This window comes from Onychostoma macrolepis, chromosome 20 (genome assembly GCF_012432095.1).
Source record: "Onychostoma macrolepis isolate SWU-2019 chromosome 20, ASM1243209v1, whole genome shotgun sequence".
NCBI classification, from domain to species: domain Eukaryota; kingdom Metazoa; phylum Chordata; class Actinopteri; order Cypriniformes; family Cyprinidae; genus Onychostoma; species Onychostoma macrolepis.
The window spans coordinates 8,926,900-9,043,142 of record NC_081174.1 but is presented as its reverse complement, the minus strand read 5'-3'; the positions used below and the strand labels follow the sequence as shown (position 1 = coordinate 9,043,142).

The 116,243-nt window shown below is 35.0% G+C and overlaps 6 protein-coding genes and 1 long non-coding RNA gene across 15 annotated transcripts; 3 read left to right on the top strand and 4 right to left on the bottom strand.

Annotated features, from left to right (window-relative positions):
• Positions 1-9,280: 9,280 nt before the first annotated feature.
• On the bottom strand, positions 9,281-25,842 carry brms1lb (BRMS1 like transcriptional repressor b). 3 transcript variants are annotated; one of them, XM_058756891.1, is made up of 11 exons: positions 25,835-25,842; positions 16,223-16,359; positions 16,020-16,110; positions 15,440-15,567; positions 14,221-14,300; positions 13,966-14,062; positions 13,783-13,875; positions 13,616-13,680; positions 13,291-13,330; positions 12,001-12,127; positions 9,281-10,598 (listed from the first exon to the last, which is right to left on the bottom strand). In XM_058756891.1, exons 2-11 carry the CDS (start codon positions 16,356-16,358, stop codon positions 10,481-10,483), a joined length of 975 nt encoding a protein of 324 aa, XP_058612874.1. In that variant the 5' UTR covers position 16,359; positions 25,835-25,842; the 3' UTR covers positions 9,281-10,480. The 3 variants fall into 3 exon arrangements, 2 of the variants coding, with proteins under 2 accessions (XP_058612874.1, XP_058612873.1); XM_058756890.1 differs by lacking the exon at positions 25,835-25,842 and adding an exon at positions 17,861-17,939; XR_009267710.1 differs by lacking the exons at positions 13,291-13,330; positions 25,835-25,842 and having other exon boundaries at positions 10,577-10,598.
• A 1,780-nt stretch (positions 25,843-27,622) lies between these two features.
• nfkbiaa (nuclear factor of kappa light polypeptide gene enhancer in B-cells inhibitor, alpha a) lies at positions 27,623-30,056 on the top strand. Its single transcript, XM_058755818.1, has 6 exons — positions 27,623-27,908; positions 28,542-28,647; positions 28,759-28,966; positions 29,079-29,167; positions 29,259-29,516; positions 29,625-30,056. Exons 1-6 carry the CDS (start codon positions 27,667-27,669, stop codon positions 29,655-29,657), a joined length of 936 nt encoding a protein of 311 aa, XP_058611801.1. The 5' UTR covers positions 27,623-27,666; the 3' UTR covers positions 29,658-30,056.
• A 1,583-nt stretch (positions 30,057-31,639) lies between these two features.
• psma6b (proteasome 20S subunit alpha 6b) lies at positions 31,640-39,198 on the bottom strand. The gene is made up of 7 exons (XM_058756881.1): positions 38,994-39,198; positions 38,065-38,159; positions 37,699-37,780; positions 37,461-37,616; positions 32,772-32,950; positions 32,047-32,141; positions 31,640-31,803 (listed from the first exon to the last, which is right to left on the bottom strand). The coding sequence occupies exons 1-7, from the start codon at positions 39,067-39,069 to the stop codon at positions 31,746-31,748; spliced, it is 741 nt and encodes a 246-aa protein (XP_058612864.1). The 5' UTR covers positions 39,070-39,198; the 3' UTR covers positions 31,640-31,745.
• A 16,870-nt stretch (positions 39,199-56,068) lies between these two features.
• LOC131527170 (uncharacterized) lies at positions 56,069-61,466 on the top strand. The gene is made up of 4 exons (XR_009267608.1): positions 56,069-56,568; positions 56,845-57,006; positions 60,668-60,806; positions 61,371-61,466. It is a non-coding gene; the product is annotated as an uncharacterized LOC131527170 (long non-coding RNA).
• zgc:153383 (uncharacterized protein LOC751751 homolog) lies at positions 58,528-61,482 on the bottom strand. The gene is made up of 5 exons (XM_058756055.1): positions 61,268-61,482; positions 60,489-60,671; positions 60,286-60,352; positions 59,351-59,448; positions 58,528-59,262 (listed from the first exon to the last, which is right to left on the bottom strand). Exons 1-5 carry the CDS (start codon positions 61,334-61,336, stop codon positions 59,059-59,061), a joined length of 621 nt encoding a protein of 206 aa, XP_058612038.1. The 5' UTR covers positions 61,337-61,482; the 3' UTR covers positions 58,528-59,058.
• A 1,552-nt stretch (positions 61,483-63,034) lies between these two features.
• LOC131527423 (HMG domain-containing protein 3) lies at positions 63,035-73,505 on the bottom strand. Of its 2 annotated transcripts, XM_058756498.1 has the most exons (11): positions 73,373-73,505; positions 71,690-71,861; positions 69,559-70,878; positions 69,343-69,482; positions 67,863-68,067; positions 67,663-67,767; positions 67,389-67,573; positions 67,154-67,295; positions 63,909-64,532; positions 63,718-63,792; positions 63,035-63,465 (listed from the first exon to the last, which is right to left on the bottom strand). In XM_058756498.1, exons 1-11 carry the CDS (start codon positions 73,385-73,387, stop codon positions 63,461-63,463), a joined length of 2,988 nt encoding a protein of 995 aa, XP_058612481.1. In that variant the 5' UTR covers positions 73,388-73,505; the 3' UTR covers positions 63,035-63,460. The 2 variants fall into 2 exon arrangements, with proteins under 2 accessions (XP_058612481.1, XP_058612482.1); XM_058756499.1 differs by lacking the exon at positions 69,559-70,878.
• LOC131527424 (uncharacterized protein C2orf81 homolog) lies at positions 73,423-103,692 on the top strand. 6 transcript variants are annotated; one of them, XM_058756503.1, is made up of 4 exons: positions 73,423-73,560; positions 74,218-74,464; positions 79,312-79,509; positions 103,566-103,692. In XM_058756503.1, exons 2-3 carry the CDS (start codon positions 74,228-74,230, stop codon positions 79,501-79,503), a joined length of 429 nt encoding a protein of 142 aa, XP_058612486.1. In that variant the 5' UTR covers positions 73,423-73,560; positions 74,218-74,227; the 3' UTR covers positions 79,504-79,509; positions 103,566-103,692. The 6 variants fall into 6 exon arrangements, with proteins under 6 accessions (XP_058612486.1, XP_058612485.1, XP_058612483.1 ...); XM_058756502.1 differs by lacking the exon at positions 103,566-103,692 and adding an exon at positions 97,941-98,303; XM_058756500.1 differs by lacking the exon at positions 103,566-103,692 and adding an exon at positions 91,457-92,530.
• Positions 103,693-116,243: the final 12,551 nt, after the last annotated feature.

The following is a 116,243-nucleotide window of genomic DNA, read 5'->3' as shown; positions in this document are numbered from 1 at the left end:
ACAAAAAACTCAATTGCCATAAACAAATCCTATCATTTCTCATTCAGAGAATTTTCCTTTCCAATCCTCCAGCAAAGACAATAAAGAAGTTCTTTTATATTCTCTAATACATTGCAATTTAGAGCCAAAGTGTTGCCACTAAATCTCTTCTTCATCCTGAAAACTTGCAAAGTAGAAACAAACTTTTAGTATTTGACTTTCAGGCAAAGTGGCATGGAAATGTAAAGCATCCCTTTCTGTTCCAGACCTTTGTTTTGTGCCCAGCCTCTCATTTCTGCAGCTTTGAAAGCACCTGAACACGCTCTCCGACTTATAAATAAAAGAAGCCGCTGTAGCGGGAACTCGACGTAACTCAGAGGGACAAGCAACCGAGGGAAAACCCGAGCTAGCAGACTGTAACATACACCACCGTCTAAAATTTCTGCTATAGTGCGCTAGTCAGATTTCCTTCAGCCATTCGTCTTCCAGAATTTACAAGCTACAAATAGATAAGTGACACTGTTGCGTGCTAGCCTGCTATTGGGGCTAATAACTGAATGGCCTAATCAACTAATGAGTCACCGGATCCCAAAAGATAAGAGTTTATAGGTAGCCGGTTGATGCAATCTATTCAATAATGCAGGATTCGGCGCTTTAAGCTACAGACGTGTACATTTAAAGAGATATATTCATAGTAAGTGTACTCTTTATCTCACCTGAGACCACTGAGATGGAAATGAGTGACTCATCTGCTGCTCTTTGACTCTCTATGTTACATTCACTTGTTCTAGAGGCTGTACACTTAGTATGAAAATGGAGAGACTAAAATTAGTATGTTCAGCTGTGTCCAGCAATGTGTCATTTCTGACCAGTGGCGGAGATTGTGGGTGCAAGTGAGAAAGTCTCAGTGTGTGTTAAAGAAAACACATAAAGAGTTTGCTGTATGTGCAAGTCAATATGATTTTGTTTATGTTTACTTAATGGTTCTGAAAAACTTTTATCCATTTTCACTTTTATGCAAAACTTTTATAACATTTTCCATCAACCATTAAGTAAAAATTTATAACATATGTTATCAATTTTTACTTAATGTTTGATAAAAAATGTTATAAAAGTTTTGCATAAAAGTGAAAAACACGTTGAATACACGTGAGCTTACACAACCTAATCATTGTTTTCAAAAAGGTTTTTAAAAATACTTTTAAAATATTAAAATATGTTTCTGTTTCTTGATTGCACCACTTGACTTGATTTTTTTGTGAAAGGGTTTTTTATTTAAGCAGTTTTATTATTATTATTATTATTATTATTATTATTAATTCATACATATCATGATGTTTTAGGGGGAGCTGTATCACATGATATCTGAACTAATTTTGTCTTGTCATGTTGTTGTATTTGTTGTTTTTTGCCATGTCTCTGCATATTGGTTGCACCACTTGACATGATTTTTGTGAAAAAGGTTTTTTTTTTGTTTTTTTTTTTTTTTGTTAAACAAAAAACCAGTAAAAGATTATGCCAAACTACATTAACAGTACAGCTACTTAATAACTTAATAATAACATGACAGATGTATCACCTTGAAAATTACAGGACAGCTGTAATATTCAAATATTATCACAATGAATTTTAATTCAAAAATTAAAAACATGTTCATCATTGAAGGATAATTGTGAAAAAAACCTGTAAAAACACTGCAGTAAAAACCTGTTAATTGGTTAATTGTAAATTCCCTTACAAAATATGGTGACAAACTGTAATAATTCTAATTTAACAGTAAAACACTGTTAAATGTACAGATTTAAGAAGTGAAAAAGAAAGAGTAATCTTATCATTTACAGCGACGCTGTAATTTGACATTCCCAGAATTCCCTATTTGATGTTTTTTCATTGAATTAAGTTTCTTCTTAATTTTGTTTTATCAAACATGTAGCTACATAATATTTATGTTAACTATTGCATTATTTTAGTGTTGCGTGTTACTATGATGGTGTTTTGTATTTGTGTGTATAACATTGTGCTGCACTTTACCTAATATTTACCTCAACTTGCGGAAAAAAATAGTTGTGATTAATTTGATTCATCACATGTATTTTTCTTTACATCTTGTGTTTTTAAGATGATTGTCAGCATATTATAAATTTAAAAATAGATTTGAGTAATTTTGTATATTAACTATTTGCTATTTTACTGTAAATTTAAGCTTTTTACAGTGAAGTTCTGGCAGCCACAGCTTGTTTTTTATTGTAAATTTCACAATTTAAAATTTATATATATATATATTTTACAGTTTTTATCATTTTGTTTAAACTATGAAAACTATTTCTGAAGGCATGGACATCATGTTTCTGAACACATATAATTTGACAAATAGTCTAAAGATAAAGATATGGAGGAAATTCTGAGTAGCCTTTCCAAACTATTCCTGGAGTTCCAAGTTCCTGGAACACAGACATCGTTCTCTATTCAATTCAGCATTGTGTTTTTTCACAACAAATATGCTTTTTCCTGTAAGCCTAACATATCCTAAAAATATAATCCATAAGCATCCCTGCATTCACACCAGTTTCACTCTCTCTAAGCACTTCCCATTCAAAAAAAGGGACGTAGAGATCCTCTATTCAGCTGCAGGTTTGAGTAAACGCAAAGCTCTGATCCGGCCTGTCTTTGAGCGTGTGCTTCACAGCAGCAGACTTCGGGCTTCCTCCTGCCCTGCAGGCCAGCCAACACTCAAACAACCAGTTGAAGAAGGAGAGAGCGAGGAATGCTGTTTCTTTATTTCTCGCTTCTTTTCTGTCAGGGTTACGTAAGAGTCCGAGGCACGTGCAGGGATGTGCGGATGTCGCCGGAGGCTATGGGATGGGGGTGGGTGCTAACAGCTAATCTACAGTATAAACAGTTAAACCCTCAGTTTTTCTATAGAGATAAACAATAATGATGCAGCAGAATAAAAATATATTTGTAAAAAATTAGACATATACAGTGGTTGAAAATTATAATTAAATTTAACCTGGTAATAAACTGAAAGCTTTAGGATTAACCAAATAAGTTGTAAGTAACTAAAATGAATAATAAATAAATGTATTCATTTTATTCATATTACTATTTATAATAAATAATAATAAATAAAGATTCTGCTCTAGAAAAAGTAAAATGAAAGTATTTTGCCTTTATTGTACTGTGAGATGACATTGATTGATTGTGCATTTTATAACAGTTTATTCTGATCACTAAACTCAAATATAACAACATTAAATACTACGTATACGGAGTATAGGGTATGCATACCGTGCAAATTTCATGACAGCAATTTTATCTCAAAATTCAGATTTTTTATTTTTATGGCAATTGCAGGTTAACATTTAGCAATTCTTACTTTTTTCTCGGAATTGTAAGTTTATATCTTTAAATTTTGGGAAAAAATTAGAATTTTTATGTGAAAGTTAATATAAAACATGCAGTTTTAAGTTGTGAGATGAAAAGTTGCAGTTACATTTTTAATTTTACGTAAAAAAAAAACAATTGCGAAAAAAAGTCATAATTGAGAGAATGTAAAAAAGATGTAAAAAGTTATGTCAGCTTTTTATCAATTATGTGATAAAAAGCTGCAATTATCTTTTTTACTATTATTCCATTGCAGAAATAAGCAGACATGCACAGTCAGATTTGTCTTTACAATGTATGCTCAATTCGCATGTGTCTTGATTTTTTTCCCCCACTAATTAGTTTGTCCACACTTTAAAGACAATTGTTTCACAGGCGAAAAACGATAAGATGGAACAACAACAACAATCTACCGCAAATGGCGAAATTAAAAGATACTGTAGTATGAACGAGTACAGAGACTTTTTTAATCGCTCATAACTTCTGGAGAGAAATATCGCAGACACTGAACAAGGAAGTGTTACGTATGCAAATGGCGTAGAAGGCTGCACTTTTGGCTCATGTCCTGAAAAGGGAAGCCAAAACATTTCAATCGCCCCCTGGTGGCCGGCTGCAGTATAGGTCATAAACCCCACCCTCTCCATGTAAACAAATGGGACGCAAGCCGAACTAAAAAATCGAATTACACTTCAAATTAATTTTTCCCAAAGATGCTTTTCGTCAATTGGGTAGTTCATATCATGCTGATGGAACTTTGTTTTTGTTAGTTATTCGATGCTCACAATCACTGCGCAAACTATGGCTCCACAAATAGGACATTTTAGCTCCATTTTTCTAGTGGAAGGAAATAGCGACAAGTCTTCCATCTTTTTTTTTTTTTACAGTCATAGTTTGACTGTACGCATATGATAAGTGTTTGCATCAAAACTGAAGTACACTCTAGGTAATTGTTCTTTTGTATTTACCTCGCTGGTTTGCTATCTGTGTCAAAGGTTTGTCAGCAGTATCTCAATCAGCAGACTGGGGGCCTGTCGAAGCGTCGTGGGGGGGGGGGGGGGTGTTCAGTGCCTTCCCTTGGTCAGGATACAGTTTCAGCATTTTCATCATGTTTTGTATTGTTCACGGGCCATGACTCGGCTCATCTGGCCTGTGTGTTTGACCCAGAGTTGAACTAGCGATTAAATGTTAATTAACTCTCTATTTTTGTAACCCATGTAGCCCTGCTGAACAATTCAAGCCGTTTTCAAACAGACAAGGCAGTTTATGAATATTCAATGTGGAGTGCTGGTAAGGGGCAAAGCAGGGTTGTCTAAAATCAGCTTGAACTTTCAGTTCTTTTTCAGCATGTAAACTCTGACTGACAGACTCTTTCAGACACACACAGTTTGATTCATGCATAGCCTTGTGGCAACTCCCCACATGCACTGTTCTTAATATAAGGTAATTATTATTGCCATTTCCTAACCTTGGGTGTTCATTCTGATTGACAGGGTCCCTACGCAGTGTTCACTGCCCCCTACTCACTTGACAAAATGCGTTCATTTGGAACAACCTGCAAAGTCATCAAACACAGAGGAAACTTGAATCACACATATTACAGGAATTTGAGGTTTGATAATAATATACTTCTGTAAGTAAATATAAATTACCATACTTTAATAAATATACATGTGCATATATGTATAAAGGAATACAAGAGTGTTTATATAAATAATAAGTTATTTAATTAATATTAATTACCATTTTTGACACAGATTTTTCTTCAGGAGCCAAGGGAATTCATTTTATGTTGCCTGTATATGCTTTTTTGACTCTCAAAATGACAGGAGCTGCTGATTTGCATTTTATTAATCAAATTTCCATTGTTTAAGCTAAAAATCGAACCTGCATTTTGGATGGCCTGAGGGCGAGTAAATTTACAGCAAATTTAAATTTTTGGGTAGACTATCCCTTTAAGATGGCAGAATACCCTGTGAATCCACTTTGCATTGCATTTCGAATGGAACGCATCTTTGAGATCTTCATTCATGCTATTTGGTTCCTGAACAGCTTCCAGTCATTTTTCTAGTGAACTTGAAGACCTTGAGCAGGTTCAGATGTGTTTTATTAGAGTAGAAGTGCAGGAAGGATGGATTGTGTAATATCCTAGTCTGACTTTACAATAAATCTTTTAACAGTATGTGTTCATTTTAAACCATTTTCATTGTGGGGTTTTTGCAGGTCTTTCCTCCGAAGATGATCTCCATAAGTATGTATACAATATTCACAGAAGGACATAGGTAATATAAATTACGTAAAAACATAAAATAAAAAAATTGGTTAAATTATTTTAGTTAGTGATGAGTTGCTGAAAGCCATAAATAATGTATGAACAAGCACTGTGTCAAATAATGGCCCACAAAATATCTGAATTATTATTTTTTTAAATTACATTATTTTTGATTTCTTTGCGCACAAAAAGTATTTTTGTAGCATTTTTGGACGAACTAACCCTTTAAATATAAATATTAATAAATATTATTATCAGCAAAAAAACTAAAACAAAAAACAACAACAACAACAACTATTAAATCTATTTACACCATCAGGAATTTGTCATAAAAGATTCTCATTCAGTGTACATTTCCCTTCTGGATGGATTGCTTGCTTTGCATTTGCCCTTGAAGACGTGACGTATTTAACTTAGACTGGAACGGACTCAAATAATCTGATGAATGAACAATTGTGTGTATGCACAGTCACTGGACAATAATGCCTGTAAATGAGCAACTAACAAATGACGTTTTTAGGGCAAGACAGCAAAACACAGCAAACAAAACTCAGCAAAACATCCTGAACATGCTCGGCAATAAATAATGCTTGATCTGCAGTCACAGTTGCTCAAACCACCCGAGGCCACATAAATGCAGTCATGCATCTCTATTCTCTCCTGGAACACAAATGAAACTTCATCAGTCAGGGTCAAGAAGAGTTCACAAGACAGAAGTCAGAGAAATAAAACTTTTCCTGGAGCAAGACGCTTGTTTAAAATAGATAGGTATGGAAGCAATGCGAATAACGTTACATAATCTCCTCTTGAAGACACTTTCCTGATAACACCAAAGAAAGTTGTCCATTAGTGCTAATCTATGGCATTTGAGGAGCTCCACAAACGGTTGGCCGTGTCCGTTGATGATTTCAATATGATTTCCATATCAATTTCTCTGTACGGCGTAACAGCGACACATGGCTGGCCTGCTTTGAGTCTGGTGGATATCTGGTATGAGGACAGGTGTTGCTTTACATACCTCAGTCTGAGCGCTGAGAAAACGCCTGCCTCATTTGTGTGGGAAGCTCAACTCAGGACACAAAGCTTAAATGTGGGCCAACATTTGAGCAGTATTGGTTTGGAACATTACTTAATAGGATTTCATTGGATATAAAAGAGTCCATATTAGGCAATGTTACACTTATTCCCCGCTGAGTTTAAGTAATACTTACATTGTTTAAAGGTGAAGTGTGTAGTTTTCTCAACGTTAAATTACTTGCTTCCAACTCATTGTGGAGATACTGAACCATTTGTAGTTTTTTATTTCCGTTTTCCAGAAAAAGTCTAACACCTTTGGCTTTATATCGCTATCGGACCAATGGCGTGAGAGTGGGGGCGTGGCTACCGGTTTCTCGACCAATGAAAGACGGGGGTGTGCTCGGGAAACCTGTGTGCAGCAATCGTTATTTTTGCAGGTTCATTTCGTTATGCTAGTGGAGCAGAAAGCGCACACTTCAGTGCAATTTTTGTTGCGTTTGCAGGAAGTCGGTTCTGCTCTTGGCTGTGGATCGACACTTTGCTGCTGTAGTGTTTTTACCTTTTTTTTTTTGAGGTTGTTGCATCAGTCCAGGGCTACAAACGCATGTTCCCAAACACAAAGGCGGGTTTCAGCGAGCGTCTCATAAAGGTGTTCTTTGTCTTGTGCTCGAGCTCATTAGCTCTGGCCCTTGTGAAGGAGTGTCAGGTTCTGACTTATAAACAATTCATTATGAGTCCCACTATTAGTCACCTGCTGACTGAGGAGAATGTGCTGGCTGTAAAAACTTTTAAATATCAGCTGAGAAATATTACAAAGACTAAAGACTCCACAGTCCAGATGAGATTACTTGAGGAGAGGCTGCCACAAAAGTGCTGAAAGACCCTGTACAGCAGACATACGGTGACCCACAAAACAAACAACTGCAAGCTTCTACTGCCTCTACACGGTCATACGAAGACACTGCATCTAATAAACACTTTTAAACTGGGACTAAAAAATATTAGCCTGATTATAAATACGCAATTCTAAAATATTAGTATTACTATTAATTACTGTTTAAAATGACTAATCATGGTTAATGTCATCATTAAAATATAGGCCTCTTGAATATTCATAAAACTTGAGCAGAAGGAATATCTCTGAAGATTGCATTCATAAATCTTTGTGTATACATGACCCAAAGAAGAAAAGATGATTTATGTGAGAATTCAGATTGCAGAAATTAGTTCTGCAGGTCAAGATTGCCATATATACCTGAAAATGAGAATTCTGTCATTCGCTCGTCCTTTATGACTTTCTTTTCTTCTTTGAAACATAAAAGAATAAGTTATTCTAATAAATTTCTCAGTGATTGTGTGTCAGTGGGACAATGTTGTTTTGTTCCCAGTGTTCTTCAGACAATTTTCTTTTTTTAGGTGAGCTAAATTTGTTAAGTCTGTTTAACGCATAGTATTTTTTGAGTAATCAGTATCTACTATTGTGGTTTTTATTAACGATTTATTAGATTTTTAAAATTAAATATACCGTATTGACCCGAATATAAGACGATGTTTTTTTTCTTTAAAATACATCTGAAAAAACGCGGTCGTCTTATATTCGGGGTCTAGGCTTTGACATGTCAGCAATACACCCGCAACAATAGGTGGCGCCAAAAACACATAAAACGAGTGTGCCATGAAATATGTAATATGTCGTGACTGTCATGTTAGCCTGATGGGAACAAACTTCCTCTGTAAGTGGTTTTAAAACATAAGACAGTACCCAGATTTGAAGACTACAATAAGATTTCACTTCTACTGTTAATAAAATTGGTAACACTTTACAATAAGGTTCATTAGTTAAACATTAGTTAATGTATTAACTAACATGAACTAACCATGAGCAATACATTTGTTACTGTATTTACTAATCTTCGCTAACGTTAGTTAATAAAAATACAGATGTTCATTGTTAGTTCACAGTGCATTAACTAATGTTAACAAGATTTTAATAATGTATTAGTAAATGTTGAAATTAACATTAACAAAGATTAATAAACGCTGTATAAGTGCAGTTTATTATTAGTTCATGTTAACTAATGTAGTTAACTAATGAACCTTATTGTAAAGTGTTACCATAAAATTGAAAATTGAGATGTTATAAATGCCTAAATGTTATATAATTCAGATGGGCTACCTGTTATTTCAATGGTATATCAAAAAGTGTATATTTTCAATGTCATTATTGGTACATTTTACCAGTGTTTACCATACTTTCAAAACAAAAATAGGAAAAATATGCAATTTGAAAGTAATTTAAGAAAAAATGTTTTACAGAGAGAGAGAGAGAGAGAAAAAAAAGATTTGGTTTTCAAAAAGCCTTTTTCCAAAAGGTACATCTGGAAAAAGGGGGGTCGTCTTATATTCAGGACAATACGGTAGTTTTTATACATTTTTTTTCAGTTTTAGTTATTTTTTTGTAAATTCTTAAACTAAATTAATATGAAAAAAGTGTTTCCTTGGCAACTGTCTGAACTAAAGTGTTTATGTTTTTGCATTTTTGATTTTATTTTAGTTGAATGATATCCCGTACAAATGAAAAGGAACACATTTGGTGTTTGCAAAGGAAGGTTGGGAATCATTATGACTTTGGTTTCTAATACTCCCATCAAGCAGGCCTACAGGATAAATACAAACACAACACAATGCCATGCAAAATCACCTTTATAACAGAAGATGACATTTCCACTGTGAACTGAACAAAACCTCCAGTGTCGAATAAAGCAATATAATTACATTCTGTGAATTCAGTCCAGTCAGAGCTCTTTATTTGCTACAAAAATGGTCACATAATACTCAGATATGGTTGACTGATGTGAGATTTTATTAAAGCTGTGAACTGGATGTGTTGGACCTTTGTGGCTCTGTGAAGTCTGGAAGACATGGCTCTTTTGTCAGGATTGGTGTAGTGTTTGGTATCGCATCAAATAAAGCATTTTTAAATCAGTAATTAAAAAAAAATTAACTGAATGAAATAAGTCAAATCATGCAACTCGATACACAATTACAAAGCACTCAAGTGCTAAAACACTGTAAAATGTATGTGAACATTTGATAAATACTACAACATCATTCAGTACAACTGTTAAGAGACTTTCACAATTTTTTTTGGGGGGGGGGAATAAAAAAAATACAATATTTAACAGAAATACAGCCAGACATGAATCATATATTTGATCAAAGGCTCAGAGTATGCTACATTTGATTGGTTTAACAGAAAACAACAATTGTTACAAAACAAATACATGACTTGCACAAGCCCTGTTACGTTAATACTAAACTAAGACATTCTCCTAAATACTGCTATATACACTTTATAGACTTTTAGAGTGAATTCACAAGTTATTGTCTATTATTTTTTAGAACAAGTAGAAAAATAACACTTTGTGAACTGTTCTGTTGTTTAAAACATTATGCATCTCACAGACACAGAACAGGACACATGGCACTAACTCATTGCAGAACAGTACTGAGACATGCTCCATAAATCAAACTCTGTATTTCATAAAGGCATGGAAATTGTCATGTGTTCAGTATCAGCAATCCCAATAAATCGGGCTTCACTGCTCTTCTACTTTGAACAAGGCTTTACTGGCTCATCCTTGTTGTCAAGGCAGGCACACACTTTCACTTTTCCTTGGCAACCAGGTGTTTATTTAGCAGCTCAAACTTAGGAAGTGCAAACATGTGATACATGCATGTAAGACCAAGTCCATCCAGCATGAACGAGTCGATATGGTGACAAACGGAGAACGGCGTGGAACCAGTGAAACGAGGAACGGAGGAGGAGCTTTAAGAGTGTTTTATAGTGTATTTGCCTTTCTGGAGCTGAGAGATGTAAAGCTTTGATTTGCTGCCATCCAGACGTTTGTACCAAACCTCATCGTGGTTAATAGTGGTTATCGTGGCACTGGAGGAAATATAAAAGCAAAGCGTTACACGTGAAAGAGTGTAAAATAAGTTCAAGTGTGTGATGGTGTAGATCCTAAAATTATTGAACTTTTTGATCTGTAAACTGCCATCGCATTCTCCGTCACTTTTCATTTCCTTCATCACCTTCTTTAGATTAACTGAATTGTTCTTTAAAACATTTGGCATCATGGTAACTAGACTATAAAGTCATTCTTTGTTGTTATTTATAAAAAAAAAAAATGCTTTCTACGTAATGCTTTCCAGTGTTTGTTACTATATTAATATCAAGAACTATGTCAGTAACTTTTTTTTACACATATATAACTACATTTGTATTTTTTTTTCTTTTTCTTTCGTATTATTGATTGCTCGAATTTATGTTTTATGATTCCTGAGGCTTTTCTGTTAACTTTTCTATCTATTAGGTACCCCATTTTAAAGAGACTGCAGGGGGAGGGTGGGAAAGTTGAATTGATATGTGATATCATGTTGTTATTTCGGTTTGTATATTGTTGTTAATAATAAAAAAAAAAAGAACTATGTCAGTAACAAGCAGCTCGGAAAAATGAAATACCATGTACAGTTAATTAGAATTACTTTGTAATTATGTAAATATATGGCAACCTGAACTCTGTAAAATGTGACAAAACAGCTACATATTTGTGTAAAAAAATTTATTGCAAATGTGTTTTAAAGTTCTTATGTAAAGTGAAAAGTCTACTTTTTCATCATGAAGGAGAATTTCTTAACAACTGCATGTGGGAAAAGTGCAGAATAGACATTCTGGCAAATGTAACAATTCAATACACTTAAAAAAAAATTACAAATAAGTAAATGAAAAAAATATTATAATGATATATTATTATAATCGTATAAACTATTTGTAATCATAGTAAATAATTCATGTAATAAGGTTTTTTCATGTTTTTGAAAGAAGTCTCGTATGCTCACCGAGGCTTTATTAATATAGTCAAAAATACAGTGAACAGTAATATTGTAAAATATTATTACAATTTAAAATAGTTTTTATATTTTAAAATGCAATTTATTGCTGTTATAATAAAGCTGAATTTTTAGCATCATTACTCCAGTCTTCAGTGTCACATGATCCTTCAGAAATCATGATAATATGATGATTTGCTGCTCAAAAAACATTTGTTATTATTATTATTATGAGTGTTGGAAACAGTTGGCCAGCTTTATTTATTTTGAAAGTAAAAAATGATGGGGAAAAATGAATGGAAAACAACTTAATGTGTCCTTGATGAATAAAAGTATTAATTTAAAAATAATTTAGATTTCTTTTTTTTTTAAAGCAATTTAAAAGATAAATTCTCTTAGGGACAGAAAAGTTGCTGAATCACCCACATGTATAAACACACACACACACACACACACACCTGGTGGGGTATTCGTCCTTCCTGCTGATACATATGGCCTGACCCCGGCTGTACCATTTGTTGTCATAGAACAGGCGTCCATCCTCTGATCGGGCAACATGATGGTGTCGTTCTGGTTTCAGAGGAGCTGAGACACACATACAGTTCAGAGACCTGAAATGCTTTTCCACAACTCACTAAAGACTGTCTTTACAGTCAACACAGGCTGATACAGAGATTTTACACGCAAACATATAAAAACTATCCTTCTTACCATTAGGCCTGTCACGATAACAACTTTTTGTTGTGCGATATATTGCCCCAGAAATAATTGCGATAAGCGATATTATTGTCATTTTAAGACCATTTTATGCCACTCAATATATTGACCCTGGAGAACAAAACCAGTCTTAAGTCGCTGGGGTATATTTGTAGCAATAGCCAACAATACATTCTATTTTTCTTTTATGCCAAAATCATTAGGATATTAAGTAAAGATCATGTTCCATCAAGATATTTTGTAAATTTCCTACTGTAAATATATCAAAACTCAATTTCGTATTAGTAATATGCATTGCTCAGAACTTCATTTGGACAACTTTAAAGGCGATTTACTCAATATTTAGATTTTTTTTTGCACCCTCAGATTCCAGATTTTAAAATAGTTGTATATCAGCCAAATATTGTCCGATCCTAACAAACCAGACATCAATGGAAAGCTTATTTATTCATTTATCTTTCAAAAAACTGACTGGTTTTGTGGTCCAGGGTCATATATAATCATAATATAACAGCATAATAATGCAAGAAAGCCTACTACACACTTTCAAATGACAACAAAGGCTCAATTCTTAAGAATATTTTTGTAACATGGAAATTAAGTATCAAAATATTAGATACCTTAAATTTTCTCACAAAAAGTGCAAAGTAACAAGTAGAAAAATGCACAAAGAAGGCCTTCTTTTCTCTGTAAATTAAGGGTGCACACTATTGCTGAAAAACACAATCACTAGTTAGCAGTCAGATGTCTGTATGCACAAAGGCACAGATCCCTAAACGAGGCTAATCTGCAGATTAAACTTTTTTTGAAGAAGCACTTTTTAAATTTGATTTAGCACCTCGTGACTACACCACGTTATATACGAGAAGCTGCAAAAGACATAGGAGCGAGTGGAATGCAAAAAAACATGGTGACGTTCATTTTTACGCAAATATAAAGGGCAATATATTGCGTCACCAAAAATGATTGAGGTCATGTACATATACTGTGCGATAAGTCGATATATTGATTATTGCGACAGGCCTACTTACCATCTACTTTTACTCTATGAGGACCCATTGAAGCCATTGCCTATAGAAAATCAAGTAGTTTATTAATGGAAAACTAATAGCTCACTTTCAAATATTTAAGTAAATGAATAAAAATGTAAACATAAATATAAATGGACACCTGCAAAAGGATAGCAATGATCTTCAACACGATGTCAACCAAGTTTTTGCTTAAAACAATAATGTCTAATTTGCAGACATTTATTATTATTACTGTTATTTCATAGTTTAAGATTTTTAACATGTAAAAACTGAGATAAGAATGATATAAGAAATCTAAATAAATAAACAGTTGAAGTGAAATAACCTTTCTTATGGCAGTCCAGTCTTCAAGTATATCTAGGTCTTGCAACATGTAAACAATGTATGGTCGTAGGACGGCTCAGGAAACCAATGTTACAGCAATAAGACAGCTGCCATAAACACTCGCAAATGACTTCAGATGCGCAGCACTAGCTACTATATAAAGGATATCTGACACAACGACAGGCTTCTTCTTCTTCTTTCCAGGACTGAGGGGATCCTTCTTTTTATTCTTCCTAGACTGCAGACCATCATTCCACAGTTCTGGTGCAAGAGCACATCAATTAATAACATAAGTGAATCAAATATTTACATTTGCAGTTTACACGGTACAAGTTACCATCTGTATTTTACCTGAAGTTATATCTATACTGTGTCTGTCCTCCTCCAGTCGTCTGATCTTCTCTTCCAGTTCACTCTGAACCGTGTCAAAAAGCAGGAGCTTCTCACTCTGTGGAAACACATTGTGAATATTGTTGCATATTAACATTAAACCTCAGTGATAAATTGAACAAACTGAGGAAGCAGGGCAGTGTTTAAGCAGAAGACTGTGTGTGAATATGAATGAAATGTGGGGCATCACACATTTGTCCTGGGCTCTTTTTTTACCTCCCAGTGCTGGCTGGCTGCTTGCATCTCACAGTCGTATTTGTTTCTAACAGATTCCAAGCAGAGCTCACGATAGATCCCTGAAATAATGCATATGCGCAAAAAGTGACTAAAGCCATCACAATACCATCAGAAAATCAGACAAACAAACTGATGATTGTTGAAAGAGGAAGTACACTTGCTAAAATGCACCACTGTGTGCTGGGACTAAAACAAAGCTCTGCTATAAGTAGGCTATTAACACCAGGATTTATTTGTCTTTATAGCATGGGTCTTCGACACAATGTTTGCAACATGTTTGTCTAATTTGTATATTATTATTATAAATATTACTATAAATATTCCTATTATTATTAGGCTTATTCTTTACATTTTTTGTGAAAAAAATTAAATTGCTATGTCTAATTTGTAAACATTTACTAGTATTATTACTACTAGGTCTATGCATAATACTAAGTATGCATCAAATTGATCAAAAGTGACAGTAAACACACTTATGATATTACAAAAGATTTATAATTACATTATTATAGATTTTTACAGTTATACATTTGATTTTTATCATTATTATTATTATAACATATAATTATTAGATTAAATAAATTATATTCTTTTGAACTCCTGAAAAAAAAAAAAAAACTATTTAGGTTCCCACAAAAACATTAAGCAGCACAACTGTTTTTCTTTTGATAATTTCAAATCAGCAAATTAGAATGATTTATGAATGATTCATGAAAAAAAAAATCAGCTTCACATTACAGTAATAATTACATTTTTACATTTAAAAGTGTAAATAAACTTAAAAATCTAGTGGAAATTATAATAATATTTTACAACATTACTGTATTACTGTATTTTTGATCAAATAAGTGCAGCCTTGATGAGCCTAAGAGACTTTCAAAAACATCTTACAAAACCCAACATTTTACCAACATCTACAACCAGTTAACCAAGGTTAGATGTTTGATGTAGATGCAAAATATAGGCTAATGTTTATGACAGTATGTAAATATATTAATATGATACTACAGTACATGTTATAGGCCAGGCTTTAAATGATCAATACTCCTGACCTGAAACAGGTTGAAGGCCACTGCATTACAGTATAATATAACAAACAAACACAATGACTGAATTCCTGTAAACTACATAAACTACTACAGAGTTTAAATACTTCAGTTACGCCTTTACACAAACCGTATGTTTGTCTGGAGCTGACCTGCGACTTTGGTTCGGATCTGCATGTTCTCCTGCAGGGTGGCCAGGGGTTCGAGGTATTCCGGAGCACTGCCAGCTATCACTTCTTGCAATTTAAGATCCACCTGACTCAGCCTCTCCTTATACAACCTAAAGAGAGTCATAACACACCGGCTGGAGTCTTCACATGAAATATGTGACCCTGGATCACAAAACCATTTTACATCATCTGAAAGCTGAATAAATAAGCTTTCCATTGGACAATATTTGGCCGAGATACAACTATTTGAAAATCTGGAATCTGAGGGTGCAAAATAATTAAAATATTGAGAAAATCGCCTTTAAAGTTGTCCAAATGAAGCTCTTAGCAATGCATATTACTAATCAAATATTAAGTTTTGATATATTTACGGTAGGATATTTACAAAATATCTTTATGGAACATGATCTTAACATCCTATTGATTTTTGGCATAAAAGAAAAATCGATCATTTTGACCCATAGAATGTTTTGTTGGCTATTGCTACAAATATACCCCAGCGACTTAAGACTGGTTTTGTGCTTCAGGGTCACATATTGCTGGTTTTCTTGAAATCACTTACTGATCCTTCAGGTCTGTGAACTGCTTCTCAAGATTTGTCATCTCATCTAAACACTCCATTCGCCTTCTTTCACAGTCTTCATCATCCATGTCTGCAAGAACATCAGCTTCATCGTTATTTATTACTCTCCGACACACAACAAAAGGCTGTGTGTGTTTTTTTTCTTCTTCTCGTGGAGTGTCTGTCTGTAATGTTAACGTTACCTGAAGTGTCTCCATCCTCAGACGCGGTCGAGCTCACGGAGTCCTCTTCGTCGGAGCTGCTGGCCTCTTGTTCGGGGTAGTCCACGTCCATTTCTTCGTGGTTATTCTCTTTTCTATCACGCGGGTGAACTGGCATCCTATGTGAAATATTTAATACAGTAAACAACCTACTGAGACGAAGACGACACCACCGGCCGGCGAAGAAAATCGCGTTTCAAACATGGATTCGTGGATGACCAATCACCAGGCTGCTAGACACGTGACTTCATCAAACCGGTAAATTCATTGGTCAGATTCTGTTTACACATAATCCGCTGCATGATGGGATCTGTAGTACTTTAATTTGAGTATTTTGCGTAGGCCTAGCAAAATTGCTAAAGCATCACTACACACACACAAATACTTTTATAGATATTCGTGTTATTTTCTGCCAGGCAACAGTGCGTTAGTAGATTTAAACATGCATTTACATTTACTAATTTTAGCAGACGCTTTTTTTCAAAGCGACTTACAAAGGACAATTGAAGCAATCAGAATCAACAAAAGAGCAATAATAAGCAAGTGCTAGCCTAACGCAGTATAGCAAGTTTTCTTTTAAATTTATTTTTAAATTATATAATAGATAAAAAGAAAACAGATAGAAAGAATATAGAATATAGTGTTAGAGGTCTTTTTGTTGTTGTTTTATTTTGTGTTTGTTTGTTGTTGTTAATGTACGGAGACCTTGTTAGTCGCTTGATCTTCACTTTTTGTAATGATTTCGATTGATTTTTGCTTGGCGCAATGCTGAAAAGTTGCTGTGTGGCGTTCCGTATCTCTAATAAGTAAAAAATAAAAATAAAAACCCTATCTGAAGATGTATATACTGCCGAATAAACTGACGGAGGTAGCACATCTGAGCGGGTAGCACACAACATCAGAACTCCGACAGCAGTTATTATGGATATACAACGTATGAAATATATCAAGCTTAATATTCATATTTATATGCACTCCAGATAGCCTACACAACTTCAATGAGCTGTCATTAGTCCCGTTCCCCTGCACCGCAACCCAGTTACAGCAACCCTCCACATATTTTGTGATGTAAATGTCATATTAAAACATTTATTTTATATTATTATATACAATCCCTTACGAAAATTAACAATGGTATTACTATAGTAAATGTAGGCTATAGGCTAACCGTGTTTTTTGGGCGTTTTTATTACCAGTTGTAGCCTATAACCACAGTTTTACTACAAATACCATGGTTAGTGTAGCAAAACATGTTTAATTTGTTTTTACCATGGTTTACCTATAATAACCATGTTGTTGTTGTTTTTTGGTTGTAACCACGGTTAATTTTCGTAAGGGATATTTTCATGTTATTTTATATCTTTTTATTTTACGGCGTATTTGTGAAAATGATTAGGTTATAAGTTTAGCACACACCACATAATGCTGTGGTTTTCCCCCACGCTGACTCCGCCCACACAGCTATGACACGACACCGACCAAGTCAATAGAAAACAAGCAGTTAGAAAACAAATAGAGTGTTAAAGGGTCATGTTTTTCAAAAAATAATAATAATAATTAAATAAAATAAAAAATAGATAGATAAAATAGGAGTTAGAGGGTCAAATAAAGATAACATACTTAAAACAAATGTAATTTAAGTTGATCATACGTCCTCTTTGAAAATGTCCTGGCCAGGATTTGTAAATTGCCGAAAATGTCCGGGTTTGGATTTGTTTTCGTATTGTTTTAATACTTGCTGAAGTAATGACTGAAAAGCAGTTTGACCAATAGCGTGCAGGCATTGTGCATAATCGACCAATCGTGGACCGCGAGAGGGTGGGATCTATGGAGAACGGTCACAGCAATGCAAATATGCGTATTACATAATGTATGAGGACTGTAGAGTACAAGTCAATAGGAAAACAAAGCCAAAACTCGGACATTTAAGGCAACTGAGAAATCCCGGCCAGGACATATCTGGAAAAATAAGGTTTTTAGTCAAGCACCCTGAGATGTGAATGCGGTTAAATGGAAAATAGCGCCCTCTAGACGAAGAAACGTTTGTCTCACACACAACCTGACTGTCAACCAACAGAGGGCGCTGTCTGCAAACGTATTACATTCACAATTCATTCATTCACATTCCTTACATTGAGACAAATCAGGCAACCAGTGCACTGCAAAGTCCTCATAATGTAAACCGCCATTTTAAAGTTTCAATCAAATCAGAATCACTCACTCATTCTTCTATGTTACTTATTTTCATCATGTAGCTCAAATATGATACAGCCTTGTCCCGGAGAAGCCCACGTTGGCCTTAAATATGAATTCTGAAAGTACAAGGAGATGATAAAGATGATAAAGATGTAGCTTTGAAGAGGCGTCAGTATGACTTGTAATAAGGCTACATGGCCTCCTCCGCTAACAAGCCACAATCCCAGTCAGTTGCGAACAGTTTTATTAGTCAAATTAGTATATTTCACTACTGTTGAAACAAATCTTGAAAGTGCATCTTTTAAACGTTAAGGAATAGATGCATTTTTGCAACATTTGAAAAAGATTCACTCACATCTCGAAAGATTGACATCGACATCCAACAATGCTTTCACAAAGTGCTTCATCTACAGGTCAGAAATTAAAGTTAGAAAGAAACCTGAAGTCAATAACGCACAAAATATTGCAAATATGTTTCATACTTCATTTGAATACCTGCAGATCATGATCTAAAGCAGTGGCTCTCAGACTCTTTTTTACTACAAGGCCCATTATTGTCCATAACAGTTATTGATATTTGTAAGAAATTTCTGCTGCAACTGAAAACACTGCTTGTTTTAAAACGTTTTTGTAAAACATATTATTAACTGTAACTAGAAGTGTTAATACATTTCATTTAACGATAATTAATCAGATTCTATGCCCTTCAGTTAAAAAACATAAGTTATTGAGGGTGATTTAATTCAATTTTATATGGACGGCAGCAAATGATCTAAAGATTTCTAGTCAATTCTGCATTTTTTTTGTCTCGTTCAGCAAACTCCAGTCAGTATCTCCTGTCCAGCCATCAGCCTGAATGGAGGTCTTCATGCTCGCCTGTCGTGTTCATGATGACCAACAGTAGATCTTATGTTTATGTCATCTCAGGTAAAACTTAAGCACTGTACAGCATACATGATTCACACTTATTGTCCTTCAATATCATCCTGCATGATTGTTTTCTTCAGGCGGCTGCTGCTCTCTTCAGCCTACGGCTCAACCTGTGACTGAACAGGTTTCCTCATCTGTCAGGAGTGAGAGCGAGTGGAAGTGAGCACAGATGTTAGACATCAATGATATAGGCTACCTTTGTGTGTTAACCTTGGCTGGTGATTTGATTTTAATATCATGCGTCTTCTGCAGCTCAGAGGAGACTGTTCCCAGCAGCAGCATCGGTATGCTTTCTTTATGCTGCGGCTGCTGTAAACCCAACAGAGAAAACAGCGAAAATGACCCTGAACTCTGTGAATGAGACACTCACAAAAAGACATGGCTGGAGAGGGTGGACAAAGAGCCTGACATGCATCTGCGGTGTTGATAAAGTTCACTTGGATATGTATTTCGAAGTTATTATATGTCAGAAGCCGCAGTTGTAGACTTTTTACCTTGCCAGCTACAGATGTTTTTGTAACAGTTGAGTGAAACGCACATCTTTACATTAGGCTCCTGAACTGATGTCATGCATGAGGACTTCTTCTATGGATATTAAAAATGATTTTAAAAAGTTTACTTGAAAAAAATAAAAATAAAATAAAATCAGCTTTAGTTGGCAAAGCAGCATTTCTAATTCTAAATTATTTTAACCTGATGTACTAATATAACTAAAACTAAAAGTAAATAATTAATAAAAACTATATAGACATATGTGACCCTGGAGCACAAAACCAAAGTAGCACAGATATATTTGTAGCAATAGCCAACAATACACTGTATGGGTCAAACTTATTGATTTTTCTTTTATGCCAAAAATCATTAGGATGCTAAGCAAAGATCATGTTCCATGAAGATATTTTGTAAATTTCCTACCGTAAATATATCAAAACGTAATTTTTGATCAGTAATATGCATTGCTAAGAACTTCATTTGGACAACTTTAAACGTGATCTTTTCAGTATTTAGATTTTTTTGCACCCTCAGATTCCAGATATTCAAATAGTTGTACATCAGCCAAATATTGTCCGATCCTAACAAACCAGACATCAATGGAAAGCTTATTTATTCAGATGTATAAAAAAATATATATATACAGTGAGGAAAATAAGTATTTGAACACCCTGCTATTTTGCAAGTTCTCCCACTTAGAAATCATGGAGGGGTCTGAAATTGTCATCGTAGGTGCATGTCCACTGTGAGAGACATAATCTAAAAAAAAAAATCCAGAAATCACAATGTATGATTTTTAACTATTTATTTGTATGATACAGCTGCAAATAAGTATTTGAACACCTAAGAAAATCAATGTTAATACTTGGTACAGTAGCCTTTGTTTGCAATTACAGAGGTCAAACGTTTCCTGTAGTTTTTCACCAGGTTTGCACACACTGCAGGAGGGATTTTGGCCCACTCCTCCACACAGATCTTCTCTAGATCAGTCAGGTTTCTGGCCTGTCGCTGAGAAACACGGAGTTTGAGCTCCCTCAAAGATTCTCTATTGGGTTTAGGTCTGGAGACTGGCTAGGCCACGCCAGAACCTTGATATGCTTCTTACAGAGCCACTCCTTGGTTATCCTGGCTGTGTGCTTGGTCATTGTCATGTTGGAAGACCCAGCCTCGACCCATCTTCAATGCTCTAACTGAGGGAAGGAGGTTGTTCCCCAAAATCTCGCAATACATGGCCCCGGTCATCCTCTCCTTAATACAGTGCAGTCGCCCTGTCCCATGTGCAGAAAAACACCCCAAAGCATGATGCTACCACCCCATGCTTCACAGTAGGGATGGTGTTCTTGGGATGGTACTCATCATTCTTCTTCCTCCAAACACGTTTAGTGGAATTATGACCAAAAGTTATATTTTGGTCTCATCTGACCACATGACTTTCTCCCATGACTCCTCTGGATCATCCAAATGGTCATTGGCAAACTTAAGTCGGGCCTGGACATGTGCTGGTTTAAGCAGGGGAACCTTCCGTGCCATGCATGATTTCAAACCATGACATCTTAGTGTATTACCAACAGTAACCTTGGAAACGGTGGTCCCAGCTCTTTTCAGGTCATTGACCAGCTCCTCCCGTGTAGTTCTGGGCTGATTTCTCACCTTTCTTAGGATCATTGAGACCCCACGAGGTGAGATCTTGCATGGAGCCCCAGTCCGAGGGAGATTGACAGTCATGTTTAGCTTCTTCCATTTTCTAATGATTGCTCCAACAGTGGACCTTTTTCACCAAGCTGCTTGGCAATTTCCCGTAGCCCTTTCCAGCCTTGTGGAGGTGTACAATTTTGTCTCTAGTGTCTTTGGACAGCTCTTTGGTCTTGGCCATGTTAGTAGTTGGATTCTTACTGATTGTATGGGGTGGACAGGTGTCTTTATGCAGCTAACGACCTCAAAGAGGTGCATCTAATTTAGGATAATAAATGGAGTGGAGGTGGACATTTTAAAGGCAGACTAACAGGTCTTTGAGGGTCAGAATTCTAGCTGATAGACAGGTGTTCAAATACTTATTTGCAGCTGTATCATACAAATAAATAGTTAAAAAAATCATACATTGTGATTTCTGGATTTTTTTTTTTAGATTATGTGTCTCACAGTGGACATGCACCTACGACGACAATTTCAGACCCCTCCATGATTTCTAAGTGGGAGAACGTTCTCCCACTTAGAAATCATGGAGGGGTCTGAAATTGTAGGGTGTTCAAATACTTATTTTCCTCACTGTATATTGACCCTTATGACTGGTTTTGTGGTCCAGGATCACATATTAAAAATCTACAAAATCAGCAATGACATATAGGCTAAATTACAAAATTACTAAAACTTGAATTAAAATTAAAAAATGAAAATGGAAAACATACAAATAATAATAAAAAAACAACTAAATATTAAAATATTAATAAAAACTATAATAATATCTCAGTGATACTAATTTATAACTGGCTGGGTGCATGGACCATTTATGGCTATTGATACATATAAAATTGGATAGCAATTAAGACAGCAATTAATACAATATATATATATATATATATATATATATATATATATTTTTTTTATATTGAAATATTTGTATTTGAAACACAATAAATTTCTCTTTCATAAGTCACCGTTTACAATTTAATGGGTTTATATAAAGCTGAACACATATTCATAAACTTTTTCACACTATTTTTTTGCATAGCTAAACATTTTATATATGAAAATGTGTGATTGTATAAGAAAAAAAGTGTTTACTGCAAATAAATATTATTTGAAGTTTTGGACAGTTAGATGTCTTGTTAAAGGCATGGAAATATGGTGGATGAAAAATGAGATTTGACATTACATAACTTAATCAATCGAACATTTTATGTATAATATGTAACACTTTACAATAAGATTCATTAGTTGACATTAATCAATGCATTAATTAATATTAACTAATGAGCAATACATTTGTTAAAGAGTTTATTAATCTTTGTTAATGTCAATTAATAACAATACAACTGTTCATTGTTAGTTCATTTTAGCTCAGGTCCATTAATTAATATTAACATATGAAACTTTGGATTTTAATAAAGTATGTTGCAATTAATATGAATGAGATGAATAAATTCTTTACAAATATGTTTCATTGTTAGTTCGTTAACTAATGCAGTTAACAAATGGAAACATATTGTGAAGTGTTACCTACAGTCATGGCCAAAAATATTGGCACCCTTGGTAAATATGATCAAAGAAGGCTGTGAAAATTAATCTGCATTGTTAATCCTTTTGATCTTGTATTTAAAAAATTCACAAAAATCTAACCTTTCATTGAATAATAATAATTTAAAATGGGGGGAAATATCATTATGAAATAAATGTTTTTCTTAAATACACGTTGGACACAATTATTGGCACCCCTAGAAATTCAAACACAAACCTAAAAAACAACACAAAAATGGGTCACTGAGAACAAAACCAAGCTTCTGCTGGCCATTCCAGTCCTCTGACCTGAACCCTGTAGAAAAGTGGGTGAACTGAAGAGAAGAAGCCGATATTTTTGGCCATGACCCATGACTGTATATATTGTGTATTACTGAATATAAAATTACATACATTAATATTCTATATACTAATATACATATACTGTCACATATTTACATGAAAAGTGGGAATTCCTTATTATTTAATATATTGTACTATATTAATACAATATGTTATTGAGTATATTTTCAATATACATTAAATAATTTAATATATTGTTTATTAATATATAAGGACATATTTTCTTTGTTTAAGGGATTGTGGTGTAACATGTAATGATTTTTACTTTATGATTTTGTTGCACTTGAAATAAAATAAAATAAATAAAACACTGTCAGAATGTCTCACTGTTCTGATGCTGCTGTTAGGTTAGTGTGTATGTAAAGACTGAAACAAAACTATAGTATCTATAAAATCTACAGAAATTCTCATAGAGACCCCGTAAATGGAAAGTCTTTGTGACCTTTGCTCCACACTGCATCACTTACAGCACTTACTGTATAATGTTTTCCTTCATTACAACAATTGACAAATATGAAGACCTTTATATTGTATCGTACACAAATCATAAGATCTGCTCTTGCTGACTCATATGAAGACACTATGGCAGGCGTAAAAGTGTGGAAAAGGCCACTAGGGTTTTGTTGTGTCATGTAGAGAATACTCGAAAAACAGCGTACAGATCAGACCAGCGTCACCGATGCTCATTTAGTCCATTTTGCATCATCACACCATATTTACAGGAAACTGCTGTCCATTTTGAGAACTGAGCACTGTCTTGAACTGCTAACCGCTGACGATAAATTTCATATAAAAAGTTGATGTGTAAGTGTGACGTGTATGATGATGTGTTGTGCAAGATGTGATAAAATATGCGTAAGGCAAACAAAAACTGAAATTAAACAACACGTTTTAGGATTTTTTAAATATTTTGACAAAGAAAAGTTGATGTTAAAATCAAATGCAAAAAGAAAGAAACTGATTTTCTATATTTTCACTCAATGTGCATAATAATAATAATAATAATAATAATTGCCCGTTTACTTGATGCACAAAATGAAAAAAGAATGAAATTGGTGTATATTTTCCAATTCAACTTTTTACTCATTGTGAATAATATTAATAATAATAATAATAGTTTTTCTTATTATTATTAATATTTACAAACAAACTAAACCTCCCCCTTCCCCATGTAGTTGTGCACAAAATGAAAAAAAAAAAAGATTAAAATGGATGTATATTTTCCCATTCAACTTTTTACTCATTGTGAATAATAATAATACAATTATTATTATTATTATTATTATTTACAAACAAACAAAACCTCCCCCTTCCCCATGTAGTTGACATACAAAATTAACAAAAAAGAATGAAATTAATGTACATTTTCCAATTCAACGTTTTACGCATTTGAATAATAATATTTTTTATTATTTCTTTCTTTTACAAACAATCAAAACCTCCTCCCCCATGCATTTGATGTAAAATTTAATAAAAGCCTGAATTTTATTTTTATTTTCCAGTTCAACTTTTCACTTAGTGCGCATAATAATTTAATAATAATACCAATACTACTAATACTGAAGAAGAAGACTACTACAACTACTACTACCACTAATAATTATTATTACATTTGAATAAAAAAGAATGAAACTGAAAATGATTTTTGAAAACTTTTTTAAAATTATTTTTTAAATAATAAAACAATTTTTATTTATTTGTTTATTTATGCATTCATTCATTAATTCTAGAAAACAAAACCCTTTTCTTCCTCATGTAGAAATAAAAAATAATAATTCAATTTAAAAAATGTGTGCAAGCCAAGCCAAGCCAAGCCTTTCTACACTGCGTCAGATGACGGCATGAAAAAGCAAAACAAAAGTAACTTATCATGCTACATTCCTTACGAATTAAAAAATGTGACATAATTAATTACTATTAGTAACAAAACATTCTAACACACAGTTGGTTGTTAGGAGGAGACGCGTGGGTGGATCTCACACAACAGGTTCTGGAACAAGTGGGTTTTTAAGGGTTTTCCTGGTATGTGTATACACTCTCAGACATTCACAGGATTCTCACTCATTGTTTATTCGTGGACTTGCGCAGAGAGTCTCAGAGACAGAAGCTGGACTGTGACTCAGTGTTCAGGCTAAGAACAGGTCTACCCCAGATTAACACAGCCCACACGCTGCTCTTTAAAGTGTTGTCAGACTAAGAATACTGGGTCAAACTGTCGTCCCACACCTGGACCTCCCAAAACTCCCTCCATTCAGAACACAACTAAATCCTCTGCATATGCATGAAAACACAGAGGCTGAAAAAATCATTTCACACATACCGTACATTCAGTACAGCAACACCAATATGGACTGTAGCCACATTTTCCTATTGGAACAGTATGTGCATTCAAGTTCAAACCTGTAACAATTCGTGGAATGTCCTTCTGTGTATCTCCTTTCGCTGAACTCCAACTGAGGAAACAATGCTTGGATTTCATAAGCATCAATTCAATGATGCAATTCAATTGCTTCATAAAAAAGCAAGCAGAACACTACAAGGTGCGACTATCTTGACGCATGTCACGGTATCGCCATAGTGACATAGTGGCTGTTGGTAGAAACGGTTGCTATGTTATGGCTCCTCCTTTATGCAAACAGAGCCCCAGTGGTTTCCAGTGCAAATGTCAGGTGAAGAATGGTACAGTAGACAGTATCGCATTAATTCAAGCTTTATTTACTTGGAGTTTCCATATCTTTTTTCGGCCTGTCCATCTGTCTTGCTCTGTTTGAAGAGGTGGATACGAAACCAGACTGCAGTTCATGCCTTTGTTCTCTACTGAAAAGAAGGCAAATGCATCTTTTCTGTCATGCAAATACGTGTAGCTTAGTTTCACTGTAACATGATTTTTCAAAGTTGTAGGCATATATAAGAGCATGCTTTACAAGAAACTACCTTCTACTTCAAAATGTCATTGTGAAATTATTTGTCAAATTTACTAGCAATTTCAGAGGTAAAATTGTTAAAATTCCAGTCCTTTTTGTTCAGTGTTTGAATGGTTTCAATTTGTTTTAAGTGCTGTCATGGAAAATACTAAAAAGACGGTGAAATGTGATGGTTGCCACTAGAAAATTTGAAGGGGGAGCCCCAGAAAAAAAGTGCAGGGGAATATGGTGGACCCCCCAAACCTGCATCATGTGGAACATCGAGGGGCCTTCCATGTGGGATGTTTCACTTCAGTTACTTTAAACTGACTCAGCCCTCTTCACATTCATAGCATACTGTATATTAATTCTGAAAAAGTTTCAAAAATTTGCAGAACACTGTAAAAAAAAAAAAAACAGGAATTAAAGACAGGCTCCAAAAGTATTTGAAGTCACACAAATCATTTCTGAATCTAAGCAAGTGGCATCTACAAGCAAACAAACACATTAGGGTTTTATTTATTTATTTCTAGGATTTTGTAATTGCATGCAAAAATTTAATTCTTGACACCTTTCATTTTTAAAGGAAGACTAACAGTGTTTCTCAGATACAAAATTTGTGTCAAGGTGATTTTTAGTGAATGTCTGAACTCAGTTCCCCTGTAAGTTCCCACATGCGTCCTGTAGCAGAATATCACATTAACCACATGTTCCACTAGCATTTGCAAATCCGGGGGGAAAAAAATAAATAAAATAAAAATATATATATATAGAGAGAGAGAGAGAGAGAGAGAGAGAGAGGCTATATATAATGAATAGCTTGAAACGTGTTATATTTATTTATATAAATAAATGACAATTGGTATGTTTTGTTATATAATGCAAAGACGTTCATTTTTAGGGTCACTGTACCTCAGTATGAAAACAAACAAACAAACAAACAAACAAACAAAAATAACTTTGATATCAAATGCTATTTATAGCTGCATATATATTTCCTGTATTATTAATAGCCCCCTTCCTCATGGTTTTCATTCATGAGCTCTCTTGTCATTCATTTTCCCGTGAGTTTGGCTTACTGCATATACCAGGTAGATTTGAATGTGTAATAGGAAAATACAGATTTTCATTCTTACTTCGCGGAGTCATCTTGAGGGAAATTCTCTAAATAAAAGCCCGCTACGAGTTCCCCTTTTCTGTGCAGAGTTAAGATAGTTACGAATGGAAATCCCCTGATCTACAGCATGGAACCGGAGGCGCAGCTATAAAAGCGACGTTGCGCCGCCCTCCGCACACTTCTCTGCTGACTGCGATACAGCGAGCGTCGCGATGGATGTACACAGAGCTGGCATGATAAACTTTCAGGATTGTGATATGGATGAAATGGATATGAAAAACAGGAAAATACAACAGCTGGAGGAACGCGTCGACAGCGGCGTGGATTCGCTAAAGGAGGACGAGTATATGAAAATTGTGGAGGAATTGGAGATTTTGCGTTTTGAAGACCCAATTGCGAATCCAAAGGGGACGTGTGAATCTTGGACACAAGAAGTCACTGAGGATGGAGATACGTAAGTGTAACTTTTTTGTTTTAATTTTTTTTAAAGATCCAATTAATGCAATGCAAGTTTCTTATATAGGCTAGCCTAAAAAAGTGCAGAAATCGACCCATTTAATGCAACTTGCAACAATTGTGGCCAAAACCTACTTTAGAGTGTCTAAAATTGTTGTTGATTACATTAAATGAAACAATTAAAGCATTTATTGTTGAATTACTTAATTCCCTTCGCTCGATAAAAATGAAACAGCTACAATATTTTTTGAAAATTTTCTATTGGGACCAACTGCGCAATTTTGACTCAACAGCTGTAATTGTAAACAGAAAAAAACATGCATTAAATAACCTTTTAGAGAAGTTATGCAAAATCTCGCTAAAGTGCGGAAGTAAACAAATATCGTTTTGGAGCAGCGCCCAAAGTGGGAGGCGCTTGAGAAACAAAGTGCGCAGGCAGGAAAGTCCCTGGCGCGCGGCCAAGCGCAGATAATGTATCAGATGTGTGGAGCCACACTGGTTGGAAATAACCTTAAAAACTCCATTCTTGCGAAACGCCGCCTGCTCGTACTGTGTGTGTCTGCTAAACCACATCCTCTGAGAGTGTTCTTAAAATATTTTCTAAAAAAAACCCTCCCACATTATTTTCCAGGTATCTTCACCTTGCCATCATTCACGAGGCGGAAGATTATGCCATCCAGATTATCAAACAGTGTCAGAACGACCCGTTCCTGAACAGACAGAACAACCAAAGACAGGTAATTGAGCTCCCACACACAACTACTCACTACTACTACTACTACACACAATTCATCTCAAAGTAAGAGCTGGTTTTCCAAACCTGACTAACATCCACCCTCCATCTGCAGACTGCACTGCATCTCGCCGTCGTCACAGAACAGCCACACATGGTGGACAGACTGCTAAAGGCCGGCTGTGATCCACGACTGGTCGATCAGAGTGGAAACACGGCCCTCCACATCGCCTGCAAAAGAGGCTCCCTTGCTTGCTTCTCAGTACTGACTCAGATTCAGACCCAGCATCTGCACTCCATTCTCAGCTTCCCAAACTACAGCGGTAAGTCATAGCCACTGTCATTCTTTTTATCACCAAAACAAGTCTCATCATTTTGAGTAAAAAAAAAAAAAAAAGCCGTTTTTAAAATACAACCCTTCTTTTTCAATTACAGGACACACGTGTCTCCATATAGCAGCCATAAACAACTACCTCTCAATGGTGGAGAGTCTGGTCCAGCTCGGGGCGGATGTAAACGCAAAGGTACGGTATAAGTTTAAAACACTCTCCAGCTTCACAAATGACTCTTATATATGCTTGAAAGGAGAACTAATGTATGATTTATTGCGTTTAGGAGCAGTGTAGCGGCCGTACATCACTCCATTTGGCCGTGGACCTGCAGAACCTGGATCTGGTGCGCACACTCATCGCTTTGGGAGCAGATGTTAACAGTTTAACCTATGGTGGATACACGCCGTACCACCTGACCTTCGGCCGACTGAACAGTGAGATCCAGAGGCAGCTTTACAACCGGACGGCTCAGGAGCTCAGAGCGATGCCAGAGAGCGAGTCCGAGGAGAGCGATGAGGAGTGTTTGTCTGATGAAGATTGTGTAAGTTTCTTTGAGAAACCTCTCCTACATTTTACATCTGGATGTTGTGAAATTCATTTTATATAACTATATCATTTATATTTATATATTTCTCATTTATTTTAACAGATGTATGATGACATCCAGTTCTGCGGGAGATAGTCTGGCTCTCAGGACAACATTCCCCATAATGCAAAGCAGCGAAGGCTGTAGGTGCTGTCTCTAGGTCTGGGACGGGGTGCGCCATATCCCAAGACGTCAATCCCTTGATGGGACTCCACTAAAGTGGAAAATAAGAGCGGAGTCCCTCACGGGGGCATGATAGCGGTGGTGCTGTTCAACATGGAAAGAACCCCAAAGATCGCTGGACCAAAAACTTTACCAATATTTTTGAAGCCAAAGAGTTGGGAAAATATGTATATTTTGTGAATGTATATATAGAGAGAGATATATTTTTATACTTGTAAATATGTGAAATGAAACACTTGTCGATAATGTTTATAGTCTATATATGACACTGTGAAAATATTTTTACATTAAAAACAAAAGAAGTGACCTGAATTCTGAGTCGGGGTGTTTCTTGTATTGAATGTGATGGAGTGATTTCAGAAGGCCTGGAAATTTTCTGAGTTGTGAAACTTGTGAAAGAACATGTAAACCCCTGTAGTGGTGGAATACCAGCCCATAGTGTCTGTTCAGAAAAAAAGCCCTCAGTGTGTACAGTAACTGTATCATTTCCTTTCTGGAACGTATGAGTCACGTAGATGCGTCACTATAGTTTGAATAAAATTCCTTGGGTCTGCTAAAGTGGAGTCCTGAATATCTGACTCACGCTCAGTAAGAAGTTTCCCACAAGAAAGAGAAATGAACAACCGACCACAAGAGGTGTGAGGTTTATAAGCATTATATATTCATTGCTAGGATTACATTATGTGTGTGTCTGTATGAACCGATCATTCATAAACAAATGATGGATCAGTGCAGTTTATGGATTATTCAGATTGCCACCTAATTTGAAGTCACAGAGCTCTTGTTAAAAAGGCATTAATCATGTTTCTGGAGACGGATGAGCCAGGGATCACGAATTTTAGGGAAATTCCATAGCTTTGTTCTCCTGACAATGAGTATCATACTACTAAAACCATTGGAAAGATTTCAATGTGACATACATCATAATCATCTTCATCACTGTCACATGATGAGAGGTGAATTCCAACTCCATTCTGTATATATATATATATATACAGTCATGGCCAAAAATATCGGCACCCTTGGTAAATATGATCAAAGAAGGCTGTGAAAATTAATCTGCATAGTTAATCCTTTTGATATTTTATTAAAAAAATTCACAAAAATCTAACCTTTCATTGGATAAGAAGAATTTAAAATGGGGGGAAACTTCATTATTTGAATACATTTTAAAATGTAATTTATTCCTGTGATGCAAAGCTGAATTTTCTGAATCATTACTCCTGTCTTCAGTGTCACATGATCCTTCAGAAATCAGTCTAATATGCTGATTTACTGCTCAAGAAACATTTTATCATCATAAATGTTGAATATAGTTGTGCTGCTTCATATTTTTTGGAAACAGTGAAACATTTTCTCAGGATTCTGAATTCTGAAAAATATAAATCTTTTGTAACATTATAAATGTCTTTACTGTCACTTTTGATCAGTTTAATGCATCCTTGCTGAAAGTATTAATTACTTAATCTTATTATTTTTTTTTTAATCTAACGTATTTGAGGATCAGATTTACTATGAGAGCTCCACAGAAATAGATTTAAATTCATATTTGTTCATATTTTCAGTTAAACCACAAAGTTGAGTAGTATCTGGTTAAGGAAAAACACTTTAAACTCAGTGTGATTAAACTCAAAAGCACGTGTTTGACGTTCCTTGCGTGCCTGCCCTGATTGACTCTTGTTACACGCAAGACGCTCAAAGTCCACAAAGAATTCCACGCAATGAAAAACAGGTTTGTAAAAGATTTCCTTGTTGTCAAATCAGCTAGGGAAAACACAGGATGCAGCGAAAATGAAAGATGTGCATGATGGGGACTCCCCAGTAAAACATTCACTCCTGAGGCATTCTGCTATATCAGAAGAAAAAGAGAAAGGAAGAGAGCAGGAATCTTAACAATATTTTTCTCAAAATGTATTTAATGGAACGGGGAATTTACATAAGAACAAAATCTCAGAACGGGATCCTATGTATCTCAATACTGTGAGAAGCACCATGGAGATCTCAGTCCCTCTCAGCCAGAGACACCAAATGAGTGTCCACCTCTGACTCTGACAGAATCCTGGAACAGAGCAAAGGAGCAAGTCATTTTAGGTGCCACAACCGTGTAAAACATTAATCCGTGCGCTCTAATTATAACACGCATCTGGCATTCGGACACGTCAAATGTGACATAAATGAGCCATGTTGCATCATTTGATGAATACCAATACTGAAGCCATCGACTGCCTTTCTAGAAGTGATTTTCTGTAGAACAGAGTGCAGATCTCTCAGTGTACATGGTGAACACGGTTCTTCCACCCACCTGAATTTCGGATCCTCTGCTGTGATGACGCCTACCTCCAACTCAGATGGCTTGAAATCGATCGACAGAACAGTTGCTAAACAAGTGACCGCCGTCTGTGGATGGAAATGGTTTATTAGTGCAAATCTACTAATTAAATTAAATGAAACACACAGCTAAAAACAGATTTTTGGCTTTAGGATGTATATACAATAGTTCAAAATATCAATAATACATTTTTAGTGTAAATTAATTATTTCATTTTAAACGTTCACCCAAAAAAGAAAATTCTGTCATTAATTACTCTCAGAATTCATCAAAAATATCTTAATTTGTGTTCTGAAGATGAACGGAGGTCTTACAGGTTTGGAACGACATGAGGGTGAGTAATTAATGACTTTTCATTTCTGGGTGAACTATCCCTAAATAGCTAGTAGTTTATTGATATAACCTTCCCTTGTTTCGTAGATTTCAAAATACATAGATTAGCAAAGCTGTCTACAAAGAGATTGTGTAAGAAATCAGGAAGCAAGCATATATAACCAATCCTTTCTGTAATATCTTTAACTACATTATTGAGCAAAGCAAGTTTAGAGGAAGTTGATATTTCCATTGCAAAGAACCGGTGCTATGGTAACTAGACAAAGATGTATTAAACACCCTGGGGTGCAGATGTGGGCAATGTTACCAGCTGGAATTCATTTTGATGAAGCAGTATCAAATGTTTTCTTGAATTCTAATTGTACCTCAACTGTCTGCTCAAAGGTCCAGTCAAGTTTCTTCTTCGCTCTTTTCTCCAGGAAGCTTGTAGCCTCTGTCTGCTTGACACCTGCAGCCGTGGCCTTAAAGCCACAGTAATAACCTGCTGGGTCACACTTATACACCTGTGGCCCGAGCTCCTCATCTACACCAATTACAATCATACCTGGAAAAGATACGACAACACAACACAACAAATAAAGGAACTTTGTACAGCAAGTTGTGCACAAACAACCAACATGCAATATTAAATCTTGAGGCTGTACAGTGTTGTACTTCTTTTAACAGGGTTTCTGCAGGTTTTATGAAAGTAAATGTAACACCTTTTAAAACCAAGTAACGGAAATTTAATTAATAAATGGAAGGGAACAACATACCAAGGTTATGACAGTTAAGTAAAACTAAAAACAATTTTGTCAATTGAAATCAATTAAACACTAACTGAAATATGTGACCCTGGACCACAAAACCAGTCATAAGTGTAAATTTTCGAAATTGAGATTAATACATCATCTGAAAGCTGAATAAATAAGATTTCCATTGATGCATGGTTTGTTAGGATCGGACAATATTTGGCTGAGATACAACTATTTGAAAATCTGGAATCTGAGGGTGCAAAGAAATCTAAATACTGAGAAAATTGCATTTAAAGCTGTCCAAATTAAGTTCTTAGCAATGCATATTACTAATCAAAAATTAAGTTGATATATTTACAGTAGGAAATTTACAAAATATCTTCATGGAACGTGACCTTTACTTAATATCCTAATGATTTTTGGCATAAAAGAAAGATCAATGATTTTGACTCATACAGTGTATATTTTTGGCTATTGCTACAAATATACCCCAGCGACTTAAGACTGGTTTTGTGGTCCAGGGTCACATATGTGTATATTTCTGTGGAAAACAGTGATCAAAATTAGAGAACAGTAACCACTGTAGCATGAAAGAAGATTACAACAAAAATTTTGGAGGGTTACAGCGGTCAGAAATTAGTAGGAAGTTAGAGGCCCTTGCTTTGAATGACTTCAGCGCATCTGCGGCCGCAGGACATCACTAGTTTCTCACACTGCTCTGGTGTGATCTTGATCCACTCTTCTTCTGTAGTGGGTTTCTTAGCCATAACTTTGTCATCAAGCATTTTACAGAGATTTTCAGTCGGGTTTAGATCAGGACTCTGGCCTGGCCATTTCATTATTTCAATGTTCTTAGCTAACCTACTTTTGTTTCGCAGTGTGATGGGACATTGTCTTGCATGAAAATTGCAGGCTGTTTGGGAGATGCTTGCAGGTAAGGAACTGCATGTTGCTGAAGGAGGTTCTGATAATCATTTTAATTCACTCTGCCATGTATTTGTATAAGAGGCCCAACTCCTGCTGCAGAAAACATCCTCCAAACAATGACACTTCCTCCTCCACCTTTGCTTCTTTACACACTTTGGGTTCAGTCTTTCCTCAGTTTGATGCCCAAACATAAAATTTCCCATCAGACCCAAATAAATTAAACTTGCTCTCATCACTAAAGTGAACTTTGGACCAGTTCTCCTCTCTCTACACAACACGCTCCTACCCTATTCAGAACTGAACTGGCAAGCAATTCCAGCTGCAGTGCTGAACCGATCCCCCATTGAGAATCTCTGCATTATCCTGTCTTCTCATGCATTTGTCTTACGTGGGCGACCAGCTTTTTTGGGGACTTCAATGAATTAGTGTCATTGTTAACCTGCAATATTATAGAAATCACAGATTTGGAACGACCAACTTCTCTTGCAATGGCTGAAAGTGTTATCGCTTTGGCCTTCATTTGGACAATCTCCTGTCGCAGGGTTTCAGTCACCTTAGAGCACGATCACTATAAAGATAACGATATTAGCGTCCAGCAGTGTTGGGCACGTTACTTTAAAAAAGTAATTAGTTATAGTTACTAGTTACTTCTCACAAATAGTAACTGAGTTACATCATTATAAAAGTAACTAATTACCAGGGAAAGTAACTATTGCGTTACTTTAAAAAAAAAAGTAATTAGAATTTAGTAATTAGAATAACGAAGTATGAATGCATATTTGTCATCAATATAAAACGCATAAAGATTAATGAGCTGCTGGGTTCATGAATATTAATCACGTTACCTGCGTTCGCTTGAATTGATTTGCTGAAATCAAAACAGGGACGATAATAGGTGAGCGCCAGCCAATGAGATTGTCGTTTGCGCATTAGTTCCGCCCACTACCAGAGAACCCGGCAGTTCTTAAAAGCTGAAGAATTCCAAAGGAACTCCGTTATTTTGACAGGAAAATACAACAAAGAATATCGTTTACATGTACCTCGTCAATTCTGCATGTTATGAAATACTCTCTTGCTCTGTATCTTTCTTTGCGTGCGTGTCTGTGAGAGAAAGTGACGGCGAGGCGTGCGCGTTCACACTAGAGTTTATGGTACGTCAAATACAGCTACACTGCGCATCCATTCAGATGAACTGAAAAATTCAATTCTAATAATATAATAATAACGCCACATTTTATTGTCAGTAACGGTAACGGCGTTTAATTCGTTTGATTACTGGTTACTGAAAAAAATAACGCCGTCAGTAACGCCGTTTATTTATAACGCCGTTATTCCCATCACTGGCGTCCACACCAGCAGACGATATCGTTTGTATATCTAAGCGCATGCTTGTCTGCTGCTTTAAATTCTCCAGCTCGTTATAGCAGGATGGATTCTGATTGGCTGTCAATGTTTGTATCATTCATCAGCTGGAAAAAATCGTTCTGAAAGTTATTCCAACGATATCGTTTCTCTATGCCTTTATCATTATAGTTGTGGTGTGGACTCTGCTATTCTCTAATATTGAGAACAATTTTTAGAACTATATCTTTATAGTTATCGTGCTTGGTGTGAACGGGCCTTTTCAAGCTGTTTGTGCATAGATGAGATCCCTAAAGTTGCAAAGACTAAAGTCTCAAACCCAAAGAGATATTCTTTATAAAAGTTAAGACTCTGCCATGCCCTCCTAAAACGGCTCATTCAAACACGCCCCCACATGTCTAAGTAATGGTGTGGGAAGATTTGCATAACTCCGTCCAAATTTTTCGCAATGAAAGGGGGCATGATTTTTATTCTCGCTGTAGTATTGTTGCTGCCGCCGGCACCGTGTCCTGGAGACGCTGTGTTTCGTTGGGAAAGCGAAACTACTTTGTTTGGGCTCCCAAAAAAGGACACAACTAGAAATCAGTGGTTCAGTTGTATTTACAACACTGTTCCAGAACAGTTCAACCCAAATATTTGAGTGTGTGCAGCGCATTTTACAGAGGACTATTTCCTAAACCTGGGAGTAGCCTGCCAGCTGTGCTCAAAGACTGTTTCTATAAAGTGGGGCAATTCCATCTTTGCAAGGACAGTCTGGCGTTTCTGACTCACAGCCTGCAAGTATGTTTTCATATTTAAAGAATTTGCCCTGACTATTCAAACGCGAGTTTTGAGCTGTGTAGAGTAGTGCTTGCAGTTTGTCGTTTCTCCGATCACAAATGCAGACATGGTAACGTTTGCGCGATGCAACGCGACGTGTAAAAAGACAGTATAAGTCATTATAATCAGTAATTATGTCCACACTGGATGCAAAATATGCCTCGTTTGTAATGGGTTTTATTGTTTCTGTGTCGTCGCACCGGGACACGGCATCACAATACGGTAAGGGGCGTAAAATTTCTCACGCTTGAGGTATTTGGCCAATCACAATGCACTGGATAGTTTTTCAGAAAGCGTTTTTCAGAAAGCGTGTTTCAGAAAGGCGGAGCAACAATAATTTACAGTATGTGGAAAATAATGTGTCTTTTGAACCTTAAACCACATAAACACATTGCATTACACCAAAATACACAAAATAATGTTCGTTTTAACAACGTCATATGACCCCTTTAAAATTAAATTAAAAAAATACAACTTCTAACAGATCTCCATTACTTTTTAATTAATTTCACAAAAATAATTTAAGACTTGAATACATCTGATTCCAACCATTAAATATGGAAATAATGTTTACACACTGCAAAAAATGATGTTCACTGTACTAAAAAAAAAGAAAAAGAAAAGAAAAAAATGAAAAAAAGATACTGTTCTCAGTATCTTGTTTTCCAGTGCAAATGCTTATAGATTCTCAAATCAAGATTCACTTGAGAAGCAAAATGACAAAAGATAAGAACTTGTTTTCTGTGAAATTCATCAAAATGAAGTGAGAGTATGATTAAAACAAGAACAAATATCTGCCAATACGCTCAGAAAAATACATTTAATTCAAAGGGGAAACATGTTTTCTGATCCCGCTGACAGATATTGGTTCTCTTTCAAGCATAAACTCACTTAATTTTGTTCAACTTCTCAGAATACAAGACTTTATATCTTATTGTTTCATTTCAAGTAAATGTATCTTGATTTAGGGATGTTTAGATATTTGTATTGGGGAAAAAAAATATATAATTGTTTTGAAAACATGCAACATTTAATGCCATTATAAATTTATAAATTTAAGATTTTCTGCTCTGATTTAAGATTTTTCTGAATAAGGACTGTTTTGGCACAAAAACCTTGAAAATCAGAGTGAAAAATGAAACAAAAAAATATGACATTCTCCCTTTAAACTACTTCATGTGTGTGTTAATAATTCAGCAAGTGTTGACTTACAGCAGCCGAGCGGCCTCATCTCTGCATTCTGTGTATAAACCTGAGAGATGTCAGCGATCCTTTTACAAAGCATGTCTACTGGAATCTCATAACCATACTTGTACTTCCAGTTGGCGGCCTCATAGCGAGCTCGCTGCACTTGAGACCTGCTGTCAGCTGAACACAAAACACAAGCCATTAATAAGCGCATCAGTTCCAGCAGACTTCATGAAAATGACTATGTGGATGAGATCTGTACCTGTCATTCCTGACATCACGCAGCCGATGTTCTCAGTGATTCTGAATAAATGTGTGACAGTGGAAGAATCAAGCAGCTTGTCCTGGAAAACACAGATTGTCTTAGATCACCAGTAACATTAATAAAAGTCACCCTTTCCACCAACAGTTCTGCATGTTTCCACCAAAGAAAAGACACTTCAGGTTAGAAAAATTTGAATGAAAACCAATTCAAATGAATGTTAGAATGTGTTGCTCTATTTGTGGGCAGGTTATAACAGCCAATTACAACATTGTTTATTGTGAAACGGCGGGCGATTCTGAGAGATGTTTTTCAGACAACCAGACCTAATTTCGGTGGAAAAAGGGTACATGACAGCAGACTTACTGGGACTTTTTTCTGTGTGACGACTACTGCGCAATCTTTCCCCCGAACAGCAACTGATGTCAGACCACCCTGGTTTATGGCCTTGAATGCATATTCTGTAAAAAATTAAATGAAAGTTATTTAGAAAAGTTAATAGCAAAGTTATTTTATATCAAAAAAGTTTATTAAATATCAAAAAATAAACAAATTAAATAAAACTGCTTCTCAGATTGTTTGAAAGAAATACAATATTCTACCATTATGCTTTAATAATCAAAACAATGTACTAACTACAGTAGTTTGTGTATTTTACAGTTTTTATCTTATACAAAATCAACGAGAAAAAATAAAAATGTTATCAAATACAATTTATTCATTTTTATCATAATTATTATTATTATTAATGCTTTTTATGCAGCTGATACAACAGTGCTGTTTCAAAGATATTGTTACTGCCAAGTTGTTTACATAAATTGTTCAATAAAACTGCGGTATTTTGGCGGAAACTGCGGTTGCCATGGTAAATTTTTGTAAAGAAAACCTCACCAACCAATATGTTGGTGCCTCAGCTACATATGTATCAATGCACATCACTGTCGCATTAGATCAATTACTACATATTTATAAGACAGTTTATTCAATTGAAATCTGTAAATATGTGATAAAATTATTAACGTTAACTTACATTAAACATCATTGAGCCTATTCTCCATCACTCACTCTCTGCTAGTGCTAACGGTCTAGCTACTAAATTAATGGGACTTTATATATAAAAACTAGAAATAAATACACACATACAGGTAGAAGACATTTTATGTGACAGAATAATAATAATATGAGTTCATAATAACTGTTGGTGTAAGAGAGAGTGAATGTGAGCTGCTCTGTAGGCGACATGACTGTGCACTTACTAGCTCTTATTCAAGTCAAATAAAGTCGTCCGTACTCACCTACTTGATAAAGTCTTCCCTCCGGAGAAAAGATGGTGATGTGACGGTCAAACCCCGCGCTAGAACCCCGGGACATGTTTAAAAGAAATTTCTTAGCCGTAAAATTGCAAAAGTGTTGCAGACTACACAGAATAGCGACATGCAGAACGAATGACCCGGAAGCAGTGGATTGTTTTTCCGGGTCACTATCGGACTCGATGGCGTGCAGTCATTGTTTCCTAATTAAACAGTTTTGCACTTCTCTAATGTGTTGCTTTGTTTACAAGACTGCTGGCCCGCTCATTTATGTTTTATTTTTTAACTGTACTTGCAGGTAATATAATACTGATGAAATTAAAAGCCATATAAATATGTGTTGCCTACTTGAAGAGAGTACAGGCTACTTCCATGACTATGGCTTTTTTTTTTTTTTTAACGTACTTAAGTAGACTTTTATAAAGAGCATTTTGTGAAAATGTCAAATTAAAAAGTATTACTTTAAAGTACATTTGAAATCATAGTTTTAATATTTTTTTTATGATGCGATAACACTTATTTTCATTTGTTCAACAAAAGTAGGCCTAATTGATTATAGTTTAACTATAGTGTGTAATTATATATTTTATTTTAAGTTAATATGTTTTTAATGCCCTAAATTGCAACTTGATCATTACAAATTGACATTATTTATTTATTTTTGTTTGTTTGTGTACCATAAATGCTTTTAAGTACATTTGGCAGCAGAATTTAACTATATTTCAAAGACAATTCAAGTAATTATTAAAATGTAAATATAAAGAAAATGTGCTATCAAAATTTTATATAAATTTAAAGTACTGTTTCATTTGCAGTTAACCTGAAGTGTTTTTCCAGTGCTCTAAAAACTTTGCAAAAACAAATATTGCCACGCTATAAACATTTTTATCTCTAAAAGTTTTTAAACTCTGATTAGAAAATTTAATTAACTGATTTAAAATTGATTACACATCAGTTTAGATATATAATTTGTGGTTGTTTTTCACACTGTGCATATTCTCAGTTTTACAAGGAGACCTTTGGACCTTTATAATCTTATCAAAGATAAAGTTAATAAAAACAAACTTTTATCTCTTAAATACATATTTATGAATCTGAGGTGAAATGTTCTTGACCCCAAACCTCTGAGGTACATGTTTGGCTGTCCTGCATTTCAGAAGGTGCTGATCACACGGTTGTGAATGTTATCTTATCTAATGTTATGTTTCGGAGAAAATGGTTCAAACCTATCTCAACTCACTTCCTTTAGGTTTTGGTATTTGATTCTTAGAATAATAGCTCATGCAGAGAAACAACATGCTTTAAGGCAAATAGATTTGGCAAAAAAAAAAAAGAAGCATTGGATGTGTATTTTTATTATTTTCAGCCCAGTAATAGAGCGGTATTTTTCTCATAGACAAAGGCAGAAAAGAAATGTACCAAAAGTATTTGAAGTGCAGAAATTGGTAAGAAACAGGGCCATTTCTAAAACACCTACCACGCTGAAATCCCCTTGTGACCCAATTCAGCTTTGGAGAGTTAAACTGTGGGAGTATGTCAGAGCTGTTTCCTGCTCTCTCACAGCCTTCCCACAGGTACCAGCGCAGATCGCGTTTTGCGATGGTGTCGATCTGGAGGTGTGTAAATACCAGAACACTCATAATGGTCACTGTCCAAAATAAAGCCACTATAAATAGAATGTGGGTGAAAATAGATAAATCAAAGATTAATGACATTTTTAACAATCAACCTGAAATCACCAAAAGAAAAGTCCCAGTCACCACTTCCCATTTTATTCATCTGTAATGAAAAGAGTGAATGAAGTCACTTCTGTTACAGCAAGAGATTTGTACACACAATATTGACTACACACTAAGATTTATAATTGGTGTTAAAGGAGTAGTTCACCCAAAAAGTAGGATTTGCTTAAAATTTATACTCATCCAAGATGTACTGTAGATTAGTTTGTTTCTTCGTCAAACAGAATGGAGAAATTTAGCATTACATCACTTGCTCACCAGTGGATCCTCTGCAGTGAATGGGTGCCGTCAGAATGAGAGTCCAAACAGCTGATAAAAACATCACAATAATCCACAAGTAATCCACACCACTCCAGTCCATCAGTTAACATCTCGAGAAGAGAAAACCTGCATGTTTGTAAGAAACACATCTGTACAGATGAAAAAAAGGGAAAAATGTTTTGTGTTTTGGGTGAAATATTCCTTTAAACATGCAAAGTTTTATAGGTTTTTTATTAGTTTTAATGCAAAAGTTTTGCGAGGGCTCTGCAGAATTGAGATTATGGCTTAAGGTGCTGCAAATTTAGTTGTCTACAGATATCACATTAGCTTGAAATTGGTTGAATACAGGCTTGAAAACCAAACCTCCTTTTTGATTTTCAAGGGATTTGTTTCTGCCATCCCATCAAAACACTGTAACTGACTTTGCTTCATTACATGATCTTGATTGCACCTATGAAATATGACAAATACTGTTATGCTTTGGTGGAGTCAAGTATGACGAAACATGTTCTTTTTCACTGAAAGTCATTACTGAGTGGACATGTCCTGACATGTTATGGATGTGACATGGCAACGCTTAGTAAAGCCACTGCGAGTGAATCACGAATATCCCAAAATTCCCCTCACATAGTCAACATGAAGTCATTATTGAAGCTCTGCATGCTGCTGGAATTTTGTTGACCGTACATGGATTGTGCCAAAAATAAATGTGTGGTCACTTCTTGTGTTCTATGGGAATTTTAAAAAGGGAATTTAGTGGGAATATATATATATATATATATATATATATATATATATATATACATTAATAATAATATTCTACAACAATATAAACAACATTAACAAATGCAAACATGGGAAAAATATCTTTTTAACTGTTAGAACTATTTCACATAATCAATTTTGACACAAATTATTGAAAATAATATTTACTGTATATCATTATTCATTAAAAAACAGCAAGCAACGTCAACTGAGCTCTGAAATTAATGTAAAGATTAGTTTGCAACATAACAATTTGATTTAGTAGTTTATTATATATATATACATTAATAATAATATTCTACAACAATATAAACAACATTAACAAATGCAAACATGGGAAAAATATCTTTTTAACTGTTAGAACACTTTAATAATATAAACACTTATATATAAACACTTTACCCTTCTCAATATAACACTGCAATATCTACCACTCATCCTACCAAAACCAACAGCACAACATGTATTATAAAAGTTAAATAAGGTGTCCAAATCATTTTAGCAAGGTGTAGTTAGTAAGTCTGTGAAGTGTAGTGAAGGACACTTAGAATGTTGAATAACATTCACTCTTTTACATTTCACCAGCTTCCCTTAAATAGTTACAGTTCCTCTTTTCTAAAGTCCCCTGAACTTTCCCTGTCATGTCTGGCCCAGGTGCGTGATAATGGGTATCCCAGAAAGCATGCAAGGCCGCTAAGCGCTTCAGCAAAAAACAATAATATTGCTGATACAGACCTACGAATTGATCACGAGTTTGTTTAACTCGGTGAAAGGTCTTTGGTGAAAGTACAAAGCTGCTTTCAGATGAGCAGCCATGCTGCTTCCCAGAGCAGTGAGAAGATATTGTGCTCCTGTCAAAGGGAGGAGATTGGCCTAGGACATGGAGTGGGGATTAACACATCTGTAATTGTTCAGCGGCTCAGGGGAATTCCCTCATGCATGTATCTATTTGCTTTTTATGGCCGAGGCGTATAATATAACATGAACCAAACCTCAGCGGGCAAATGCTTTTCTACTGGTGTCAACATCTGCTACTTCTGTTACACCTTCACACTGACGGCAAATTTGGATTTTGATGGTTTTTGTAGAGGGCCGACTCGAAAACATACTTCAAAAAGCAAAAAAGCCAACGCTTACAGCACGCTCTGCAAAATGTGTGAAAATGGGTATTTGAGTTATGGGAACGGGGCTTTTGGTTGATGCAGTGCACAATGTAGCAAAAGCATCTACCGCAAATCTTTGATGTGGATATGCACATTTTCCCCCAAGACATGAAACAAGACTCATCGCTTTATGTTCTACATGTGACAATATGTAAGAGGAACTGTGCCTCTCCAGGGGCTCTTTTTAAGGGTACCGATCTAGTGGCGTCAGCATTACACGCATGTACCACATTAGAGATAAGGGGAGTTCCTTTCTTTCCTTTTTTAATGGTAGCGGACTTCTTTTCAATAAAGTTTCCATAAAAAAAAAAAAAGTGGTGAATTCTCTGAATGAAACAACTGACTATTTTTACATGTACCCTTATGAGGCAGTTAAGGAAGTACTGCAATTAAGGTGAAGTGCATGTAAACAGATGCTGCCTATACTTCCATACTAGTATATGAAAAACAGTACAGCAAAAGAAGTCCGAATTCATAGTAGCAATAGGTGAAACATTCCTACTCCTTAAAGGGATAGTTCACCCCAAAATGAAAATTCTGTCATTAATTACTCACCCTCATGTCGTTCCAAACCCGTAGGACCTTCGTTTATCTTCCAAACACAAATTGAGATATTTTTGTTATGAAATCCGAGAGCTTACTGACCTTCTATAGAGAGCAATGCAACTGACACAATCAAGGCCCAGAAACGTAGTAAGGACATCAATAAAATAGTCCATGTGCCATCAGTGGTTCAACCTTAATTTTATGAAAGAAAACAAAAATAATGACTTTATTCAATTTCTTCTCTTCCATGTCAGTTTTCACTGTGCATTCATGAGAGTACCATGAATGAGTACCATGAAGTACAAAAATGAATGAAGGTCTTACAGGTTTGGAACAATTAATGACAGAAATGCCATTTTTGGGTGAACTATCCCTTGTGTGCATTTGTTGGACACTTTACTATCCCATGAGGCCAGGGGAGGTGATTTTGTGATGCAACAACATGACAGTACCTATTTTTTATGCACTTGGGATATCGCATTAAAAAAACGAAGTTGGATAAATTTCTTATCCGGTAAGAAAAAATGCACATAAACTATGATGGAAAGACTTTTACCGAAAGAAATTCCTTAATGCGCATCAAAAAAGACATGTGACTTGCAATGGGACAGCGTAAAACTAGACCAGCCGATGGGCCAAACTCACAGCATCTGAAATGCTAGTTTTGTCATTCTAAAATGCTTGACCAAAGTCTCGTCAAAGTGCTTTGTTATAATCAAAGCACTTTGATCTCCCAACTCCCAGATCTGCGTTCCCAAACAGCAGGCTCCGAAAATAAGATAATATGACCGTGTTTCGTCTGCGCGCTCTGAAGCACGTAATTCATTGTATACAAAAATTATTATATACAGTGCCTTCACCTACTGCAGCAAATTTTCTTTTTCTTTGTGATATTTAGCGCAAATGAATCAGGAAGCGATGATTTTGTTCTCTTCAACTTCAACTGGAAACGATGCGTTATTCGCAAATTTTTTATGCGATATTCCAATTTTGCACATAAGTTTAATTCGTAAATTTGGATGGAAACATAGCTTGTGACACAATTAGTATATCCAAATTTCTTACATGCAATCCATTTTTTAGACATACAGTCATGAGGTAAGTTTCAAATCGATGTAACCAGCTTCAGCAGATTTTTGAGTTTTCTCAACTTGTCGTTTTAAGTTTATACAACAAAAATTTGAGAATCTCCCACAAAAATAAGTTGAGCAAACTCAAAAATCTGCTGAAGCTGGTTGCCTTAAAATTTTAAGTTGGCTCAACTTTTTTTTTTTACAGTGTAGATGCAGCTAGAATGTGTGATTTATGCTAATTATTAACATGCCTTTTTACTATTTCTGACATATTATTTCCAAACATAGTGTGGCTAATCAACGTAAATAATTATTTTAGACATAATTATTAATATCTGGCCATTGCACATAAATAGTGTTTAAAAAATAGCATTTTAGAGCAAAAATATAAAATAAAATAAAAACTCACATCACTCTTATAGTTTTGATTAAAATACATAACATGTAGTCAGATGGTTGCATATGATCTAGCCACAAAACTTCAAATATTTCAACACACCCAAAGCTCAAATGATCCCGTACCACTCTCCATTGGAAATAGATGACTTCCGATGATGAAAAGGCAGCTTCAGAGCTTCAGAAGCAGCTTCACATTTACAGCTTTGCGTTACATGGTTTTATTGCTGGTTGGATACATTTGAATTGAGGTGTTTTAAATGTGTTGCTGACAAATTTGAAAGTAAGAAAGTCCAAAACCCTAGAAGTGAAGAACATTTAGTATTTGCGGCCTATTACAGGCTGATTTAACCAACCTGAGAATTTGGTCTGGTATAAACAAATATATTGCGGTATAAATGGCAGTAAAACAACCTCATGTCTTAGGGAATGATACAAATAATTATAGGTAGCAGGTACTGCAAGTTTGCTCATGTCTCAGTAATTCCTTCCTCTAATTATACTGGCAATAATCGGACTACTGGTGTACATGTAAACATTGCCATTGATAAACTACTACAAACAGAAGACTTGATCCAGCTGGCTTCAACTAAAGGCAAAGTGTGTAATTTCCACACCTTTTGCAAAACCAAACAGATTTGCAATAATAATGACTCGAAAACCCCCTGTCTGTCATTGGCCGTACAAACAGTTAGCCCCACCCCTAACTCACGCCATTGGTTAAGTAAATGTATCAGTGTTGGGCTGGTCAGAATGCTTAAACAAACACAATACTGTGATAGAGACAGTATTTATACTGTATAAATAATTGACTTTGAATTTTTCTGCATACTAAGGTGTGGCAAGAGGAACAATTTGTTTATCAAATAAATTACACACTTCACCTTTAAACATTGTGTTTAAACATGAAAGCAAAAACAAAGTCTTCCTGTTCTCATAAAGCTTGCATGCTGTGCTGGGCTGTTGAAAGCAAAAGGTTAGACAGGAAGAGGAAATGCTGGTATGAAGGGCTGGAACTTCGCTTAGTGCTGTACAAAATGTCCCTGAATTTCCCCAACTAACAGCCCTCTATGAATAAGCTCATTTATGTCTGGAGTGACCACACCAGTATTGTTAAACACAACTTAGTCAATAGAGAGGTTTTGATGAATGCATGAAGTCAACAGTTATGTAACAGAAGAACCCAAGATAAAAAACTCCTTACATCCTCAATTTATTTTCTTTTTGCAGTTATTGTTGTTCAGAATTCCTTCAGATAGTTCAAAAGTGAAAGGTGGGAGACCTATTTACACTTGCAATGACATGAATCCTGTGTGATTCCAAATTATGAATCAGGTCATTATACAACCAGAAGGGCCTTGATGAGGGCTACACATATCTTAAATTATATCTGTTGTACTCTGACATGCACATGATTGCGCATGATGCCTAAACCACAAACAAAAATACAGGACTGAAATATTTCATGGTTAGCCCAACTGAAAAATACCAGAAATCTCCCCAATATGTGTTCATTATCAAAGGAAGAACCCATTCCATTTTTTTTCTTTTGGCTTGCCTACTCACTCAAGCTTTGAGGTTTACACCCTCACCGTGAGGGCAGATGTGACCTCTTGCCTTTGAGGTTCTTGTTCATAGAGCAGGCAGCGCCTGGTGGGGACTTTCCAGAGCTCAGGGAGAAACAGCGTTTTATCTGCAGTGCTCTTTTTTTTCACAGCATGATACAAGTAGCCTTCACATATGCTTGTTTGGTGCCTTTAATACCCTTGCATGCAAAACTATATATGTGACCCTGGACCACAGTCATAAGGGTCAATTTTTTTGAAATTGAGATTTACACATCGTCTGAAAGCTGAATAAATATTAAAAATTGTTAGGATAGGACACTATTTGGCTGATATACAACTATTTGAAAATCTGGAATCTGAGGGTGCAAAAAATCTAAATATGGAGAAAATCACTTCTTAAGTGATAAGTTCTTAGCAATGCATATTACTAATCAAAAATTAAGTTTTGATATATTTACTGTATGAAATTTACAAAATATCTTCATGGAACATGATCTTTACTTAATATCCTTATGGTTTTTGGCATAAAAGAAAAATAAATCATTTTGACCCATACAATGTATTTTTGGCTCATGCTACTTATGACTGGTTTTGTGGTTCAGTGTCACATATAGATAGACAGATAAATCAACAGATAGATAGATTGATGCCAGAATCAATGCCTTGATTCTACATTTTCCTAAGAGATGAAGGTAGAAATGACTGTGCATGTTTGTAAATGTAGAAATTTTAAAAAGTTTGGCAATACAGTAAAGTCTAGTAATGATGAAATTGTAGAATTTGATCTGTTCTGGTTTTAGCAGCATTGCCATTTGCAGTAATGTTACAAATGACTGGGAAAAGTCTGTGGCTCTGGTGTGCTGAAAGAAGAGATCTGGGTTTTTGGGCAAAGCAGCAGGAAGGAGGATGGGTGGTGGAAATCCCCGTCAGAGCGTATCTGTGCAGGCCAATCGTGCTGTATTTGGAAGTCAGCTGCATTTTTGGACTAGCAAAGTTGTCTTTTGTTAAAACCAGTTTTTGTGGTTTCTCCTGTTTGGAATTTGGCAGATTCATTTTCAGTTGTTACAAACTGTCATTGTTTGCTTACACTGTATTATATATTTAAATATATCTTCATGTGCAACAAAGTAAATCCCATATAGCTATAATGACAGATTACACTTTACAATTAAGTTCAATTCATTAGTTAATGATTACGTAACATGAACTAATGATAGCTACATTTAAATGTAACCAAATAATCCTTTAGTAATCAGAATGATGGTCTTCATATAGTCTATACATGCATGATTTGAAGGGGTAGTGTAGGCCTGGAATAATATTATCAATAGGAAAAATTAGGCATGTAGCCTAAATGCTTGAATCCAACTTCAGTCAGATTCAAAAAGCAAGTTTACACACATTTTATGTCTTATGAACAGCTTTATCACTAAATATTTACTAAATATTCGCTAATATTTGCTTAAATATTCACCGTAGCTCCAGTGACATTATTGGGAATACATGTACTGCACATGTAAACTTGTGTAGATATGTGAATTGGATTGCAAAGTTTAGGGTTTGTATGAACAGAACTTCAGAATCTGAAAACACATTGGATTCATTCAGTCTGACGACATTTTAATTACAAAATATTCTTGTTTCATGTTTGTTCATAATACATTAACAAATGTTACTAATGCAATTGCATTAGTATATGTAGAAATGAATGTATTACAAAGTTTTTTTTTTTTTTTTTTTTAAAGGAGATGGCAACTTTGGTATCATTAAAGAAAGCTCAATAGTCATTTTGAATCACGTGCAGCTCATAAAACAATCATGCTATGATCTTGATTTCATTAAATCACTTTTACACATTTATGACTCTCTATGGACAGAAATGAATGCGTAGTGCAATAAAATGAATCATATATATAAAATTATCTGTAACTTCCCTTATAAAACAGCTTTTTTTTTTTTTTTTTTTTTGCAGGCTTCAAATATAGCTCACTCCAAAATGATTATGTCATATGAAAAATGTTGTGTTCAGCACACAGTCAATTTATTATGCAAGCATAGATTGTGAAATTAAATATTTCTTGTTGTTTAACTGCTCAGCATCTAGCTTAGCATACTGTTAGCCTGCTAGCTTAATCAATGTCATATTACATTTGATTATTTGGTAGGAACATGCAAATAATAAAATAAGAAACAATAAACTTTTATATATATCCATTAAATATATGAATAAGTACAGAAGGTAAAGTAGCCTAGTGCTAACATACTATAACAGAGAACTGATAGCATACCTTATAGGCCGCTACAGTTACAAACCACAATCCCCTAGGTCATAGTTTCCCAAACAAACTGCAGGGGGTTTGTGAGTTGATGAAAGGCTACCAATTATATTGAATGTAAAATTGCAATAAATAGGGAGCACTATAATTGTGATATAGTCTGATATGCTGGGTGTTTCAGAGAGAAGCGCGGCACTGTGTTGAATGAACACATGAGTGGCTCGTGATTTCAGGATCTCAGAATGGCTCTGCTGACAGTAAATGCAGCAAACTCCATCTCTGCTTGCACTGAGAGTTTTGGAATGCATTGTGTGCAAGGATCACTTTATTTACATTCACATTTACACAATTTCCAAGATCTCTGTGGACAGAAGTTTACAGCATTTCACCAATATGCCTCCAAAAAAATGCTTAAAGGCATAGTTCACCTAAAAGTGAAAATTTTGTCATTAATTACTCACCCTCATGTCGTTCCAAACCTGTAACACCTTTGTTTGCCTTCGGAATCCAATAAACAAAAAACACTTACTTTAAAAAATGTTCTATTTATGTTTACCTGCATGTTATGTGACCACCGAGCGACATCAGACATTGTGAATGTGTCATTTAACTATTGGAATAATAACTTGAAATCTCAGGGGTTACTGGAAGTAAATATTTTCCATCAAAAGTGTTCAGCTAACAATGATAATGTTTGGCTACCTCTGCCCAGGTCCTAGTGTGGACACGTTTGTGAGGGGGACCCGATTGTTCACGAACACCGACTGCTGCTTTATGCTTGTTTTTTTTTTTTAGCTAACTTTGGAGGCTCTGGTATCACAGCACTGGGACGTTGTTGGAGTGGGTCTTTTAAAAGCAGCATTTGGCATCACAACCGAATTGGACAACATCCAGACAGTTGTTGGACATCATTGTGGGATCAGGACAAGGATTTGAATAAAAGGAAGTTGCCCCTAATAATGCACAGAGGGCTAGTGACTGTGCAGAACTATTTTCAGCCTGGGAGTCTCTGCAGTGTACATTCATGTCTATTTTTTCCTGGTTTAAAAAAAAAAGCCCAGACTCACCCACTTTTCTGCAGCTGTCTGACGCAAAGCCACGGCGGAAAAGGTGAACAATCTCTGATGTGTGCAGAGTCTAGACGGATGTAACAAATAACACAGAATACCCCCGCTAGTTTAGAAACAAATCTTTGTGAAGGGTATAATCACAGAGGATGAGGGATGCGGTGTGACCTATTTTTGGAAGTCACTAGCTGTGGTATGATGCATTCAGGGCACCGAATACATGTATGTATAATGAAGTAAACCACAAGTGAAACTAGAAGCAACGGTTAAACATTTGAAGCACAAAAAGAGACTGGCAAGCATGGTAGAAAAAAGTATTGTTTTCCCACTGTAACAATACAGAGGTTCACAATAGCTGTTAGCCCAGATAAACACAGCCATCAAGTGTTGCTAAATACTATCATCTAGAGATTTGTGTAATCTGGGTTTTTCCACTAATTATAAACAATGACAGTTTACTTGAGCACATTTAAAATGATTGGTGCAAACTACTTACAGGCTACTGTGTGTAACTAACTAGAGGTTGACACACAACAGTCACTAATCAGAATCAGAATCAGAAATATAATCTTAACAGCAGGTTTGAAAAAGAAAGTGTTGTATTATTGAGACCATATGCTTAACCTCCCACCATTACACGCGTCTTTGCACCCATGTTGAATAGATACTTTTACATGTTCTACCTGAGATGTGGACATACTAATACATGTGGACATACTAATTCAATCACCGATGGATCCTCAGCAGTGAATGGGTACCGTCAGAATGAGAGTCCAAACAGCTGATAAAAACACCACAGCAATCCACAAGTAATCCACACCAGTCCAGTCCAGTCCATCAGTTAACATCTAGTGAAAAGCTGCATGTTTGTAATAGACAAATTCATCATTAAGATGTTTTCAACTTTAAACCATTGCTTCCAGCTAAAATACTCTATCCATAATATCGCTTTCTCCAGTGAAAAAGTCATCTTGTCTGAATCAGCAGAGAAATATGCACATATCAAGCAGTGTTTACAAGTGAAAACAGTCCAAAACAGTTGTAAACAAAAATGTTAGTGAATTATTAATGTTAAAAGTCAATGGGAAATGAACTTTTTCACTGGAAGTGTTAGTTTAATGGTTTAAAGTTAAAACACCTAATTGATGGATTTGTTTCTTACGTTTTTCTCAGGATGGCCAGGGTACATTTTCAGCAAATTTGTAATATTTAATATTAAAATAAACCTGCAACAGGCTACACAATTATTAGTGAATGCACAGCTTTCTGTGAATGAATGTTTGAAGTTGCAGATTGCCTTCAAAAAAAAAACAATTGTTAATCACAATTAATATTATTCTTAATTTGTGTATGTGTTTTACATAGGCTAGCTCATGTTTTTTTTGTCAGGATCATGTGCCTCAATCACATTTCTTCTTCATCATTCTCAATTATAATATATTAAAAGAAAGAAAGAAAGAAATATTTTACCCCAAAATAAAAATAGTTATCATCTATTAATGCATCATGTCATTCCAAAACCTTATTCTGACACCACACGGTTAACATTGCCATCTGCTGGCTCTTTTGAAGAACACATAAAATATAACTTTATCCTCAGTGTCTTAACTATGAGGTCCTATCTGTTATCTTTAGCAGAAAAATAAATCTGTTTCTTTTCCATATAAGACCCTTTTTCTGTTAGTAAACATTGAGACGTTTTTCTGTGGGCGGAGCTCAGGTGGAGGCAGAAAGATTCTGACCGCTTCACTAACGCTAGCTTTGAAGTTTGTTAGCTTGTTGTTTTAAAAATTAGTGGAGAAAATCAGATTTTACCTGCATATGTAAGATCACTCACTGTGTAGGACCGTGACTGTTATTTAATAAGTTAACTTGGCCGACCTGTACTCTCAAAGGATGGACGATCTGACAGGATTACCTCCGGTTGAGTGACTCACCCCTGTGTCTATCATGAAGATGTGTGTGTGTGTGTGTGTGTGTGTGTATATATATATATATATATATATACATATAAATTTCAGCAGGCAGTTATTTTTACAGCTACATGAGAGTGAACTGGGCCAAAATACAAGAAGTTAAACATTCAATGTGATGGATATATTATTTGAAGATGTATGTATCATTTTATGGCCAAATAGTTATTTTAAAGTATATACATGATGTAAGTTAAGTTTACATACAGTACATTTAAAGTAAAATGTGAACATTTTCTAGAAATAAAAATTGCAGAAACTAATTTTGAACCTTCTGTGTTTGATTATTCTTTCTTACCAAGTTCTTAGAAATTCCAGCCACTATCAATCACAACTATGTACATTACATATAAATCGTCAGTTTGTTGTTTTACACACATGTACCCAGACATAGAAATATTTAGACACGTAACAAACCATAATCCATAACAACAAAAGACAATATTTTATTGAACCTCTTCTGATAAGAAGTGTGCGCTGCAAACGCGAGCATTTTTGACGATCGTTTCTGTCCTGTCCGCTCGTTTTATCGCGTTTAACCGCAGCTGTCGTCGGTTTTTTTGTCTGGTAGAGGCAGCAGATATGCGATAAAACGCGATTCTGGCACCCAACATCACAAGATGATATTTTAAGGTCCTTATGTAGCCGAATCTGCGCTGGTTTGAATGGGCCTCCAGTTCTCCCTTTGTTTTGCCTCCAGCTAGCGCTGTGACGTAATTGTTACGTCGGCACAAAAAAGGTCTTCAGCCAATCAGCTGAAAAGAATCTGGTTGTCATGACAACAAATTGGCGCTTTCTGCTGCCTTCTGTTGTCTTTTGAAAACATTGCGTTTTCGATTATATCATGATCTCAGTTTGTTGAAAAGTGCAGGTTTTGTCCACTCCATATGTCTTGTAGCCACATAAACATCATGAGGAAAATCCACATCTTACATATAAGATATGAAATTTTGTGCCAATAAGGTGAGATATTGTGAAAATGCACTTTCATTTTTGATGTTAGAAACTGTTGTATGTTGCAGACTTAATAAAACCAGCAATGATGATTTTGAGTAGGTTGTACACTTAATATGTCCCAAAATTAATAAGATATATATTTTTTGTGTGTTTTAAAAAACAAACCGCAACCTTTGGATGGACGTGGAGGCTGGAAACTGTCCTGAATCTTTCATGGGATGATTTTCAGTTTCAGGTCAGAAAAACAACCTATTTTTAGGTTGTTAACAGAACTTATAATTTACACTATTGTTCTTTTTTTTTTCTTTCTTTTTTTTGTATTGAAACAACAAACTCCACCATTGGAGGAAATCGGCCTGAATAGTTTTTGGGATGAGACTGACTTTTAAGGTAGGAAGAAGAAGTAATTTTGGGGTGTTAGTAGAACAGTAATTAACACTATTGTGTGTGTGTGTTTTTTTTTTGTCTTGAAACAACAAACTGCATCATTTGAATGAAGGTGAAAATCGGCCTGAATCTTTGGGATTAACACAGTTGTTCTTTTTATTTGTACAAACTGCACCATTGGAGGAAACTGTCCTGAATCTTTCTTGGGATGGTTTTCAGTTTCAGGTAAGAAAAACTACCAATTTTTTGGTTGTTAACGAAACTCATAATTAACACTATTGTTCATTTATTTTGTATTGAAACAACAAACTGCACCACTGGAGGAAATTGGCCTGAATCGCCCTTGGAATGATTTTCAGTTTTAAGGTAGGAAATCCCACCAATTTAAGGTTGTTAGTAGAACACATAATTAACAGTATTGTTTTTATTTATTTTCTTCTTCCTCATATTGAAATAACAAACTGCAACATCTGAATGACAGTGTAAATCTTTCAGGGATGAATTTCAGTTTCAGGTAAGAAAAACTGCCTATTTTTAAGTTGTTAAGAGAACTCATAATTAACACTATTCTTTTTCTATTGTATTGAAACAACAAACTACACCATTGGAGGAAACTGACCTGAATAATTTTTTGGATGATTTTCAACTTCAGGTAAGAAAAACGTCCTATTTTTAGGTTGTTAAGAGAACTCATAATTAATGATATTGCTCTTTTTTTGCATTGAAACAGCAACTGCACCATTGAAGGAAATCGGCCTGAATTGTTCTTTAGATGATTTTCAGTTTCAGGTAGAAAGAAGTACCAATTTTTGGTTGTTAATAGGTTTATATCAGAAAGTCTGAAATTTGAATTGCTAAATTATATAATATCAAGGACAGAGGTGGGTTGCGGGTACTTATTTTTTAATTTATTTTTATTTTTTATAATTATCATTGAAACTGATTATTTTGCTAAAATGTTCAGTGGACATTTAAATCTGCAGTGAGGTACATTCATGATTGAGGATCAAAGCCAGTGTCTTGCTTTTTCTTCTTCTTTTTTTTTGCAAAATAGAACTACCTAAAACTTTATAATACACCATCTGTGATGATAATTTGTCATTTGTTTTGTGTTTACGTAACAGAAGTATTGTTGTTTACATGTAAGATTGATTATACTCCGCTCTTTCTGTCACCAGACGGTTAACATTGCCATCTGCTGGCTCTTTTGAGGAACACATTTGTCCCATTAAATGTCCTCAGTGTCTAACTGTTGTATCTGGTATCGTTAACAGAAAAAGAAATCTGTTTCTTTACCATTTCAAGTTTATTTCCTGTATACTCTCAATGTAGAACATCTTTCAGCCAATCAGCTGAAAAGAATCTGGTTGTCATGACAACAAATTGGCGCTTTCTGCTGCCTTCTGTTGTCTTTTGAAAACATTGCGTTTTCGATTATATCATGATCTCAGTTTGTTGAAAAGTGCAGGTTTTGTCCACTCCATATGTCTTGTAGCCACATAAACATCATGAGGAAAATCCACATCTTACATATAAGATATGAAATTTTGTGCCAATAAGGTGAGATATTGTGAAAATGCACTTTCATTTTTGATGTTAGAAACTGTTGTATGTTGCAGACTTAATAAAACCAGCAATGATGATTTTGAGTAGGTTGTACACTTAATATGACCCAAAATTAATAAGATATATATTTTTTTGTGTGTTTTAAAAAAAAACCCTCGACCTTTTGGATGAACGTGGAGGCTGGAAATCAACCTGAATCTTTGGGATGATTTTCAATTTCAGGTCAGAAAAACTACCGATTTTTAGGTTGTTAACAGAACTCATAATTAACACTATTCTTCGTTTTTGTATTGAAACAACAAACTGCACCATTGGAGGAAACTGACCTGAATAGTTTTTGGGATGAGACTGACTTTTAAGGTAGGAAGAAGAAGTAATTTTGTGGTGTTAGTAGAACAGTAACTACCTATTTTTTGATTGTTAGTAGAACTCATAATTAACACAGTTGTTCTTTTTATTTGTACAAACTGCACCATTGGAGGAAACTGTCCTGAATCTTTCTTGGGATGATTTTCAGTTTCAGGTAAGAAAAACTACCTATTTTTTGGTTGTTAACGGAACTCATAATTAACACTATTGTTCATTTTATTTGTATTGAAACAACAAACTGCACCACTGGAGGAAATTGGTCTGAATCACCCTTGGAATGATTTTCAGTTTTAAGGTAGGAAATCCCACCAATTTTAGGTTGTTATTAGAACACTATTGTATTGAAACAACAAACTGCACAATTGGAGAAAACTGCCCTGAATAATTTTTTTTTTTTTCAATTGATTTTCAATTTCAGGTAAGAATAAGTACCTACTTTCAAGTTTTCAGCAGAACACATAATTAACAGTATTATTTTTTAAATTTATTTATTTTTCCCTATATTGAAATAACAAACCGAAACATTTGAATGACAGTGGAAATCGACCTGAATCTTTCATGGGATGATTTTTAGTTTCAGGTAAGAAAAACTACCTATTTTTAGGTTGTTAAAAGAACTTATAATTAACACAGTTCATTTTATTTGCATTGAAACAACAAACTGCAACATTTGAATGAAGACGGGAATCTGCCTGAATCTTTGGGATGATTTTAAACTTCAGGTAAGAAAAACTACCTATTTTTAGGTTGTTAAGAGAACTCATAATTAACACTATTGTTCTTTTTCTATTGTATTGAAACCACAAACTGCACCATTGGAGGAAACTGACCTGAATCATTTTTTTAATGATTTTCAACTTCAGGTAAGAAAAATGACCTATTTTTAGTAGAACTCATAATTAACACTATTGTTCTTTTTTTGCATTGAAACAACAAACTGCACCATTGAGGAAATCGGCCTGAATTGTTCTTTAGATGATTTTCAATTTCAGGTAAAAAGAAGTACCAATTTTTGGTTGTTAATAGGTTTATATGAGAAAGTCTGAAATTTGAATTATCGCTAAAATGTTAAGAGATCTCATAATTAACACTATTGTTCACTTCTTTTTGTATTGAAACAACAAACTGCACCATTGGAGGAAACCAGCCTGAATCATTTTTTTTTGGATGGTTTTCAATTTCAGGTAAGAATAAGTACCTACTTTTAGGTTGTTAGTAGAACACAGAATTAACTCTGTTATTTTTATTTATCTTTTCCCCCCGAAAATAACAAACTGCAGCATTTGAATGACCTGAATCTTTCATGGGATGATTTTCAGTCTCAGGTAATAAAAACAACCTATTTTTAGGTTGTTAAGAGAACTCATAATTAACACTATTGTTCTTTTCTATTGTATTGAAACAACAAACTTCACCATTGGAGGAAACTGGCTTGAACTATTTTTCAATTTGAGGTAAGAAAAATGAAGTATTTTTAGTAGAACTCATAATTAATGCTATTGTTCTTTTTTGTACTGAAACGACAAACTGCATAGTTGGAGAAAATCATCCTAAGAACGATTCAGGCTGATTTCCTCCAACTATGCAGTTTGTCGTTTCAGTACAAAAAAGAAAAATAGTAGGTTGAAAAAGAAAAACCAATTGTAGGTTGTTAATAGAACTCATGATTAACACTATTGATTGTTTGTTTTTTGTATTGAAACAACAAACTGCAACATTTGAATCTGAAGTGGAAATCAGCCTCAGTTTCAGGTAAGAAAAACGACCTATTTTTAGGTTGCTAGTAGAACTCATAATTAACGCAGTTGTTCTTTTTATTTGAATTGAAACAACAAATTGCACCACCGGAGGAAACCGGCCTGATTCGTTCATAGGATGATTTTCAGTTTCAGGTAGGAGGAAGTACCAATTTTAGGTTGTTAGTAGAACTCATGATTAACACTACTGATCTTTTTTTTTTTTTGTATTGAAACAACAAACTTTGATTTTCAGTTTCTGGTGAGAAAAAGTACCTATTTTAGATTGTTAACGGAACTCACAATTAACACTATTTTCCTTTTGCAATTGATACATTTCAACAACAAATTGCAACATTTGGTGGGAGCTGTAAAGTTGGAAGGAGGCTTGAATGGGATGATTATCAATTTCTCAAGTCATAAAATAACATCTTACATTTTAGACTTCACAAGATGCAATGAAGTGAAGTGACGTGAAGGCCAAGTCTGGCAACCCAAACTCAGAATTTATTCTCTGCATTTAACTAAGAAAAATGACTGGCCTCCAAAAAAAAAATGTATTTCTTGTTATGCCATATTACTACCAAATATTGGATTGAGCTCTTTTTATAAACTTGTTTTCTTTCATTTAGCACAGTTTCTGAGTGAATGTTGACACAATTATCCACAAATAATGTATTTTTCACTTAAAAACACAGACCAGTCTGTTCCAAAAAGAAATACAAAACTCGTGCTGAAAAAGACTTGAATCCAAGATTTGGTGGTAATATAGCATGAGAGACAACAAGAGATTTACATTTCATAAATAAAGGTTGTGTGACCAAATAAAAATATGAAAATTTATTCAAAATCGTCCGTTCGTTATTAGCCATTTTATTGCCAAATGACATGCCTTGTGTGCTTGCAAAGTGATTTTTTTTGCAATATACTGTAAATGAACTTAATGGAGTTCATGCTAATTTGGATCATGTCGTAATGAATGTCTGAATGAAAGCAGACTTACTCCGATGAGCAGGGTTACGCTGAGGACATGCTCAACTGGCCTTCAGTACCACACAGACATTGAGACCTTTGTTGCCCAAGACAAAACCGTATCTATCAGTGAGAGAGCACAGCTCTGCCCACACAACACATACAAACCCATCCAACCGACAGGCTTCAGAGAGCTTAAAGAGTGAAATTCAAGCGCTTTCCCAACAATTTCAAGCTCTTAGTGATTTTCAAGGGTGGGGAAGCTGTTATAATAAAATATAACATTTATAAACTTACAAAAAGTCAGAAAAACAGCTCAAAAGCTTCAGCAGCAAAAAAAATCAAAAACAAAAAAATCAACAACTACATTTCCATGACAATCCAAAAAAGGAACAAATCGAGAAAAAGATGTCAAAGTCACTCTCTCAACAGCTTAACTAGTTTTCTGTAATGTAATTCCAGTGTAGTATAACACAAAAGTATAGTGATACATTTGTACTTAAAATATACTTAGTTAACTAAACCAACATTTTCATTACTTGAAATAAATAAACTGAAATAAAATATAATATTAAAAACTTGTCAGTCGATCACCTGCAGAACTTTCCACTTTCATTTTTTTATGATTGGCTCTCACACTAATTTACCCTATTTAGTAAATTGGGCCCATAATATCTCAATAATACTAAAATAACACTACTAATAAACACTAAAACATTTAAGTCACATACTGTAGTATTTTATTCATGTTAAACACAAAATGGTAAAAAAAATTTAATTTCTTTTTAAAAAACATTTAATGATTCAGTACAAACAATGACAAGACAAATATCAAGCATTACCAGTATATTAAATACAAACTGAAAATTCAGTGTGAGGTATGTGTCTCTGTATTGATGCAAGTGCATCAAATCCTTCATAACACTAATAATAATTCATACATTACATACTGTACAGAGTCAATTAAAAACATAGAAATGTTCAGTGTAATCATGTTAGTGTAGTTTCATTTCTAGAAGAATTCATTTTTGGTCTGAGGCTAAAGAATTGGCTCATCTCATTAGCACCATGATCAGTATATATAGTTTCACTGGCCCAGGATCAGTGCATTAAGGCAGTCAAAGACACAAGTTAATATTCAAAATAAGATCCTGATTATGTCTCTGTGGTAATAAGTGCTTTAAAGAATAGAGGATAATGTTTAAACCACAGTTAGTTGACAAACTATACTTGTAATTAAGTGCTAGTAACAAGAGCAGGTATGTGAACTGTGTTGGGTGCAAAAGAAGGGTGAAGGTCCAGCTCATTGGTCACCTGTACTTGAGTACTGTTAGCGTCGGGCTGATTGGTCTTTGGATCCTCATCTTCATAATTCTGCTGCTCTTCAAACAGGTGCTCTGCCTCTTCAGAGAGCCGTGTATCTTTATCTCTTTCTTCTTTCTGTGAAAAAACAACAACAAAAACATTATAATATGACAATTCTGATTTTTAGATATTCCGATTATACTAAGATAAAGGACTGCCGTACCTCCCTCTTTGACCGGCTGTATTCATCTATGGCATACTGGTATTTAGCTGAGGTGATGCCAAAAAGCGATGCCATTCGCTCACCGAGGTAGTCACAAGCTGAAAGATGGGACAGGCAGAATTTGAATATGAATATTTATGTGGCGTAATAAAGGGTGAGAAATAAGTACTTGTACATTTTTGCTTTAATTCTTAATGGATGTTTGTGTATGTATTCATATACAGAGTCATTAAAAAAAAAAAAAAACTGTCTTTTTAGGGTGCTTAGTGAATCTCTGGAGTCGCAGGATTTCAAATGATTAAAGAAAATCTCATGATGTGGTGCCTAAACTAGACAGAACACAAAAAATAATCGTATATTTAAAATGAAAATGTTCCTGCTGTTTTGCCTATTTGAATATTAATCACCAAAACCAACACGTCATAATCATTTAAGATCATCCACAATGGCCCGAGGAGGATTTCACTGCTAATTGCGCAGACACAAACATAAATATGAAAAAAAAAAAAATTAATCCCCAGGCATGATTATGCACATTTCTGTCATTATGCCTGTGCACAGAATATGATTTTTAAGTTTTCTCCAAAAAGAAAAGCTAAGATTGTTCATTTTGCAGAAGCTGGAGTGATGTTACGGTGGAGATAAAATATTGTGGATAGGTGATAAAAAAATTAAGTATATAATGTATTTGTATAGTGATATGTACTAAATTAAAAAAAGAAAAAGAAAGAATATATATACACACACATGTAATTGTAGATAGGTAGTAAAAACTTTTTTATTCATAAAGTCAAAAGGTTTGACAAAAAAACAAATGTTTGCACAATTTAAAACTGACATTCAAATGTATTTGGAAATAATATTTAAAAGTGTTTTTTGTTGTTGTTTTTTTTTTACCCTGATATGTATGGTTTTTGGTTTTGTATCAGGCTTACCAGATATAGTGGATGTAGCTGCTCTCCACATCTGAAACCAGACATATGGGCCCCAAGTCAGCTTGGACTTAAAAAAAAAGAGAGAAAATAAGTTATATTCAACTCTTATTCTGATGTTTTCATTGTATAGAACATTACAGGTTTGGAATGACAGAATGGGTGAACTGAAGGATCCTTCAGGGCATTTGTTCAAACACACATACTGTGTCTATGGAGGACAGAAGGTCTTTCTTTGGGTTCTGTGTTTTGTCTTCCTCCTCCTCATCTGTGCTGTATTCTTCCATGGTCTCCCCGCTGGAGAAATGAATAATGCGGCGTGGGGTCTTCTCTTTTCTGTCCAGATCACCAAGCTCCACACACTCATATTCCTTCTCTTTTCCAGAGCTCTGTCCACAGGCACACAGCAGATATATTACAAACAAGTTGGTTATGCACAATATGATTGACTTTTAAACTGGAATGAGGGAAGAAAATTGGCCTAGTGCCCTTAAACCACAACCAAAGTTTTCCACAATACCACAGTAAGTATTGCATCTAAATCATAATAAATGTATATGGGTCTGCTTTAAAAAATATGTATTGCTTCAAACCATTCTGACATTTTCAATTCTTTGTTTAACGTCTATTACCACATTATCTTTCCCCTGTAGTAATATAGTAACTTTTGGGTGGAACAGACCTACAGTAGATATAATCTGACCGGTTTAGGTTTATATGTAAATATGTAACAAACAATTAGTATATTAAAAACTAAGAAGTTTAGTATTATTTTAATTTGTTTTTAGCATTATGTTAGAGGTGACCATGGTTTAATTCCTGGCACAATGTGAATGCTTAAATTAAATCCAAAATGATAACAGTGCAATAAAACTGCAAACTTTCATTATAATTTATTGGGTTTTAAAATAAATGTAAACATGTATCCGAATTATTCAGACGTGTAATGTTACGCATGATTTAAATTGTCAAATATATAATTTACCTTGTCAGAGTCCATATCATGAGTGACAGTTATACTGACGCTGGATAGATAAAGCGGTATTTCTGCCATCGCTATTGTGTACAAACTCCGCTTTCCACTGCAGCAGCATCAACCCAAGGTCCAGGCGGAGACATTTGTTCATGCCACCGCACAACAGCAGCCTCCAGGCGGAGCCAACGGGAAATTACTATATTTGCGCCACCTAACGTTCTGGGGTGTAATTAATTTTTACTTGCAACAATTTGCCTTATTTATTTCTAATGTGTGTGTGTCTGGGCCATTCTACAGAATTGGTGCAAAGTCAGAGTTGGAAAAATCTTGACAAAAATGTATTTTTCCATAAATGTTGTGTGTATGCAAATTGTATAATATGAATAATAAAAGTTACTCATTTCTAGTAATTGTCCAGTTAAGTCTCATACTGAATTTTCAGAAAGTTTTGGAATTTGTCCTCTCCCCAAATTTGTCACTACCAAAACACAGTAATATATAATTTAATAAGAAGGGTTATATTGACCTGTTAAGATTTTGCTAACATCTCCCTTGTAAATGTATATATATTTTTTTGCTGTTTTATTAAAAGGTTTTCAGAGATACATCAATAACAATTACAACTTTAACAATATTTCATTTGAGAGTTGTTGTATTTTGAATCAAATTTTTTTTTTTTGTAAAAGGCAAAAAGTTGATCATACTGATTTCTAAGTTAAGGATTCATTGGTTTGAATAGACATTGAACCAAAAACTTCGTAATATCATAAAACATACCATGTTTCGGTAGTGACTGCACATTTTCGGTTGTGACAGAAATGTTTTGGTAGCGACCACATCTCATTACATAATTTTAACTCGCATACTAATTAAAATATACTAAAATTTAGTTTATTCCCCCAAATAAAGAATTATGTGTTCTCTTTTGTCACTACTGAAACAATGATGGCATGTTTCGGTCATGACTGTTACTGTGGTGACAATTTTAGATGCTTTTTGGCCCAGCTCAAAGATGCTAACCAGCACATGGTTACCTAGCACAGTTCTGAACAGTTGTATGCACATAAAAACTACATTTTATGGAATAACAGCCAAAAAACAATGATGTCACAACCGAAACTTCACCAAATGTTTCGGTTGTGACTGTTTCAGTAGTGACAATTTTAGATACTGTTGAACCTAGCTCAAAGATGCTAATCAGCACATGGTTAGCTAGCCCAGTTCTGAACAGTGGTACACATGAAAACTAAATGTTATGCAATAACACCCAAAAAAGTGTGCTTAATTGCAGAAAAAAAAAGGTGTTTGGAAGTGGCATTCCTTAAAGTTACAGATTTTCAGATTTTTGAACACTATCTCAAAATGATGGGACCAATCTATGTAGTTAAAATCAGTCTCAGCCAATGGACTAAAATGTGGACACTTTTTCGATTGTGACATGAAAATGTGGGACATTTTTGTTTTTAAAAGTTTCACAATTTACAAACAAATTTACAAAAGACATTTTTAAAAACAAGAATGGAATAAAATGCAAAATCTTTCAATATAAATTTCATAAGTTGAAATGTAAGGTTAAGGCTCAGGACAGCTATATATAAAACAACTCTACGTTTGTGTACACAAAACAGATATTACTAAACAAAAATTCAACTTTTTAAAATAAAAGTTAAAAAAAAATATTAGATGTGTAAAATAATAATACAATAATATAATGTAATTCTCTTCTCGTTCATGATGTTGCAAACAGTAGTAATAAGACAAAGTATATTTGTAGTCATGTGTGTTTAATTATATACAATACAAAATAAACATTCCATAAAAAATTCTAATAAAATATTTCAATTTCAGTACTGCTTTAAATAAAACTAAAAATTTAAGCATCACAACTAAAGTACTCAAACAACATATTTAAACTATATTAACACTCTGGCAGAAAGTGACCAAAAACTCATCAGGAGGCAGTTCCAGTTTTATCAGTTTTGAATTGAAAATTATTCTAAATAGAAAAAACAAGCAATTTGCAGACAAAAATGCAATGCTACATTATACTAGTGACAAAAATAACCCAGTATCTAATAAAAATAAATAAAATTGGTTTTAACGGCAGGTAACACAGTCATTAACATTTCAATTCATTATTCAAGAATAATGATTTGAGAATATAGTTTCAACTCCAATAGGTTGTTGGTACTGAAGGCCCAGTCAAGCTAAGAGAGAGAGACAAAAACACAAACACATTCAAATTTTTTGTTAGATTCATATGGCACATATGCGCTATTAGGACATAAAAAAACAAAACAAAACTATAGTCTATGTACCACTGCTGATTGTCCATGACTTCGCACTCTATTAGAAGGTGTTTGAAAACAACATTAGGATAATCATTTAAATATCCTTTATAACCAGTCTCAGGACAAATAAAGGCCTTTGTGATTACACTTAAATATAAAAACACTTACCACTGCCGCTCAGGACCATCAAAGATGTCAGGATTGTGTCCTCCATCACATCATCTGTGCTTCTGGTTAAGGATTCTATTACAACAAACAAATCTACAGTTACAAGCCCAATTTTATTTTAATGTAATTTTGCCAATGCCTTTCCACTTCATTTCAGATGTTGCTTAATATTACATAAATCTAAAATTTACCCGACACTGCTTCAGTCAGCAAGTTGGATCCAAAACTCTTGGTTGATCTGGTGCTCAGTTTGTTGGCCTTGTTCTCATTATAGTGGTGAATGATGTTCCTCATTTGAAACAGATGTGTAGACGGCAAAGACATGTCCAAAAAGTAGTCGTTCTTCTTCATTTGAGCAAACAGTTTTTCTGAAATCTCACTATTGACTTTGTCAGCCAGCTGAGGCACGAGGGTGAGCTTCCTCAGAACATCTCCATCTGTGCTGCCTTCATGAAAATGGGCACAAAGTACGTAATGATCAGCTGAACCAGTCACTGGGTGTCCGTGAGGAACTGTCCCTCTGGTTTTTTCATCCAGCCAGGGCAGGGACGCTTTCAGCTGTCCACATCTGGCCAGTTCTTTGTTAGCTTGAGTGGGTTCCACCAGACATCCTTCAAATGGAGAGAAGGGTAACTTTTCTGGTGCCCTTAGATTGGTGTGTTTTGCAAGAGCCTGTGCAGAGTCATAAATTATGACATTAGGCATATGATGCCATGATAACAGCAAATCGGCAAAATCTTGAGGGCTCTCAGCGCAAAGATTGCATTTTAGGCTGTAAACAATTCCACAGGGGCACATAATGACTCCCCAGCCTCCTAATAAAAGAGAAAACAAGAGAGAAGAAAAAAAAAAAAATTAATAGGTTAATGACTGTAACGTGTCTGCCCCGTCTGAAGTCCCCGTTGTCCTTATTTGGTTTAGTTCCGTTCCTTGTTAGTTAATTATCTGTCATTGTCCCCACCTGAGTTTGATTACGTTGTTTGCTCTTTTGTTCTTTCTCCTTTATAAGTCCTCAGTTCTCCCTTTGTGTTTGTCCGTTCTTGATGTTAAATAAATGGGATAAGTGTGTTGAAGCCGTTTTGTTCTCCTGCCTTTCATTTACATTCATTTATATTTTTTTTGCTTACGCCACAACCACAAACCCGTAACAGAAGAACGGACCGAGAACAGAAATGGAGTTTGTGGATGCTGTCGCCGCCCTAGCCCTCCTGGATCTCCCCTTTTATAAATTTACCTGGGAGTTTTGTGAGCTCGCCGCGACAACTACGTTGGCTGACTCCACCATCATCGAGATGTTCTGGCTCGGGGCCACTTTCCACCGTCCCGTGGACCTCCCAGACACCACGGGTTTGAGTTGGACTCTCCCTCGTCTGCCATCATCCCCGACTCCTCCTCACCAGCCGCCGTCCGTAAGGCGAAGACGAAGGCGCCTCTCTACCTCCGCGCTACCCGAGCACATCCAAGAGTCCGCTCTTCAAGAGCGCCCCCCTGTGCCTGCGCCACGAAGGCGCCTCCCTGTCTCCGCGCTGCCCGAGCGCCCCCAAGAGTCCGCGCATATGAGACGTTCAGCATTGGCTTCACGCCCGGGTCCCGAGATGGGCTTGGCGACGCGGCAGGTACCGGGTCTCTGTCACTCCGTCCTGCCGTCAGACCTTCAGCCCGTGGTCGGATCTTGCCTTTCTTTGGGCAGGAGTGCCCCTAGTGCAAGTGTCCAGGCATGTTGTTGTATCAACAGATGCCTCTGCCATGGGCTGGGGTGCCATGTGGACTGCAGTGGCATATCAACTGCCTGGAGTTGCTAGCAGTATGGCTTGCTCTGCGCCGCTTCAAATCGCTGCTACACGACAAGCAGGTACTGGACAACACTGCGACCGTTGCGTACATCAACCACCAAGGCGGTCTACACTCCCGTCGCATGTTGCAACTCGCCCGCCCTTCCGAGAGAATGGCGACTCCACCCCGAGACAGTCCAGCTGATTTGGAGACGCTTCGGGGACGCTCAGGTAGACCTGTTTGCCTCCCCAGACTCCTCCCATTGCCAGCCGTTTTACTCCCTGTCCGAAGGGACCCTCGGCATGGACGCGACAACACTGCGACCGTTCCCCTGTAGATGCCCGATCAGGGTCGTGCTATCTTTTCTGCAAGATGGGTTGGAGCGAAGGCAGCCTCCCTCCACCCTCAAAGTGTATGTTGCCGCACATCACGATGCAGTAGACGGTAAGTCTGTCGGGAAGCACGACTTGGTCATCAGGTTCTTCAGAGGGGCGAGGAGGTTAAATCCTCCACGCCCTCATCTGGTACCCTCTTGGGATCTCCCCTCAGTCCTGACGGCCTTGAAGGAGGAGCCCTTCGAGCCTCTGCAGTCAGTAGAGTTTAAGTTTCTGTTGTTGAAGACAGTGCTCCTCACAGCATTGGCCTCGGTCAAGAGGGTAGGGGACCTGCAGGCATTTTCGGTCGACGATTCATGCCTTTAGGGATCAGGTGGTGAACTTGCAAGCGCTGCCCCGGGAGGAGGCAGACCCAGCCATTGCTCTGCTCTGTCCCGTCCGCGCCTTGCGCGTTTACGTGGACCGCACGCAGAGCTTCAGGACCTCAGACCAGCTCTTTGTCTGCTTCGGAGGACAGCAGAAGGGAAGGCTGTCTCCAAACAAAGACTTGCCCACTGGATAGTGGAGGCTATAGTCCTAGCTTACCAGGCCCGATGCTTGCCGTGCTCTCTCGGAGTAAGAGCACAATCTCAGAGAGGCGTTGCTTCTTTTTGAGCATTAGTGCGGGGCGCCTCGATAGCAGACATCTGTAGAGCTGCCGGCTGGGCGACACCTAACACGTTTGCGGGATTCTATAATCTCCGTGTAGAGCCCGTGTCCTCCCGTATACTTGCCTCAGGTGGCCAGTAACACCGGACCCGCTTGGTGTCGATCACGCTTGCTGTGCTAGCTGTGTGTAGTGATTCCCCTTCGGGTGATCCCACATGTGTATTTTTCCACGGTATGGCTCCCCTCACGGTGAGCCCGTGTCTTTCCCTGGCAGAGACCTTCTGCCGTCTCTGCTGTGTAATGATCTCACTGCAACATCTCTTTTTTTATTGTAATATTTCACAATATAAGTGTTTTATTGCATTGATAATAAAATTAATGCAGTCTGTAAGAGTGAGAATAAGAGACTTTGAAAATCAAAAACATAAAAATCTTTCTGACCTGAACATGCATTCTTTAGAAGGTAGAAAGTGCTTTTACAAAAGCTATGAATATATATATTTTTTAAATACCTTTGCCTTGTCATTAAAAGGTCAACATCTCTGCATGTTGTTTACACCTAGTAACTTTGATTTGGCAAATAAACTTTTTTTAAAAAATGTTAGAAGCACTAATTCATTCCACAATACCACACATTTACAGGAATAGAGTTAAAACAGTAGAATAAAAATTAAACTCACCAGAGGCACTCCTGATTTTTGAATAGATTTTGACATATGTTTGCTTGGATTTCAATTCTTTGTACAATCTAAGAAGGAGATCGCTGCGAGATCCAGTGGAGTCCACACCGCATTCAATGCATAAAGTTCTAATCACGTCATCCTGTTAAAACCAATATTATTTCATAAATGTTCATTTGAATGTAAATAATTTATTCAAAAACATTGAAAGTGTTGTTCTACTAATAAAGCAAACCTTCTGTTTGAACAGTTCTTCTCTGAGTCTTTCCTCTGTAACTGTCATATTTAAAATCTCTGATGAAGTGTGGACTTTCTGAAACTCTGTGTTTAGCACAGTGTCTGAATGCCGTGTGTTTTTGCCAATCCAAGGAGCCCAAAAGTGATAACTTGGCGGTACTGCAAATGGATTGTGTTCGCCATCTAAAACAGCAGAAGAAAGAAAAAAAATCAGAAGATGCATTCTTTCCAAAAGTTTACTATATAGTGTAATATGAACTATATGCATGTACTTGCAACAAATCCTCGACAGATCATCTCTTTTGACAGTGACTCCCAGAACTCTTCCAGATTGACCTCCCCTTTAAAATTCTCTGGAGGTTTTTCAATGTCATTTTCTGAAAACATAACACGAGTATTTTACTATGAAAAGAACAACATGTCAAAAAGTATTATAGGATTAAACAGGCGAACAGCATTACAATTTTTATACCTGATAATGGAGAAGCAGTCTGTTTGTGTACACCCATGATAACCACCGGAGGATGATCGCCACAGGTGGGGCATGAATACTTGTATTCATGATCTGTGAGGGCTTCAAACTGCAAATAAGCATCCAGCATTGTGTCTGGAGGTGGAAACTCCACTCCTGTCGTAAGTTGTAAAAACTCAACTGCTCTGCTCACTGAAGTATGGACCTAGAGAAAATATTGGTTGATAGCGATACACCCCCCCCCACACACACACAAAAAAAGTTCAAACACTTTCAACATTTAACATATAAAAATAGCATTTGACAACTAAACACATTCATGATAAGGAAAAGGAATTGTCTATTTTAAAAAACGTAGAAATGTTCTTAGAAATGTACTCTTTGTATACCTTGTGAAAAAGAAGTACACTTTAACATACTTTTGAAAAAAGTATTTACTGAAGTGTGAAGTGACTGTAATATTTTCAGACAATTGATTGCATGTTATTTACAATTAAATGAAAATGTATTATAGTTACATTTTACATTAAATGCTAGTTAGTTAAAGTGATCTTTTGACCCACTTAAGTCCATCTTTATATGTAATTTCATAATTCTTTCTGTTGTCTTTGTAACAGGGTTAAAGTGTAGTGCCAAATGGTAAACTAAAATATCCAATTAAACGTGTATGTCATGTATCTAAATATATTTTCTAATGACGTTTTTAATAATTACAATTTAGTACATTTAAAATATATAAACTTTAAATGTATTATCAAATAACTTGTGCTTTAGTGTGTTAGTCAACACATTAAAATAACATTTTCATGCATGAGAAAAGACTAAAATAATGATTTAAAATGTATTTTAAAGTAAAACTCTTAATTTGACATTATTACTGTACTTAAGCGTGTTAGGAAAGTCATGAAAGTGAACTCTCTTTGAGTACACCTTAAAGGCCTTTTACTTCATATTACTTTATTGGCTATTTGAGTGTTTTAATAATCTGAAGAATACTAAAAGTGCACATTTAGTAGAATTAAGTGTACTTCTTTTTTATTATTATTATTTTTTTTACAAGGGTATATCATGTTGTGTTCATATTATTTTGAGAAGCTTTTATATAATTTTCAACAAAGTTTAAATTTAATGACTAAATGTCATGTGATGTATCCAAGTTAAAAACAATTAAATACAAATCTGATATTATAATACACTTATTGACCTATTCTATAATTTTTTTCCAAAAAAAGGGTTAAAATATTAACCAGTTTTGCTTAAATATTTTTAAAGAAATAATAATAAAAGATTGTCAAACTAATCAAGGTTTTATTTTCAGGAATTTCTATCTCTTAATGATGCTTTTTTCATTATAATGACAGTTGCACCACCCTGTTATTTTTAACTTTAATATATACTTTAGAATGAATTAATATACAAATGAAAAAATAAATAAATAGTGTCATGCCACTGATCCTCATATAATCACTCTGAAGATTACCTGCAGAAGGTTTCTCAATGTTAAACATAATGGTATGTCAAGAATGATGTGATCATTGAAGTTATGGAGGCGATCTTTCCACTCTTGATAACGATAAAACATCCCACACTGCGGGCACTGCTTACAGTAAGTGGCGATATCTAACAATTGAAACAAGCATACATTACAAAACAAAGTAACTGAACAGCACACAAGCATACGGACAATATAATCTACCTTTAATAATGCACCAATTGGTCAGGATTTTGGCGTTCGGTGTAATTAGCATAGGATCGCTGAGGAGCACATCCCCTGGACATTCCTGACACACGTTTTCATTTGCACAAAGGTTTTGTGGATAATCTTTGCATGGCGATGGCACCCGCATATCTTCAGGAAGAACGGCAGGTATCTTCTTGTTCTGAAGAATGTAATTCACCATATACTTCAATCCCCGACCTTTCGGTGGATACACATGACTGTTGTCTGTAATGTCCTCTTCTTCTGAATATGGCTTATGTGGCGACCCCTCAGTTCTGAAAAGCTCTCGTTGCGTTTGAAACAGATGCCATTTGGCGACATATTTATGCAGACATGAACGTCGCAGTTTGGTACAAGGACAGTGCCAAGAGTCTAATTTTGTGTTATATACAACCATGACACGACCCAAGCGACTATAAGACGATACATTGGGTTCAAAAACTGAAATGAACTTTTTTGCTGGCGAGATCCCAATTGAGGTGTGAACAGAAAGCGGTACGCAGCTACTATTAGCAAGCTGTTGCAGAGCGAGGCATTCTTTTTTCTTTTTCTCGCTGAACCATTTTCCTCTCACCATCTCGGTTAAAACGTCTTCCTCCAGAGAGACTTGATCAACCAAAGACTTGCAAAAGCTCGCTGCACTGATATGCATGCACTGGTACGATGTGATGCCGCTCCTCTGCGCTACATCTATGTTAATCTGGCACTCGTTCGATTCGCAGAGGACTCTGTTGTTTTCTTCCAATGTCTGGTATTGGACGTGAAGCGGGATGCCGTGGCCTTTTACGACTTTGAGAACTGCAAATATCCCATTTGTCTCATCTATACATTGGCTTGTAAGCTGAAATGTCTCACCGATGTCCAATACCGACTGATCTGTGTGTTTGCGCTCCATATGCTTTGGTAGGTTGTTTTTATTGATGAGGATATTGCACGATGGGCATCTTTTTTTAATAACAGGCCGCACGCGAAACTTTCCTGCTGCTGTGGTGGTTGATGGTGTGTCTGTGATCGTCAGAGCGGTCCTATCTGTGCTGGTGGTTGGCGGTGTGTATGGGATTGAAGGAATGGACTCTGCTGTATCGATGACTGATGGTGTGTTTATAACTGTCGGAGAGGTCACTGGCGTACTGGTGCTTGACAGCGTTTTTGAGGCTGATTCTGAATTCGGATTATGTTTACAGACTTGTAAATGGTTTTTAAAATCGCCTCTCCTAAGAATGGTTGTTGGACAGTACATACAGTGATAATGAAGTGATGCTCTACAGCCCAGTCCACATCTGTGAATAATGAAATCTTAAAACAAACAAACAAACAAACAAACAAAAACCTGCATATTAGGAAAATATATTTATACTACACATAATATATATATATATAAATTAGGGGTGGCAACGTTAACGCGTTAACGCATGCGATTAATCAAAAAAATTTAACGCGTTAATATTTTTTTTTGGATTGAATGTGTACATCTGAAATACTAATTTGTGCAACGATATAAAAGGCTATAAATAGCATATTTTAACAACAGTAAATGACCAAATTCCACATGTGATCGTAAAAGGAAGTTATTGCAAACACTCGATGGTGGTTTGAAGTGAGTTCTGAGTAAAAGTTTACTATTATCTCATAAACTGTCTTATGTAGCATGATGCTAATATTAGCTCTAATGCAGCTGCAGAACAGGTCCAATTCTTCTTCATAATGAATTTTGTCATAATACTTCATAAGGTCGCAAGAAAATGTTTTGTTGTATTCATTTAGAAATACTTTTGATAATAGTTGGGTAAATGTATACTGGGATTGAAGCGATGTGGCTTGGTAAACGTTTTATTGCCAGTTTAAAGGCTGATAATGGCTGAATAAAAACAAAAGAATAACGATAAAAGAATAACAAGGATTATGTCTCGTACCTGGCTGAAGTGTGTAGTCCTTAAACTAGTTTCTCATGCATTTCTTTTTCAACACATTTACAGGTAAATCCTAGTATTTTAAATTTGCGATTAATCATGATTAACCACAGCCCATGACTGTGATTAATGCGATTACATTTTTTAATCGATTGACAGCACTAATATAAATGCATGTGTAAAGAAAATGTTTATACCTCCATGGACAACTGCTTTGTTACAGTGGCTTTTCATGTGTAATTTGACTTTGTCTGGTCTGCTGGGCTTAAATATACTGGCCATACAAAAGGGACAATGAAAATTCTTGCAGCATTTTGTGCATCTCTCCAACTGAGGAAATTTTTGATCTTTCTGAATGGTAATATGTCTCTGCAAAGGAAAGAAAAACAGAGTTAAGATGACATAGCTAGGTTTTCTAATCAGGCACTGAATTGAGCACCCATTAAAGAGATAGTTCACTCAAATATGAAAATTCTGTCATCGCTCAGCCTCTTGTGTTTCCCATAACCCATAATATTTTTATTTCTCTTGAACGGTTAACATAAACGAAGATATTGTTAATGTACGTAATGAAGGTAACCAAAACTATGATGCTTCAAAAGTTCATAAAGAGATTGAATCGAGCGTTTTAATCAACGTTTTCTAAAAATGACACAAATGCTTTAGGCTTTTATTTACTTTTAAACATTAATCAATGCACATGCACAGAGCAAGAGCACAGAATATGTAAGAAACTCAAACATGCTTGTGTCGCATGCGAGAATGTATGTGCATCAATGTTTATATATCAAGGAATGGACTTTGAATGGAATGACAGAAATAATTCAAATTTCATGAAAAATCTTCATCTGTATTTTAAAGATAAACAAGAGGTCCCCCCCCACCCCCATTAAATGGTGACAAGTTTTATTTTTGGATGAACTATTTCTTTAAAAGGTCTGTCGCACCAGACCGCGGTACTTTTTTTCTTTTTAAAATTGAGTTAACAGCAGCAGTTTGCAGCAGCAAAGATGCCTTAATAGTTTTAAGATCTGTGTTGAGATTAAAATATTCATAAAAGATCGTTAAATCAGTGGAAAACAGTCATCCATTTGGTACAGTTGACGTATTTTGCTTTGTGTATATGATATACATTTAATTTACATAAACATTCACATTTAATTTACAGTAATTTACCTCCTCAGTCCCTAGGCAGGTGCATACAAAAACACATTTTATTAGAAATTTTATATCTGACAGTTCATGAACAAAAAGATTAATCATGCTTCCACTTCATGACAGCATTAGAAAAAACACTTTTTTTTCCCTCTGTGGTTAAAATCTTTCTAATATAAAAGTTGTTACATTTTTTTTTTTTTTATCCTTGATGGAAAGGCCACCAATAGTAAGACTGGGAAGAGAACCAATTACAGGTTTACACATCTTTTCATCTTTGTTGATGAAATTTTAATTTCCAATCCACACATCCAAAGCTTGTTAAAACTTGGCCGACTTAATGGGCAGTTTGGTGCATTTAATTAAAATTAACTTGAGGATTACGACTGAAAAAGACTTTAATGTTTGATTAATTTCATTACTTTGTTAAAAGTAATGAACACACACGGAGAGAGAGAGAGAGAGAGAGAGAGAGAGACGCGCATGCGTATGCCTTGCAAGATATGCAGGAGGTGTCTAGAAGCTTTGAAAAAATACATTTACTACAGGATCTGCATCGAAACCAGTTTAATATAATCAAGAAGGTTTGCACTGGTCGCGTACAAATCAACACACAACCGCACTCTCCAGGCCACCTTTTCCAGCAAACCCTGTTGTGCACCAAAAGCGCTGGTGTTCACCGATAATGTTAAAATGAATAAAACATCACAGAAGAACCAACTTACCGTCGTCCCCGCCATAATTCTGCGCTATTTTAGATACTCTGTCCGGAGACCGCTGTCCTAGCCCTGCTGTCCTGAAATTGCTGCAAAATGGCTGCAGTATTTCGTCGTTTCCGGTGTCTTCAAGCTCAGAGGCGTCTGGCTGCTTGGCAACCAGGAACCGAAGCCAACAACAGAAGCAGGACACGCGGGTGAGTGTTTAATGTTATTGACATAAGTCTTCTCTTCTGCGTCAATGTGCCGAGCGTTTAATGGTGAAAATGTTTGAAAAGTTTTCGCAGACTCTGTCTGTTTATAAAGTTGTACAACTTCAGAAGCGTCGCTTTTGAAATAGAAGTGTAGGCTTGCTTAATACTGCTTTTAGTATGCACTTTAGTATGGGTTGTCATCTTACCCTACTATTTTTATACGTATAACGTTACTTCTCAAAAATTATATGACCACTTTTGAAAAGCACATGAAATGATTCCTATATTGGTAAAAAAAAATAGCCTGCTAACATACTAATTTGCCCAAATTATTTATATGGCACAAATAGTAAGAGTAGTGTACTAATATGCTATTCTGAATTCAGCCACTCCAGCCTCACAACTAGAGAAGACAAACATTTGCATTTGTATTTGGACTCAAAACTGAGATAGCAGTTACTGAGAAAAGCATATTTTGACAACTTCCCCATGTGTGACAACTAATAACTAAATTATAATTAATTTATAATCTTGTTTATTCTACATTAGGATGGTGCATGTTCCAAAAGTGAGCTAAGACTGCATTATTTGGTGTCCTGTCCTGTTGCTCTGCCTCTGGCCCCATGGTTATTTTGATTTATTAATTTTTTTCCCCGGAAGGTAAAAGACCATGCGTCGCTCAGCTGCCAAATCACGGGGCGATAAAAGCCGCACTGATTCTGTCCCAGCTAATGCTGCTTCGGTCCAGCCTGTTGAGACCGTGGACATTGTCCCAGGCCGCCTCACAGAGTCTACCTGGACCAGCATGCTCTCCCAGGAGGAGGGTGAGGAGGTGGTGGTGGATATTATAGCAGAACTGATGGAAGGAGTGATGGACAGATGCTATCAGGTGTATCTACAAAGACAGGTGAGCATAAAATTCACAGAATTAATGTTAATATGTCTATTTATATAGAAATTGCTTTATAAAAGTTCATTCCATATGCTTTTGTCCATATGTTTTATTTATTCATAAGATCGGTTATGTCATGTTATTATGGAAGCCCGTTTCCGCCACCTTGAGAAAAAATATAATTCTATAAGTCATTATAATGAGAAACTTTCTCGAAATAATGACTTATTTTCTCGTAATAATGAGGAACTTTCTCGAAATAATGACTTAACATCTCGTAATAACGAGAAACTTTCTCAAAAATTATGACTTATTTTCTCGTAATAATGACTTACTCCACGCATGCGCAATGCATGAGTGACGGCACGCTAGCGACATCTGCTGGTCAAAGCCATGCAGGAACACTGCAAACATTGCTTGTTCTGTAATCTAAAGTGTATAATATATCATTAAATAACGATTTCAGATAAATTATCTGCATGTAGTCTTGTTAATTTGTAGCACTTACCAAGTTACTCTGCCAGATAGTTATGGCTTCAAACATTCCAGACTAATATTTCAGTTAAGAAATACAGGCATTTTATGAAGAAATGAAAGCCATTACGCATATCAACTTAATTTATAGATGTTTATTTCAATGATTTATTAGTTTTATTAGCTGTCCCTTTCATGCATCACATGCTTCATACAGTAAGCCATCTCATTCCAAAAGCACAAATCATCGTTGTTCGTTACCATGGCAACCGCTTGGTGTTCAGCGTCACACACCGCTTCTTCAGGACAAACGCTTAACGTGAAAAATGCTTAAGGTAGCTTTAAGTACAAAGACAGATTGAACCAAATTCAGTACACAACTTAATGACATGCATACTGTATATACAGGCATTCAGGTGGACCCAAAATATGAATGCAACGCAAAACAGCAACGCTTATGCAGCATTTTCTATAACGGTTTTCTAAAACGCTTAACATGCAACTTTGGGTGTTGTGTTCAAATTCTGTGCTCTTATGCTTGCCTGTATACATGATCAATAATACTGTATCCTGAATTAGTCATTGTACTTTAAGCCACATTAAGCATTTTTCACGTTCACATGTCCTGCAGGAAGCGGTGTGGGACGCTGAAGACCAAGCGGTTGCCGTGGTAACGAACAACTACGCTTTTGCTAGAGAGATGAGATTGGGCTACTGTATAAACATTGTGGGTTTATGCATGTGATGCATGAAAGTGACAGCTAATAAAACTAACAAATCATAGAAATGAACATCTATTCATTATGTTTATATGTGTAATGTCTTTCATTTCTTCATCAAATGCGTGTGATTTTTGTTGGAATATATTCCTCTATATCTGTTTCTGCTGGTAAGTGTTACAAATTAACAAAAGACTACATGCAGATAATTTATCTGAAATCGTTATTTAATGATATATTATACACTTTAGATTACAGAACAAGCAATGTTTGCAGTGTTCCTGCATGGCTTTGACCAGCAGATGTCGCTAGCGTGCCGTCACTCATGCATTGCGCATGCGTGGAGTAAGTCATTATTACGAGAAAATAAGTCATAATTTTGAGAAAGTATCTCATTATTACGAGAAAATAAGTCATAATTTTGAGAAAGTTTCTCATTATTACGAGAAAATAAGTCATTATTACGAGAAAATAAGTCATTATTTCGAGAAAGTTTCTCATTATTACGAGAAAATAAGTCATTTTACGAGAAAATAAGTCATTATTACGATAAAAATTCTCATTATTACGAGAAAATAAGTCATTATTACGAGAAAGTTTCTCATTATTACGAGAAAATAAGTCATTATTTCGAGAAAATAAGTCATTATTACGAGAAAATAAGTCATTATTTCGAGAAAGTTTCTCATTATTACGAGAAAATAAGTCATTTTACGAGAAAATAAGTCATTATTACGAGAAAAATTCTCATTATTACGAGAAAATAAGTCATTATTACGAGAAAATAAGTCATTATTACGAGAAAGTTTCTCATTATTACGAGAAAATAAGTCATTATTTCGAGAAAATAAGTCATTATTTAGAAAATAAGTCATTATTACGAGAAAGTTTCTCATTATTGCAATTTTTTTCCCCTGAATGTAATATTACTTACTAACTCATTATTATGAGAAACTAGTCATTATTACGAGAAAGTTTCTCATTATTACGAGAAAGTTTCTCATTATTTCGAGAAAGTTTCTCATTATTACGAGAAAATAAGTCATAATTTTGAGAAAGTATCTCATTATTACGAGAAAATAAGTCATAATTTTGAGAAAGTTTCTCATTATTACGAGAAAATAAGTCATTATTACGAGAAAATAAGTCATTATTTCGAGAAAGTTTCTCATTATTACGAGAAAATAAGTCATTTTACGAGAAAATAAGTCATTATTACGATAAAAATTCTCATTATTACGAGAAAATAAGTCATTATTACGAGAAAGTTTCTCATTATTACGAGAAAATAAGTCATTATTTCGAGAAAATAAGTCATTATTACGAGAAAATAAGTCATTATTTAGAAAGTTTCTCATTATTACGAGAAAATAAGTCATTTTACGAGAAAATAAGTCATTATTACGAGAAAAATTCTCATTATTACGAGAAAATAAGTCATTATTACGAGAAAATAAGTCATTATTACGAAAGTTTCTCATTATTACGAGAAAATAAGTCATTATTTCGAGAAAATAAGTCATTATTTCGAGAAAATAAGTCATTATTTCGAGAAAATAAGTCATTATTACGAGAAAGTTTCTCATTATTGCAATTTTTTTCCCCTGAATGTAATATTACTTACTAACTCATTATTATGAGAAACTAGTCATTATTACGAGAAAGTTTCTCATTATTACGAGAAAGTTTCTCATTATTTCGAGAAAGTTTCTCATTATTACGAGAAAATAAGTCATTATTACGAGAAAGTATCTCATTATTATGACTTACAGAATTATATTTTTTTCTCAAGGTGGCTTCCATATGTTATAGTTAAACAGGTTACAGAGTGTAATCATCCAGACAGTACACCAGTGTTATTTAAGTATCAGTGAGATATTATTATAGTTTTTATCAATATTTTGAATGTTTTTATTTTTTTTAAATATTAAAGTTTTACTTATTTTTTGAGTCCGTTTTATTATTTATTTTTTAATAAATATAACTGCATGTTTGTCATTTTTATTTCAGTTATAGTTTTAGTTAGCTGTGATGGATTGAAGTACCATGGATTGTATTGTTGTTTAACCATATACCAATTTGTCAGCTGACGAAACATCTTTCCAGAAGACTTTAACTAGACAAAAACTCCATAAAAGATCTTTGAAAGTTGTGAGTTTTGACAATTACATGGTCTAGGACTTTTTACAGCAACATAAGCCTATCCATCACAGCCTCATTTTCATCCATGTAAAGTTCAATATGGCATCTAAACTGATTAAAGGGGTCATATGACGTTGCTAAAAAGAACATAATTTTGTGTATTTGGTGTAATGCAATGTGTTTATGGTTTATGTTAAGGTTCAAAAAACACATTATTTTAAACATACTGTACATTATTGTTGCTCCTCTATGCCCCGCCTTACTGAAACTGTAGAAGATTTTTATTGATATTAATCAGAATTACTTAGACGTAATCAAAAATGTATCTATTGAGTATACCATTATATTCTAAGGCCTTTCTGTGTCAAAATGTATACGTGGCAGGCACATCTGGAAGAAATGAGGAGTGGGCTTTCTCCCCCTTATCATAACAAAGTCTAGAGGGTCTCTTCTCCTCTGGGACAGATAGAATTACATACCCAAGTGAAATAATGTATGCATATGACTTAATGTATAGAAACCCGCCTTAAAATCTTGTATATATACGAGAGACAGGACTATCGAGAAGCTTTTCTGCAGAGAGCTTCGGTTTTATTCCTGTCGAATAAAATCTAATTTTTTTCTGGCATCAAATCACCAAGTCTTCGTTTCATTCTTCGAACTGCGGGGCACTACACTACAAAACGCGACGATTTTTAAAAAGCTCATCATTCTGAGAAGCGAGGCGTGCTCTGATCGGCCAGCTATCCAGTGCGTTGTGATTGGCCGAATACCTCAAGCGTTGAGACGGAAATGTTACGCCCCTTAACGTATTGTGATGCCGTGTTCCGGCGCTACGACACAAAAACAATAAAACCCATTACAAACGAGGCATTTGTTGCATCCAGTGGGGACATAATTACTGATTATAATGACATCTTTTTACGCGTTGTGTTGCATCGCGCAAACATTACCATGTCTGCATTTGTGATCGGAGAAACGACAAACTGCAAGCACTACTCCACAAAGCTCAAAACTCGTGTTTGAATAGTCATTGGCAAATTCTTTAAATATGAAAACATGCTTACAGGCTGTGAGTCAGAAGCGCCAGACTGTCCTTGCAAAGATGGAATTGCCCCACTTTATAGAAACAGTCTTTGAGCACAGCTGGCAGGCTACTCCCAGGTTCAGGAAATAGTCCTCTGTAAAATGCGCTGCACACACTCGAATATTTGGGTTGAACTGTTCTGGAACAGTGTTTTAAATACAACTGAACCACGATTTCTAGTTGTGTCCTCTTTTGGGAGCCCAAACAAAGTAGTTTCGCTTTCACAACGAAACACAGCGTCTCTTGGACATGGTGCCGTGTCTAGATCTTTTCTATGCACAAACAGCTTGTAACACTCCAAAGAGAAAGGAAAACTTGAAATAGCATCATATGACCCCTTTAAGGTCTATAGGTTTACAGCATATGAATAGCTTACTTACAATGGAAAAGTTTTGAAGCATTCATTTAGCTCATACACACACTTTCTATCCTCCAACCAGTTGATACCCTTCTCGGTGTGGTGGGCACAAAGTAACCTGGTGGAGACGCTAGAATGCCTTCTCCTGAGGAGAGATGAAGGGGATGATCCAGAACATGAACTCTTTTGGCAAGAGGATCAAGAACCTCAGCCCTGTGCGATTGATTGTTGGGCTGAAGGATCTGTACCTGTGCTTCATGCTGCTCAGGGATAGCGCAAGGTAAGAAAAGGTGGGATGTAGACAGTAGGGGGTCAAGGCAGTGAAATTCTCTGACTTTATGATGATTTCTTAACATGTTATATCTTAGGTTTATATAACATCCCAAACAGCCTAACATGAAAAGACTGGTGGACCAGACAGCGGTTTGTTATGACTGAAACCAAATTCCTGTTGCTCACAAACTGTCATTTGTTAACCCAGAAATTAAATAAAATATTTATTCTGTATATTAATATGTAATAATTTATTTTATATCTAATAAATAATTTCTGAAGACACTGAAGACTGGCATAAAGATGCTGAAAATTCAGATTTACATCATAGGAATAAATTTGATTTTAAAGTGTTTTAAAACAGAAAACAGTTTTAAATAATATCAACAAAATACAAACTTCAAAAGATTATTGTGGTAGGTACTGACTATAATATCTCAACAGAACTACTCCACCTTCAGCCTGCTACCGCTCAATGTCAATAGGGTGATCATACCGAATTATTCGCGAAAACTGAAAAAAATCTGACTTCCTTAAAACTCCAAACATAAGCAAAGGAACTCAAAGGAAGCAAGTCCCTGTTCCTCTTACAGTATAATTGCCTCTATTGCTTGCCAAGTTTAGTCCTAATTCACTTAAGAACTAAAAAATTATTTCATCTGGGTCTCTCAGCCTCAAAACAATGACTTGTCAAACGCAGCTTGGGCCTGAGGTGAGGAAACAGTGATGCCATGTGCTCCAGAAACTCATGAGCTGATGGGTGAACCAAGGCTGGAAAAAAAAAAAAAAAAAGTAATCTTACCCTACTATAAATTATGAAAAAATAAAACAATAACATGTACTGGAGCTTCCCTCTGCAGACAATGTAAATAAATTTCTTACTGCACTATTTTTGTATTGAGTAAATCAGTGCCTTTTGTCTGCATTTTCATCTTCGACATCTGCCTGTTATTCATACCTGCAATTTAATGAATAATTGAATGAATCCACCCAATATTATTAATAATATTAACTTAATTTGGTGGTATGCCAAATTAATTTAATTAAGTTTTTGTTTGCATAGTGTTTTTTTTTTTTTTTTTCTCCGTCCAGCCTGTAACTGGTAAAGTAAAAGTACTGGTCATTTTCTGCCAGGATATTATCCATTAATTGTATAGATATTTCTATTAACCCTAAAACTCAATGCAGTGCAAAATAAAACACAGTTAAAACACTTTTAAAAAATCTATATGGAAAACAGTTCCTTCATATTACTACTGTACATTATGCCCTATTTTTATGGATTTTGACTGTCTACACTAATCTAGAAAAAATATATAACTCACCATCATCTAAGCACTCTTCTGTTTTAATGAGCAATTTTATATCCATTTCCATTCATGATACTGACTCTTAAAGTGGACGAGTAATGCAATCAAGAGGAACAACAGTTGTCATGGGAACCTCACTGGAAAATAAGTCACTGTGGTTTCATGTGTTTTATACAGGCTTCTATGAAAAGATAAAAATATCCTCAGGGACTCATGAATATTCAGTAAACAAAATCATATTTATGATTTATGTACATTTGTAAATGGAGCCCAGAAATCCAGACGACAAGAAAATTGGTTTAATGGTTTCAAAGGCCTTGCTTAGCTAGCCTTAGATCTCATCTAAAATTCCCAGTTTACACCAGTGAGGTTGATATATCAAAAACACTTGCAAAATTAATATTGGATTAAAACATTTCTTGATTACATTTTCATAAGTTTCATAAGTTAAATTTAAGTTTTCATTCCGGTCACTACTTTAAAAATATGTCATAAACATTATTAAAATACCTGAAGATTGATTCAATCAGATCATGTTAGTAAATGTTGTACAGTACTTATGTTTTTGATTTAACTTTTACAGTTCATCACCGATGTAAAGTTTTCTTTACTTTATACTTTTATTCACCAAGGATGCATTCAATTGATCAAGAGTGACAGTAAAGACTTTTATATTGCTGTATAGTTGTTTTAAATACTGAACTTTTAAAGAATCCTGAAAACCTTTATTAAACTAAATTTTTTTAAAATATATTAAAAAAGAAACCATTTGTTTTAAATTACAATGGTATTTCATATTATTACTGGTTTTGTACTTACAAATCTTACAAGCCCACAACATTCTCTACAGTTACAAAATTAAGGATGAAAACTATACAGTATAATAATTATTTAAGAGATTTTATTGTTTTGATGCATTCTTTTATTTGTGGGACAATATCCATTTCATTTTTTAAAAACTTTACATCAACCCATGGGGCAAATATAACATTCTAACTTGTTTTTATTAAATTCAATATTATTATAATATTATCAGGTCTTATTCAGTGTAAATATTTCAGTATTTTAGGTACTATTACTATTGGCACATACATGCATCCATTTCTTTTCCAAAAGATGTTATCAAGGAAAAATGTATAATTGCAACTAGTCTTCCCTCCTTTCAATCTGTTTTTGCTGCCTATCAAACTAGCTATAATATATAAGACAATTATTAGTGTTGGAACCATTATGGTGTAGCATTAAGTTTCCACAATAATTCATAATTTCCACCACAAGATGTTGCTGCAACACCATAAACAGTCCCCACATGGCAAAACCATGACAGAGTTTTAAACTGACAACATGGAAACTACTCAGTTACAAAATGTACATTAGTTCAGTTGTGGAAAAACAACCTCATGATTATTAACTGCATGATCATTTTATACCTGACTGAATGACACAAACTGTCTGGTTCTAGATGGAGCCAGTTTGCTTTAATATTTGCACAAAACAAGCAACATCAGTATGAATGCCGTAATATCATGAATATTCATGCAAGTAAATGCCTGTGGGGACTGGAGCGTTCTTGGAAATGGAAACATTGGGTTGGAAAAATATAACCCACCTTTTCTTTACAGCGATTAAAGACATTCAAGTGAACTAAATAAAGAGCATCACTGTTAGAAGCTCCTCCGTCTTTATGCTGATAGACTTAATGCATCAATCTTGAGTCTATATTACCACACAGGCCTAAAATTAAATGCTAGAAAAGTTCCAGCCAAAATTAATGGAGTGACTCACAAATGCTGGTTCCACGTCAATGGAAAGGATGATATGAGATTAGAAGAATTTTGGGTAAAATCATAAAAAGATATTCATGCAGACTGTGATCTCAGCATTGAGACTCTGATACACGGGCTGCTGCATGTCTTCCTTGCCCTTCGGCTGCCAAAAATAAGAATGAAGTACAAATGTAAAATGCTTTTATTCCTCCTGTGAGAGTAAAATTAGAGCCAGAGGGCCTATTAAGGTGAGTTTGCAAAAGACGTCAACGAGACCTCCTGCTGTTTTATTCTGTTACTGAAGAATAAAAAAGAAGTTCCAAAACGTCTAAAAACAAGCGTGGCATACTGATGACTATTTAAAGGTCTGTCGGCGCTCAGCCATACCTGCGCTGTTCTGATCATTACACTCTCTCATGACCTGATTTTCTAGCTGGTTTACACTCTCGTTTCAACTCTCAGTCCTCAGCGGTACCGGAATTGTTTGGAAATGCCTTTTTCTGCACTGCAGGGATCTTTTAAAAACCCTTTTCCTTATTTTACCCCATCAAACTCTCAGACGTGTGAGTTTACAAACGGTTTTTAATCAGTTTCATTTTTGATTCACTCAGCGGGGGCTTTAAAGGGCATCACATAAACGTTTTTAGATCACATCTCATCTTTGGATGTGTAAATTCCAAATGATAACAATCACATTTTGATTTGATACTGGCCACGCATCACTTATCCACAATTTGGGGTCACATTTATGTTCTCAGGTAACAGATTTAGGTTATAAAAACATTGTGGGATAACTGTTTTGAAATGTTTTTGGAAATGTCCAGTTTTTTTTGTTTTTGTCATGATTAGAGCTTTATTTAAAGGTTACAAAAGCATTCCACTAACTTTATCTTTAGCCAAAGTATAATGTTATTTGAGAGTTTACTTTTAAAGATTTACCCAAAAATGAAAATTCTGTCTTTTCAAACCTGTATTAATTTCTTTCCTCTGTCCAACACAACAGAAGATATTTTAAAGAATGTTGATAACCAAACAGTTGACGGTAGCCATTGACTTCCACTGTTATTATTTTCATACTATAGAAGTCAATGGCTACCGTCAACAGTGTTGGGAGTAACAAGTTATATGTAACAGAGTTACATAATTTCATTACAAAATAAATGTAACTCTAACTGTTACTGAGCAAAAAAAAAAGTGTAATTAAATTACAGTTGCTTAAGAAATTGTTAACGGTTACAAAGGGGTTTAAGAAAAGTAATCAGAAAGTAATCAATTGTAATCAGTTACATTATTTTAATAAAGTAATTTGAAATAGTTACACTGCTTATTACATTTTAAATAGGGTAACTTGTAACCTGTAACCTATTAAATTTCCAAATTAACCTTCCTGACCATCAACTGTTTGGTTACCAATGTTCTTCAAAAATTATAAGTTAAAGTTCTAAGAATGTTCCACAAAGATTACTTTAGAACGTTTTGTCCTAACATTTATAACTTTTAAAAAAACATTAGTGAAAGTTTGAGAACTTTCCCTATCGGCTGGGTTAAAGAGACTTTTGAGGGAGATTTCCTTAAACCGATGTCTTTGCTTGAAACATCACCGTCAAGGCAAAGAAGAAGAGTTCTGCTGGTAGTGCATGACGAGGCAGGCGCGATGCTTATCATGTCTTGTCACTGCTGCCATAAATACAGTATCTTTTCTCTCCATTGACACTTTGTGGAAGTTCAGGTGCGGTCGCAGCAGACAACCTGACCTTCACGTCTCCCAGCTGACAAGCATAGTACGCCCCTTTTTCATTCTACTCATGGGCACTTTTATTTGTATCTGTCTATTTGCATTTTTTAAAGCCTCTCCAAGACCTGCCAGCGCAAACCCCCACTGTGTCAGTCTTCACTCCCTCACAAACATCTAAAAAATTATTAGTTACCTGAGGAGCACAGCTGAAGAGCCAAAACAGTCCAGCACTAACATCCAGAGATGTCATTCTTTTTAAGAAATGCCAGCTGATGAGCCATTTAAAAATCACTTCTTTCTCTAAATGTAAGTGTAGAGGCTGTACAAAACATTTCTGTGATGGATCGATTACCTTTTTAGAAAACCCTTCACCCAACAAGAAAAATCTTCTTTCAGAGGCAGATGTTACTCACAGCCAGAAAGAATGTAGAAAAATGTAAATATTCTAAGGTGTTAAAAGCTTTCAAAATGCCATCAGATAAGGAACCCTAAAAATAATTTTTATACTTACCTGTTCTCTTTTATTCATGCTAACTCTAAATCATCTTTGTTGGTTGAAAATCACATTCTATTGAGTTATTGTGGCTTTCTGTCTTTTTTGTCCATGGTGACCTTTACTTGTTTTCTTTGGATCTTTGTTCTTGACTGTGCAGTGAATATACCGCTTATTACATTACTGCTGCAGTTTATAGCCTGTATTCTTACCTCATTCACCTCAGACCACAGCAAAACCCTTTTGTCAAGTGAAGGTTGTCAAACAGAAAATCAGTTATTCTTTGGCAGCCTTCACGTAATCAATGAATGAGATACTAAAAGCGGTCAGATGGCAAACAAAACTATTATTTGATTTCTTCATAAATCAAATCATTGACTTGTAGTGCGGTCATTAAAGATTTGATATTTTCTTTGAAAGCCTGTGTGATTTCTATTTGAAACAAAACTGCAAAAATAAAGACTTCAAACAGGTGACCCTGAACACTTCCCCTGTCTGTTTTTTTTTTAATTTAATTAAATTTTATTATTATTATTATTTTTTTTTTTGGTCAAAGAGACAAATTATTAATTATTGTTAACTAACACAATTTTTTTAAATTGTATTATTAAATTAAATTGGACTAAGTATAAATATAGAAATATGTTATCATTAAATATTTTTATAATTTTTTAACAAATATATTTTCTAAATATAATGTTACATTGGCAACTAACAAAAATAAAACATTTTTTAAAATGAAGTACTAAAAATTAAAACTGACAATATAAAAATAAAAAGCTAACATAACAGCATAATTTATTTATATAGCACTTTTCATACATAAAAGTGCTTCACAAGCAAAAAACAAATATTAAAAATACAATATCAATATAAAATAAAGCACAAAATGATTCAACAAGTAAACAAATATAGAAGAAAAAAGAAAAGGCACAAAAGATAAAATAAAACAAATGCAAAATTACACACTATTATACTCATAAGCTACTTTAAAAAGATATGTCTTAACCCGCCTTTTAAAACTATGCATACTAGTGGACTCTCTCACATCTTTTGGTAGACTGTTCCAGATTTCTGGAGCATAGGCCTAATGACTAAAAGAGGTACCACCAGATCTCTTAAGATTTACTGTATTGTGCCAAAAGACCAGTGCTATAGAGGATTGTAACATTCTGTTAGGAATATATTTAGACAGTCAGAAATGTACGATGGTGCCAGATTATGCAATGTTTTATAGACTAATAAAATAATCTTAAAATCAAACCTTTGATGAACTGGTAACCAATGTAATTCAGTTGAAACCGGTGTAATATGTTCTTGCTTCTTTAAATTCATTAATACTCTGGCCGCTGCATTTTGCATCAAATGTAACTAACTAGAATCCTTTGGTAAGCCAGTATACATAGCACTACTGCAATCAAGTCGAGAGAAGATAAATGCATGGTCAGTTTTATCTTCATTCAGTTTTATAAAATTTGCATTTATCAATTTTACAATGCTAGACAGACAGTTCGACAATCTCTCTATTACAACAGTGTCTCTGGGATCAACCAAAATATATAATTGTATGTCATTAGCATAAAAATGATAATTCATGTAGAATTTCTGAATTATGCTGCCTAGAGGCAGCATATATAATGAAAATAAAACTGGGCCAAGGGTTGATCCTTGTGGAACACCAAAAAATATGTCATTGTTCTTTGATGTACAATCACCTATATTCACAAAAAAGTTCCTTTCTGTAATATATACGTTTTGAATCTATTTAAAACATTACCAGAGAGACCTATACATTTTTCCAAACTGTTTATCAGAACACAATGATCGACCATGTCAAATACTGCACATGCCATTTTAACAAGAGGATTAAAACGGATGCATTACCTTTGTCTGTATTTATTCTCAGATCATTTACTACCTTTAATATGCTCTTTCAGTATTATGACCTTGTCTGAAACCTGACTGATATTTCTCCCGAATACTATTTTGATCCAAAAATTGATTAAGCTGTTGCAATACAACTTTTTTTATAAGATCTTAATTGAAAATGAAATATTCAGAATTGGACTATAGTTATTAAGGAGAGATCAGTCCAAGTCTTTTCTTTAGAAGCGATTTCACAACAGCACTTTTAAAAGTGAATCATTTCCTATGTCCAGACTAATTTAAAATATGAATAAATACTATAATGTTATATAAATAATACTAAAATAACACTGAGCCACAGTTGCTGTGTTGGGATGCTCAAAGAATCGGAGCAATGTTTTGACAGCAGCACAGCCACCTACCAATGGCTTACTCACAATATTTGTCTTTGCATATTAAACTGAGATAAGAAAGAAAGTATTTAAAACCACCTTTATTTTCTCTTGTAAAAAAATCCTTTGCATATAATTTTTTTTTTTTTTTTTTTCTAATTGCTTCTAATGTTCCTTCAGCCATCCAATTCAGTTAACTGTCTTATGAAATATAATGTTATGGCACAATTTATACAATCCTTGCACGGAAATGTCATTATAGTCCTTTTAAGAATGAACCTTTCTTGTTTGTTTGTTGTTTGTTATGCTGGCTACTGTTAAACATGTTAAGGTGTAAAACTACATTATACGAACAGAAAACACATTAACATTCTTGTATGTCAGCAACATTTATCACAGAATAAAGATGGTACAAGACAGAATAGAGGCTTTGTTTGGAATAACTACTGCCATGTTATGCTGCGTTCCAGATGTCTCGAAGTTTTGATTGCTCCCACCTCCTACTTGGAAATAACGTCTATAACGCTGCTTGAAGTCAGATATCCAACCTGTGAACTCGGGGCAGATCGATCATTCACATTCACGGACTTCAGCAAACCGCTTATTTGACATCACTACATCTAAAGGGCGTAGTGTGAGCTACCTCGTGTCAAACTTAAAAACATTACACATTAAGAAAATGAAATGGGAGCATTTTATGTAAACGTTTTTTCAGTTTTTGCCATAATTGACACAAAAACACAAAATGCTCTCGTTGTATCATATCTCGTATTAATGGTAATTACGGTAACACTTTAGAATAGGGAACACTTATTCCCTATTAACTACGACTTTTCCCTCAATAAATTCCTAATTTGCTGCTTATTAATAGTTAGTAAGGTAGTTGTTAAGTTTAGGTATTGGGTAGGATTAGGGATGTAGAATAAGGTCATGTAGAATAAGGCATTAATATGTGCTTAATTACAACTAATAAATGGCTAAAATTCTATTAATATGCATGCTAATAAGCAGCTAGTTAAAAGACCTTAAAATAAAGTGTTACCGTAATTACGATATGGCGTGCACCTTTACTAGCCTATTGCTGCTGTGTAGGCTATTGTATGCAAACTGTGCACATAGAAGTGTGCACAGTTTCTTCCACACTTGACCTTGCATTACCATCTTTCTTGACAGTTATTAAAAAAATTAGCTGTATGTTCTGCTAATATATATACACTAGTGTACTGTTTGTTTTGCTCTTAATTTCCATTCAATCCTAGTGCTGTATTGTGCCATGTTTATAAAAAAAATAAAAAATAACACATTGTTACCATGTTGCTAGCTTATTATTCCTTATCAGAAGGAACGTTTTGAGGGACACCAAGACATGTAAAGCTGCTCAATAGTTCCACTTTTTCTTTGAGTCAGATTGATGAGATGATACCGCAGTCTCAAGTTCCAGATGTCAGACAGAAGTGCATTAACCTGCAGTTTCGCTCAAAAACTCAATACTAGCTTGACAGTATAGTCTGCTTGACAAGAATTCAAGGTAGCGCAGGGATGTGTAGATGCCCTAAAGTGACTGGGAGACAGACTAGACTTACTGGATTTCACAGCTCCCTTGAGGTCTTCTCCAGTTGTTATCCTTCCGTACCCTGCCTTCTCGCTCTGGTCAGAGAGCCAGAGAGCAGATGGTGCCCTCCAAAGTCCCTCTTAATCACGAGCAGGTGGAGAGTGTTCAGTGTGTCCAGAGCTGATTTTATTAGAGGTTTCAACAGCATCTGCACATCCTTACAGTAAAGCTGTTTTATGGAAGACTGCTTCTTTCATCTCCCAATAACCCATATTTATTGGATCATAAAATGTTACGGGACGGTAATTTGTGGTTGTAAAGACAGATATACAAAGTGTGCACAGGACACTCTTTGGTGGACCAAAAATATACAACAGTAATATATTAAAATAATGGGTTGAACAGACCATCTCAACAGCTAATCTTGAAGAATCAGTAGGATACGCCGCCTTTACTTCTGAAGGATTATGATTGTCTATTTTATTGAACTGTGACACTGGAGAATAAATCTGCTCTGATGTTTGTTTTGAATGTTACATATGCATAAACCATCCATTTAAACTTGGCAAGAGTGAGCAATGGGGAAAATGTCTCATTATTTGATTTGTTGGCCGTTTGTTGTCTAACCAATCAGATAAAATTTTAAAAAAGCACAATAAATCATCTGATTTATAAATTATATTTAATCACAACATTCTTAGTCCTGGGCATGTCTTGGCATATTCTGGAGCTTATGCAAATCAACTCTTAAATATTCATAAGAAAAATGCCCTTTCAGCCCTTTTTAAAAAAAGATGTGCCATTTTAGACTACATCAAGTGAAACAAAATGGCAGCCAGTATAAAAACAAACATCCTTCAGAATCAATCCACAGCCTGCATGTGGACACAATTTTGTCTCATCAAAAGTTAACATTGGCATTTAAGGCACTCTAACTAGTATCACTGGAACTTCAGAGGTGATTTGTCCACACATCGTAGTGCTGGTAGCATAGGAATGGCTTCTTTCATGATAGTAATTTTTAGCTCTTCAGGTTTAATGGTTGTAATCATAATAACATAATGCCTCCTCTTTATAATGCCTCTGCCAAGCAGTTCTGAATGACTTTATGACCGTGTTAAAGAGTACTTGTAAAATAAATGTTTTGTTTTTTCACTTAAGGAAAGAGGTTTAATAAATCAAACCTGTCAGAATTAAAGGGGGACTTGTGACATTACTATATAATGTGATTAGAATTTATATATATTCGTATGAATAGTGTAGTTCTTGCACACATCTATTTTTTTTTGTCTGCATAGAGAGTGAAACATAAGATATCAGTGCATTTATGCATCTAAAACAAATGCTTTATGAACAGCTTTAGAGATTAACAAATGTTTATATATTTTTTCAGACAAAATATATTTTAAAACAAAAGAGCAGAATGAAACTGTAAATGAGGAATGTGTTAGTAATTGTTGGTAATCCTAGAGATGTTCTAATATCTATAAGTAACTTTGCAACTACATGTCAACTAGTCATTAGAGTATTAGTAGTCTGTCTGCTTAATATTTCTATATTAATAGTCCAACAAATGACATTCAGCTGACTATAAGTAACTTTGCAAATACATGTCAACTTATTCTACTAACCCTGCCTGACATAACCCTAAACCTAACCTAAAAGTCTATTAATAATCAAACGAGAGTTAGTTGACATGTCAAAATAAAGTGTAACCGTTGTGATGGTATATTTTACATTATTGATTTAATTTATCATAAATACAACAAACAGAATGTTGAATTCATGGAATGAATATTGGTTGATTTTATGAACTCTTTTTTTAAATATCTTCAGGGTTCCGCAGAATTTTGCTAATCAAAATAAAGCCAAAACCATATACAATGTTAGAAAGTCTCCTAAACCTCTAAATGAAATGAATATACCTCATATTACATCTGATTTATGTGATATTTGTTATCATGTGTCACAGCTCAGTTATTTTTCACTATTTATCAACTTTACTAGGAAAATTGATGCTGTTATTGATAATGCACTTTTTTAAATATTGGTCTGCCATAATAGACAAGTCCCATCTGGAAGCCATTTATTAAAAGGTCTTTTTCTGACCATTTTTCTCCATAATTTATTGTTAAATGAACGTCCCGCTTAGTATTTAACCTGCAGTGGTGTCCTCTGAAAGGTTCCAGAAAATATTTGTTCCAATCTTTTATAAAATTGGGATGTGTACATTTTGAACGTCTCTAAAAGTGCATTTTAAAAGTCAGATTAGCAAAATATCATCAGTTAAACTAACAAAAAAGTCCCATTGTCTATTGTGAATAGGGTAACACTTTAGTATAGGGACCAGTTCTCACTAGTTACTTATTAGCATGCCTATGATTGACATATTGGCTGTTTATTATTACTTAAAAAGCACATATTCTGCATGACCATATTATACATCCCTAATCCTACCCAATACCTAACAACTACCTACTAATTATTAATAAGCAGGAGTTAGGAGTTTATTGAGGCAAAATTATTCTTACATATACCAAGATCACTCTGGACTAATTGATGACACCAAGAAAATTTCCCGATGTAAATACAAGGTTTTAATAAGCTTCTTTGTCTGCTTACAATATACAACTTCTGATTTTCTTCTTCTCTGACATTGAAAAGAATTAATTCAAAGCAGCTGGACAGGATGTTAACCCTCAAGCAGGACTTCAAGCAGTTTTGGAGACTTGAAACAGCTTGATAGAATGGAGTTTTGTTTGAAAAACCATTGCAGATAATTTTTTTTTTTATCTTGGAAGAGAACAAAAATAATTGCCATCTCTTCTCTTTTCTTAAAGATTGGAGAAGAAGAGCCAGCTTTTTTTGAGCATCCTCCAGAAAGAAGTAGGACACTGTCTGGTAGGAAGCCGGAGAATAAAGGAGAGAAAATAAAGGAATCTTGGTTATTAAGATCACAGATAAAACCCTCCTGGTGGAAAAATACGACACATACTAGGTTCCTAATCAACCATCTGCAAAGCAGCAGATTAAAATAGTGCTGTGATTGTATTAAAGTCTGCAGGGCTCTCAGTCCACAAGAATCACAGAGAAAGAACATCTGTGACCAAAGCAGAGGGTCAATGCTGATCCATGAGGAGCATTTACCCAAGACGAGTGCCTGTCCTCCTACGTACAGTATACATTCCTCATAAACCTCAGTTCTCCATTTATCTGGGTTTTCCAGATCTGGAATTATGTATTAATGGGAACTAGATGAGTCAGAGATGGGTCAGTTATTCTCTGACACTGAACATACCTTGGGAAATTTCCAAAAGGTCTTTCTAAAAGCAGTTTAAAATACAACCGCTTTGGTGTGATGTGACACCAGATTCTCGAAACGAATCCTTCCCCATTCTGAGCTCTTTACCAGTGACCAGACCGACAGATGGGTCCTGAAAATGGCCCTAATTTTCTTAAATTCTTTCTGATGTGCAATATTAAGTTGAAATCAGGTTTTTAGATCAGTAATTTAATGCAAACAAGATGGTACTGTAATGCATCGCAGAAGTTTGTTTCAAAGAAGTGACTTAAAGCATCAGGTATGTAATGCAGACAACAAGAATCAGAGCACAGTGAATCAAGCCTGTGTCTCTTTGTGTTTCATTAGAGATGTACTGAACCATCAGAAATGGTATTACTTTTTGGATGCCATTGTATTAACCATGAAATGAAGGGTTTAAGTTTAGTAACTGAAGAGTTTTGGTGTAATGACAATCATTATAATAAATGTTTCCTTAGTTACAGCAAATTCAAAAAGTAATTTGGAGAGGTAGTAATTTCACACCCACTACTGTGGTACTGAGAAAACAGAACTGTATGGAAAATTATGTTTATAAAAGGTCCAAAATGACCTTTCATTAAAGAAGAAAAATAAATTACACACACACACACACACACACACACACACACATATATATATATATATATATATATATTAAACTAAGCACCATGTATATGTATATATATATATATATATATATATATATATATATTTTTTATTTATTTTTTTGCTGAGTGTGTTATTGTGCTGATATCTTAAGGACTAGCGTGGACAGCTGACTCCTATAGTTTTTGATATTCTTTATATTCTGTGTGGTGGTCAGTTCACAGTAGTGATATAAATGAATCTTTTCATATAAGTTTAAATTGATTTTTAACCTTTTATGGGCATTTTTAAAGACCTTTATAAAGCCATTTTTTCTTACATTTAATCAATCAATAATAATAATAATACATTTAGGCTGTTACTAAACAAATGAAATCAGTATCAAGAAAATTCATCTTTGCAGAAGTTTATGGCATTTAGATGTATTTTCACATGTTAATGCAGCTTAGAGGGACATGGACCTGCAGTTACAAATGCATAAATAAAGTTTTGATATTTTAAACACAAAATGTTGAATACTGATATTTGAAATTATTTAAAAAATGAAAAGATACTTTAAATGTAAAATTAAAACCGCCAGTAGGTGGCAGCAAGTCACCGTTAATAAGTGAGTCATTGCGATTGAACCGAATCATTTAAACGGTTGAATCATTTAGGAATGAAACACTGTCATGTTGCTCAGAGATGCAAAACAGCGCTGTGGCTGTGTTTAGAATGTTTTTTTGTTGGCGAAATAGAGCAAAAACAGGCAATATGGTGTCTAAAATGTAAGGCTTTTGATATTAACTTTTGTTTATTGAACTGTTGTATAAAATCAATATCACATTTGTAACCATGCTGATTAACTATATGAATGGATATAAATATATACATTTTCTGCCCCCTTATCTTGAATTATTTGATCATTCTTTTTGATCATTTGATCATTTGCCAAGTTATAGACAAGTTAAAACTTGTATTGCTCTTTGCAGCGCAATATTTGACCGAATGGGTAAAAATTATGGTTATTTTTGTCAGTTATGTCTAGTTAGCGCTAGCATTCTGCCACTTCAAATCATACACAGAGATGAAATAGTGCGGTAAGACCACATTTATTTAAATTAATTGTCTTCAAAAACAGATGTGTGTTGGTTAGTGTGTATCAATTAAAGCAGTGCATGGAACGGTGATTAAACTGACTTGGAACTGCATTAAACGATTATACTGCATACCTGCCAGCCAATCAGAATCCAGTATTCAGACAGACCATGGAATATTTTTTTCCAGCATCTTTTCCAGCAGCGACTGTATGATTTTGAGATCCATTTTTTAAATTAATTGTCTTCAAAAGCAGATGTGTGTTGGTTAGTGTGTATCAATTAAAGCAGTGCATGGAACGGTGATTAAACTGACTTGGAACTGCATTAAACGATTATACTGCATAACTGCCAGCCAATCAGAATCCAGTATTCAGACAGACCATGGAATATTTTTTTCCAGCATCTTTTTTCTGATTTTCAGATCCATTTTTTCACACTGAGGACAACTGAGGGACTCAAACACAACTATTAAAAAAGGTTCAAACATTCACTGATGCTCTTGAAGGAAACACGATGTATTAAGAACCGGGGGGTGAAGACATTTTGAATTTGAAGATCAAGGTAAATTGTACTTAATTTGTCTTCCGGGAAACATGCAAGTATCTTCTGTTGCTTCCGAAGGGCAGTACTAAATAGGAAAAAAATTATATTTCGTCAAACTAAGAACAATTTGGACATCATCATCATCATCCTGTTCAAAAGTTTTAAGGCTCTTAATGCATTGTGTTTCCTTCTGAGCATCAGTGAATGTTTGAACCTTTTTTAATAATTGTGTTTTAGTCCCTCAGTTGTCCTCAGTGTGAAAAGATGGATCTCAAAATCATACAGTCGCTGCTGGAGAGGGTTCAAATATGCAAAAGATGCTGGAAAACTGAAGATTCCGCAGGACATGGAGGATTTTTCTGAAGAACAGCGCTCAGTTTAACTGTTCAGAACAAACAAGGGACTCGCGAACAACCGTCACAAAAAAAAAAAAAAACAGTTGTAGATCACCCAGGTAACCACACACAGTATTAAGAACCAAGGGTTCCCAAACTTTTGAATTGGGTTATTTTAATAATTTCAGCTATTTTTGTCTTGTGGACTAAATGTAAACATGTTTTATGTAAAATATGTTACTCAGGACAGTGCTAAATAAAAAATAACATGCATTTTGTATGATCTCTCTTATTTTCTTCAAATTATTCACATTTTCACAGATTCTGCAAGGGGTTCACAAACTTTCAAGCAGCACTGTATATACATACATACTGGTGCTTAATTTTTTCCCCTTTATTAAAAGTTAATTTACATAATTTTTTATCTTATGCATAAAGCCCATTTCTACTTGCATTTGTCTTTTGTTGAGTGCTAATTTTAGACGTTTTTTACACAACTACATTTTTGAATTTTAAATTTCTAAATGTAACACAAATAAATACTTGGAGGCATCCATATATTTCCTTCTTTAACAGTTTCTTATAATAAAGGAATTTAGGAGGAGCTGTATTGATTTTTGCTCTTCTCTCTCTTTACACCCAGTTACTTGTGGTTGGGTTGAAGGGCAGATCACATTTGGTCGATAACACATTATCACCCGCAGGCCTTGTGCTTCTAACATTGACTTGAGATTAAAGTGGTGGTTTTACAGCCTGTTTCCCACTGAGTTTTATGTACATGTCTCCCTCTCCCACCCGATACCCTCCCTGTGGTGTATGTGTCTTCCTGAGGGTGGGGGTGTATTAAAGTGTCTCTGGAAGAATTTGTGTATGAAGTAACTCAGGTTACCAGGGCCCACAGAGTTCACGGACAGTGACTGACACATTCAAGCCTAATGATTTAACCAGGAGTGTAACTCCACGGGCAGACCTTATCTCCACATAAGTGGATTTATCCGAGATCATGCCTCATAAAAGAGAGAGAGAGAGAGATAGTGAGAGAGAGAAGTGAAATTGAGAACATGTGAATGTGACAACAGTCACCGGTCGGTCTGCAATTGCAATTGAGGAATGGCTTGATATTTTATCTTAATTTTAAAGTATGTCTTTTATTAGGTGGGAAGTTAATGGTGGTAACAGGTTACAGCTGTTTGGTGACCCTCTTAAAGGGATAGTTCACCCAGAATTGAAAACTCGGTCGTCATTTACTCAGCCTCACATTGTTATACAATCTGAATGACTTATTTATTTTTTTCCAACAAAAAGCAATGTTGTGATGAAGACCAATGGCTGTCAAGCTCCATAAATGACCAAAAACCACTATAAAACCATCATAAAAGTGGTTCATCTGATTTTCTTTCAAAGTCATACAATAGCTTTGTGTGAGAAACACACTGACATTTAAATAGTTATAACTTCTGGATAGTTTTTGTAGGTGATGTATGTAATCATTTAGCCCAAAATCCTCACACAGGAAGTGGCTGGAGCTCAAGTTCCTCTGAGGCTGCCACATGGTGGGATTATTCCACTTAACACTCTTACAGACTGTCTCAGCGCTCCACAATCTGCATAACTATGTCATTAAGCTCTTCAGATTTATTTAGCGTGGACATTAATCCACATTCACACCAAAAGCTGCTCTGCTGTCATTGTGAGGCTTCCAAACAGAAAAGAAAATGGATTAAATCATTTGTTGTACTGAAATTAAGGACAATTCAATTTTTTTCCATCTCTGTATCCTCAACAAAGCTCCAGTATTAGTTTCATGTGTGCCACCCAATTAATTACACAGAACAACTCTGAAATATTTTAAAACAAAAATATTAACAGCAAATGATGACAGCACAAATCAATTGTTTCTAATTTAATTATGACAGCTGCACATGTGATGTGATTGTGATTGCAGTAAAGTGATATATAAAAGTTTTTAAAAAGCATTCATGCTCTGTGCTTGATCAGCTCTGAATGTTTTTACAATAAAAACAATCGTTCACATATAATAAATAATAAACAAATATACAGAAAACAATCTATATAATCATAAATAATCATCCATATTATAAATAATATTATATAATTATATTTGATCCACTGCAGGAAATGGGTGCCATCAGAATGTTCTTAATAATGGATTTTTTTCTTACGAACGCACAGCTTTACACTTTACAATACAGTAATTGATGGACTGGGGTCGTGTGGATTATTGTGATGTTTTTATCAGCTGTTTGGACTCTCATTCTGACGGCACCCATTCACTGCAGAGGATCCACTGGTGAGCAAGTGATTTAATGCTAAATTTCTACAAATCTGTTCTGATGAAGAAACAAACTCATCTACATCTTGTCTGGCCTGAAGGGCAGTACATTTTCAGAAAATTTTAAATTTTTGGGTGAAATATTCCTTTAAGAAATTAGTTTAGTTTATAGTTTAAGTTCTAGGAAAAGTCGATAAAATAGGGCCCAGTGCAGTGTTATTGAAGTAATCTTCGGAATTAATTGATTGATTTTTATTTATTTATTTATTTATTTTTTACAGGTTGATGGTAATGTCTGTAAACTTAAAGGAAAAGGAGAATATTCAGACAGCACATCTATTTTTCTACACATTTTCTTTGTTACAGTGAAATTATCTACTGTAAACCTCATTATCAAGATACTGAAATACACCCATCTAGATTTTTCATTCCTGGCCCACATTTTTGCACAGTAATCATTTTATTTTTGTGTATTTTAACTTTGTTTTGCTTGGCTGCTATGGTTAGCATCTACTGCGTATATGTTTGTCAGCAAATCAGTTAAAGGGTTACTCCACCCCAAAATGAAAATGTTGTCAATAATCACTTACCCCCATGTCGTTCCAAACCCGTAAAAAGCTTCGTCCGTCTTCGGAACACAATTTAAGATATTTTGGATGAAAACCGGGAGGCTTGTGACTGTCCCATTGACTGCCAAAGAATTAACACTGTCAAGGCCCAGAAAAGTATGAAAGACATCGTCAAAATAGTCCATCTGCCATCAGTGGTACAACCGTAATGTTATGAAGCTACGAGAATACTTTTTGTATGCAAAAAAACAACAAAAATAATGACTTTATTCAACAATTCACCGTAGCGCCATTTTGGAGAATATCCACTGAACTCAAACAGCGTATGCTGTTTTCATTCAAATCAAAGCGTAAATAAACGTAGAAAACATATCCGTGTGGTGCGGCTGACACAGAACAGCATACGCTGTTTGCATGACAAAATTTTCATTCTGGGGTGGAGTAACCATTTAATATGGCTGTGCATGCATTTCATCATCTAATTAATATTCATGAGCCAGCTCATAAGTTTTATAATGTGTCGCCACACTTTTCAGATCTCACATCTGCATATAAATATCTTGTATCGTATTTACAGATGCAGCAAAAGGCAGAAAGCATGGCGTTCTTGTGTTCTCTGCATCTTCTCTCTGAGATTTACGTTGACTGTCTGGATGTACATCTGTCATTAAGCGCTGGTGTCCTCAAGAGACTCCTGTGTGCTAAACCATCTGTTCTCTGTCATCCGCAGGGCCTTCACCCGTTCCCTCCATCTCACTGTAATAAATGTCAAATGCTTGAGGCAAGCGCCGCTGAATAACAATGAGAAAATGCAAAGATTTATTATATGTATAGAATTGCGAAATTCACCCATGAAATTTTGATGCGAAAGATAGATGATTTGTGAAGATGTATTTTTGGATCACACTTACTGGCTTTTTATGAGGTTCTGTGCCACCGCAGAACGGCTCTTTAATAATAAATGACTGACTTTTTTTATTCACAACCTCTCAGCCTCATCCGTTTCTGTCTTTGAAGGATCTTCAGATTCGCTTTTATCAATGCAGATAGCATTAACAGCAGTGTCATTAATATTTCACTAGCTTTTACATCTCACTCAAAAACTGTTGAGCATTTATTGAAATGATGACATAACTTTAGTTTGAATTTTGCCGAAGATCAGTTTTTGTTTTTTTTTGTGTTTTTTGCTGGTAGGGGAGTAAAGAGGATGTACATTAGTGCTATTTCGAGGAGTTTACAGCTATAAGTACTATAAGGGGTAAAAAGTAAGTAAGGGGAATATTCAGTTTTAATGCCCATTTAAATTTACTGCATAACTACGATTTTAAATCTTCAGTTGTTTTTCACAGGTCAGCATGCCTCTTATAATCACTAAGGCTGTATTTGTTGGATCAAAAATACAGTAATATTGCAAAACATCATTACAATTTAAAACTGTTTTCTATTTTAATATATTTAAAAATGAAATTGATTCCTGTGATGTTGTCACGGTGCACACAGCGGGGAGGAACGAGGAACACGGAGATGAAGAATAACTCAAAATACAGTCTTTAATGAAGGGCAGGACAAGGCAGGACTGAGACACACAGGAACACAAGGAATGTAACGAGTAGACCAGACGACAAGGAACTAAACAGGCAGGAACTCAATACACAGGACAATTGTAACTGTAACATAACTACTGTACAAAATCAAAGTTTACAAGATTATAAGGTTTACTTTAACAAAATACAATGAAAAAAATGAGAAATTACCAGTAGATTAAGGTGCTTAATGGAATGAAATTGTCATTAGCACTTTATTTTACAGTCATGTTACTCATGTACACTGTAAAAAGTGATAAGTTGACTTAACTTAAAAAAATTGAGGAAACCTGTTATTTACTTAATAATTTTAAGGCTACGGGTTTACTCAGTTTTTTTAAGTTAAGTCAACTTATCACTTTTTGCAGTGTAAATACTATGTTCTTATTTCAGTAAATACAATAACTAGGTAAAAACTAGGTACTTACCCTGAACCTACACCATGTAGTTACCTTATATTAACAGTACTTTCTTAGGTAGGTACACTGTCTGTAAGTACACTGTAAAATAAAGTGCAACCAAAATTTCTATGCCTATTGTTAGTGTTACTAGATTTTTTTTGTTTGTTTCACTTTCTAACGTGCTTTCTTGTTCTCATTCATGCACAACTTTTATTTTTGAGTTCTTTATAGCTCATGTAGTGTTCCTGTTCATTGTTTCAATAAGTTAAGTCTGTCATAACTTAAATATATTGGGTTTCTTCTGCGTGTATGTGTGTATATATATGCGCATGTGTGCGTATGTGTATGCATATATATAGTAGAAACTTAATTTCCTGTAAAGCTGCTTTGCAACGATTGTATCGTAAAAAGCGCTATACAAATAAACTTGAATTGAATTGAATAAGTAGGTATGCTGCATTCAGCACGCCCTCTGAATCTCCAACAAATTTGTGAGGCTTTAACCGGTTGAAAAATCAGCCAGATTACGGAGGCTTTCCTGGAAGAGTCAGTCCAGCCAAACATGATTATCTGTTCCAGGAAATAATTCTTATTTACCTCTTGTGTCATCTGGCACTGGGAATAAAACCATATGTCTGTAATAAAACCAATTTAAAATATTAAGCATTGAATTTATAAATGTAGTTTAATAGTTTGCATGCCTTATGCTGGTACTCTGCCTGACCAAAAAATATACCAATCATGCATGAAAGGAAACAAAAAACAGTGAGATTTTGAAAGATGAGTAAGGCGAATTGAGTAAAAAGTTGAATGAATTTCATTAAGTTTGTGCCTTACTATCTAGCAGACAGCTAATGTCTGAGAGGATGGAGGGAAGGAGATAAAACGGTAAGTAAGAATAATAAATATGTAAACATCCACTGGTTCTTCAAAGCCAATGAAACAGCTGTCTGATATTGAACTCCCCGTTCAGCTCAGTTCCCTATTCTTAAAATGTGAAAGTGGAATTGAGAAACCTCTGTGAAAAGCGGGATGGGTCGGCCAGGTCCCAGACTCCTCTTTTATACATTGATATCACCAAAGATAAAAGATCTTGGCTTTCATCTCCTCTCTTTTTGTATTCATTACACATGAAAGTGCTTCAGTTTTGTTCACCCTCAGCAGCTCTGTGATGCAAAAATTACACAGAAGCCTCCTGGTACCAGAAAATCCATTGTCCCATGGAAATTATTCTGGGCTTGTTTTAGCTCTTTTGCAGAATTACTAGCAAAAGAATCATTACTCTCCATAAAGCTTCACAACGTGCTTTTATTTTCATTATGAAGGGTAATTAGACTCCAACAATGGTTGTTCAATTTAAATGTTCATCTTTAGACATGGATCTTATTCTATCTTTTAATAAGAGAAAATGAATGATTTTTTTAACATTAGCATGATGATTTTTATCATAGTTTTTGCACCTGAAAAATTTACAGTTAGGATTATTTTGTTGACATTAGTTATTACATAGTGCCTTGGAATGCAATTCCGATTGCTCGATAGCACCATTCATATACAGTGAAAATTTGAGAACCTACAATTTCCTAGACTTCGAGGTCACTGCTTAGTCCTATTTGATGTTAAGGAGTAAAAGCGCAGTTTTCACTGACTTTGCAAGATGGTGAGCCATTCTAAAGCGACTGAAACCCTCTGACAGTAAATTGTCCAGATGGAGGCCAGTAGCAGATATTGCAAGAGAAGCTGGTCATTCCAAATCTGTGGTTTCTCGAATTTTGCATCTTTACAATGTCATTAATTCATTCAAGTCCCCCCAAAAGGCCAGTTGTCCATGAAAGACAAATGCATGAGAGGAAAGGATAATGCAGAGAATCTCAATGCGGAATCGGTTCAACACTGCAGCTGGAATTGCTTGCCAGTTCAGCGCTGAACTGGGTAAGTGTCTAGGCATACAGTGTCTTGATGTTTAAAGTCCCCATGAAATCAAATTTTAAGTTTTTTGGTTGTTATTATCAATATGTTTGTCTTAAGGTTATCTATAAGCCAGTGTGCTCCAAAACAGTGACAAAATTTGGATTTAGAAGATATAAGCATTCAAAGCTTCGGCCAAAATGGATAAACAATTTTTTTGATGTCACCTTGTAATTCATCTTCTCATCAGATCTTCTGACCAATTCAAAAGTTCTCTAGAGTCCCCCCCACACACACACTATAAATACACGCTGAAGCGCCAGCTAAGATCGGTCACTTGTTCACAGTGGTAGTATTTTCTGTACGGTGAATGGCACGTAGTGCACTATGTAGGCAATAGGGAACGATTCAGACAGTGAAAATGTGCTTTCGATTGGGTCAAATGAGGTCTGGTTTCACGCTGTGTCATGCAAACTGCGGTAGCGCGCATTGTCTGATCCGGACTTTGGCTCCAGTCCAGAGACACGATCGCACAGAGCGTAGGCTATCATATGCGGCATATATCAAACACTTTTAAAACTACAGCATGATTATGATCACTATTTTGTTTTACTAAGAGTTTCATATTGAATCTAGGGGGTAATCTTTTAGACTGTGGCTGTCAAATGCGGCTTTACCGAGCTCAATGGCTCTGGCCCGAGCAGATATAAACAAAACGCTATTGGCTATTTTAAAAAGGGGGAGGGTTGCTCGATATGTCCCGCCCTGTCTTCCTGTTTCAGTTGAAATTACGTCACCACAGAATAACGCTGTAAGTTTCAAGGCACTTCAGGGGACCTTTAAGAGAATTTGGATTGAAAGCCCAAATCTGCACTGACCAAACCTCTCATCAGCAGAAAGAATCAAAAGGCTAGACTAACCTGAGGAGTATGTTGTGTAGACAGAGGAGAACTGGTCCGGAGTTCACTTCAGTGATGAGAGCAAATTTAATTTATTTGGGTCTGATGAGAAACATTATGTTTGTTGTCAAACTGGGGAAAGACTGAACACCAAGCGTGTGAAGAAGTCAGTGAATGGTGGAGGAGGAAATGTCATGTTTGGGGGATGAACCTCTTATACAGATACATTCCAGAGTGAATTAAAATGTTTATCAGAACCTCCTTCAGAAACATGCAGTTCCTTCCCTGCGTTCATCGCCCAAACAGTCAGCAATCCATTGTCATAATAAAATGGCCAGCCCAGAGTCCTAATCTAACCCCGATTGAAAATCTCTGTAAAATCCTTGAAGACAAAGTTATGGCTAAGAAACCCACTACAGTCACTGAATTGAAGAGACTGGAATAAAGATTCATTTCCACAAAATAAAGGGTTTTTGTTGAAATGCCTTCGTCATTTTGTGAAACACTGTTCTACTAGCATGGTATAGCCACAAATACAATTCCCTTCAGCTTTGAACAATGGAGATTACAATATTTCTGTAAAAAAATCAAGTGTTCTCTAATTTTGATCTGCATGGTAGATCAGATATGTGTACATCAGTCTGCTCATCTCGGTAACAGCACTGCTTACATGTCCCTTGCATCACAACCACAGACTCGGTTTCTCTTGTTTTATACAAAAGCAACTGGAGCCATCCAACACAATCTCATGAGAATTCATAGCTAATTTACGCTTTGCCGAATTGATGGCTAATTTGGATGAATTTGTACAATCTCATTCAGACGTTTTTGTACAATCTGCTTAGGCTGATGGTTTAGGAGTGGACCTTTATGCTAAAAATCATACATTTTTGGATACAAATTCTTACAAACTCTCATAAAATACTTATGTTGGAGTATTTTAATGTGAAAAATTAGATCAAAAATTATTGCACATTTTGCTGGAAAATAATCAGCTCTGGTTGTTCATTTACATAATACTTCAGACATTGTAGCAATACAAAGCTGGTTGAAAATGAGTGAACATATCCTTTTCATATTTTATAAGGGAATTCGCATTCCCTTCACGCTATGATAATACTATCAAAATGACCTTGAGTAGCTAGCTCAACCACAGAAAACTCCATACACGAAATCTTTTCTTATTTTCTGACAAGCAACAAGCGTAAAGGACTGGAGAAAAAAATAAATAAATAAAAAAATTAAATGTGTACACCAGACTTAAAGTGACAGGTTAGAGATGTGTGTGTATTTTTATTTTCTCATATGATAATTTTAGGTGGCAGATGCAGCAGAACGTAACTGCAGTCACTATGAAGCATCCCACTGGTCGTTACTGACAGACCTGTTTCCTCCTTCTCTCCGTCTTTAGAAACAAGAGTGGAGCGGTGAGTGTGGGAGCCGCTGATTTGATGAGTGATCTCTTCATTCTGACTGACACAGAGCCAGAGTGAACAGTGCCCACACACAAGTATTATATTAAACAAAGTTGAAACGCTCTGTCTTCTTGTTTCTCGTTGTCCCTCCCACACAGCTCAGAAGTGCTACAACACAGTTCCTCTAGTCAGAGAAAGACTGTCAGACTACACCCACCACCCAAATTCACTTATTATAGCCCACACAGTCTGAAGAAAGTGCTTTGTCTCATGGGACATAGTTTGGCTATGGGCAATATTATTTAACATTTGAACTACGCATTGTCTGTTATCTGAATTAAAAGCTCAACGTTAAATGTTCCATACCCATATACACTACTGTTCAATTTGGAATTAATACTCAATAATTAATAATACATTCATTCTGAAGAAATGCATTCAATAGATCAAAAGTGACAGTAAAATCATTTACCTTGTTACAATTCTATTTCAAATAAATGATGTCCTTTGAAAATTTGTATTCATAAAAGAACATTGAAACTATAATGGTTTCCAGAATAATATCAAGCAGCACAAGTCTTTTCAACATAATAAGAAGAAATGTAGACAGAAAGCAGCACATTATCAAAATGATTTCTGAAAGATCACTTTACACTGAAGACTGTAGTAATGATGATGAAAAATTGGCTTTGTTGCTTATTAGCATGCCTATTATTAATAGCTGTTTATTGGCGCTTATAAAGCACATATTCTGCACAACCATATTCTATATCCCTAATCCTACCCAATACTGAAACTTAAAAACTACCTTACCAACTATTAATATGCAGTAAATTATGAGTTTTTTGTTTAAAATGGTTTTGTTAACGGCGAGAATTGGACCTTAAAATAAAGTGTGTCAGCTTTGTCAATTAATTACATTAATCAATTACATAAATTACATTATGAAAATATATGAATATATTAAAATAGAAAACAGTTAATTAAAATTGTAATACATTTTCACAGTATTACTGTTTTTACCATTTTTTATTAAATAAATGATATATAGAGATATAAATATGGAAGCTTGTTTCCACGAAACAAAATAAAAAGGTAATTGCAACACTTATCTCTCAACTGATTTGTTCTTTTTCTTTGCAAAACAAAATGAAACAAAACAAAAAACACAATTGTGTCATCATTTACTTACCCTTATGTTGTTGCAAACAGATATTTTAAAAAAGTCCTTTGTTATTTGTCTAAACAGTATGAGTCATTGAGATCAAATTGTTTTGAACCCCAGTTCAAACAGTCCAACAGTTGAAACATTGTCAAAACAAAACACGAAACGAAACGAAACAAAAAACACTTTGTTGTTCTGCAGTAAACAGAAAGTCAAACAGGTTTAAAATGACAGTTTGGAATTTTCATATTTAGTTAAAAGCACATTAGAATTCAAATATTCTGACTGGTTGTGGATTCAGTTGAATTTAAAGATTCATTAGATAAAAACGCACAGCTGACTGGGTCTTTTCTCCACTCTAACACGTCTGAATTTCACAGGTGTGAGAGTGAGAAGCTACTGCCAACTGAAACAATGCTGTGAACACATTGAAAATTGCACATGCTCACAGCAATTCCAGACCTTTTAAATGGAGTTCAGTCACAATTCACCATCTGCGCGCCTGATCTCGTGGGCATGTAGACCTACTGCTGTCATCTGTTTGATCATGTTCTACTGACTCTGCACACCTGCTGCTGACAGTCCTCTTCAAATAGACTGTAATAACGTAGCATAATTAGAATGTGTCTTACAATGAGCCATGCAGACCATGTCACAATTCAAAAGCTTCAACAAAGCAGTTTGGTTGTCCAACGTGCTGTGTGTTCATGTCTTGCAGCGCATATATCCATATTACATTACAGCAGTAATAACTTGTTTGAAAGAGACAAAATAAATCAAGGATGTAGGTGGATTTAACTACTGGTAGAGACATTTGCATGTGCAAAAGCATCATGTTTTTGTGTACACAATAAAAAATTGCCTGTTACAGTTTACTAACGTTTGTGCATCTAAAGAACACAGAATTTTTAATGATCTCTTTAAAAAAGGCAGGTTCTTGCACAGCTTTTTCTTTTATACAGTTTAAAATTAAAATAATTTTTATTATGATCAAATAATTACATTTTAAAATTTAATTAATTTATTTTTATTATTAATGTAAAACATTTTAGAACTTGACAGTTCCAGTTCTCATTCACTTTCACAGTATAGAAAAGAGCGGTCAGTATATTTTTCTAAATCTTCTGCAGGTTTGGAACAACTCGAGTTAGTAACTGAACTTTTATTACTGGATGCACTATTGCTTTGAACTTCCAGAGAGTGAACCTGAAGCTCATTTCAATATGCTGTCATATTTTCCTTCAGTAGAGCCCTCACAAAAATCCAAATATGTTTTCCCAGATGTTCATTTGGCCCTCACTGGCCAAAAGCAAACATTACACACTTTGACAATTCCACTGGTTCATCCAAAACTCTCAACATTTTTCATCTGGTGATTTGTGAAGGCAGTAATGGGCTGACATTTAGCTAATATGAGAGATGATGAAGAGAATGGAGTACAATCTGATATTTTATGACAGTCTAAATGTATTTAAGATCTATGAAAGTTCACTTTATGAAAACTTGGCAAAAGTTGAACTATATGATACTTATTCAACTCAGTTTGCTGTAATAGTTTTTAAATGAAGTCTGGTTTTGGAGACATTATCAGCAAACATATTTACGTTTGGTTCCCCTCGAGATTTTAAGTAGCTAATGTTTTAACTTTTCAATGAATAAATTAAATACTCTTTTAAATAAAATAAAAAAAGAGTTACTTATTTTAATATGCATTTTTATTCACTTAATTTGTCTTTTGTATTTCTACTACAATTTCACAAACCCCCTACAATTTCCATTGTGATTTTCCAGTTGGGAATCTATTCATTGTAATATACTAGTGCATATTACATTTTATGATTACATTTTCTTTATTTTTTTATTTTTAAGAAAAATTACTTTCCCTCAGGTGATGCAATATGTAGATGAGTTAGTTTCTTCATTAGAACAGATTTGGAGAAATTACATCACTTGCTCACCAATGGATCCTCTGCAGTGAATGGGTGCCGTCAGAATAAAAGTTCAAACAGCTGATAAAAACATCACAATAATCCAGTCCATCAATTATTGTGCATGATTATAAAAACCAAATCCTTCATTAAGACAAACTTTAAACCATTCATAGCATTGCTTTCTCCAGTGAAAAGGTTGTCTCGTCTGAAATATGCACGTTTGCAAGCAAAAACAGTGCAAAACAGCTCTAAGCAAATATGTCAGTGAATTTTGATGTGAGAGGACAACAGAGGATGGAGGATTTAAAGTTAAAACACCTTGATTGATTTGTTTGGTGATCAAGTGATGTAATGCTAAATCAAATTCTGGTCAGAATCATTTTTGGGTGAACTATTCCAGTAATTTACTTACAACTTTAGGATCTTTAAAACAAGCAATAATTAAAATATAATTTCTAAAGTTCTTATGCATGCTGCATTTCAGGTGTCGTAACATCAAAAAACACAAGGCAATCTCTAAGGCAAACGTATGAAATATTGATCTTTAATCCATACTATCGATGTCACCTTGCTGTTAGGGTACATAGAGCGGGACGGTTGTGTTTAATAGTGTGAGGTTGAACCGCATGAATCTCACTTTCATCAAAAACAGCTGAGCATATTGATTTACACATCTTTTGAAAAAGCGCTTGGCCAACTGTCATGTTTCTATAGTTTGATTTTCTGCAATAATCCATGTTTTATTTGATTTATGTGATGTGTCAAAGTCTAAATTTGTTGTTTTGGAACTCGACAGCCCATACCACGATTCATTTTCATTAAAAGATCATCAACATTTCTCCTTTTGTGTTCCACAAATGAAAAAAGTAATGTATCGGTTTGGAACGAGATGAAGGTTAGTAAATGATGACATTACTCCACAATCATGCTGATTATCATGCTTCAGTACCCTCACATGAGTGTGGTTAACCTTGAGGCCTCAAGGCTAATGTTCTCAGTGACACTGAATGTAAATGCTTATTAAAAACAGCCATGGCAAGCCAACCTGCAGCCAAAGTCCCTGATGTTACGTCCAGGCTCGGTGCGGCACAGTCAGATCCTGCGCTCACTCAGTCACCTGTCAGAGGAAATTACCGGCCTGTCAGCCGCCCTTCTGGATGGCAGCTTGGATCTCATGCTGGGGGTGACCGGCCGTCCCTCTCTGCCGCTTCATAATAATGTGGCCTGTAAAGTAGCAGCACTGTGAGATCTCATGGACATGCCGTTCACAAACACGTATTTGTACATATTTCTGTTATTGTTGTTATACTCTACAGTTAGTTGATATTTAGGTCCTTTTTAATGAGAATCAACTTTTCGCCCCACTTAGTTACTGTTGCTATTTTGAATGAAATGAGATGTGCTCAGTTATAATAATAATAATAATAACATTAATATTGAATATATATATATATATATATAAATATTGAATATAATGGTCCTAATCCGTATAAAGATGAATGGATTTTTAAACAACAACAATAATAATATTTGTATTAAATGAAATAAGATGTGCTTATTAAGTGATATAAAATGTAACGGACAACAACAACAACAAGAATAAAATAATAATAATAACTATTATTATTATTATGAAGTGAGATGAGCTTAAGTGGTATAAAACTGAACAGATATTATTTTGTAACAATATTAATAATTATTATTATTATGTTTTATTATAAATTGAAACAAGATGTGCTTATTAAGAAGTATAAAACTAAACGGATATTACTTTTAATAATAATAATAATAACTATTCTTATTATATTATAATTATTATTATTAGATTGATAAGGATATTTTTAAAGAAAATTCACTGATATTATATTAAACATTTGGAAATGAGAGCTGATGAATTGTTTAATCCATGTCATGAACTTTATTTAAAGAAAAAAATATATTGTGTGCATCCTATGTGTTACGGTCATGGTCTGTTTTGGTTTAGTTGCTCTTTTCTCGTTTACGTGTTCCCTTATTAGTTGTCATGCTTTTTGATTAATGGCTCCACCTGTTTCTGTTCTTCCTGATTACGTTCACTGTTTATAAGTCCTGTGTTCTCCCCTGATTCCTTGTCCGCTAATAATGTTGTATGTTGGATTTACTCCTGGATTCTTCATTAAATATCCCATTTGACTCTGTTTCTTCGTCGTGCGCTTCTTTATACCAGCTCACGCGTAACACTATGAGTGACGGTATGAGTGAACACCATAACATTAAAATAATAATTCCTGTAAAATTGTGTTTAAACTACTCAAACACATGGTCTTCCGAAAAGAACAAAACTATGTCTGACAAATGTAAGAGACATGTTGATTTGTTCTATTTTATTTAATTATATATACATGCATTTATTTATTTAAAATACATATCTGTTCTAGATTCAATGTAAATACTTTGCATTGACAATACATTGTAACAATTGTCATGCCAATTAAGCACATACTGAATTGAATTGAATTGAACTATTCTTCATGTAGGATTGGTCAGTAACGATTTTAAGATTCAATTTGTGCTGCCAAGTTAAAAGACATTTTTGGCCTCAGGTTTCATCAGTTCATTAAAAACGTGAAAATCTCTGTCTCCTGAACCAGTGCTCTGAGAATGAAAGTTAAATCAAGTCAAGTAATAAACCTACGCAGATTAAACACAATGGCAGAGTGAAAAACAAGAATTCTTTGCAAATAGATCAAATGCCATGAGCAGCAAGATATTTATTAAGTTTCCTTTTATAACTCAGCAAATATTCAGAAGGTGTCAGATATGACACAAACCGCTAATGAGTTTATCCCAGGAGCACATACATAGCAGCAGAATCACATTAGCAGCTTCCTGTTCGCTGTCAAACACGTCTTTTGCCAGTGGCCTTTTCTTATGATTAAGGCTGGAAAAGAAACAGGAGACTCATTAATTGGAATGGATCCGTAGCCTCAACTGATATCCTGAATTAATATACGTTACGTACAGTAAGTGGTGCAGGTCAGGCCAATGGCAGGAATGCATTAACAGTGATTACTCATTTAACCCAGAGATCACCCATTAACCTGCGTTTGATACTCCTCAGAGATTTGCTTTTAAGAATTAATTGAGTTTGTGTGTGTGTTTTTGCTTATGTTTTTCTCTATGATTTTCTCATGTTAAATTCTTTCGATATGAGATACAGCTGCTCGAGTGCATTACCCTCTTACCTTCATCCAGTGCCTGTGCTCTTCGCTGATGAAAAGGCCATGCTGACCTACTCAGCCTTGGCAAAGTGGATGTATGTGCTTTTATTTCTGTCTATATTGATTCAGTCAACTCTCTTCCATTTACATTATGGCAGATGTTTTAGCTGCAGATGGACAACAAAGACCCAAGAGCTGTGGTTGGATGTTAGGCTGGAAAACGATATTACACATCTGTGTGCAAAAGAAAAAATAAGAATGTTATGCTTTAGATATTTTCATTTTACACATTTATTTAAAAATGACACATTCATTTAATTTAGCATTGGCCTTTCTACTACAGTCTTACAAATCCCTGCATTTCCATCATGAACCTCAGCTGTTTTCACGGGAGCTCTGTTTTCATAAATTTTGGGATTTTGCTTTTATCCATATCCTTTTCAAACAACATGGCTTCCCAAGTATAATTTTAGCTTTTAAAACGTTGTGGGAACATTATTTCAAATTGTTGCTCAAATGTTAACATCCAGTTTTTTTGTGGTAATTAGAATGTTATTTAAAGGTTACAAAAATGTTTCCTACAATGCTCTATTAACTTTTATATTGTTATTTTAATGCTAATTTTTAATATTCTAAGGATGTTAAAATGTCCAGTTTTGTTGTCGTGGTTAGAATGAAAACATTTTAACACTTCTTACAACATTCTACTAAAATTATTCTCACTCAAAATATTATTTGAATGTTTATTTTTAATAGAATGTTAGAATTTTCAGTTTTCTTGTCCTGATTATAATGTTATTTTACAATTTTCCTAAAATATTTCTTGCATCATCATACTAATTTTATTTTTTACCAAACGTTTATTATTATTATTTTTTATTCTAAGAACGTTTTCATTTCAATATTATCTGAACGTTCATCAGGCACAAATGACATCATCAGGACGTTCCAAGAATGTTAATCTTAGAGTTTTCTCTCAACATTATAAGAACATTCATTAAGTAAAAATACCATCATGAGGATGTTCTGAGAATGTTCTAAGAATGCATACTCTCAGTGTTAAGAAAACACATATCAAATATTAATTAGAAGTTATAAGAACGTTCCATAAACATTACATTAAGTATGCTTTGTTCCAACATTTATATAACATTTTTAAAACGTTAGTGGAAGTTAGCTGTGTTTGTCTATTCAAATGGATTTTACACTCCCATGAAAAAGAAGGATGGTGTGATGAAATACGAAAGGAGGGTCTTGATGAAGGGTCTTTTTTGTCGCCTAATCATATCTTTCATTTCATTTTTCAAGATTCATTTTATTTTAAATAGGATTTATTTTCAACAGAATATCATTTGCATCATCAAATTTTGCTTTATTGACGTTAAAATATGCTTTCACTGTCTATATGCAATTATAGCATTATTGTGAATGTGATATTGCTTTTGCACAGCAGTTCAATAAACAAGAAACTGATATTATAACTTGCATTTTAGAGCTACTTTTTTTTTGTTTTTGCTCTATCAATAAAATAGACAAAGCAACAGCAAAAACACTGCAACAATGAACAACACACATTGGCATTTTTTTTTCTGAATGATTAAGCTGGTGAACATGGAAGCCCATTTCACTACTGAATAAAAAATAAAAAAGGTAATTGTGACATTTTATCTCGCAATTCTGACTTTTTTTCTCAGAAGTGCATGATACTAACTCAGAATTCTGGATTTTTTCCCCTCAGAATTGTGTGATAAACTCGCAGTTGCAAGTTATAAAGTCATAATTCTGAGATGTAAACTTGAAATTCTGACTTAAAAAAAAAAAATGAAATTGCGAGTTTGTATCTCACAATTCTAATTCTCTATATAACTCGCAACTGTGAGTTTATAGCTCACGATTCTGACTTTTTTCCTCAGAATTGCGAGTTTATAACTGTCGCAATTCTGACTTCATAACTCGCAACTGTGTAACTCACAATTCTGAGAAAAAAACATCTTCTGAGATGTAAACTCAATTGCGAGAAAAAAGTCTGAATTGCGAGATAAAAACTCACAATTACCTTTTTTATTTTCCATATGAACTCTTCTAATCATGCAAACGACAATGTAGCAATGCGTTAAAACATGATAACAATGTCTTAAAACATGCGAACATCATGCTGAAACATGCTAGAAACATGCTTGCAACATATGCTAACAAGGTGAGAAAATCTTAAAACCTTAATAACATGCCAAAACATATCAATATGTTAAAACATGCTAGCAATGTTCCAAAACATGTTAGCAAACAAGCTAGAAACAATGAAACTGCATAGCAACACTTTAGCAACCATCTATTAGAAATCACCTAGCAAAACCATTGTTTTAAAGCAGCTTTACAGAAAAACATGATTTTAATGTTTATAATTTATGCCTTATAGTCACATTTAGCAGATTAAAATGCTCTCTATAAGCTAGTTTTTGCCTTAAAACTAGTGGTGGGCCGTTATCGGCGTTAACGTGCTGCGTTAACTTGAGACTCTTATCGGGCGATAAAAAAAATATCGCCGTTAATCTATTCTCAAAGTTGGGTTGGGAGCTGGGTCTATACTACGCAAGCTATGAAGACTTTCACCTTGATATTTTAGCGCGGATGTATACCTAGCCGAACTGCACTGTAGGGGGCGAGAACGAGTCTTCGAACCTGTGTGTATGCGTGCTAACATGGATGCAGCTATGAAGCCGCCGGGTTTGCTTCAGGGAAAATTTATTTAATTAATGGAAATCTATGGAGTCAATTTAATGCCGCATATATATGCAAAAGAAAATAAAGTTTTGCAAAAGAAAATAAGTTTTGCAAAGAAAAATAAAGAATTGCAAAAGAAAATGAAGTATTGCAAAAAGAAAATAAGTTTTGCAAATAAAAATAAAGAATTGCAAAATAGATAAATAAAACAGAGCAAAAGCAATGCTTTTGCAATACATATTTTCCATGGCCATATCTACTAATTTATTTGCAATGCAGCTTTTATTTTGCGTTTCAGTCAAGTTTGAGCTTGCGATACCGTTTTCCCTTTGCGCTTCACGTTTCTGCGCGTCTCACTTTGTGGCGCTGTTTTGACATGGGGGTGGAGTCAGGGGGCGGGGGCGTGTCCAACAGGCCTGGGCATGCCTCCCTGGAAGTGACGTCATCGGCCCGAGACGCAGATCACAGCTGATCCAGGCACCGTCATTGAGCAGAGGCATGCGGGCGGATCGTTTCCTTTTATTCACTAGCTTTAAAACATGCATGCTTTCATTTTATTAACAAATGTATATGTGTATTAGCAGCGTTTGCTCAAGTTAAAGAAGTTCTTAATATGAACATCTGCTGTTTATTTCTCTCAATGTGTGCACACTTTTATAGCATTAAAATGTGTATTGTTTCATCTGGTTAACTAAATGTGCATTAATAGTGCTTGTTTAAAATCTCTTAACCTGTGCACAGCGCTCTTTGTTTACAGTAGTTCAGAGTTACTGCTAGTTTTAATGTAAAAGAATGCAATTAACTTCACAAACTATACATCATTAAAAGGTCTAAGACTCAAGCTTCATATCCATCTCGACTTAGTTTTCATTTACATAACTCCTGGCATAAATTAAGAAATGACTGGCACTGGAAGTTTAAAAAAAAAAATTAAGCTTGAGTCTTTTTGGTTTAGTTTTGTCTTGGCCACGAGATATTAAGTCGTGGGAACATGATAATACTGTATGTCATGGCCATGAGTTTAATCATGCATAAACAAACCAGCGTGACCATAGCAACCTGGGATTATCAGAGACTGATCAAATATATTTATCCATCCCACAGTCCGTTGATCGTGTCTTTTATGTAATATATGTGTATATTAGGCTATTATTATTATTATTATTATTATACAGCCCTGAACGTTAAGAGATCGAAATGAAGGAAAATAAATCAAATACATAACAACAAATATACAAATATTACTAATACTAATAAAATACATGGACTTACAAGACTTGTGGGATGGATAAAAATGTTTTCTTGTCGGCCTATTTTATTATACTTTATGTAACATTTATTCATAATAAACTTAATTGAATGTTGTCTACATCGCGATACAGTCCAGTACGTAGCCTATGGTTAACACTTCAACCACCAGAGGTCGCTGTATACCTAAAAGCGCCAGCGGTCAAATTCACCCATGCCATGACTACTGTTTTGATATGGCTAAAACGTAGTATGTCACTGTATTATGCCACTGTCTTCACAATGTCTAGAGTCATAAAATTATTATTTTTAGTCATCAGCTATGTTTTTGTCCTGTTGTTTTAAGGTCACAGCTATTTTTAAGCAGGTTACACTAATCACTTTTCTTAATGATGAATATAAACCAGTCTGCAATGACAACGAGAATTACGAGGAAATAAATACATATTTGGGTGTTGTAATATTATAGCTAATAAAATGTTTCAAGATAACCCATGTTATTTAAATGACTAAAACACCCTAAATAGACTATTATAAGCAATACTAATTCACCACATTGCAAAATATGTACAATGACAAATTCAAGTGCACAGTTTCACCTAATTAATTAATTTGTTTAGTTATATAATTTATCATTTGAATAAGAGAACAACACCAATAAACTTGGGGTAATCATAAAAATTGTTTTATTCATTACATCATAGTTCAGATTTTTTCAGGAAAAATAAGCAACACAGTAGCGAACCATAAATGATAAAAATTGCAAACACAAATTAATATTTAATCCAAAGTTTGAACATTTATGAGTAGAGGAATAAACATCTAAAACATCTTCATTTGAACTTGATGACAGGAATTATGCGTAAATTTGTCTTGATGGCGCTTATAGGTATAAATGCCCCATTTTTGTTCTGGTTTTATCTAAACAATTTTTTTAACAATAAACAGGGGATTGTAAATAACACAATTTTAGTAAAAGTCAATGAATGTAAGACTTGGATATTTTTAATTGAAAATATATTATGTAGCCTATTTGAAAAACAGCCATGGGTAAAATTACCCCGTGGTGGTGTTAATATAATAATTTAATAATCTATTTTTTTTTTTTATAATTTCTTAATTAAAAATAAAATATTAATAAATACATCTCTGATAATCCCAGGTTGCTATGGTCACGCTGGTTTGTTTACCCATTAATATCTCGTGGCCACGAGAAATTTAAACCAAAAAGACTCGAGCTTCATTTTTTTTTTTTAAACTTCCAGTGCCAGTCATTTCTTAATTTATGCCAGGAGTTATGTAAATGAAAAACAAAGTCGAGATGGATATGAAGCTTGAGTCTTAGACCTTTTTAATGTATAGTTTGTGAAGTTAATTGCATTCTTTTACATTAAAACTAGCAGTAACTCTGAACTAATGTAAACAAAGAGCGCTGTGCACAGGTTAAGAGATTTTAAACAAGCACTATTAATGCACATTTAGTTAACCAAATGAAACAGTACACATTTTAATGCTATAAAAGTGTGCACACATTGAGAGAAATAAACAGCAGATGTTCATATTAAGAACTTCTTTAACTTGAGCAAACGCTGCTAATACACATATACATTTGTTAATAAAATGAAAGCATGCATGTTTTAAAGCTAGTGAATAAAAGGAAACGATCCGCCCGCATGCCTCTGCTCAATGACGGTGCCTGGATCAGCTGTGATCTGCGTCTCGGGCCGATGACGTCACTTCCAGGGAGGCATGCCCAGGCCTGTTGGACACGCCCCCGCCCCCTGACTCCACCCCCATGTCAAAACAGCGCCACAAAGTGAGACGCGCAGAAACGTGAAGCGCAAAGGGAAAACGGTATGGCAAACTCAAACTTGACTGAAACGCAAAATAAAAGCTGCATTGCAAATAAATTAGTAGATATGGCCATGGAAAATATGTATTGCAAAATCATTGCTTTTGCTCTGTTTTATTTATCTATTTTGCAATTCTTTATTTTTATTTGCAAAACTTATTTTCTTTTTGCAATACTTCATTTTCTTTTGCAATTCTTTATTTTTATTTGCAAAACTTATTTTCTTTTTGCAATACTTCATTTTCTTTTGCAATTCTTTATTTTTCTTTGCAAAACTTATTTTCTTTTGCAAAACTTTATTTTCTTTTGCATATATATGCGGCATTAAATTGACTCCATAGAAATCGGCAAGTCATTTCTGTCTCTACGTTACATGGTCGCGCTCTCTGTATCGCGCGCACAGCGGAGTTCCGCCCCGGTCCGCACGCACACACACACACACACACACACACACACAAACAAACGTAAGCGCACACACAAGTGAGCACACTCCCACTCCTATTTGTAAATATTAAGCCGCAAAACGTCTATTTAAATATGACTTCTGTGTGTCTCTG

Bases quoted from the DNA above. Each gene is read 5' to 3' on its own strand.
- brms1lb (XM_058756890.1), bottom strand. From the start codon at position 17,889: ATGATCAACTTAAATTACATTTGTTTTAA. The intron at 15,568-16,019 runs GTAAGTGATTTC...GACTCTCTTTAG, and splicing joins TTCACAGACCTGAAGGATCA to GTTGTATAAGGAGAGGCTGA. The intron at 14,063-14,220 runs GTAAAAAAAGAG...GTGTTTCCACAG, and splicing joins CAGCCAGCCAGCACTGGGAG to AGTGAGAAGCTCCTGCTTTT.
- nfkbiaa (XM_058755818.1), top strand. From the start codon at position 27,667: ATGGATGTACACAGAGCTGGCATGATAAACTTTCAGGATTGTGATATG. The intron at 28,648-28,758 runs GTAATTGAGCTC...CTCCATCTGCAG, and splicing joins GACAGAACAACCAAAGACAG to ACTGCACTGCATCTCGCCGT. The intron at 29,517-29,624 runs GTAAGTTTCTTT...TTATTTTAACAG, and splicing joins GTTTGTCTGATGAAGATTGT to ATGTATGATGACATCCAGTT.
- psma6b (XM_058756881.1), bottom strand. From the start codon at position 39,069: ATGTCCCGGGGTTCTAGCGCGGGGTTTGACCGTCACATCACCATCTTT. The intron at 38,160-38,993 runs GTGAGTACGGAC...AATTTTTTACAG, and splicing joins GGGAAGACTTTATCAAGTAG to AATATGCATTCAAGGCCATA. The intron at 32,951-37,460 runs GTAAGTCAACAC...TATCTTTTCCAG, and splicing joins GATGAGGCCGCTCGGCTGCT to GTATGATTGTAATTGGTGTA.
- zgc:153383 (XM_058756055.1), bottom strand. From the start codon at position 61,336: ATGGCAGAAATACCGCTTTATCTATCCAGCGTCAGTATAACTGTCACT. The intron at 60,353-60,488 runs GTATGTGTGTTT...TTTTTTTTTAAG, and splicing joins TTCTGTCCTCCATAGACACA to TCCAAGCTGACTTGGGGCCC. The intron at 59,449-60,285 runs GTAAGCCTGATA...CCCATCTTTCAG, and splicing joins AGCTACATCCACTATATCTG to CTTGTGACTACCTCGGTGAG.
- LOC131527423 (XM_058756498.1), bottom strand. The intron at 67,296-67,388 runs GTTTGCTTTATT...TGGTTTTAACAG, and splicing joins AAGAACTGTTCAAACAGAAG to GATGACGTGATTAGAACTTT. The intron at 63,793-63,908 runs GTAAATTTTAGA...TTGTTGTAATAG, and splicing joins GCTGACTGAAGCAGTGTCGG to AATCCTTAACCAGAAGCACA.
- LOC131527424 (XM_058756503.1), top strand. From the start codon at position 74,228: ATGCGTCGCTCAGCTGCCAAATCACGGGGCGATAAAAGCCGCACTGAT. The intron at 74,465-79,311 runs GTGAGCATAAAA...TCCTCCAACCAG, and splicing joins AGGTGTATCTACAAAGACAG to TTGATACCCTTCTCGGTGTG.